Below are 121,896 nucleotides of genomic sequence, written 5' to 3'. Positions count from 1 at the left end.
CAGCCGGGGGCGAGAGGGGTGCTGCCGGCTGACGCCAGCTGTCTACGGGCAAGAGGCGGGGTACGCCCTGGACAGGTCGCAAGCCCATTGCAGGGCAACACAGAAACAAACAGGACAAACATTCACACATTCACGACTAAGGAGAATTTAGAGAAGCCAATGAACCTAAAAGTCATGTTTTTGGACTGTGGGAGGAAGGCGGAGTACCCAGAGAGAACCCGAGTATGCACAGAGAGAACATGTAAACTCCATGCAGAAAGACCGGGGAGGAATCGAAAATGGAACCTTCTTGCTGCAAGGCGGCAGTGCTACCGGCTGCATCACTGAGCAGCCCCGGGGGCTAATATATTCTTGCTTTAAATACGTAGAAGATTGGGATTGTAAAGTGACAAAATGCGGAGTTGGTCAAGGGTTGAACCTAAGCATCAGAGAGTAACAGGAGTGTTATTAGATACACTGCTAAAAACTATTGGTCAACCACATGAACAAAGTTGATGTATCTCAATAAAAAAAGACAACAAAAAAAACGTAATCATTTATGCAACAGCACTTGAAAATTTTATTTTGATTAAAAAACATAATCAACACATCCAAGATTACAGTTCAAGTGTTCAAATAGAGACTGGTTAATATTTAGAAGAGCTAATAAAGCAATTATATCCCTAGAGGGTTTAAGAAGTAGAAAAAAATTTTTTTTCAAACAGTGAGTACATATAATTTCCTTTTAGTATCACCTAGTACTGACAATTATATTTACCTAGATATTAAAATGTGATACATTGGGGCATGCAATCAAAGCATTGCTCCATTATGTACATTATGTTTGTACATTTAAGAATTATATTGATGAATACCCATTTTTGAAAAGCAATTCTAGATGCCCAATCACAAAAAGAATAATTTAATTGCATGAATATTGTGATCTGTTACATCGGGAGTAAACAAAGAAAAGCAGTAAATAGCACATGATCAGTTTGTCAACTTATTCAAGTCATGTGTAAATAACAGTGCAAGTAATGCTTTTTAAAATAATTAAAGGTTGGGATATAGAAACAGTTCATTTAACCTTAAATTGATCAGTCTTTTAAGAAATAGATTTAAATTTGGTTAAATTACTTTATTAATTTGGAATGATCAGGTCTATGTTTTTACAGCTTTAATTGAGTCCAGGTCTTCGAACTGGTCTTCATTGTGAATCGGTATGGTTTCCATGCCAATGTTTCCCATGGCAAAATTGATGAAGACCTGTGGGCAATCAAATAACATTGTAAGAGAAAAGTTCAAAGTAAATAGCAATAATTTATTCTAAAGAAAACTGTTATATTTAGCTTATCGTCTGGTCAGCTTCCCAGCCCTACCCCCCCCTCTCTTTCTTCCGTCTATGGGTTCTTCCAATCCCAGAGCCCCAAAGGGTTTAGAGTAGTTGAAGAATATCAGCTTTGGCTGCATATAAAGCTCATGGATTCTCTCCCAAACTCATATTCCATTTATTTTCCCTCAGGCATACCCTCTGTCAGTTTTCCTCTGCCTCTTTTAAACTTTCTCTGCTCTGTCTTTCACTCCCACTCAGCTTTCTTCTCTCCCTGCTTCCCCTACCATCATCCCGCTCTTTCTCTCATCTCATGTCCCTTTTTTCTGTCCCTTGCTACCCTCTCCCCATTCCTACAAAGCCACACAGTACCTCCCCATCTCCCTTTCTCTCTCTTTCTTTTTTACTTGGGTTATGTCCTGTCTTTTTCTTTTTTTTTTTCTTTTTCCTCACCTCATCCAGTGTGGTCTGGCTCACAGCGAAGTGTTTGATTCTCAGTGCATGCTTGTTGGACTCAAGCTGGCTGAAGATGTCAGCAACCCCTCCAGGAGCGTTTGGTACGTGGTATTCCACCATGGCAGAGTGCTGGTCCTATGCGTAGAGAAAGAAAACAGAGTTTATATGTTAAAAAAAAAATCACAGTGAAATCAGAATTACTTAACTAAAACGTTGGTAAAACGTTTTCTTGGAGAGTAAATTGGCATTCTTTGAAAGCAAATCCACAATAAGCTACATCCAAACAAAACACAAAGAATAAAGAGAAGCATTTTCTATTTCTAGATTTCTAAGAAAACAATCTTAAGCCCATTAAAATACAATTTTATAGGTCAATTGATAACAAAGTCAGTCTTGAAAACCAACAACAATAAAATAATGGTTATGAATTTGCTAAATAAGGTCATATCCAGTCCCATCTTATCTGCTGTGGGAAACTCTTTTGGCATCTTACTTAGAATTAATCCTTTTTTTTTTTTTTTGTCCCCAGCGCTCGGTAGCTGGCACTCTAACCAATTAAACCATTGTCACGTGTTTACTGAATTGTTATTTAAATAGAAGGACAGGTGATTTTCAAACAGAATAAGAGGTTGGAGGCAGTGTCCCATTAATGACCCTCCTGTGTGAAATGCATACTGAGAAAAGAAAAAGCATTTTGTGCAAAACGTATGTTATACAAAACAAAAACACTGGTGTATTCTAGTGGAAGGATATTTTTACACTATATTACCTTACTATTAAAGAGCTAGTTGGTCCAGAAACTCTTTTTATGTACATTTCTCAGTCGCTAATTCACACAAGAAGATCATATCCAACCTCAATTTGGTGTTAAATAATACCTGGCTTTTTAGATAAACAGCAAATGCAAACATGATAGCAATTTGAACTTTCATTACTATCTGTATAGAACCCCTGATTTGATTTTTGTCCATCTTGAACTGGCCATTAGCGTCAGCATTAAGAAGCAGCTAATCTGGGTTTGTGCCAAATGAAGATGCCAAAGAATTATCCACTGCATGCATGTCATTTAATCGTTTTAACAGGATTTCATGCAAATGTTTATAATCCTAAACTCAAGATTTGGAATATCTACTAATCATTAATGTTAAAAATGTCTTATGAGGTGCCACAGCCTATATAATCTACCACTATGTATGGGATCTGTTTAAAATAAAAGAACAACGAAAAAACAATTACTAGCTCATGTTAAGCGTTTAGTAGCCGAGCTTTAAATGTTTTAAGCAGTTTGTAAAGTGAGCAGTTTGTAAAGTGAGCAGTTTGCAGCACCTCACATGCCTCAAAGCCAGAAGGAGTAAAGTTTAAACCTACATCTAGCTCTATGCTGCTTCATGTTTTCCTGGTGTGGATGCAAGCAACTGACTTCTGACACAAAACAATGAGGAATGTCAAAATCTGTTGTCAGACTACTATAGGGGGAGAAAAAATCTACTGCTGCTGGCTACTTACAACGACCTTGGGGTGTTATTACTGTCAGACATGGCTTGGCTATATTTGATCTCTTCTTTTGTCAATGTTTATGTTGTCATGTCATTGCAAACATCATTTATACAGTCCTAAATCTTGCATTATAAAGTTTTAAGTTCTACTTTATTTATATAAAAGTTTTAGGGTTCAACAAGGTCAGAGATTTTCAGACTTATTGTGTGACCTCTTAACAATAAAAGACCTAGCCAAAAATATATGTTTATTTTTATATTTTCCGATACACCATTAGCTTGTGACTGCATTGTTTTTGTAAGGATTTTAAAAGCCTCTTTGTTATCAAAATAAATTAATATAAAATTAACACCTTTATGTGGCATGTTTGCAACATATTAGGATAAAATCTGTTACTATAAATTGCTAGAATTTAAAGAACTAAATCATTGACCCAGTCCTATAGAGTTAACTCTATTTTTAACCAAACAATAGATACAAAATAAATTAAATGAATACAGAATTTGACTCAGAATGTAAAGGACCTAAAGATTCCAATATATGAATGTTTTTAATGTGTGTAAATAAATGAAAGAATAATCATAACATTCCTGGTGCTCTTCTAAAGTCTTTCACCTTAACTTTACTAAGTACTTTTGACTTCTCTAAATGGTTGATAAGGCTCACCTTGAGGTATGTGGTGGGGAATCTGCGCTGCATGAAAGCAGTGATTTCCTCTGAATCACATGAGGGCTCGGCCAAGTACATCTTCACTGTGAACCCGCTGCCAAACCTGCACAAGGACGATTTTATAAACAAAGTACTGTTATGATGTGTCTGAGGGTTGGTAAGGGTGTGGGTGTAGGAGAGAGTGAGGGTGAAGTGAAGGAGGAGTAGAGGTCACTAACCTGTTCTTGATGTGCTGCAGGGAGCCCAGGCATCGGAACTGACCTTTCACCATGATGGCAAGACGGCTGCAGAGCGCCTCACACTCCTCCATGCTGAGATCCAGAGACAAGGGGAGAAAGATAAAAGGTCATGAAAGAACCATTCAGGCTTAAAATAATTAGTCTGCAATTTAAAACTTGCTGTATATTTCATCTCCAGACCACTAAAAAAGAAGTATAAAACATAAAGAATGTAATGCTACAATGCTATTCAACCTATTAATACAATTCATGCCTTTTTATCTTTTCTCCTTTCTATAAAAAGGGAAGTGCAGACTAAGTGAGCTGTGATGAGAATATTAAGTAGACTCTTGCTATATTCTTGATCTACTTCTCACCTGTGAGAGGTGAGGACAACTGCGCATTTGCCCCTCACTTCTTCTGTGATTATCTTCCACAGATGACGCTTGGTGCGTGGATCCATGCCAGAGCTTGGCTCATCCTGTGATAAAAATAATTTAAGAAGAGTAGTGCATTAATACCAGGGTTAAAGATGTACATAGAAATTGGCACATTTTCTCTATGACTTTCCTTCACTGATAATGGAGACTCAAAAATGACACAATTTCTCTATTACTGAACACAACACAACTAAAAACTACATGTGCTTAAATTGAAACTGGGGAAAGAAATTATTAGACTAAAATATTTGGCTCTTTTAAAGGAAACTACATGTTCTAAGACACTGAGACATGTCTGTGATTTATGTAGGATTTGAGAGGGAGAGAAAGTCTCAGCAGACTGTGTCTTGTATGAAACATGCTGAATTTGGATGCATTGACAACCTGAGATTAGATAAGGATCCACATTCTCAAAGGGAATGGAGTGGCTTTTTTTTAACAATAATACTGATGCCAATCATGCAAAGTGTTTATTTATTAAAGATAGATATTCTTGTTTTTAGAGCAAGAAGTTGTGATGTTAAGTAATTTCTATTTATTTAGCTGCTGGGATACATATTCTATTCTACTCTATTATATTCTAATAAATGCTTATATTAGGTAGGCAAAAATAGTTATTTTTTTCAAAACCTTCTGATATACTTCTGAAAGAGGAACTAGAGTTATATCATATTTGAGACATCTGATTGGTGCATTTCTGACTAAAATATTGACATATTAAGAAATGAAAAGCAGGCTGTTAACAAAAGGCAGCCTGTAGAAAACACTGTAAAAGACGAAAGCAGAAAGATGGATGCTGTTTACAAGATTTCGATCTACGGATGGTGACAAATGGATGAAATATATAGAGGGACACAAAGAAGGATTTAAAAAAACTACTGGCAAAAGGATTTCTGTAAAATTTAAAAAAGACCAAATATAGCTCTATATTTCCTTTTTTGTGTCCATTGAGAAAAATAATTAGCCAGATGTGTCTGCATAGACGGTTCTGTCCTCCTCACCAGGAGCAGGATTTGTGGATGTCCGATGAGAGCCAGAGCAGTGGAGAGCTTTCTGCGGGTTCCACAGCTGTATTGGTCAGTAATGATGTTTCTGTGGTAATTCAGCTCCAGCCTCTTCAGAAGGTAGTTCACCACCTATAAAGGAAGCATGTAGGGGGTTAGACTGGGCATGAGCAGAATAACAAGTACCACAGGTTTCTCCTTTTTATTTTTACTTTTGAAATAATGCTGGAACTGCAAAAATCTCTGTTCATATAAATGGCCTCTAGTACAGACAGATACAAATATGTAATAATATTATTTTTGCATCGATCAAATTAATTCAAAGTTTTTTGACTAATTGTATTTTGACCTGAAAACACGAACAGTCATAATTATATACAACTAAAGTTCTGGTCCATGGTTTACACACTCTAACAGGATGCAAGTCATCTCAATTTTGGGATTTTATGAAGCATTTTTCCACAGTTGAAGGGTAAGAAAACAGTTTCTAATAACTGAGTCAACATGTGGAAATGTACTTTCTCTGATTCCCTTTTCCCCATCATCATTGTCTCTGGTAACCACAAAATGAGCATTTGAGCCGTCTATGAGGACCCTTGAGATTTAAGTAATGCTGAAGTTGTTCATTTTGTAAGAGAATGTTGATTACAAATGTATAATATTCTTCATTATTTATGCTTCCTAGTTTGTTTCTGAATATTCACACTATTTTCTTTTTATCTAAAGGGAAGTTTTTCTCAGCTATAACAATTTGAATATAATTTAAACCTCCCAAAGTTATATTTATATATGGTACTTGAGTCTTTATATGCAGTTCTGATCCTGCTTAGATAAGAGAAATAAAAAAAATTTAATAAAATCCAAAATTGTGTATAAAACAGGTTTGAAAAAATGACCAGATTATTATTGCTATAAGCATTAAATCCTGGATTAAGTACATGTTAAATGAATCAAAAATGGCTGACATTATCAAGACATCATGACATTGTAAGGTCTATGTATACTGCTGACTTAAGCTGTTGTATGTTATCTCCAGCTGGAAAAGTAAACCCCAACCTAATAGTTTACTAAATCAGATCTAAACTAACAAACAGTAGCTTGATTTTCTATCCCTTTAATCCACCAATTAGAAGCTCCCAGAGGAGGTCCAAAAACCCACTCCTGCTTGGAGCACATCCACAGCAGGGAAATGTGGATTTATAAGGACAAGGAGCACGAAGTGGCCTGCTCCTTACTGGGAACTTAATATTAATGGTCTTACAGTAATTGCCTCCTCCTATTCGCTTTACAAGAACAACACACTGACTTACACAAGGTGTCTATCAGCTCCACTTACATGAATATTTAATATTGTTTGCACAATGATGATGACACTACATGGTGACTTTATTTAAAAATGGCTGCAGTCCTGAGGCAGCGGGAACTCATGCAGGATAATCCATTTGGTGCATGTCAGTAAAAAACAATAGCAATAAATCAACAAAGCAGAATGATCCTAAACAGATACAGACACTTAAAAAGTATCTACTTTTTTATCAGTCACACGAAACTGAGCTCCAATACTGGGATGCTTGGAAAAAGCTTAAGGTCATTTCCAATTAAACTATGGCCCTTTTCCCATAAGCTAGTGAGTTGGAAAAGCAGATCAATGAAGCAAGCCAATGCAATATCTACCTCAGTTGGCTTAGATTTCCTGCTTTACTTTTGTGAGAGGATTTAAGCCTTAGATGTTTGATTTTTTGTTTGGTTCACTGGTCCAGGTAGCAAAAAAAAGAAAAGAAAAAAAACTCTGCAAATTTAATTAGTTAAGAAAACCGCTCAGTGCTGAGACAACAAATCTGATAGACTAGTACTCGCAGTATTTTACCTTTCAGATCAAAATATGTTGTTTTCATGTTCTCTCCTAAAAGCCACCCTCCGACACCTTTGATGCAACAGCTCATTAAGCTGACAAAACCATGCCAATATGAAATGACCCCATTAAGGTTTGTCTCATTATCCACAGCAAGAGGACTGTCAGTGGGGGACATCATAAGAGAAATTCTATATATAACTTCATCATGGTGAATTAGGTTGACATTGACGTTGCGGCTATTACGACCATTGTTGTCATTAGCCCTGATCAGACGGCAAAGGGCCGGCGACAACAGCAGCGACAGTGATTAGTGTCAGACATTATTTCTGAGCTTCATTGTCTCTCTGTGTCTGTGTGAGTCAGAGCATACATGCTGATGTTGTCCCTGGTTCTGTTGATAACACGAATGAGCGTGTCAGAGGCAATCAGTGTTTTTTTGGGTTTCCGTGGAAAATGGAGTGGAGGAAGAGAAAAGGAGGCAGGTATCTTTTTCCGTATAATCCAGATTTGTCATGACAACTGCCGCGCCAGCTGTCAGCACGTATGAGAAATGATAGTACGTTTCAGCAGACTACCAAAAGTCAAAAAAGCCATAAACATATCTTACATTTTATGTGAAGAGAACCTTTGCCTCCTTTGCCTTTGATCTATGACAGCATCCCAGAATGTCACCTCGGTCGACCATAGCTGGATCAATGTTAGCTTTTAGAGATTTATTGCTTTGTTCTCTGAACTAATGAAATCAGCGTGAGGTCACAGAGGGATGTGATTGCTCTGTGTGGTCAGTGAGGTGGGCTATAAAAAGATTAATGGGTAAGGAAAGCATGAGTCATGAAACATGACTGAATGAATCTCTTTTAACCTGACTTGATGACAATGCTAATTTAAACTGAACTCATAACTTCCTTCACTAAAGTGGAAACGATTCTCAGTTGTGCTTTAGTTATTCCATGGAAGTAAGCCATGCACTTACAAAACATATCCATCCTCGCTAGGATTCTTTATTTTCCCATTAATTAGATGATGCAAAATGCATTGTTAATATACTTTTTTATTGCTACAGTTGCATTTAATAGCAGATTAAAAATACTTAAACTAAAGTTTATGATTACAAAAACAACAAAATTTGGATCGTCTTACTAATCCTTAAAAGGAAATTTGTGGTTTTGTTTCAATATGTGACAGTACCTTATAGGCAAGGGCAAGTGTGTAATTTTCACTATATGACAAAACTTAGTGAAAAAAATGGTGCTTCAAGGTATCGTCACAAAAAAGTAAGCTAGTATATTTGCTTTTTTTGAGTGGTTCACAATTTAAAACATGGTATGAGATGGATATCGCAAAAGTTAATTCCCTTTATTTGTTTCCTTACCTGAATTTAAGTCTGTTAAACAAATGTGTTGTGCAAAGCCCATTGGTCAATTGCATTCTATTGCATCAAGTAAAAAAAGATTTCTTGTTTTTTTATTAAGTCTGAAAAGTGTAAGAATCCACTAAATCTACAGGAAAGAAAGAAAAACCCTGAATTATTCAAGAACGTATCCTAAATATACTTAGGTTGAAGTTGCCTCAAATAAAAACAATCAGAGGAAGAACAAGACTGGAAATATTGAATAATTATCTATTATTATTGAACTTTGACTGCTTAATTTTATGCATACAAGTCCAGTCCTTTGGGATCTAGTTATATAACCAGCATGTCTGCAGTTGAAAATAAGTTTAGTCAAAAAAGCAAAGGAGATACAGGTTATCATAAAGAAAAAAAGTATGCTATATATACAAAATGTTTTCAAAGCTCGTTCTAAACTCCATTTTCTTTCTGTTCCTCTGCTAATTTCTCTCATGTTGGCAGCAGTGACAGACAGGCACGCTGAGTAATTACCACAGAACCAAGATTGATTAGTTCTCCCAAAGATAAATGAGAAGAATGGGGATAAAGTGACACATCTAATAAGATCCTACCACCATCAATGCATCTTTTAAACACAAATTTGCAGAGATGCTAAAAAAGCGCATGCATTGATGAAAACTTCAGTCTTCAATTCTGGAGCCAAAATAACAAAAGCTTTTTCCATTTTGCTGTGGACACTAGGACTTTCAATACATATCACACGCCTTGATTAAGTATGCATGGAGGCAACAGCTTCTTCTCTTGCAGTAAGAGTGCACCTAAGAATGTGTATCAGATACTGTGTTGTTTTGCATATGATGTTGTCACTACCCAGAGCTTTGAAAGACAGCTCTTGCTTACCCCAGCTATCTCCCTCTTTGAGATGCCGTGAATGCGGGAATAGAAGTACAAATGTTCTTCTCCAGTGAGCAGTTCGTCAAGAGCATCCACTTGGGGACAGTAGCCAATGTTAATTCCCTTGTCACGGCACTCCATGATGTCTACCAAGCGCCTGGGGGAAGAAAAATACATGCACAAAAAATATTCTTTTAAATTTCTTCAATGCTATATCTTTCTCCTCTCCAAACTTTATAACTTTGTAACATTGTAAGTATTTAAAGTGTACTTGTGTCCTCTAATAAATAAATAAAAAACACTCTACAGGCACTTACCCATATATATCTGCATTATTTTGGAGTAAAACTTGAAAATGTTAAATGTTATGAATTAAACACTGTACAGCTTACCCTTCGCTGTCCCTGATCTGTGCAGAGCCATCAGTTGGGCTCACATCTCCAGTCAGCATCTTGAAGGTGGTTGTTTTTCCTGCCCCATTCACCCCAAGGAGGCCAAAGCACTGAAAGGCAATAATTAGTAACTCAAATTCAGATGTTAAAATAGTAAGAGTAAATAGATCTTAATGCAAGCTTTTAGAGCTTTAGATGACAGCAATGTACCGTAGAGAAAGGAGGTGAGAAAAATTAATTGCAGTTGTTTCATTCCACTGTTGCCAAATGCTTTTTTGAAAGGGATCAAAGCTATAAAGTTATTAGCTTGATGCGAATGGACAGAGTCCCTTAGTGAAACCCTCTCTGCCAGCTAGAAATAGGAACTAAATTTGACTGCCTGCATAACTGATTGGTACAGATATTTCTTTATTGTTTGTTTGTCATAAATATCAAGATATTTGAAGATCATTTTACTTCTACATGATATGACAGTAAATTCCAGCTGGTCTGTAACATTGACCAACAACCACTATCTTCCAAAAAAATTTAACTTTTTAGTAATATACAATGATTTACTCAATTGAATTTCAAAGAGTTTAAAAATAAAAAAGACGTAAAATCTTTAAAAAAAAAAGAACATAATTCAGACTTTGCACGGGTTGATTATTAATTAAAAACAATGACCATTTCATTTTTAAGTGGTCTTTAATTGGATTAGACTGCATAATCCATTGGTTTTTTTTATTTACTGTACTTTATTTTTTTTATTTGGTTCTAAGATCTTACCTCTCCAGCAGGGATGCCCACAGACAAGCTCTTGACAGCAGGCACCTTCTTATTGAGGTGTTGATAGATTTTAGTGAGCTGGTTGATCTGCAGCAGGTCGGAGCTGGCTGCTCCGCTGGCCACTCGAAGATGCTCTGTCGCCACATCCTCATCATCTTCTTCTAGAGCATCCTGAGGCAGGGTCTTTCTTCCCAAGATTAGATGCCTAAAAGTAGAGAGAGATGTTTCTTTTAAGTGTTAGTGAAAACAAGAATACATATATGTATATATACATACATAAGTCTAGTTGTAAAAAATAAAGAAGGGGGATGGTGATTTTATTTTATTTTTTTAAGCATACATAGCCTAATTAATATAGTTTATTAACCTAAAGCAATATGCATGGTATGGTTGTTACATGTCAGGTACCCCGGTCATTGACCTTGACCAAGGCACCGTACAGTAGAACTGCAGTCAGTCCCTGGACTGGCATGGCTATCACTGCCCCTACATAGTTAGGGACAAATTCCCACTGGGATCAGCTTCATAATCATGGTAGGCCACTTCTTTGATTTAATTGCCAAATGTTGAAAGGGCAATATTATTGCCATTACTGTTAATATATAGTAAACATTTTAAACATTCAGTAATAAAATGTCACAGGGGATGGTGCGGGGGGGATGGTCATTTAAGAAGGGGGATGCAATCCCCCCTCATCCCCCCTAAGAGAGTTTTCTAACTATTTAGCTGCTCCAAAGAGTAAACAGAATGAATTTATGCAGCACTGTTCTAGTCATACAGTAATGTTCACATAACTGCACTCAAAGAGTCCTACACTGATACAAAAATCGTTAGGCAACTTGGTGTTAAGTGCCTTGCCCAGGGGCATATTGACATGTCACAGGAGGAAGCTGGTATCGAACCCGGATTCTTCCAATGGTTAGAACACAGCACAAAATACAAACCTTGAAAGAAAATTCTGTAGATGTCATACTGAGTGTTAAGGTTTAAGAGTAGCATACTCCAGCTTTAGTTGTTTTTAGACACACAATGCTAAAAAAAAAAAAAACACCTCTGGAATCTGTATTTTTCGCACCTGACTTTGCGTACGAAACGCCTGTTGAGCAGGAGGCGCAGGGTGAAGAAGAAAACGCCTTGGATGAAGGAAGATATGAACATCCATCCCAAGCTCTCTGTGGAGAATGGATTTTTGTAGGCATCGATTCCATAGCCATTTAGAATCTGGACCTCGATGTTTGTCCTGGCCAGCTCCATTAGTCCGTTCCCAAAGTTGAACTGAGGGAAGATGAGGAATGCGTGGTTCAGCTTCTTCAGTATCTCATGAATGACCTGTAGAAAAAAAGAGAAAAATAAGAGGAGAAAAAATAAATAAGGTTAAAAATCCTAGTTTAAATACTTTTTCATTTTATTTCTATAAAGGCTGTGCTCTTTGTGAGGTATGTTGGTTACCTCAGAATTCTGGCTTGATATTTGTCCCAAAAAGTAGAGAATGGAGGTGCAAATGATGGTGTTGATGCTGAGGAAGAGGTTGATGCACACATAGGCGATGAAGGCTTTTTCTACATCTTTAAAGAGCCCTGCTAACAGATACATCCAGGGGAATGTGGCGAACCTGAGAATTTGGCAAACAAATAATATTTTAAAAACAAATCACCATGAATAATCAAACAAATACTGTCAAATGAAATGATCTTTAACACACCAAAGAGACTAAACAATAGGTGTGATCATGCAGGTATCAAAGAGTATTGGAAAAGAAAAAGTGGAAAATATCACACCATGAGGTGGGTAAACATTCAGTCATGAAACGGACAAGGATAAATTACTTCTCTTTTTATTCCCTAGGTGAAAGAACGTCTTTCCTTTTTCTCTCAAATAAACTGCATCACCTGATTGAGGGTGTGAGATTAGCTGGCAATAGAAAAAAAAAGGAATCGAAGGGAGAAATGAAAAATAAAAGAAGGAGGGACGGAATTGAAAGAGACACAAAGCCAGATAGAGACAAAGCGTCCGTGTGCCATGTCCAAAAAAGGTGCTTGGTAGGCAGACTGAGGGTGCCAAGCCATGACAAGAAACAGAAGCAAGAAGGCTGCAGACCAGACCAGGTGGGTGCAGCCTGACAGATGGAGCAGTGCGATTAGTCATTGCTTGGGAGGGAGACATCTGTCTGATAAATGAGAAGCAGAGTGCTGACTCTGCCTACGATGATATAGGGCTCAGTATGAAGCCTGGGAACAACAACGGCCAACACAGAGGTCCTAATTTTAATTGATGAATAATATAATGAAGTATTGCAATGCAGATAAAGAAAACATAAAAATAATATTGGTTTAAAACTTCTCTTCAAAACTCTTCATCAGAAGGACTTTAAAATTCTAAATCAGAGCGATCACGCATTACGTCCTTCTCCTTCAGCCAAATCTTTAGCTTGAATTGTAACAGCATCTAGGTAGTGCTTTTTATAACATACTTTCTATGCTAATGTCATCTGTCCAAAGAGAAAAATTCTACAACAAAAAAACATAGCTTGTGCTTTTCCTCGACAACAGCAGCCTCTGTCTGGTCCATGCTGTAGATTTAACCTAGCCGCATACAAAGTAACACCCATTAGAGATTTGAATTCCCACTGCATATGTGGAGAAAGGCTGTTGTAAATGTAGGGACAGCTGAACGATCACATGGCTTAGGAAAATCCTGTGCAAGAAAGATTGAGTTTTTGATTAATCCAGAGTTCCACTGTTTGCCAACAGATTTTTCAGTGTTTATATCGAACATATTTTACAGGCAGCCTGCCAGAAGTCTGTTACTTACATTTTGTTACATTCTGAAGCTTGGCCAGCAGCTCCTAGGCCTTACATTAGAAAGCAATGGGGAACCATTCCAATCAAATACTAAAGCATAGAGTAGTTCATTATCTCTTGACATATCTTGTCTAATGTTGTTTTAACTTTAAATGACATCTCTAGCGTTTAGGGCTAGGGAAAAAAATCAAGATTCTGCAAGGATAGCTATAATTCTCTTATTCTCACTATAATAATATTGCTTCTTTCCAATTCCAATTCTGTAACAGCATATTATATGGTCTACAAAAACTCTCTATCCCCCGATATCTATCTATACCTATATCTATGTAAACTCCAACTTATTCCACTTGATGTAGCTATAGGTTAGACCTATCCTTTGACGTCAGTATTTTGAAACAGTGGTCCATGCCTTTGCAACCACTCGGCTGGGTTACTGTATTGCACTGTATAAGGGTATAAGTGATTCATGCATTTCCCAGGTTCAGAGGGTACAGAATGTTGCTTTTTTTAACAGGTACAAGCAAATTTGATCTTATTTCCCCCATTTTAGCCAATGTGCATTGGGTGCCAGTACATTTAAGGATTGATTTTAAAATCCTTTTATTTGCTTTTAAAGCTCAAAATGGTCTTGCCCTGCATTAAACATCAACACACACCTTCTCGATCCCTTAGATCAGTAGTTACTGAGGGTGCAAAAGACAAAACACAAGCTTAGAGGGGACCCCTCTTTTTTTTCAGCCCCTAAGCTGTGGAATGACCTTCCCTTGGCCATTAGACAGGACTCTTCACTTTTTGATTTTAAATATCTTCTTAAGACCCATTTCTTTTCCTTGGCTTTTAACACAGTCTGAGGTGTTCACTTTGTCTTTCTTTGTTTCTGTTATTATTCTGTTATTGCTTTTTATTTTATTACTACTTTTATACACCCCTCTATTTATTGTTTTTATAATTTATTGTTTGAATTTCATGATTGTGTACAGCACTTTGGTCCTCTTGGGTGTAAAAAGTGCTTTATAAATAAATTTGGTATGGTTTTTATATACCATTTTTCTTTTTAAAACTACAAACCTCAAATAACGTCTCTCATAAAAACAACACCACACATTTACCCTGGACCTGCACTGCCCTCATTGCAGTAGCAGTATCATGTTGTTGGGATGCTATTCTCCAGCAAAGAAAAGGAATGTGACAGTAGGAAACGTCTGGGGCAAAGGTCAAACCACAAGAAAAATGACCTTAAATATAAAACCAGAGCTACAGATCTAGTTCAGTTGTGATCAGAGGCTTTGTATGTAAATCTTGTGGATAAAATTAATTTTCTTTTTACAACAGTGTGCTAGCTTTTACTAAATGATTTATTTCAACCGTATGATAGGCTGATTTCAAATCACATGAACATTAGAGCAGCAATGCCCAAGGGCATTGATCCAATGATTTATCTTGTATAAAGAAAATATATTTTAAAATGTTTTCCAAAAATACTTACCCAAAGAGCACAAGAAGTAGGCTGATGGCACCTAAATTTTGTCGATCCGTAAAAGCTGGAATTTGGAAGGCAGCGATCACACAAATAGTCAGAGTCACTGGGATCAAATAGATGACCTGTAGGACCACAACAATGGTAACAATTATATACAGACTTTATCTCCCATATGATTTTCGGTCATTTGATCACATGGTTTTGTGCTGCGTAATGTTTTGTTGTATGTTGTTTATTATAAGAAAATAATACCATGTCATAGAAAAAGTTCACAGCCCAGTAGAAGGGCTCGCTGATGCCGGCAATGTGCTGGAGCCTCTTGGAGCCACTCCTGTGCTCACTGACTTCGTAGATAGCAAAACTGGCTGTCGTAATTGAAAATCCTGTCAGTATACACATGGCCACCAAAATCTGGAGCATTCCCTCGACGCTGTGGGGACAAAAGATTATTTAGAGGATGTGATTAAGTGTTAGTTATGCTCATGTTTCCTGAAGTATTATTAATCAGCAATATTCGCGGGGAAGAAGTTGTGCTCTGCTTTGTTGCTTTTGAATTGCAGCGAAGACAAATGAAGCAATATACTTTAATGGGGCCAGATTTTATTTTTTTTTTAAGTTCATTTTGAAATTCTGCGCCAAATGATCATTAACATCCCCTGCTGAGATCTGACTCATTTGGACTATTGAAGTGGCGAGCAATAAATGGAATCTCATTAATAAGTAAAAACTTTGTATGGAGAGATGAATGTGCCTCACTTACAACAAGATAGCACCGAAAGGAAAAATAATTAGACGGTTTCATGTCTACTTCATGGTGGTAGAGGGCATTGTCCTGATATGACTCTCAAAATCTAGTTAAAGCCAGATTCGGTTTCTGATGGTCAAATTATTATATGCACGGTCATCATCTTTTCAATGCTTCTTACATCCACTGAATACTGCTGAATTCCTTTTACTACTATGTTCTACTAGGGGTAAAACACCACAGATTAGACTGAATATCTTGAAGAAGGCGAAAGGGAGGGTGAGAATAAATCTGACAGACTGACCAGGCGAAGGCGAGGAAACAGCAGAGAGGGACATGTGGTGGGTGTTTTCAGGGGCACCACTTACTACGGTAGAAAGCCAGGAGCGGCAGCTACTGAGCAGGCTTGTTATCAGTTCAGCCAAGATAACCTTACAATTTCTCACATGGGCACAGCTACAGCATGGCCAGAATCAAGACATTTGAAGGAATACATCTGCCATATCTTTAACACAGTACAGGCCAAATCAATAAATCAGGCGAGGAAGCCAAGTATTACCCTAGAGTGAATGAATGAGCAAATGTGGTCCCTGCAATATGTCAGCAGACAGCAGCTCAGGCTTCAGGAGAAACTAGTGATAAGTAACAATGACCAGACCATTGAGAGGGTTTGCTCGAATGGAGTTACATAAAGGAGGAGTCCTTACAAAGCAATAAAGCCTCTCAAATTCCTTCTAAGAGTGATCAATCTTATCTTCGGAAGTAAGTGTTTTTGCATACAGACATCCAATCATCTCTAATGAACTTTCAAAGAGAAATAATAATTATCTCTAATAAACTTATACTGGGAAGCTAGGAAGAATCCATCCACCTTAATGCCACCTTGCAGATAAACATATCATAGTGGGACTCTGATCAATAAAGCAAGCAAAAGAAATCCATCCAGATAATCAAATATAGGTAAATGCTGCTGTCATGTTTATTAATCCAGGCTGACTTTACTGTCCGATTTTGAAAAATAGAATGGCTTCAGAAAATAATTTCAGGTCATGCAGACAACAACTGTGTCATACTAATTTAAGAAAATTTAGACTGATAGATGTACGGGATTTGCTGAAAAACATTCAAAATCCCCTTTTCAGTTTTAAAAAGGTGTTTTAATGTAAAGTGAAACAAGGTGGAAAAACTCTAATGTTTTGCACAACACCATGAGATGCATGCAATTTAATCAGGGGGCAAAAAATTTAGAGCGTAAAACCTAGAGTAGATAAAAAAGAACCACAATGTTCTGTTTAGCTTTCAACCATTACTATGGAACTTACTTAATTGTGCATAACTGTCAGCCTTCTGTAAATCTCAGAGTAGGGTAATAATCTGCATTATTTTAAGATTACACAAAGATTGTGGTTGTAGTAATATCAGCAATGCTCAGTTTGTGAATATGTTAGATGCAGTTTAAAATGTGAACTTTGGTAGTTACGTATTAGCATAATAGCACAACTGTTTTGCACAAACTGCTCCTGCAAAAAGTGAACCATGTTCTTCCTATATTACAAAAACACATTCAAAGTGGGAAGATAGAAGCATATATTAAATGGTTGCCTTAAAGCATCTTATGGTCCTTAAACAGAAATCCTCCACAGGTCTTAGCAGATTTTAAGTCTGCAGAAAAATGTTAAATTGATGCATCAGTGGCTAATATAAGTTGGTGTCATTTTCTGTTTCTACTTTTGTGTGTAAAATGCTTAGCTTAGTTCTTACATCGTGTCTTCATCATCCATTCGGCCAAAGTAGGGGTGGCTGGAGACTGAAATTGCTGTAATAGAAAAAACACGGTATTTTATTATGAGTGGTAAAATAAAGAGAAAGAAAAAAAAAGCATATAGGCTGATTTTTCTTTCTTTTTTTCCAGCATAGAATCAAATGAGCAATGATATTCTTTTAGCCTGGGACACAGTCAATTGCAAAATACACAACAAGATGATTTGATTTGCTGGTGCACACACAGGGAGAATTGAATTTACTTTGTCATTTTCCTGCAAAATTCTAGATGCTCACTGACACAAACAGCTCCTACTGATGTTTCTGTTTACATTTTTTGAGACTGGAAGAGCATGTGTCTACCTGAAGTATATTAGCCACAGAACAGAATGGAGGATCAGTACATTCCTTAAAAGGAGCAAAAACTGAAAGAATGGAGCCTTTTTTTTTAACTAAATCAAATTAATAACAAAAAATGCAGATTGTGCTTGGACATGTTTGTATAATTCCTTTTAGCTGCTGGAAGACCCTTTTCTTATTGTGCAATATATGCTAGATTAAGATATTCATGTAGGTCTTATCATGAAGAAATAAAGTTTGTCATGAAAATACACAGTCTGACTTTGTATTAAATGCAGCATGGTGTGTGTACCTTCAAATGAAATGTGTACAATTTCCAGGCAACTTCTCTCTTATATAAAAATGTGACTCTCCCAAATGTAAAAGCATGTCAAAGGAGCTGAATCGTCCAAAATATTGGTTGACACTTGAAGCATGTGGCATGCTCTGGTGAGTGACTCTGGTTGCCTTCACAGTAGATTATGTATTTGGTTTTTTTATCAACTAGGACTAGAACTATATAATATACATTACAGATATGTTAAGTCTGAAAAAAAGAATTTTTTTTTTTTTTTTTTGTGAAACGTAAAATCCTGTCACATCTACTTGATGCTGCTTGTAAACAATATCCTAAATATATTTAATGTTTTGGGGTAGAGAGTACAACATTTATATTGCATTACTCCAGAAGTACAGAATAATCCAAGTTTGCCATGAAATGATCAACGAATTGGTCTTTAAGTCATACCATATACATACAGCCTGCAAGTGATAAATGATTATAGGCTGAATAAAGCAGAAAATTAGTCAGAGCTCAATGCTGCTGGTGACTCTTCAAGCACTTGGCATGCTGAGGTAGACAAACCATCATTGAAAGAAAAATTTCTTCTGTATTTATCTACATGATTTAACATCAGATAAACTTGTCTTACTATCAGATTATTGCTCTGATATTTACGGTGCACTTCCATAACTTTGATGGCACTGCTATCTATTGTTTGTGTGATATTTATGATTAGGTTGTGGTACTAAGGCTACCAAACCTTTCAGCACATCTGAAACAAAACTTTGACATTCTGTCCTAGAGAGAAAACAAAACACCTATGCTATGCATTCAAGCTAAAAAGAGGGTGATATTCCAGCATCCATTTAATAGGGTGGCATTCTATTTGTCTGGAAATATATCCCTATTTCCCATTTTGCCAAGCTAACAGCTAAATGTTCTAATTTTTAAGAATTTTTACAATCTAAATGGAAAGTGTTTTAAATGATTAAAGATTGCAATTAGCATTATACAATTATAAATAACAGACAATGCTTTTTTAGTTCATAACTTTAGGTTTGACTTATTATACAGCTGATGAAATGAATTTATTTCTCAAGGGGTTGCTAGAGAAAGTTTCCTAATACAAAATGCGGTACCAGTGGTTTTGATTAAAATCTAGTCTTGACAGTAGAAAATGATGATCAAAAGTGTTATAGCACATCTGCAATAGTGGGTGGATATGGTCAGAAATCCTGCGAGATGGGGATGAAAAAACTGTTTGATGCAGACATCTAAAGGCTCCCAGCCTACTGCTTTGCACTGTGATGCACAATTCGAGGGTGAGTGCATCAGTTTTGACAGATAAACTGGTCACCTTGAAAAGTAATCTCCCTAAATCCACACCCTTGCCAGCCTCCCTCATTAACAGGAACATTTAGACGGTTAGACGTTATCCTGGAGCAGTCCAATCATTTACAGGGGAATTAAAATGCATGTGTCTGTTTCTCTGTTCATGCAAGTGCCTGTGTTTATATGTGCTGTTTTTATTATTCAAATATGCGTGTGTGTGTGTGTGTTTGTGTCCTCCTGCTCAAAGGCAGATGGTTGGGGTGCTTCTCAGGGCTGAAACGAAAAAAAAAAAAAAAAACGTGGGCTAGCCGCGTTTCTCTTTAGCATAGCTCCCCAGTGAGTGACACTAATTAGTATGCACCACGCATCATAATGTTAGAGTAAGGACACATAGCACCCCCTGGCTTTAATCTAGCAAAAATGAACCATGAGTAAACAAGCAGTTTGCAGCTGTCTTTATTTAGAAGACTAAATGTGCAGACTGTATGTACCTGGTAATGCTGATATGATGATATAACTCCTTTTTTTCCCTATCTCATTTTTTTTTGCAACTGATCTTTAGGTTGTGGAATAACAAAGACTGATGGTTTGATTAAATGAGTACTTAAGGATCACATTTAAGCAAAGCTTCAACAAGTGGGAATACTAATACACAATCTGCTCTGTTCTTACCTGAAAATGTCCCTGAGACAATTTGTTAAATCTTACTCACCATATTTCTGTGGATCTTTGTCTGCTGGAATATTGGAACGCAGGATCAAATTGTTGAGGCTGTTTAAGTATGCCGGCATTGTGTGGTGCCCCTCAGGGTTGAACCAGACCTATGATCATTAAGTCAAACATTTAAAAAAATACCCACATCATGCAGGTAAAACTAGTGTGAGAATTCTGAGAACTAGTTTGAGGAAACGTGAGATTCACAGAGCTTCAGACATTATTGTGGGGAAACATTTGCATGCTAAAAGATCACACAAATGTCGCAGTTAAACTGTATTTATGATAACGGTAATGATTTAACAGTCCGGCTCAGTCTGAGAGCATTAATCTTGCAGTAGAGTGTAATTAGGATGTCTCAAATTAGCTTTTAAAAACCCATCAGGATGGCAGTTAAAATGATAAGGAGACACACAATGGGAAACTACAAAAAAAAAAAAAGAAGTCACCTTAGACAGTGTGCGGTTGTTGGGAACAGTCTTAAGGTCCATTCGTAAGTCAGGTGGGAGTGGCATGCCAAAAGCAAAACCGCCATACCTGAAAAATCAGAGTGGACACATCGATCAAAACAAGCAGCTCTGGCTCCTGGTGAGAAATAAAATGTGACATGCACTCTGTTTTTCAGTCGTTTCTTTTCTTGCCCTCACAGCAAATATCCAACACAGAAGTGAAACTCGTTTTGAGGCGAGACCCCAAACAATGAAGATTTAGAGTCATCCAAAGCGTTAAAAGCTAGTTTATCTCAACCTGAGCCAGAATGAAAAGAGACATTTAAGGGAGGCACTTGAAGTGCTGTCTCACTGTTTCTTGGTGTAACATGATGCATTTTACCGTACATGGAACTGAGCTCGATGAAAGAAAGTGTGCTTTGTAAAACAACGTACTTTTTTTTTTACATCTACAGTATGAAGCATGTGTGGTATACTACCATTTTGTATGTATATTTTTTGTTTTTGCTGAAAAAAGGGTTTTAAATGTATCTCTGCATAAGAGCTGAGAATGTTACTCTGACTGTGAAATAATTATTAACAGGTTTCTGCAGCACTTGATGGCATACAGAGGAAAAGGAATCATTTGAATCAGGTGTTCTGGAACCGAGGTGCATTTAAAGCATAGAGGGAAGGGGTCCCTGAGGGCCCACGTTGGGAACCACTGGTGTTGAACAAAATTAAAAATAACTGTTTAGTTATTATGTAAAGAAACAAAATGGGATCTGTCTAACAAGATGTTGGTGTTTTCCTACTCTGAGGATAACTACACTTTTCTAGGAAAAGATGCAAGTACTATGAATGTTTTGTAAATGATAAAAGATAAAAACCTAGCAATGCCATCTACGTACGGCATTGGAATACATGGCAGTTATACATCTGTGGGAGCATTCTTAAAGACTTATTAATATATTTCTAGAAAAAAGTAACAATAGACTAAGTCATCATTTACCGGTTCCTGATGAAGTCATTAGCTGTAGCCACCAGGTAGTTCTCCACATTAAAGCCAGTCAGATTATAGACGATCTGAGACGAGGGGGCCTTCTTGTAGGGAGGCTGAGAGTTGTTCTTATTGCATATCTGTGGCATACAAAAGACAAAAAAGCTTGACAATTGCCCCCCTTTTACAGTGATTAAAGGGGACTGGAGGGGACAAGCGAGAACACAAAAACTCAATCACTCGCACACATACTGTTCTTGTTGACCCAGTCTCACCTGTTCCTGTTGGTTGCATTTACACACACTAAATGGTTTGGATATGTTCCCTCTGGAGCTCCAGTTGTTTGTGCTCCTTGTGCAGACCCTTTAAAATAAAATAAAAATGCTTGAATTGTGATAGGAAAGCTTGGCATGTGTTTTTTGATCATGCTAAAATAAAAAATAAAAAGAAAAGAAATCATATCAAAGAAAGCTGATCCTCTGTGTTTGTTGGCACCATACTAAAAAGCTGTATGCTTTCATTGAGAGAAAGGTCAATCCTGCAATGAGTCGTGAAGTAGCTACGTGAGCTTGGGTGGTTTTGTTGAAACTGAAAGTTAAATTTATTCTCTGATCACAGCTTTCCAAGCTGTTTAGTATGTGTTATGTGATATTGTGTGAAAAATGTGTTTGTGTGGGTTCATGATCAACTCCCACACAGTTTTCTTTCTACCAAGTGCTGTTAAGGGACACCATGCACAAATAAAACAACAGATTGCAGAAATACATGCACAATAACGGTTAATAATATTTTTTTTTTTTACAAACTTACTTCTGCACGATTCTTTGCAAGAATCAATGATCTTTTTTCCAGCAGCATAAATCTATGAGCAAACATGCGGACTGTTTTATGATTTTGCTCTTCTTTTTTATGTTTTCTCTTAATGATTTTTTTTAAGGGTGGCATGGTGGGGGGGTTTAAAATTCCCCAGGGTTCTGCTTCATGAGTGCCAACATTGATTTGAGGGCCTGCCATGGGAAAATATCCCCTATAAACACGAGGTGTTTATGGAATACAGATGATGCTGTCACATCGCAGAGACCTGCTGCAGGCTTTCAGCCTCATTCCTCAAACTGAGGAGGTGGGAAATGAAGAGGAGAGACAGAGAGAGAGAGACCAGAGAGAATAAAAAATAAAAGACTGAACAGAGGCTGTCCAGTAAAATGGAATAAAGAGAGAACCAGGAGGCACAAAAAGAATAACAATCACTGAAAAAAAGTGTGAAGACAGTTAGCAAAATAAGAGTGTTTTTTAGCAAATGGGAACAGCTGGAAGCATAATTACATACTGGTTATCAGAGTTGTCGAGGCAGGCGTTATCGATCCCTGGGAATGACATCATGGTGTCCACCAGATGGCTTGATCTGGGATTCTGGTTACTGTGGAGTCAGACAACATTCAGCTTCCACTTAAAGGAACAAAGAACTTTTCAAGACAAGATTTCTTGTTTTATATAGCACATTTCAGTAGCAAGAAAATTCAAGTGATGTACCCGAAAAAAAAGAAATAACACAGAAAACACAAAGAGAAAATTACATTGCAGCTGCATGGAGGTAAATAAATAATTAATGAATATGCATACTTCAAGTAAAAATGAATGATTAAAATGATAGGATAATCATTAATAAATGAATTATGAAATAATTTAGAACAAAATGAAAGTTGGATTACAGACTTACAAACTAATAATGCTTAGATAACTTTCTATTGCCACTCTAAACAAATATGGTTTTATTGTTTCAAAGAAACTGAAGCTTTATAGTTTTCTGGTAGTGTATTCCATATAAGTGGAGAAAATTAACTAAACGCTGCCTCTCTATATGTGGTTCTGCTATTAGGTACATTTGAGCCAGAAGACCTGAGAGGTCTGGCTTATTAATACACTAACAGCAGGTCTGTAATGCATTTTTAACCTAAGCTGCTCAGTGGTTCATATACCAACAGAAGTACTTTAGAGTCTATTCTCTGAAAGTTGTGGATCCAGTGTAAACATTTTTAAAACTGGGGTGATGTGCTTCATTTTCTTAGTTTTAGTGAGGACACAGGCAGCAGCATTCTGGATAAACTGCAGCCGTCTGATCTAAATTTTAGGAAGATCAGTGAACACACCGTTGCAGTAATCGATTATACTAAAGATGAAAACATCAGGTAATTCTCAGGGTCCAGCTGATATATTAGTCATTTCATCCTGGAGATGTTCTTTAGGTGACAGAAGCCTGATTTTGTTTCTGTCTTTATTTGCCTCTGAAGGTCCAGGTCTGATTCCATCACTACACCCAGACATTTAATCTTATTGGTGGTTTCCAGCTGAATTAAATTAAGCTGTCCAATGAATTTTGAACACTCTTCGCTTGGTCCAAACAAATATTATTTCAGTTTTGTATTGATTCAGCTGAAGATCTATCAAAATCATTCCCTGATTGATTTCTTCTATGCTTTTACACAGAGCTCAAATGGGTCACGTAAGTTGGAGTGAGACAGAAAGTCAGCCTGATGTGTTTTCCTGAGATTTCTTAGCAGAAGGCCAACATAAAACCTATAATCAAATCGTGCAAAAGACATGTCCACACAATCAGTGGTTGAACAACATAAGCGGATGAAAGGCAGAGATGAAAGGAAACAAGAGTAGTTTGATTTGACACTTTAGGTTTTTGCTTTGTGTAAGCCAACAATTCCTATTTAACTCAGCCGCATATATAAACCATTACATAATAATAACCCATTGCTGATACATCAAATACAGGGAAATGAGAGTAAAGTAAAATCTTTTAACCGAGGAGCCTAAATAGCATCTAACCTACATTTGTGCCCCTACCCTTATTATTCCTTTTATATGTAATCAAATGTCAAATTATTGGTCTAATTTGTGTGTCAAGCTAAAGAGGTGTGGGAGGAGTGTCCACTCCAATTCTGATATGGATTCACACTTCAGCATCTTCTCCCCTGCTTCATGTCCTCTTGATCAAACAACAGAACATGTTGAGAATGAAGCAATCTCACTATCTACTGACACTCTTCATCTCTCCCCCTTTGATCAAGCATCACAGCCCTCTGCCTCTCCATGATCTCAAACCTTTGCATTCTTAGCTGGCACCTTGTACTTTAAGTCCATCTGCCCTTCAACAAACTACCACTTCAAACTGATTTTACAAGAGCTGCATTCAAATGAGGCAGAAGCTCACTGATTAGATCAGACAATTGTAGAAAGTTTGGCTTTTCTGTTTTAAAGGCTACTGAGGTTGTTTCCTGTAAAATTTCAGTTGTGTTGCTTCTTTTAGGTTATTTCCTATATCCAACATAAAAAAAGTCCAGATAAGACTCAGACTGAAATGGTGCTGATAAGGACTTTAAATTCCCCTGACCAAAAATGCCTGTGATCAGATCAGATGCTTTTAGGTTCCAACTGAGAGGACTGATTGCAGTAGTGCTACCATTCGTCTGGAGCCGTGATTAGCTTGATTTACTTCTTTGATTTCAATTTCTGGTGTGGCCTGTAATTTCTCTGGCAAACAGCTCTAACCTGAAGAAAGAGTAGCTTGGTCCGATGTTGTAGAGAGCAGGGCTCAGCTCCATCTCAGGGTAATGCTGCAAGTCGCTCTTGATGGAGCCCAGGGCCATAGCAACTGTTACAAAGAGAACAGGAAGCAGAATCTGGGCGATCAGACCCTTCCAGTCTCTCCGGCTGTGATGGAACCTCTTTATCAACATGGCTGTTAGCTGCTGCCATGCCAGGGCCATGCCTGACAGAGTGGATGAACTGGTAAGCTCTGAAACACAGAGGACATCAACAAAGTATTTAAATTAGTTAAGCATTTTGCTTCAGTATATTTTGATTAGGTAGGAGAAAATAATTTCAGAATAATAATTATTACCCTATTAAAAGAATATTGCAGTGTCTAAAATGATTAACCTGTTATGACATAGAACACCATAAATGTGTGTATTTAAAGTGGTTAGCATTTTTAAAAACAAATAATTAGGTGAAAACATTGAAGTTAATCAAATAACATCCCTTCATCCTGTCATCTCCTTGACAAATCCCCCTGCGTTATCTAACCTCAGTATAAATACAGCTGTTAGGATTCTTTATGGTAAAATGTTTACTACCCATTATATTATTATGAACAAATGGTTAAAAGAGAGACATTGTTTAAAGAAACCTAAAGATAATAGAAACACCAAAGAAGAAAGAAGTCCTTATTGTATGCTGAGAGCTAAATGAAACATTTAGGCCTATTTGCAAAATACTACATGCAGCACAGAACTAAAAACTGAAAATTACTCTAAGGTGCTAACATGCTAACTGCATCTTCGTCCTATAGGGATGCAAGGATCAGTCCTGTGAGACAGCCTCTTAGTGTGGAAGGATTTATATCAAACCATATAAATGTGTAAGAATGGCCTAATCCAAACAAAAGTCAACACAGAAACGGGAAAGAAAATCTGTTCATTGATTTTCTCTGTTCATTCTTAAAGAAATTGAACCATTTCAGAAAGAGGAATATTTCAGTTTCTTGACAGAAAATCCATTAAACTAATTTCACTGCAGTGAAAAGTTATTCTACAAAATTTTATCTCAGCACGTTTATTACAAACTAGAAAAGTCGAAATCTAAATAAGACAATTTTTCTTAAAATGAGTGCATTTTGACTTGAATAGAGGAGGTAAGTGAAACACTTTGCCAATGGAACAAGAAAACATACATTTAAAATAAGAAAAAAAATTACATTGTCTTAATTCTAGTGCACAATATCTAATTATCTTATTTTAAGAGTGAAAAAACTTCAGTCTACATTGCATTAGCAAATCATCTTATTTTCCCTTTCAAATTGAGGGTAAATAAGCCTAATTTAAGAAATGTTGACTTATTTCTAGATCGTTTTTGCGGTGCAAATGCGCTCCACATGTTTTTAGATTTTAAAGTTTTAAATAGATTCAAGATGTTCCCTTTTTCTAGCCCTCACAATTAGGCACTACAATATGTTAGTTTTATGATATGATTCTGCAATAAAATACAGTGAAATAATGTGGGATGACAATTTCTGATCAGATGAAAGGAATGTAAATATTTTTAAATGCACTTTAGGTGATAAATAGAAAGCTAAAATACCATAGTTGGAACACAGCAAGAGAAAATAAGCAATAGTTAAATTGAGCAATGAAAAAAGAAATACAACTCACTGATCTTGTCACCAAGGTTGCAGCTGCTGTCGTTGGAGTCTGATGGGATGCTGTCGATAGAAGAAGTGTCAGAAACCGTCTCAGAGATAGAGAGGGGCTGGTACTCGCCTTCGGGACCTCCGTTAGTTAGCTGGAGGAACACCTGCATAGATCCAAATAAACAAAAAAAGTTGTAGTCATTCATGGTTTCATACTTTGTTTTAATATGCGCCCATGTAACAGCTAACCTCTTCCAGTGTGGTGTCAGACACGCCATAGCCTCCAAGCTGAAGATTGTCCAGGTTTGCATCAAGTGCTGTCAGGAGGGAGCGATATGAAGAGGCGTTGGAAGAAGTGAAGGGGGGCAGAGAGTAGACCACATCACCCCGCTGGGTTTCTTTTAGTCTTGCTTCAGGAAGATGAGCTTGGATGAAGGCCTTCAGGTCAGCACCGTCAACGCGCTCGGCCTCTGGGCTTTGGATCTTTATCAAACAGACAGACAGACGAACACAATCATTTTTTTTTTTTTGTCATTTCCTTAAAAAAAAAGTTTAAAAGTGACACAATGCTCTAAGATGGGGAAACATTTCTCTGCTTATTACAGTAGAACTATAAACCTAACCCAAAGTTTGCCACATCTCTCAGTGTAAGCTATTCATGTTTTTATTTTAAAGTGATATATTAGTGTTCAATGCTCTTTTAATGAAAAGTTAATGGCATCTTCATACCAACAAAATATCCAACTCATCACAAGTAATGAGCTAGGATTTATTTCCACATGAGCAGTAAAGCTCCCCCATTGTACATGACTATGAAATGTTCTAATTTATGTTGAAAAAGAAAAATCCCTGCTTGTTATGATGTACCACAGATATAAAGTTACCTAGTTCTTTTTTTGCACTGAAATTCCTGCATGCCTGTGAGGGTGATTACCTTCTTGGTGAGGGTGAGCTTGTAGCCTTGACCCAGCTTGTCTTTCAAGTAGAAGGGTGATCCGCAGCATTTCAATCCACCTCTCTCCAGGAAGGCGATTCGGTCACTTACCACTTCAGCCTCGTCCAGGTGGTGGGTGGACATAATAATGGTCCGGTCTAAAAGGACACACATATATGAGAAGCTGCACCGTTGACTCAGGGATTATTAAACCAATAACTATGGCCTGAACAGAGTCATCACAAGGGGAAAGAAACAAGAAATATCTTCATACAAACTGTCCCAAAAACCGGTTTATGAGTGTTTCTTTCTGAAATAGACTAGAAACTCTCAGTGCAATAACATCTGAAAAAGCCAATTTTTGAACCTTTAATTACTGTAGGGGTCAAAACTTTACATACATCCTTCTGGGTAATACTGCAAAAAACCACATTGTCATTACAGCAGCTAGTTTAAGACTAAAAGAACTCAGAATGTTTGCAGATTAGATGGTATTTATTTTTATAACATACCCAATGGAATCCCTTGTTTCTGCTTCGAATCTAACTCAAAATATAGCCGTGAAATATAGAGTAAGCATTTTAACTTATCTTTTGACTCATCACACAGTACGCCTAGAGTAAGTTCAGGGTTCAGTTTTGCACATTAAAGGCAATATCATGAAAAATTCAAAAAAGATGAAAATAACTAATAGTCAACTATGAAGAAAAAAATACATAACTAAAAGATACATAAACAAGGAACAAACAAGTTTGCCTGGAAAGGATGTTAGGTCATTTGTTGCCTTTAAAACAAGCAACTGATAAATAATTTGGACACTAAAACAAACATGCAGCAATTTGAACTCATTCTGAAGAAATAAAGTCTGCTTCACAGCTCTAATAGGCAGAGTTGAAGATTGAATCTTTGAGTTTATTGTTCTCTGGAAACTCAAACCACTGACATTAAAGTAATTTGTTGACACATTTTCAGTAAAGGGACCCTTTTGAGATGCATCGTGTTAGAAATGTTGTGATTTGGACACTATGAGTTGCCTATGACTCAATACAAACTGCTCTTACCTAACCTCTTATTTCTATATGAAATACAAAAAGGCTGAAAGCTTAAACAGTAAAATAACAAAAATCTATGGATGATCGTAAAATAGGTCCACTGACATTTTCAGGATTTTTCTTGTTGTTTGACCACATTGCTGTGATTTTAATTTTGATATTAAATGAATCAGCAAAAAACGAAGTAAACTTAGCAAATAATCTCAGTATAACTTTCTTACTTACATTGGCAGACCATGCAAGAAACTTTGCAAATTGATATTTTCCAGCCCATGCATGGTACTTAAGAGCTTTTAAAAAGGTAGGTGATCAAACTTTTACTGCAATTCACAGCATATAGTGACCTCATAATAGATATTGATCACTATAATCTTAGTTTCTTTAATTAAAAGTCATAATATATTTTCTCTAATAATGACTGAGTGGATAAGATAATAATAATAGTTTGTATTAAAGGAGCTAAACAGATATGTAATGCCACAGTTTCATTAGTTAATTACAATTTGTCTGAGAATATTACATTTATTAGGGATTAGACCAAAATGTGTAAATCAAGTGTTCAATGCAGTTGCACTCATTTGCAGTGTTAATAGCTGTAAATGGTAATTTAGCAATACTTACTTAAACCAAGTTAAATTCTGTTTACTAAGTCATTATATGGTATGTGAGACTCACTCTTCTTATGCTGAATAATGATGTCCCATATGCTGCGTCTGGAGCAGGGATCCACTCCTGTTGTAGGCTCATCCAGAACCACCAAGCGAGAGCCACCGATGAAGGCGATGGAGATTGAGAGCTTGCGCCTCATGCCACCTGACAGGGTGTCTGCCCGCTTGTGTCGGTGAGCGTACATGTCTGACTCCCCGAGGATGCTAGAAGATGAGTCAATAGAGACATTTAACGTAGGGCTCATGTGAACATTTTTCACTCTGTTAAGACTCAATGTTAGATTGCTTAATTTGCCATCAGAAGTTTCTGGAATTGCGAGAGCTTTTTACCTTAAGGCGAAAGCTTGATTCTGCTTCTCTAATAAAATGGAAACCCCCCAGAAGGGGTCTCATGATGCAACATAGCTTAGGATAAGACAGAATAAAAAATGACCCCCACCCCTCACTTAAACTGGTTCAAGACGATGCAGAAAGGACTAAAATAGATTATATCACATGCTCTAGTAAAAATATTCCTCCAAATTGTTCCATCTAATGCTCTGTGGAAAAATTTATTATTGAACTCATGAAAAGCTGACATTAAGCTCATTTCAATGGTCTTACTTAGACCTAATTTTACAGAAGCCTTAACATTCTAACCAATCAGAGTGGTTATTGCCCTAAACTCAAACAGAATGTTAATTTAAAACTCTCATATTTTACACAACCAGATCTTTTTTTGAGCTACCGTTTCCCCTATGGCTCTCATAAAATCGAGACTTTTAAATTGCGCATTATGTTTGAATAATTTGGACATATTATGAACATCAACCCCCCGTGCTGATTGATGTGTCACTTACGTGCGGACTTGTTCTCGTAGCTCTCTTTGTGACCAGTGTGGAGCCTTGATCTGGCCGTACAGCAGCAGGTGTTCCTTAACAGTCATGTAGTCAAAGAGGACATCATATTGCATGCAGACCCCCAGCTCTCTGCGAACTTTCTCCATGTTTCTCTGCATGTCTTTGCCATACACCTCAATAGAGCCCGATGTTGGGGGATATAGGCCAGTCAGAAGGGACCTGTATACAGAGCAGTTTTTGACATTTAGTACACAGTTTGAAAATACAGACACAAAAGGCTATGAACCCCATTAGCATTCCTCTTTATTTTTCATTTTTCTCTTTGATAATTACTTATTGTTCCCACAGTTATTATGAGGCAGAAAAAGTAATAATTCTTAGTATTTTTCAGAGTTATTTAATCTTGTAATGCTGATAAAGTCATTACATGTCCCCCTGGATAAGAGCATCAGCAGAATGAAAAAAATAATTGATAAAGACCCATTGGCTTAATTTCTACTGCTGTGCATTTGCAGTGCCAGATTTGAACAGAACAATCTCTCTGTCTGCACTGAACCACTAAAATGATTAAAGGGATGCACTAATCGAATCTTGAAAGAGCCTGCATTGGTTATAACGGGTCAGGACACACATACAAGCTGACAAAACAAAAAGCAACAAAAATGGATCAACCGTACATGGTAGTTGTCTTGCCAGCACCGTTGTGACCAAGCAGTGAGGTGACATGGCCCTCATGGAAGTTGACATTAAGGTTTTGAATAGCTGCCTGGTCATCATACAACTTGGTGAGACCATGAAGTGAAACTCCCACTGGAAGCTCAGAGAAGTCCTCCCCAGACTGGTAAGAAAGGCTGTTTTTGCCTGATAGGAACATAAAAGTGAATCAAATAGCAATAAAAAAATAGTAATTAAACTTAATTAAAATGAATAGAAGTATGAATAAAATTGATCTTAGGGGATAGAAAAAGCATTCTTGATAAATTTACCTTTTCCTTTACCATCTGCAAATACAGGCTGGTTGTCCTGCATGATGTTGGAGAATAGGAGTCCTTTGCCTGTATTGGTGTTGGTCTGCAAGCTACTGCACAGGTTGGTCCAAAAGGAGAGCTGGAAGGGGAAATACCATGGAGCTGGGATGCCATATTTTCCTGATGGATTATAAACAAAACAAAATGGAAATGTCTTTAAAAAAAACACATATATACAAAAACAGTGTTGTCAGAAGGGACCCGCATACAGTGTGAACAAACTTCACTAGCCCTCCTTAAGAAGAAACGGTAAGATAATAAAATTATGCTATATTATAAAGGTCAATTTGGCTCCTAATAGAGAACATGTTTGTTTACTTGAGTGAACACTCGTTTTATGATGCTAGCTATCACTATCTAAGTTAACCAATCACACAAATTAAAGAACTGGTGAAGAATCTTGTAATTGTTAACTTTTCAAACTTTAATAAAGGACGCACTTAAGAGCACAACAGTATAGATTAAAGATATATAGAAATTAAATATATATATATATATATATATATATGTATATATATATATATATATATATATATATATATATATATATATATATATATATATATATATATATATATATATATATATATATATATATATATATATATATATATATATATATATATATATATATATATATATATATATATATATATATGGTCCGTTTATGACCCAGAAATGGGTCATAAAATTGTTTTTAATCCAGCAGTCTTTATGGATAGAGAAATATTATAAAGAAATGTATCAGGAAGAAGCACAAGCTTAATAAAATCAATGATCAGTTCACCTGGGAAGACCATTCTGATGTACGCTCCGATGAGGAAGTACAGAATAGAGTCAATAAGCAGGAGCCAGCACAGCCAGCCAAATGTTGCTGTGTCTCCAGCTATGGGAGAGCTGTAAGAGTTGCTCCACTGAATTCCTGAAGGAGAAAAGAAAAGTGAATGCTTGATTCAGCTGGCTTAGATGTCAGAAATATCCTGATGGTATTCAGATATTCACATGCTCTTACCTTCTCCTTGGGCCTCATAGCGGGAAATGTATTGACTGGCGTAGCTGAAACAGGTCGGCGAAAACAAACTCTGTAAAAATATTTGAGGCATTTTAACAGGGGGGTTAGAAGCAAAACATGATTTTGTCAAAGAATATTTTACTGTGAAAAAAGAGCATACATGTTTGTATCTTTTAGAATAGAATACAAAGATGCTTCTCGAGGGAAAATGGGCTTTAGATCTTAATAGTCAAGAAGTCCGACCTCTAACTAACACTCATCACAGCAGGGAGTTAATTAAAATTAAACTGCCCAGAGACTCAAAAAAATGCACAAAAAAACAAGCTATCTCTCAATGAGCTGGAAAATAAATAATGATGCGAGCTACAAAAAAACAACTTTTTTTAAGTCATCATAACTATACCATAACTGTCTTTTGGTGAGAATAATCAAAACTATAGCTTTTTCCCCCTACATATCTCTAAGGAACTATATCCTAGGGCTTAATTATTACACAGTTTAAAATGCTAGTTTTATTTATATTAGAATAAAAGCCCATTCATAGAATGCTCACCAAAGCGCTCTTCTGGGAAAAGTTTAGATTAGTCTCCATGGACATGACTACGATGAAAGGGAAGAAGCTGAGGATGTAGATAAGGCTTCCGCTTAGGCCAGCGATGTAGGTCTTGTCGAAGAAGGAGCTGATCAGGTAGCAGAAGGAAAGGATGCTCAGCCCAAAGTCACAGATGTAGAGGAAGATGAGGAAGCCGTCGCTTTTGGGCAGGATGTTTCCACACTTCAGCACCACTGTTAGGATGATGATGGTCACAAGCAGGAAGGAGGCGCACTCCAGGAACCAGGCAAAGAAATGGCTGATTGGATTCACACCCATCATTTTCATGTACTACAGTGGGAAGGGAAACATTGAGAAAACATTGGGTTACACTGATGATCAGAAAAGGAATTCAACACTTGTAGATGTTTATAAACCCCAAATCTTTATTTTTTTCCACATTAGGTCACATTACAGTTGTCTACTTAAATGTATATTGAAATACATATTTAAAAAAATGCGACAAAATTTTGTGAGATTATTTCATTGGACATAGCGCTACAGCCTCCTCTCACTATAGTTAAAGCTGCAAATCATCTGGGGTATGTTTCTTTTACAATAACACGTTAAAGGTATACTATGCAACCGGTGTTGATTTTCCAGCGAGGCTCCCCCCAGAGGGCGAAAGTAAAAGTGCACTGTCGTAAATATGCTCAGCTGTTCTCCTGGTTTCTCCGTCAAGCCAGGCGCGGTTGTTTTGAGCTTAGCAGACAGGCGAACGCAACGAATCACCATGTCTACTGCGGTAAGTGACTATTTTGTTGTTTTGTTTTCATACATTATTTGTTATGCATGTGTCTAAATAACAAAGATTGTAGTTAGCCAAATTCTCGCCATAAAGCAAGACTGACTCTCGCGATGCACGAGACTTCTGAGCCTGTGGGTGCGGGCCGAGGGCTCCTGCAATTGCAAGTGCGGTATTTCCCCTACAGACCACCAGGGCGGCCGAGAAAACCTTTGTTCGACCTGAAATGACTAATTTAATCATCCAAAACGTTATGGAACACATGAATTAACTGAAAAATGTTGCATAGTATGCCTTTAAGAGGTTTCAGTTGCTCAAACTCATACAGATTGGATCAGCTCTTGTACATCAATTATCCAGTTTAGCCACAGATTTTTAAATCTGAGATTTGACTGGTTCATGCTTTATACCCATTATTTTGTGCCTCTGGTTTTATTTTAGGGTGAATCTCCTGCTGAAAGCTTTATCTCTTGGTTAAATAAATAAAGAACACGGTTTCTAGTTTTGAGTTTGTAAAACATTTAAAAACATTCTGCTGCACAGTTCTGACCTCTGTGTTCCTTTTTCAAATTATAATACTTAACACACAGGATTTTTGGTTCGAACATGATATAATCTTTAAAAAATGTATGTGTAAATGCTTTACAACAATGACTTGATTTTTCAGAGGTAGGTATATTTCTAACCAACATTTTTACTTATTTGCAAAAATAATATTTGAAATCCAGCAGGTCAAAATACAGTAACGTCAATTTTCAGAAAAAATAAAATACCTCATGCAGCCTCAGCTCTCTCTCCTGAACCAGCTTTTTCACAAAGTCAGCCACAAACAACACCCATGGTATCATCAGCAATAAAGGGAAGACAAAAGAGATGGCCTCCAGATACCTGAGAAATACAGAGATGCCAGCTGTCAATCAAGATTCTCTCCAAACCCAGCATCCGAACAGATGGAAAGCCCTATCATTCAGTCACTAGCCTGACAGATTGGAAAGAACATGGAAATGCTGATAACTGCATTGTCATTCTCATCTTACTGCTGTGTACAAAAATAGAATAATCTGTATTTTGGCTTTGTGTTAACAACTCAAGCTAGCAACCTGAAAAAATATAGATCAGTGTATGCAGTTTGCCATTTGCTTAAATATTGTACAGATCCTTTCTTAAAAGGTGTGCTGTTTAGGTAATACATCTAAATAAAAGAGAAGGAAAGGAAGGCTTGTAGACTCTTGTAGCCAGTCAAAATGCAGACAGCCAGAGAGAGAGAAGCTCCCCTGGTGCTTTTCAGATGAGATACGAGCAAAGTTAAAAGCTCCAGTCGAGGGCAAGCACACATTTAGGCATTAAGCTTAACAATGATTTATTGAAAACCATGTTGCACGGCGGTGGATAAGTTAATGTCAAGCCCATGTTGGATATGTTTGGCAGAGAGAGAAAAGTGGTGTTCCTTAAGGATTTTTTTTATAGTTCTGTTTGAGTCCCTAGAGTATTCAAAATATAGAAGGTCTTCAAAAATGAATGCAGAATTACAGTGAATGTCAATGCACATGATGCAGAGCTAATTGGACGATGACAGGTTCTTGTGAATGACTACTTACTGTTATTCCCAAATGGCAAATGAATAATGGAATAGCATACATTATTCCACATCAGTGCTTGTTCCCCCTCAGAGAGAGTCTGTATCCTTACATGCTACCTTGCTTGCAGTTATCTACTGTCTGCATATGCATATCCTTGAAAGCAGAAAACTTACTCGTCGCGCAAATAGCATGGATAGGGGAAGGACTGCAGCTGCACTGCTGGCTCTGTGACTTTCTGCCCAGCCTGGGTTTCAATGATTGCACGGTCGATGTTCTCCTGCAGGTAGACGAACCCTCGGTTGTAGCGCATGGTATGGCTGGCCGAGATGTGGTTGTCCCTCACAAAGTAGGGGTTTCGCACCCTGTCTGTACGCATTACATTGTCCATGTGCATTCTGATGGTGTAGCTGACTTTAGGAGGCAGTTGGGATGAAGTTGCATCTTCAGTCTTAAAGATGACACCTTAAGAAAAAATAGCACATGTATGCATTCATAACTTTGTTGTTTGTTATAAACCAAAGCCTTTTTATGTTAAGCCTGCTAGTTTTGGTGCATTAATAACAGCTTTAAGAAGAAAAATCCACCAAATAATCCACAAAAAGTGACACATCACACAGCATGACTCTGTTCTAAAATGTAATCAGTAATTCTTCAATTATTCAGTGCAATAACAGCATCCCTTTGATATTTTTTTATTTCATTAATCTCAATGGAGTAAGATAAGTCACATTAAACCCTGTTGTCCGAAAACCCCAACTCCATAAACATGGATGACCTGATATTTACTCACTTGCATAGAGCTCACGGTTTTTGGCGAGCTCTTGCGCCACAGTGTTGAGCTCTTCAGCGGAGTCAAAACCACGATAACGGTCAAATTTGATGCAAGAGGAGAGCTTCACCATCAGGTTTGACAAGGTGCTGATTTGATCAAGTATTTCCTTGTTCTTGTGAAGCATCTCTGTAATGTTAGCTGTGAAAAAAAAAATTGAAATTAAAATGGTGCAGAAGCATATGACCAAACGGGATAGATACTTAAAATTTAAGCTTCCCTTTAGTATTGTAGGGAAATGTTGAAAAAAATAGGTCAGAAGGACAGAAGGACTAAGAAGATAATTTCTAAAGAACTGCTCAGTTATATCAGCCCTTTATCTAGGCTTGTTTGTAAAAAGAGAGAAAGATTCCAAAATATAAGAAGAAGGCTAAAAAATGCTACATAAATACATATGTTTTTTTTTTTTTGTAATGTAATATTCTGTTTTCAATTAAATCCTTGTCAAAGGTCATGCATGTATATACACGAATAAATATAATGATAAATGAAGTCTGCAGAGATATTTTAATTTTGAAATATTAACCTGATATAATCAGATAGGGCAAAACGGAGTTTAACAAAACTGCACACTACAAAACTTAAGGTGGTCTATCTCTTTTCATTTTGGGGCTATAAACATAAAACAGTTTCCAAAACCTTTAGCCTTTACAACTGCAATAAAGAAACACAAAAAGGAAGAAAAAACACTTCTGTGCAGATTCTAAAAGCCTTTCCTGCTTGGGCTAGAAGGCCTTTCTTTTCGCTTTGAGCTTATTGTAAACCAGAAACTATCACTCTACGTTTGATTTGATTTGGGAACAAATCTTCACTGCATCATCAACTCAAAAAACACAAGTCCCTTTACTTTATATTAGTGTCCTTTATTATGTGTGAGTTCACATTTAAAAGATGAGATGTGTTTTCAGTGGTGCAATTGTCTGAATCTCATTTCACAAATTCTTGGCTTTTCAGTTCGGGTTTGATCCATTTTACCAAAGTTAATTAGAAGAGTGAGGAAATACGCATACCGTAACATTGGATGTTATTCATTAAAGCTTCATTATCTCATATAATGCAAATATTACCAAATGATTATTGAATCTAACTAGCGTTCAGGTTTATGTGCTAGAAGATGGGAAATGTGGAAGAATATTAAGTGTGGAAAATGTTTATATGTAAATGTTGAAACTGATTATTTTTTTTTTGCATTTCACCATTGCTTTTAATCTAACAATGCCCTACTCTATTCTTTCAAATCATAACCTGGAATTAGATTCTTTATGCCCATAATCCCAATCAGTTCAAAAACTTGAATATCAAAGGTAGACAAAGGAAAAAATTAACATAAGCTGTAAATCCCCCTTTTAGCACCTAAAAGGTAAAACAATTTTTATCTTCCAGTAGTGTGGATATTTTATACGAGTTATAAGTGAGAGAAAAATCTAAGAGTAAGGCTGGTATCTGCAGCTACCAAAGTGAGACCCACAAATGCACACTTACAGAAGCTGCTGAGCGTCTCCTTTATGCTGTCGACATTTATGTCTGTCTGCATCTCAATGAAATTCTTCACAAAGGAGTTGCTGAGGGAATTCTGGCAGAAAGGTGGAGGGAGTGAGAGAAAGAGAGAGAGATTGAAACTATCAACATCATCAAGATTCAGCTGCAGGAATCCATCGAAGACCACTGCAAGGTTTATCTCAAGATTTTCAAACGACAGAGAGTAGGCTGGCATAATCAGATATAAAAAAGTAGCTCTGAGATTTCATACCTGCAGCATTGGCAAAGTGGAGCTGAGTAATTCGGCTGACTTTATGATGTAATTTGAGGATTCGATCCAGTCCTCCGAGGATTTTTTAAGATTTGCAAACTCGTGCAAGGTCGCATTGGCCTGAGCAAAGTTAACACAAGGACAGCAAAGAGTCAAAAAGTTGTATATCAGCAGAAATTTCCAACTTATTGTGTGTATGTGAGTTTGTGTGTATGTGTGATTGCAGGCTACCAAAAAAAAATCAGATAGGCCTAAAATAGAATCGTGGTTACAAGTAATGCGTACAAATGTCTACACATAGGGAACCTTACAAGTTTTTTTCTTTCACTGCATACCAATGCTTATGCTAGATTTGAATGATTTGGCATCCAAATACTCTTAAAACATCAAAAGACCACTTCGATCTTTGAGTCAAACGCTCTTAGTACAACAGATGACCAAATTAGAGTGCAGAGGGGATCTTGCTTTCCAGTGGCAGCCCTTAGTCTCTAAGGAAAAGTGCTCCTGGATATTAGTACTGCAGAGGATTTACAGTCCTATAAATTCCCCTGAAGACTATTTTTTTTCTGTCTGGCTTTTATCTTGAGTTCAGTGTGAGTTCCATCAGATCTGTTTCTTAAGTTTTATTTTTGTTTTACTTTTGTTGGTTTTATGGGTATCTTCTGTTTTTAATTTTTTTTTTATTTTACCCTTTTGCAAAGCAATTTGGTCACATTCATATAGAACATTAGGACAAAGAATCTCCCATGACTCAGATAATCTACAAATATGCAAAGGTGAAGAGGTTAATTCCTTGAAGAAAGTGTACCTAAATAATAAAACGTGTAACTTAGTAAAACATGGCATTGCATGCTAGTGAGTCAGACATGCCTACAAAGAGAGGTTGTCCATTCTTTACAGCTTAATGGTAAATCATCAGTCCTGTTGGTATCATTAAGTAGGTACACCATGTGTATTTAAAAAAAGCCATTTCTGTGTACCTTTTTCATTATGTCCCTGGTGGCTGGTGTGTCGGGTGTGAAAAGGATCTGGCCCATCAGCATGGGTTTCAGGAAGGCCCAGGCGATGGCTCCTCCTGTGGTGTTGACCATGTCCAGGTACATGTTCATGCAAAAGGGAGCTGAGCAGAGGAACAATAGAATGTATTAGGTAGGGAAAATAAGGTAAGGGAAAATAGGAAAATATACAAATTTAAAAATTGTGGAAAACTGAAATGGAAAAAACTACCTGCGATATGATATTGCCTCTACTTTGAAAAAGATATAGGTGCATTAATAACTTTTATATCCCTTCACTAGACTTGACAGTTATATAGTATACACCATCACAACTATAGTGTATAGTATACACCATAATTGGGATTTTAATCTGCCCAGAAAATCAAATATGTATTTTTTGCCTTCTAGATAATTTCTTTAGATAATATATGAACATTAAATGTGTGTTACTCTATATTGGTGGACTGTTTATGGTCTGATCAAATAACAAGGTTTGAAATTTACAATTTACTTGTAGCATATCGGAAATCTTCCTTTTTCCTTATAAAGGAAAGTATTCAACATTTCAGGATTAAGGTAACATGGGAGAAGTTGCTTGGCCTCAATTAGCTTTGATAGTCGAGCTCAATAGATAGAGGATTATTTGTTCCATTAAGATTTTGAAGATAAGACCTTTAAGCAGGTATTAAACATACTTTTTTCCCCCCAGCAAATTCAAATGTCTGTAGTGAAAACTATTTTTATCAGTGCGATGTAATCTTCTCATCTTAAATGCTCCTTTTTTATTACCTTAAGCGAAAAACTAATTCCAATTAAAATAAACATGGGCTTAATATCATGTGTAAATAATCAATATAATCTGTATCACTTAGACAGTTGAGGTATTAAAATAAATAAAACTTTCAAAACTATATTTTAGTATATTAGATGATTTACTTAGGTACAGGTACTATAGTTCAGCCTTGGGTAGAATTGAACCCTCATGCTTTGTTCCTCCTAGCTTTAGCGAGGCAAATGAAAACACACGTCTCATCGCAAATAATTTCAGAAAGTGATCCAGCTTGTAAAAACTGTATTGCACTTCAAACATACAGGCATCCTTTGGGATCTTGAACCTCTCAATCATCTCAGCCTTCTTTTGGTTGTCAGGGAAAGAGGGTCCTGTTTCAGACAGCTCAGGCAATTTGGAGATTCCAAACAGAGCGATGATGCCGTTACTGCAGAGAGCGCGGGAAAGGGTCACAAACGTAGCTTTAGTGGACATGCTGCGTCTCATTCCTCTTCCCATCTGTGTATAGAAAAAAAATACAATAAGACAACAAGTTATGGATGACATGTAGAAAAGTAAAAATCTTCAGCCAAGAACATGTCGACAATAAATCTAAATATATTTAAATCCCTGAAAGCTTTCATAGAATACTCTGCAGGTCTTTATTTTTGCTACACTATTTGCTGATTACATTTTAACACTAAAATGTTTAAAGAGAAAATAATAAGCCATTTTAATGAACACGCACTTCTGTAAATTCACTGCTGGATTCCAGATTTAAATCTTTGACGGAGAGCAGGTAGCTTTCCAACTGCCTGACTGCAGGAGCAATCTTGGTCATCATTTCGGTTGCAACCTTTGCTACCTGAGCCATGACACCAACCAGGCCCTGGAGTTCCTCAGAAAACACCGCCTGCAAGAAGAAGAAGAAAAAACTCAGACACTCTTTTACAGCTTTTAATATTAAATGACGTATAAATTAACATATTCAGATTTATTACAGCACTGAATGCATTAACCATATATTTAACTTTAGAAAATAAACACAACTTAATGCTTAGGTTTCTGTAGTTTTGTCAACTTTTAGTTTTGGCCTTAGCATATTGATATCAAACAGAGTAGATGTTACTCATTAAAATTAAAAAGGTGATATAAGTAGTAATTAATAAGTAAAAGTACAAATATAAGTTGTCATTGAGAGTCATAAAGGATTTAGCATGGAGACATTGAGCAGTAATAACATGTTCTTAGCATAATATTAACATTATTAATTATTACAAAACAGTAAAAGAACAGTATTATTCTATTTATTTCTAGAGGATAAAAGCATGTTTTTATAATAAATCAAAATATATAAAAAAATATTCCATGTGTAAAAAAAAGAGGAGATTTAAAGAACTCTGTTGCAGCATATGAAAGTAAGCATAGTTGTAAACTGTTTTGATGAGAGAAAAGACAAATGTTGTCTCTGAAATCTACCTTGTAAACAAGCTTCTTTGAGTTTACATGTTCAGCCGTCAGCAGTGAAAACTTGTACCAGTCTTTAGCAGTCATAGTGCAGAAGGTCGCCAGAACGGCCGCCTCTGATGTGTTAACTGATTCAGAGGGGTGACAGTAACGCAGGTTCACCAGCCAAGAAAGGGTCTGTTCCAAAAGACAATATGAGACATAAGGAAATAGGCCATAAAGCAAAGGCATCATTAAAATATGACATATATCAGAAAGGGTGAAAGCAAGGGAAATGGTTAGCTAATAATTGCTTAATATCCTCACAAAACATTGATAGTCTTTGATGAACATTAACATGGTTAAAGAGAAAATAATGACACTTTAAAGCATTGTGGGTTTGAATTCTCTTTAGTTTTGTCATGAATAAATCACATAATTGATTTTGATTTTAAAAAAGGAAACAGCATAGGTGAAGAAAAGTGACAACCTTCAACTTTTGGCAATCCTATAAATGCTTGAAGACACAATAAATGAGTGAAGGTGAAAAAGTTCCAAAAGTCATTGTGTTTACAAATGGAGCAATATGCATTTGATCAGAACCAAAAGTCTGCTTAATCTTCTATAAAGATAAATAAACTAGTTATATGGCTCAAATGTTCATATAAAAGGCACCAAAATTTAGCATTAAATTATTAAAGTAAATCTTTAAAGGGAGGATATGTAAGTCGTGTCTAACCTCTGTGTTGTTTGGTAGAGGGGTTTCCATCAGGACAAGAAGTGCTTCAGGATCCACATTCATGTGTTCATGGACGGCCTGAATGAAAGCTTCCTTATTCCTCAGCATCTCCCCGAATGTAACCACTACTGACAGAGCACACAGGATATGAATCAGCTGTACAAACTTTTGTTCAATTCTGACCAATTAATAATTGAAAGTAAAACCTTTTGGCACAAAGAACATTTATATTTAGTTGCTAAAAAGACCCAGTTATACAATATCATAGAAAGTGGGAGACTGTTTTGCCATCAGCAGTGGGTAACATGCCTTTGGCCCAGTTTGGGCCCTTAAATACCAACTGATCATTGTTTAAATATCACCGGCTACAGAAATGTTCCTACTGATCATGTTCAGGGTTTTTGTGACAACATGGCTATTCCAGCAGCTTAATGCACCATTTCAAAAAGCTAAAATGCATCGGTAAAATATTACAATGGCTTCTTGCAGCCTGATCTCCACCCAACAGTGCACCTTTGGAAAGTACTGGGTCATTTGCATCATGGTTATGTAACCGTTTACTGCTACCATGGCAATATGGAATAACATATTTTAAGATTCTTTTTCCAAAACATAGAGAATCTAATTAACAAAGAATAAAGACAGTTCTGAAAGAAACAAGAGACCCAACATGATGAACCAGAGAATGTGGCCAGTTGTTGCATATTCTAATTAAAAAGACACGGTGACGTTTAAGCCTCTGCATTGGAATGCATACCATCTAATATTGGATTACCAATACAACCAATCTAATGAAATTTAAAACAATTGATGAAGGTAAAATAAGAACAAACACAACTCAAACAAAACTTTATTCTAATGTTGAACTGATATTCAACATAGAAACACGTAAATGCAGTAAAGGCAGAATGATAGATGAGTGAACAGACTCACCTGGAGATGAAACATTGAGCACACTCAGGCCACTGATGTTTAAGCCAAGTGCTTCAGTCAACACAGTTGACCTGAAAATATGTACACACATGCATTAAATATACTCAGTAACAAAAACAACAGACATTTTGTTTATTTAAACAGTATAAGAAAATGTATTCATTTCATTGAATAAAAACCAGTTAAACAATCTTAGAAAACTACATCAATTATATCCATAAAACATTTCTAGGTGATTAAGTCATGCATCTTTTGATTATTTGCAACCTTAAAAATGTTATCGATAGGTGAAGAAAATGTTTGTACCAGTCTGACTGGAGGTTGTAACTTCTGGGATCTCCCACAAGGGCCTGGAAGAGGATTTCTGACAGAGAGGTTATGTTGGTATCAGCCAAGACCTGCAAGCTTGGCAAAACTTTATGGCAGAGATCCCCTGGTTTCATGGAGAGTGAATGCAGGAGAAGGGCCAGTGAATCAGTCTTTTCCAACACACACACCTACAAAATACAAGAAGGTAATTACTACTACTGAGAGAGCTCTAACACAGATAAATGATCAAGTACAAGGAAACAGTAAAGTTAGACAAATTACACAATACAAGCAAAAAACATTTCAACTGCATGGAACTATTGTCTTAAAAAAAACTGTTACTTAACTTAGTAAAAAATCTAAATGCCTTTATCAATTGAGTCTAATTTAAAAACAACTCTGAGAATACACTTTATTGGTAACATTAAAGATTTGCACAATTTAAAGTGACTTACAAATCATATTCAGAGCATCCTATATCACCCATAACATGACATTATTGTGTATTTATTTAAATTTAAGAGAAATTTTGAAGTTTTTATTCTTGTGAAAAAAATGTATAATGACCTTTAGCCCTTTTTTGTATTTTTTTTTTCTTTTTTTGTGGCAGTATTTTTGATTCACCATTGAAGAAGAGAAATAACAGGAAAGTTATTGTACAAACCTCAGATCTCAGTTGGCTTAGTTGATCTGTGAACCTGGGGTCACTTGGGCTGATATAAAAGAGCTCGGTTGCTGTTTGGACGGCTTCCTGCATGAGTCTCAGGTTTTCTGTGACAGGTAGGAGAGACAGAGAGATACCGGGGTGAAAAAGCGAGGCTGAGAGAGATTCCATTAATGTCTGGAATCTTAAAGAGTTTAGTAGGTGAAGTGACAGAATAACATGACATCCCACTGGGCTTCATTACGACACGCGCCATTACGGTGGTATCGTCGTCGAGCAATGAGCAGCAAATGATGTGCTTAAAGTGAAGTTGTGCGCGGGACTGATGGGGCCAGAAGGGCCAGTAGTCCCAGACGCCGTCATGCATAAAAACGCATCTGACAAGCCCTAAGAAAAGCAGCACCTCAGGCTGCAAGACGTGATGAAAGAATATTTAATTAGCCCAAAATTAGACAAATGTAATGTTTAATCTCAGGCTGCTCAATACCTTGAGGTCTTTTCAATCACAACAGCTTGCAGTGTTTAATAGTGAGTTTTGAGTGCAGAACACTGAACCTGCTTACAAAGGGATTCTATGTTCACAGAAAAACATTATCGCACAAGCACAGAAGCATATTAAAAAGAGGTCATGGATGCCCACTTGTGCAAGTGCAAGGGGGGACATTTGGCGAGGGCGGACAGAATAAGTGATTGAATTCTACTTTGCTAATGAGATTTAAAAAGGTGCTGAGTGGCTTTTAGTTGGAGATGGGCCACATGGCCTTGGGCTCTTTGTGAGTTGAAACTAGGCCAGTATGAAGCTTTATTCCTCATATCTCCAGTATAAATATTTGAAGCACTATAATCATATGTACAGTTACAACAGCGCTAACAAAATGTTTTATTGTCTTCCCTTGGTCTTGCGACTGTTATAAATTACAGGGTGGCGCCGCTCCAAGCTGCGTGACTGTTTAATGGCAGACTGTATTTATACTTTCACACTGTCACAGTGGGTATGCAAACACAAGCTGTAGCTACAGCAAGTGGAAAAAAAAAATCAAATGCACTGCAGTTAAGTAAATAACTCAGTGCAGCTGGCTGGGCTTTGATGGATAGACATTTGATAGATATAGATTTTTACCCACTGTCATTACATAAGCATTAGAGTCTGACTGTATGTATTATAATCAAGATCAAGTTGGAGTATATGTGGCTTTATTGGTCTATGTAAAATGACTAGATTTTTTGATGATATATGTTAATGTCATCAGATCAATGAAGTTGTTACAACTGTGACCTCCTTTTCATCTAAAGTGCTTTGAAATTATTTTATTTGTAACTATAGAAATACAATTAATTAAATTCAATCTAAATTTTAAATTGATTTGGGAATTCTCAATCAACCCAAAGAGATCCGAGGGCAAAGGTGTCACAACTGAATATATGAATAATTTGGTAAATAAATATTATGTATCTATATGATTAAATGGAATTGATTTCCAATTATTCTTGTAGAAAAGTGAGAATATCTGGTTAGGAAATTATGACATGAGGAGTTCCAATTAAGCAAAACGTGTATGCCTGAAATACAGTTCGTCATGATATGACTTAAACTCACAATTTGTCATCAATTTGATGTCTAAATAGAAACCAAAACATTGTCTTATACTATGTTTGCCCTGTCAGCTAACTTTAATGGGCAACATTTATAACAAAGTCATTCGCTGTGAAGTATTAAACACTTAAACTAATAATTATATATGTACACTTTTGACAAATACATTTTTACAACATTTTACGTTTTTTATGCACTTAGTGAGTCCTGTGACCCAGTGAATTGTTGCTCTTTTTGCCTTTATTAAATAAATTTTAAATCACGTTTTGATGAAGAATCCCATTTTACATTTTTACCAGGGTAAAAAGCAGTCAACATGCATGTGTTATTTTAACTTATCAAAAAAAAGGAGTAAAACAAAGACAACACTGAACCAAAAATGACCAACTTCACTCCTGACATTTCTTTATTGATTTTACATGAAAACCTATAAACACTGAAATAAATTCCCAGAATAAATATAAATACTTTTTCTATTACCTGGAGATTCGTTTGCCAGGGTCCTGCTAATAGATTTTATCTCTGAGGCAAACGGCAAACCCTCTGGAAGGATCTCTGCTGCATTTTTCAGGATATCCAATGATGGCCTGAGGAAAATAGTAGCAAAAATCATCATGCAACACAGGTAACCATATGACACCAGGTAAATTGGGTTATTGACACAAACACAAGCAGCAGAATACACAAACAATTTCTATCTCTGCCATATTTTAAAGGTACACTTACGTCTCAAACACTTGTGGATGAGTGAAGAAGGAGAACATTCCAAGGGTGGCATCAATAGTTTCTTCCCGTGAGGCATTAAAGCCCCATGGCATGCCACTCGTTGTTCCTTTCATCACAACATTCAGATCAGGATTTGAAAAGAACACATGGGCTGTCTCTGTGACTTCTGCTGTTGTTGGGGCTACAGAAAGCGCTCTAAACATGCTTGGGTAGTCGATGTAGAACATATCAATGATGTCAGACATGGGGTCCCTCGTCATCATCTGCGACAGGTCGCGTTTTCGCCGGGTATTCATTAGATGGTGTCCGACAGACTCGTAATGATATTGGGAACTTGGGGGCAGAAGACCACTGGCAACAATGTGGTTAAAAGCTGCAAAGATGTTTGCGAATAGCTCCTCGTAGACTTCCATATCCATGTCCACACTCACTTTGGTCAGAATAGATAAAGGAATTCGGACAATTTCATACATCTTGGAAAGAGTCTGACTTAGCAGTTCCAGCTGAGAGGCTTCAGTTGAGACCAGCCACATGAACATCTCAGATACACGTTCTATCATTAAGTAAGAGCTGTTCGTTGCAAGGAAGTGCTCCATGGCCTGGTAAATCATAGGTGAATGTCCAAAAGCCCTTGTTTCCATGATCTGTTTAATTATCTCTTCCATTGTGTCAGCGAGAAGAGCCAAATTAACTCCAGAAGCATTTCCTGACATCATAGGGTAGATGTCATTCAAAGTGATGTTTGCAGAGGCTAAGAAGATCATTGCTGCTTCTTGGATGAGCTCATGGGATGAGCTGCTGCTTTCATTGAGGTGGTAGTTGTCCAGAATGTGGCTCATTGCTATGAATGCAGCTTCAACGTAGGGCTGGAGGAAAGGAGCTACATCAAGCAGTTCATCTGAAAGTTCTTTAATCCCAGCCAAACTGTGGAAAGAAGACGTAAAAAATATCAAAATAAGATATACATTTTTATTACAAGAGTTGCCAGCATTTTTGTTTAGATTAAAATATTGTAACCTATGTTTTAGTTTATTTCTTTTTTGGAATGAGCTCTAGCACATTTGATTTTTTTCAGATTTTGAATAAAAATAACAGTTTTTCAATCATTCACTTTAATCAGAAAAAGACTGAAAATCTTTAACTTATGCCTTTAGACCTGTTTGATTCCCAGGAATACCTCGAGTGTGATCCTTATCTCCATGCCCTGCTCATTAATGGTGGTGACATAAAACGAGAAATCAATTTTGAAAGGAGAAAAAGCCTGATTCGTGGCTAAGCTGCTATCTATTCAGACCTGCCTGTTTTCAGGCAGGCCAGCATTAAATTAATCAATTTGAATGCAAATGTGACCACTTCAGCTCCTTGTGTAATTATGTATGAATCAAATAGGTTTCACTGGTGCTTTGTGGATAATGTGGACACAGCAAATTGGTTATTAGGTTCATGGAGAGTTCATGTAAGCTCCAGGTGAAGCTTTCTGTATAGGGCTCTGCTCTAAACAGGACTTAATGGGAATGTTTTCTTTTGCAGCTGATGTACAGAACACCTTTTAATGATTGCACTGAAGTCAGATTCATTCCTGCTGTAAATATCAGTTCTGAATCACTAGAGATTAAATAATCAGTATAGCAAGTGTTTGACAAAACTCTATGATACTATACCTGATTTTCAAGTCTATGATTATGTCATCTACAATTCGATTGGGTAATAGTTTATTGGCAGGCAGGATTTTTAAAAAAAAAGAAGCTTTTCAACCTGTTTACATCAGCACAGCTTGAGAAACATTATTAAAGTTTGTATACATTATTCCACTAATCAAATCTCTGCCTTCCTTCAAAAAAAAAGAAAAAGAAAGATCTTAAATTGTGGTTAAAATCAAAGACTGAAAGCAATGTTGACATAAAGGTAATATATCTCATACATACATTTTTTATAGATGGTGAATGCTATTAAAATTGGCTATCCATGCTTAACTTTAAACATCCATGTTTAGGCTCAGCGTGATTGGGACCTATTGCCTAATCAAGTTAAGTATTTTAGAGTACAGCATTTCTAAATAAAGATAAAAACAGCCCTTTTCATAGGAAAATGCAGAGACTTTAAAGCTGGAGAACATCTTTGAATGTGCAGGAACTTTACAGAAATATGTAGCAAGTTGGATTAACTTAATCAAAAATCAGGAACATGCTACTAGACAAGCACCAAAGCATCTAAAAACACCAGGACCAATATAATTAATTACTTAATTATTACAACTAAGTTATAAAGCCAAGAGCAAATTATAGGTGACCAATTGAAAAACTATTAAAGTAGTTATTTCAACTGAACTGTTGGAGCACCATAATGAAGCTGATTTCCTGGAACAAAATATCTGACTGTCAACAAAATATTATGAGGAAGCACTAAAGAGGCTGGAGCATGCAGAAGCAGGCTAGCGAGTGGATTGTAATAGTTTACAGGATTGTGAAGCTGCCAAGTAGAAGTTAATAAATATATCATCATTAGCTTGAATGAGCTATTGCATAGGAGATTCTTTATTGGTTGATATGTTTTATCATATACTATATATATATATATATATATATATATATATATATATATATATATATATATATATATATATATATATATATATATATACCCAATTTGTGTCCAGGAAAAAGTGCTTTTGTTCCTTGAAATTCTAAATAGTCTAATGAGACTAATAATGTGACTTGATATGATTTACTGTCAAAACAGCTCTTAATGTGTGTCAGTGTTAGTACGCCAGATTCAACACCAATACATTGTTAAATGGTTTTCTTCCTTGAGAGCATTTAAATTATAACAAGATTAAAGAGCACATTGAGTTAGGAGCATCATAATCTAATTGTGGCTGACCTGCTCTGCAACTGCATGCCCTGGAGCTGCTTGTTCCAGTAATTTTGTCCCTCGTAGCTCAAATGCAGGCCTGTCAGCTGGGGGAGCTCACTGGAGAGAGTCATGATGAACTGCTCTATCACATGTGTGTGGTTAATGCTGACGTGATAGAGAGACTGTAATATTTTGACCATCCTGCCAGCTGCGGAGCTCACACTTATTGGTTCCATGCTCATGTGCTGTATAAAGAAGACAAAATAAGTGTTAAAAGGGAGTTGGTTTATATTCTAAGTTACAACACTGCCACCAAGTGGTGAAACTGCTATTTTTCCAAGTTGGAACATTTTTTGGAACACATTTGGTGTTTGCATTTGAATTGGCCATGCTCCTACTCACACTCATGTTCAGGTGGGACAGCTCAGCCTGTGATGCTGCATAGGCTTCCAAAACAGGCTGCAGGCTGGAGTCACACCACGCAACAACTGTGGAAAGTTTAACCCCTGCTGCATCTCCAACAGGCTGCCATGCTTTTAGAGCCTCGCTGCAGTTCAAAGTGCCATTTGCCTTAGAGAGAGAGAGAACAAAAGAATGAACTATCATATTTCATACAGTTAAATAACCTGTTGAAAGAAAAGAGTGCACATTATGTCTAAAACACAAAAGATGGGAGGGAGGGGGTGTCAAGGGGAACGTCTTGATAGCTCTACTTTTGAGGTTTACAGAGAACAGAATACAAGGGCATCATTCTCCCACAGGTATCTTTTTTTACTTTCTGTGTTTTTACTGTTACACACCCACATGAGAACTGTATAAATCCCAAACAAGGAACCAGGATTATCTCCCATGTCTGAACTGTAAGGGCATTAACAAGTGTTGCAACATATGACATAAGTGGTTTTACACCACTGTACAGTTAAAAAAAAACTTTTTATGGTAGACACAACGAATATTATGGCTCTTTTAAAAATCGTTTAATACAATTACTTGATATGGAAAAGTTTTTTTTGGAGAGTTTATCAATCTAGTTAGTTATTCTAAATGTTCATTTTTTATTTTGTTAAGATAGAAATTCTGCACAGTAGCTGAGGGAGATTAAATCGAAGTTTGAATTATGGCAAAGGAGTATTTTGTATTTCATTAAAAATGCTGACAAATACAGTAAAAAGTGAAATGACTGAGCTAGAGGTCGGTAAGAATACGATTTAAATGATTGTATTTGTTTATCCTAAGCTGAAGAGATTCAGGGGCTTCATTATTTTACTCCTAAAATGACCTACTAGAAAATCTTATACCAGCCATGCATTAATATGTACAAACTTTTTTACCCACTGGACAACCACACAAGAATTCAAAGTTTTATATAATCCACTGACTGCTGTAAGAAGATGCAGTTTTATAGCACAAATAAACTTTAGCTTGAGATTAAGTTAGTAGGGATACAGGTACATTTTTCATATTTTTATGAGAGCATAATTAAAAAGATTTTAAATCCCATATCAGAACCCAGATGCTAATTTTGGAACATATGGCTATATTTTAATGGAGAATGTCATTACAGTTTTGTAAAGGGCGACATGACAAAAAGAGCTGTGGCTTTCTCATCTGAATTATTTTCTTGTTTTCTTTTTTATTTTGGAATATTATCCACTCTACTCAGAATAAAAGGAAAATCCATTTTTTTCTTCATAGTAAATCACAAATCACTTTTAAATACAACTCAATTTTTTTTTCACATTTTCAACAAATAGGCTCTTAGTTTTAGACTGCTGTAGGAAAAAATTGCTGCCTTCATTTTTAGTTATGTTGTGTTTGAAAATAAGCTATTTATTGGCTTTTGCATCTCTTTGGGGATTCTTCAACATATGGGTAAAGTATCATAAAGGTCAGATTACTTTGTTTAAACAGTGGAACATTATATGTCCAAGCATATTGTCAATAGCTGAAATGTTTTTGATAGCAACGATCCTCTCCACTAATGCAGATAATTCCTAGTATGCTCAGATATTTTTAAGCACATGCGTATCACCAGTTGGTATTAGGCTAATAATATCGGAAAGTTTAAAATTAAGAGTCCTAGTGCTTGAAACAGAATTGGACACTCAGACGCTCTCACATAACACCCATTTCTCTAGAAATAATATATAGCTTTGTACAAATAGAGTTTTTTTTTTTAATAAAGGTTACAATGTCTGCCTTCATGCAACCAACAGTTATTATACATCCTGAGATTGTCCCTTGAATTGTTTACCACATAAGTCATGCCCACATTTAAAGGTGTTGCAAAAGTAATGAAAAAAACGAGATGTGAGACAAGGATGAGACAGCTCTTTTTAAGTGCAATAATGCATGACAGTTGATGCAATTGCTTTGTTCACCGCCTCAAACACAGATATGCAGGAAATGAAAAAAGAAAACCAAGCAAATGATTGTAAAGAAACCTAAACATAGGAGTAAAAATATGTTGGCTAACCTGCTGGGCAGCTTGAAGTGTCCCTTCAACTGCAAGCTGCATTTTCATTGTGAGCTCAGAGATGTTCAGATGGCTGCGGTTCGCAGACACTACAATGTCTCTCATCAGGGCCACCAGAGGGACCTGAAGGCTTTGTAGCATCTCTGAAAAGAAGAAAATATGTGCTGATTTACCGATGTAAAAATGCGCAGATGATGATGATCATGTAAAGCACAGAGAAGTTTGTGCATAGTTCAGACAATGCTCTTATTCCTTCTCTTTTTTTGTTGGATTCAACACAACAATCTTAGAGGTCAGAATTGGCACAGGTAGGTCAGACATAACAAAAACTGGACATTAGTACGAGACAGGAAAGTCTTTGTTTCTAATGCTAACTTTTGCAGACATGCAGATTAGACAAAAATAAAAAGATAAAGTTTAAAAGATCATATAAAAGATAAAAGATTTCCAAAAAGCAATTCCCTTGCTAAGTGCATGCCAGGATAAAGCTGTTATTCAATTCAGGAACTTAAACATTACTGGTGACCTTAAGCGAGATCTCTATAGGAAAATGAAATACCTTTTCAAGTGCTTTTAGTAGCTTTTTGACAGTTGTTTTTTTTAAATTCCTCTGTAAATGTTTACCACAAACTCTGTCTTAAGAGCTCTTGCATGATGTCAATGATAGTCCTCAGATTTAATGACAGTTGAATCAAGCAAAACCTTATAAAGAAATACCTAAAGCCCAATTTATTTGACATAAGGCTGGAAGCTAAACTTTTAGCTGGAGAAAATTATTCAAAAAGCAAATAAATAAAAAGAGAAATGCTGAATGAAAAACCTTTTGTCAGTGATAAAATGTTCGGGCTTGAAAAAGAATTTCAGACAAAGAAAGAAACAAACAAACAAGTACAGCTCAGAAAACAACCTCTGGTTGAAAACAACCATAATCTAGATCAGAAGCAGAAAAAGGGGTGATCTGAGCTTTATTTTAACACAGAATATCTCATAAAAGCTGATAATTTAGAGTTTTCAGAATGACAAACAAAAGTTAGAGTCAGCACTTATGCCATCAATAAATGTATTCTGTTTTTGCAGAGGTATTGTGGAAAAGAGTCAATGTTAGTCTAGTGGTGATAACTTCAATTTAATAAATAGAAATTAAGAAACAGCTGGAGTAGTTAGATATGCTGCAAGGGAAGTGCCTGTTTAGTATTTTAAATAATGCAAGTGTTAGGCATTGCAAATATAAGGCCTGTAAGGAGGATTGCACACTCTTATTATGCTTCAGATTTCAGATGACTTGCACTCTGAGGGTCTTATTCCTTTTAGCCATCTAAATTTGTTTGGTCTGGATAAGCCAGTGGTGTCTGCCTGTATTTGTTGTGTTTGATGTCTCTAGAGCTCTCACCGCTGTTTGCTCGCATGATCTTGACCACATTTTCGGTGAGTTTTTCCAAAAGAGGCATTATGGATGAGAAGTTGTTCCAAGTTTCCTGTCCTTCAAAGGCACCAAGTAGGGTTTTCAGCATCTGCTCAAGTCTGGGGTAAAAAAAAATTCAACAGTTTACAGAAATAAAAACTGACTTTTCATAAAAAATGAATAAAAATAGATTGCCTAATCAGGCTCAAATGGTTAAAAAGCTATAGTTTAAAAAAATCTATTTAATCATTTGTAGCACTTACTTGACCCATGTGTGTTGATCTGCATTCCCAGTCATCACCTGTTCCAAAACAGGCACAATAAGCCTCAAATTGTCAAAAGATGAAGCAGGTGGGCCCTCTGTTACAAGTTGCACAAACATCCCCACAAGTTTGGTAAACTGTTTAAAAAAAAAAAAAAACAATTAGGCAAACATTTGTTGTAAAGGCTCTCATACTGTATATATCAGAGTACATCAGCTTTACCTGGCCAAAAGCTTCTGGTAAGTTTTCCATTGATAGACCCTCAAAACTTTCCCAAAGACTCATGTTGCCTGAAATAACAAGGAAGATATTGACAAACTTAATTTTGTACTCAATATGCAAACACAACCTGTTCTTGCCGTACAACTGACAAACACTATATCATTAATGTTGGAATAGTACATATGATTAAGCTGCTAGTTTAGAGAGATAGAGTTTAATATTGTCAGAGTTCCCTACAGGCAACCTTAGAAGCTGACTTACCGTGGTTAGGGTATAAGATGAACTCAGTGATCTCGGTGAGAACATGAACATAGTATTGTGCTGTGCTGTTTGGGGGCAGGATGCTCTGGATTGTCTTCATTTCATCCAAAATTCTTAAAAGTGAAACAAAAAAACAACAACTGTATTTTATATTTGAGTTTCTAAAAAGGTTAATTAATGAATAATTAATGATTATGCCTTACAAGTCTTGATGAATTGTAAGTATTTTAAATTAAATCCCAGGATGTCTCAGTCAAGGACTGAGGCCTCCAAACATGGTCACTCTCTCTACCCCTGTGCTACTATTTCACACACCCAACTATTAAACAAGCATTATCTTATTAGCAGCAGTAGCACATACTCACAATTGATTCCACTGATCTTGCCCGCTGCTTGTAGATATGCTCTCAAAGTATGTAGTGACTAGTTTAACTATTGGCAGCAGGTATTCTGAATAGTTTTGCAGCATTGTTTGTTGTATAATGTTTTCAGTTTTCTCTAGGATCAGTAGGGAAACTTTCAGTGATGATGCAAAACTCATGTTTTGGTTAACAATGAGAGTCAGGGAACCATTCGCAATTTCCAGAATATCCTGCTGCACATTGGATGGAAGGGGACCTCCGATTGGGCCCCGGATCTGCATGACTGTGTGGAGAGTAGTTAGGATTGAAGACACAAAGCGATCACTCTGTAAGCCACCTGGTTGCTCTGCCAGGTACATCAGCTGTATCTGGCCAAGAGCTTCTGGTAAGGTTTCCATTGATAGATCCTCAAAATGTTCCCAAAGACTCATGTTGCCTGAAATAACAGGGAAGATATTGACAAACTTAACCTAATTTTGTACTCAATATGCAAACAACCTGTTCTTGCTGTACAACTGACAAACACTATGTCATTAATGTTCGAATAGTACATATGATAAAGCTGCTAGTTTAGAGAGATAGAGTTTAATATTGTCAGAGTTCCCTACAGACAACCTTAGAAGCTGACTTACCGTGGTTAGGGTATAAGATGAACTCAGTGATCTCGGTGAGAACATGAACATAGTATTGTGCTGTGCTGTTTGGCGGCAGGATGCTCTGGATTGTCTTCATTTCATTCAAAATTCTTAAAAGCGAAAAAAAAAAAAAACAACAACAACTGTATTTTATATATGAGTTTCCAAAAAGGTTACTTTTTTTTTCTATTTGTCTTGTCACCAAAAGAGGATTTGATATAATGCTTCCTAAAATGTGTATTCTGCAGATGCTGGTGTCTGACTTCCATTTGTAAAATAGCATGGCAATAAGGAAATAACAGCAATAAAAGAGAGATTCAAGTTTGTAAAGCTGCTGACAAAAAAGTTTAACATCTGAGCTAGATTTGGGTGTTTAGTGTTGTTGATGTGTCTCTACCCCTGTGCTACTATTTCACACACCCAACTATCAAACAAGCATTATCTTATTAGCAGCAGTAGCATATACTCACAATTGATTCCACTGATCTTGCCCGCTGCTTGTAGATATGCTCTCAAAGTATGTGGTGACTAGTTTAACTATTGGCAGCAGGTATTCTGAATAGTTTTGCAGCATTGTTTGTTGTATAATGTTTTCAGTTTTCTCTAGGATGAGTAGGGAAATGTTCAGTGATGAAGAAAAACTCATGTTTTGGTTAACAATGAGACTCAGGGAACCATTCACAATTTCCAGAATATCCTGCTGCATATTGGATGGAAGGGGACCTCCGATTGGGCCCCGGATCTGCATGACTGTGTTGAGAGCCGTTAAGATTTCAGACATGAAGCCATCACTCTGTAAGCCACCTGGTTGCTCTGCCACTGTTAAGGCATTGTTGAGAGACTCTGTCAAGTTGGTTATAATCCAGAGGAATTCTTTCTGATTGTGGTTGAGCAAATGAGACATTGTCTGCAGCAAGAAATTCAGGTCTCTCACAGGGGTTGACATAGAGGAGTTTCCCCACTGGAGCATACTAGTGAGGAGCTCTGGAATGTTTGGCTGCTCCATCCATTTCTCAATTAGGTCAAGGTAGAGCCTGATTTGGGCACCAATGGGCTCCAGCTGTTCCGAACCGGGAATGTTATCCTGAAGCTGTACCGTTGTGTTCATGAAGACCAATAGATGTCGAATGATATCGATTGTTGTTTTTCCAATTAGACGTATGTCTCCGCCATTCAATGGGTACTCGAGGCTGTTCACTAAGAACAGGGTTTTCTCATTCACATACATGGTGAATTCAATCTGAGCCAGTTGGGTTGCCACCTGAATCTTGGTGAAGTAGAAAAAGTCATGAAGGTACTCAGAAACTGAACTGTTACTGGTGATCATTTCAACCCTTGCAATATACCAATCCACAAGCTCAAGGAGGAGTTTCTGTGCATAAAGTGGGTCCCTCATGGTATTATTCAAGCTGTTAAATGGTTTTCTGTCAGTGACCAGCTCTATCAGATGGTCCACCATTGTGATTTCGTTCATGATGTCTGAACTGTTTTGTTGGTTCATCTGGAGTATCCACTTGATATTAGTCAAAATGGCTTCTAAAGTTTGCACAACAGCCATGTCAGGATCAGAGCTGAGGTCCACTTGGTTGAAATCACTGAGAGTTTCACTGACAATAACTGGGATGAAAGAGAGGAGTGTGGTTTCATTTCTGAGGGCTGGTATGTTTGTCAGAAAGCTTGTGGCACCATTCACTATGCTTAGAAAACAGTTTGACGTCAGGTTACTCTGAGGACCAGAACAGTTTTTGTTGATTTCAGTGTAAATGTTGAAGATCTTTGCAATGAAATCATCCAGACTAGAAGCTCCAAGAAGTGTTGCAATTTCAAACAGATCATTCCTGGTTAGGTTTGACTGCATTAGAGCATTCTGGACACTAGCTGCGGTGATGTTTTCCATCTCTATGATGTGTTTGATGAAATTGAGGGTTTGCTTAAATGTTTCTACATGGGCTGCATCATTTGGTGACAACATGAGGGAGAACATTAATGTTGTAAGTTCCTTCTGCTCGAGGTGCAAGGGGACAGTGCTGTTTGGCGATATTGAGATAGTGACATCTCCACTGGCAGTTAGAAGGACCTCTATTATCTGGTTCAACAAGGTAGGGATTTCTGATATGCCTTGCAGACAGTTCTCGCCTTCTTCACATTTGGTAAACTGATCCTGGAGAGCTTTAAAATTCTGCAGAAAGTCAGTAGCATTCTTCTGGACATTGGGTGGTAGGAAGGCCAGCAACTTCTGGATGATGAGCTCCTGAGCCACATCTGGTCCAACCTGAGTTAGACCCTGGGGGTTCTCAGGGTCAAGGAGGTTAAGAAAGTTAATTGATACCGTCTGAAGGTCAGTGACTTGAGCAGCAGTTAGTTGACCATTGGATGACAGAACATACTCAATTCTCTGCAGCCTGATTAGAGAAGTTACAACATTTCTAAGCTGGTGAAGGTACCCAAGAAGGACATTGCTGAGGTCATTTGGAGAATCACTTAGTGTTTTCAGAAGCTCCACAACATCAAGGATGGCTTCATCAAAGGTCTGATTGGTGAACTGATGAAGTACCTCCGTGATAAAGGACACGTTCTTGGGGTTGATGGAGGCTGAGTATGCTAGCAGGCTCTGTCCCAGAATGTTGGAGAAAGAAAGTGTCAGATTGCCCTCCATAGATAGGAACTGCATAATCAACTGCTCCAGTCCTTTCATTGAAGTGTCTGTCTCTCCAAATGTAAATATTTGTTGATTGAGCCTAATTATCTGTAAGACAGCATCCAGCACTGTGGAGGCATTAACCGAACTGCTATTAAAGAGCAGAGGCTGGAGTGGCTTAAGACCGGCAGACTCTAACAGCTCAATGATGAGGGGTCCTATGATGGCAGGGTCTGAGATGTTTCGATCAGGCAGAACAGTAAGATTTTGGAGAAAACCATCCAAGTTCAGAATTAACTTGGTCAGGTAGGCAGAAAGAGCATCCCCTCCTTCAATCTCTTCCTTTAAATAGGTGGCTGTCAGATTTTTGTACATATCCCCATACACATGCTGCAGCAGGTTCACTGTTCCTTTCAGAGCACTATAAGAGCAGAAAAAATAAATAAATAAATAAATGTGTGATATTTAAATAACAACTACAATTTGACATCAAAATAGTGATAAAAGCCAAAAAAGTCTAAGTTAAACAAATTCATAGGGAGTTATTGGGGTCCACAACAAGGTACCTTCCTATGCTGACCTGCAGACTCTGGCAATGTAGGCTATTTAATACGAAATAATACAGATTTATTTTCCTATTATATATAAAAATATAAAAAAAAGATATAGTAATTCCCAGTTCTTCTATAAGTAACTTCAATTAAATACTAAACTAAATTATTTAATTTTTTTGTATCAAGCAAACAATAAATTACAACAAATATTGTTTGTATTGATGATTATTTATCCTATGTGTGTTTTATTATTCTTTTGTATTGTTTTTTGTCTGAAAATATGTCTGTAAAAAAGGGGGGAAGTTCTTGTCTACTAATAATTTAAATATATTATGTGATACTTTAAAAATTTCGTCAGAACTGTCGTCCTGATGTTGAAATTTTGTGATATGAAGAACTACCATAATAGATTCCATGAAACATAACAGAAATTTGATGCATAGGAAAAGTGAATGTTAAATTTAACAACAATTCATTATCAAGGTTATTAACCTTGGCGGAGGAGTCTACCCTTAGAATTGTGCTTGGAAATGTTTATGTTTTGGTTCTTCCTAGCTGGATAAAGCAGTTTGTCCAGTGTCTAGCCTTTATACTTTTACTTGTTTTCTATTTTTCAAGGCATCAAATTTCAGCAAAAGGGGAGACTGACCATATATTTATACGTACCTAACACTTGAGAAAGGACTTTTAGAATTACCATGATTGTTTAAATGGAAGTCTAAAAACGCAAGTGGTGCGCAAGTAAAATACAAGACAAAGATACAGAACAATAAAATCTGACAAAATTAAAACATAAAAATGTTAATGAAATACTATTGAATCAGACAAAAAAATATATATTCAATGTCAGACTTGCGTTATGTTTAAATCCAAAGAGCCAAAGTCTGTTTTCAAGTGAGAATTTAAATGTCTGTTAAGCATTCTTCTAAACTGGACTCTGATGACACTATTGTGAGAAATGTAAATAAAACTGAAGCTAAAACAAATATATTCCCAGTAGAATATAATGACAACAAACATCCTCTGCCCTTACTTCACTAGGACATTTTCATTTGGTGACATCACAGCATCTGTTATTGCTTTGACAAACTTTGGCCACTGCAGACCAGTGTCACATTGAAATATCAGTGAATGGGCATCAACGACACCTGAAAGAAAAGTAAAACACACATTTACATTGGTATATTTTTTATATTTGGTTATTCATAGAGAGAGGATTGTTAGAAAACATGTGAGAAAGATCTCTAAGGAAATAACGGTGAACCAGATACAAGTGTCACTGTCACTGCTTATCTTCGGAGTCAGAAATGTACTCTCGTCCAGTTCCAAGTGTTTAAACCAGGGTTTTCCAAGCTTTTCGACTACCCCTTCGGAAGTTTTGCCTTATTGTATTAAGTATTTGCCTGATTTGTAGTATTGATAATTATCCAGAAGTGGAACATACAAAAAATGATTATTAAATAAAAACTATTTTACTTATTCTTTTAACTTTTTAAAATTATTATTGTTATTATTATTATTATTATTATTAGTAGTAGTAGTAGTAGTAGTAGTATTAGTAGTAGTAGTAGTAGTTATTAAAAAAACAACACAACTGTCAAAAATTTTAATTTTTATTTTAGTTTTTACGGCACCAGTGGGTCATTTTTTGACAGTTGTGTTGTTTTTTTATTTGAGATGAAAAGAATAAAATGTCTTAGAATAATATGCTCAAGTTAAAAGATTAACGCGCTAACCACTGTGCCACCTGTACGCTTTTTTTTTTTTTTTTAAACATACTTTAATAATCCCAGAGGGAAATTACTTCTTTGCATTTAACCCATCCCCTTGGGGAGCAGTGGGCTGCCGTTGTGCGGCGCCCGAGGAGCAGTGTGAGGTTAAGGGTCTTGCTCAGGGAGCCAGAGTGGCAGTCTGTGTGTGTGGGGATCAAACTCACAACCTCAGGTTCTTAAGGAGTCAAAATAAATACAAAATAGAATCTTAAGGTAAACCTGTATTTCTAAAACTAGAGCTTTTCTGAGTAACTCCCTTATAATCACATTTAAACTTGATGAATCTGGAACAAAATACAGAAGAAAAAATTATATTCAGACTGACTTAATTAGTTTTACTTTGTTTACATCAGGACACCTGAGAATATAAAGCTGATACCAGGCTGTTTTCTACATCCAATCTGTTCCTCTGCTTGGTTTTGATGTGTGTCAAAGCTGAAGATGAACTCATGTAAAAAAAAAAAAAAACATACTTTTTGGTCATTAAAAACTTGTTTAAGTTTTTGATTGGGTCCTTACAAAGCAAAACAGATCCCAGTCCTATTTTATTTTACTACCTAAGAACCTAAAAAAAATAATTTTACATACCCCTTGCTATGCACTCGTGGACCACTGGGGATTTGGAATCACTGGTTTAAACCATTGGGGATAGTGGATTAATATACTTAGAATTCAGGCTAGCAGTTAACTATGTCAGGGATGTCATTCAATAACCACCGTCATAAATAATTAACAAGGGGGGGGAAGTACTCAGGGAGGAAGTATTTCTGAATTTCCTCATTGTGGAAGAATAAAGGATATATCGATTCCTTCTACTTGGCATCATCTTTCGGGAACAAGGAAGGTTTAGGTTTTCACTCATGTGTGGCCAATGTTAATGATATAAGGCTAAATTGTAAATGACTGAATGTTATTTAAGACATTTATACAGTTGTGTACAGTCTAGAACATAGAATCATAACAGAGAATACAAAAAAGACACAAGAAAAAAGCAGGTCTTACAATTTGGAGGCTCTTTTTCAACACCAGGTCTGTAGTTCAAAATCCAGTAAATGCTGTGGAAGTAATCCTTCACCTCTGGCCACACATCGCTTTTCTCAAGCTCTTCTCCCAAGTTTGCCATTGACATGAAGAGACTGCATGAAAAAAAAGCAAAGGCCTGTTCAGACTGTAAAAATATTAATAATAAATCAATTGGTAAAACTATCCTATTCTTGGGCAGTACAAGTTTATAACATGAATGATTGAATGAGATATATTGAAAAAGTTCTGAAGTGATGTTTTCAAGTAAAACTAAAATGGAAACCTTGCAAGTATACTATCAAGATACTGAAAAAAAAACCTTTGTTGAAGAGTTTTCATAATGTCATGTGGGTATTGGTTAGGGAACCAGTTCATCCATCCCTTTTGACCAAACTGGGATATTAGTCTGTCCATAAATTCTCCAAATTGCATGCTGGCATTGTACAACTCGTTCCACTCCGAGAGCATCATGGAAAGTGTCAGGTTAAAGTCTGACTGGCCTGTGAGGACCAAGTACACTTCTTCTGCCTGAAGGTAGAACATAACATAATCAGAGATTGGGAGGATAGAACAACAAGCTTTTCTAACAAACATATTCAAATCTGAAGTACTGTATTTCATCAAACAAAACAGAATAATGTGTATTATTTTAAAAGTTCTTAAAACATTAAGCAGTTTATACCTTTTGTACTACAGGATTCCAGTCCATCAGCAAAGATGTATTCAATGCAGAGATATTTTGGCAGAACATGGATCTCCACACATTCATGTTTGCTGTCTCAGAGGGCAGCAGCCACTCGAAGCTCTCAAACACTTCCTCACATTCTTCATGCTCCACAGCCTGATGAAACAAAAGAAAAGTCCAATACAAGGTATAGAACCACAGTTTGGTGTGTTTTGATACCGGTAATTACAGAAAAGAAGAATGAACAGAGACTATTGATAGTCATCTAGCCTTAGCTTCTGCAAAACACTGATTATGAACAGTAAAATATGAATTAACATGAAATACAAAAAAACATACAGAGTAAAAGTGAAAATTAGGTGCTGCCATAGAGTATATTTATACATACAATTTGTACCCAAAATTAAAATAATGGGGCTGTACCTTTTGAATAACTTCCACCACACTGAGTGCTACCCGGCTGAACCAAGCCGCTGCCGCAGACTGGTTCGTCATCAACATGTGATAGATCATTTGGAGATTACGTGTGTCTTCCATGACATTGCCGATCACCTCTGTGAGTGTAACCGACACAAATGTATAACAATTAGAAAAGCACACCCTCCGTTAAATATAAGGCAGGAAAACAAACACATTTTAACAATTGTCTTTACAAAACATATTATCAGTGCTGTGTTCCTAATTGTTTTTTTTCTGTGTAACATTTAATACCTAAAATCCCCTTTTAGGTCAGGATTCTTTTTGTCAGTCCCCAGAGAAAGGGTGTATTCTTGTAGTATTCAGCTTTCAGTTTCTCAGCAGTGAACATGTATATAATATAACTGAATCAATCAATAGGGACATATTTACTATGTAAGGCTGCCAGTCTTTAACTCTTTAGATCCGAAAAAATTTTACTTGATTGGCATGCATTTTTCTGAAGGCCTAGTGAAAGTATTTAATGGTTAGAGTCCTATAATCAGATCAATTAAAGATAAGTTGAAGATTCATTATATTATATATTATTGCATTTGTTTTTGTTTTTTATGTGTTACAGTCTGTTTAGAAATACATCCTTTGTTCAAAAAAACTGAAATTAGCATTAGCAAGGTAAAGCCTGATCGTTGTATCTTTATGTATCATCATACAACAGTAAATATTAAAGTACGACATGAAATAAAAAAAAAGAAAAAACAGTACACCTGATTTGCTATAAACATGTTTTGTTTGTAGTCTTACTTTGTACAGTGACCAAAGCCACCCTTGTTGCCTTCATGGACTGGAAACTGGTTTTGAGAGCTCTGTGAACAACCATGTCCAGCTCAGGATCAATTTTGGTGATCTCTAGCAGTGCTTGAGTGACACCCAAAAACCTTCAAAAGAGCAAACTTGTAATTAAAACTAAAGGGATAAGTAACTGAGTGAAAGAGTAAGAGCCAAAAAAAAAAAAATAAATAAAGATTTTCAAGATTAAGAGGAAATAAACTTTGGAAAGTTAGCATTTTTGATTAAAAGAAAAAAAACTGAAGAAGCAAAGGAGATAAAACATATTTCTGTTGAAAAGCTTTGAAAGCAAAGCTACAGAATGTGAAAATAATCCACACAATGAAAAAGTATTCTTTTACTGTCTTGCATTAGGAATAAATACTAATAGTCAGCCTCATTTAATTCCATCAGCTTTGTAGAGTAGACTCTTTCATTTTTGAGATATATTTATTAAAATATAAAAAATTGAGAATAAAAAATCTTGAGATTAATAGCTGCATGTAGACAAGTCATCTCTCTGTACTTACAGTTCTTCCTCGTCGCTTTGTGGCTCTGCATCCATGCTGCGCTTAGACCTGTGGGGATCCTGTTTTCCTGAGGATGCAACCCCCATAAGACTTTGCACCAGGTCTCTCACAAAGGACACATCATCTGCTGCCACATGCTTAGTCCATGCCAGGAAGACCTAATGTTTATGGTATTGATAAAATGAAAAGCAGGGACAAAGATTAAGAGGAAATCCTAACTGCTGCTTCTTGCCTCTGCTCTTGCTTAGTTTCTACAAAAGCAGAATTAATCATGCATTCTGTGCGAGATAGCTACACAAACAAAATGAATTAAACATAACTCTAACTTATTAACTTTTATCCCAAATTTGAACATACTGAGCATGTGTTACATCAGATAAACAAATAAAATAAGCTTTTTCGGTTTAAAATCAGATGCGTATAAAACGAATTAATGGAAAGGTTTAGTTAATAACAAAAGTTAAAGATGAACACATTTGTGTTATTTCTTATTATAAGTTTTTAATTCTCACTCCTTTTTAAGCAAGATAACCTGTATTATATGTTGATTTCTATGTACTGCATATTTCTTTGTACTCTTTCTGCTCGAAAAGTAAAGTACAATGAAAATGATTCTTCGATACAGATGATTTATTTCTTTACTTTGCCAAATCCCCTGTGCCCATTACAGTTTTGTTATGGACAATCATCTGCATTCTTGTTTAGAGGTCAGAGCAATCAGGTTAAAAGAGGTTGCAAAACTACTAGCTTAACCTGCAAGTTTGGTATTTGAAGCTGTTTGACCACATAGTTCAAGATCTCCAATAAACACAAACTGCCAAAAAATTTGACTGGTGTGAGAAAGATGCTCATGTCAGCTGTGCAACCTGAGCAACCAGGGGGATGTCTTTATTTTAACTGTGAGTTTTGCAATAAAAACAGAGTGATTAAAAATAGCTATTAATAGTATATTTTATGGCAATGGAACCCATATAACTTGCTGGACATGATACATGCAAAGTATCACTTGGAATAGTTTAAGATTAATAATGAGCTAAATATTGTGTCCTGTAATTACATGTAGTATTACAAGAGGGTACATATATATTAAGTTTCAGTATATGTGAGCGAAGAAGATTTTATGAGATGAACTGCTTATGATAACGTTATACTCTGCTTTAGTAATAACCGGCATCAAAAGTATAATTTGCAGTTTATTATGCTCCCACTATGTAAGGCTTTTCAGTACTACACTACCCACAACTAAATGGTTAAATAGAATCTAAAAAGGAGTTGCAAACACATGCATATGGCTATGGCTGCTTATTAACTGGTACATAGTAATACATTTCCCAAAGAGTTTCTCATAAGGAAGCTAGAACTGTAGTTGTCAAGCTTCCGGCATACTCTTTGTAGTTAGGATCATGACACAGCAACAAGGCAGTTATTCTAATTAATGTTCTGAGCTCCCTTTGTTGAGACGATGACACTTAAATTACCACCATACCTCCATTGCCAGCTTTTCAGGACAAATCCAGCTCAGGAGCATGTCCACAGTGCCTGTACTGCATGCTGCTGTTAGCCATATTGTGTTGTTGCTGCTGTCACACAAGTAGGAGTTCACCATATCTTTGTCCCACATCAGCGCTACAGCCTAGAACAGAGAGGACAATTGAGGTAAAGATAGCTTGACTACACCCAAACTCTGAAGGCTTGCCACATTTCTGGAATATCAAAACCTTTACTGCAAATAAAACATTCTTCTTTTCTTTGTATACGGTTGATTACAGTACAGGATTAATGTATTGTTGCTGCTGGGTGTTTTGGATCACACAGCAGCCCATAGCATAGAGCCAGTGGTGTTTTGCTTACCTGGTGCAGAGGTATGTCAACCTCCTGTAAAATTTGTTTGACAATGTCACTGACTGAGTTATTCCTTAACGTGACAATGTCTCCAAGGGTTATCGAAACACCTAAGAGATTTAAATCACACATTAGCACGAACATTCAAAGTATTTACAGTTTTCATAGAGTTCATCTTCAAATTGCAGGATTCTATGCTCACATTGTAATTGTATGTAAAAAGAAAGTAAGCTTAAGTAAAACATATGTTTACCTTTTCCAGGCCAGTTCTGGACATAGTGGATCACATCAATGGTGTTCTCAATCACTGCATGCACTTGATAGAGTAAGTCAGCAGTGTCAGGGGACATGGTTTGGAAGAAACGCAAAAGGCTGCAGACAATTTGAGAAAAATAGCAGACAGTAAGTAAATAAGTATGTGAGCTAAGAAATGAATAAAGAAATCTGCTGTAAATATTGGTTCTTAAGCTCAATTAGAAGTAATCAATAAGCCCTGATCGGCTACATCTAAGGAACAAATCTTTTTTCATATAAAACTTCCATCAGTAAAAGATTACCGCTGCATGTTTGAGAGCAAGGTTTTTGTGTTGTTCAGCATGTCATCAAAAGAATCAGAAGTGAAGACTTCGGGAAAAGCTAGAAGAGTGTCCCACAGTGACGTTTCATTTTGAAGCTGATCAAAGAGCACAACTATCTGTCCCCCCATTGTCATCATCTCCTCTGGACTGGTCAGCAGCAGATCTTCAAATATCTGAGAGCAAAACAAAACATCTGAGCTTCAATCTGAAAGGGTTAAATCACCAATTTATCTACCTTTTTCTATGTAAAAGATTATATAGAACAGAAAGAACACAGCATTTTTTGCTGTTGAACCATCACACCATCACTCTAGTTGAAAGGTAACATGCACGCATTAATGTGAAGGACAAAAAGTTTTGAAAAACAAAACTGAGCATACCTTATTCATTGTTTGAAGTGAGGCTTCTAATGCAGTGGTGTTGGAATTACAGAAAGTTACCATAGCATTGCTGATTGTGTTGGGTGAGGTTTGGTTTATCAAAGGAAATGCAACAGTGCAGATAGCTTTCTTGAAAACGTTCACTGACTCCATGATTGTGTTTATGGCCTCCTGCAAGAAACAGGATATATTTTACAACAGTCAGACAAACATCCATAGGAAAGTGGATAAAGTACTCCATCTACTCATTTACAGCTACCCTAAGTTTAGGGTTTATAGATCATAATCACCTAAAGCAAATACAACTTTATGATAGATACATTTAGATCTACAGATTTTCATACATTTCTACACCACTACAATAAACAGTGTTTATGACTCAACTGACATCAATGTTATAGAAATAGAAAATAGAATAGAAAAAAAATCCCTTTATTGTCCTACAATTGGGAAATTATGGTTATACGGAAGCAAAAATATTATAGAAAAAACAAATGTCGACCTTAGAAAAAGTGTTTAAGGAATAAGATAATAGGGAAGAGTTAAAAAGAAACAAATAAAATAGTGTACCTTAAAGTGTTTTAACAATATAAATAATGTGCACCTGGAGAATAAATAACCAAAATACAGCTATAGATGGATATTTGAAAATAGCAGCAACATCAGAGATCAAAATGAGAGCAGCATGTTATTTAACTGACTAAGATAGAAACTGTGCAAAATCAGCATACATTTTACAGCTTATTGAGGTTGTTGTGAACTGTGATGGATATAAACTCTTACAGCTGCTGGGAGGAAGGATTTATGATAACACTCCTTGGTGCATTTAGGGTGCAGCAGTCTGTCACTGAAGGAGTATATTTTTATGCTCTTAATTAGCATTTCATTTTCTTTGGGACTTGGCCTGGTTTGACTGAAGACCTGTTGTTTGTCTTAAAGCTGTGCTATCAGTTATTTATCATGTATTGAAAATCTGCAATGCATTCATATTCTTTTTAAAGTATTCCTTTTTTTTTTTTTTGGTATTCCTATTGAAATACAAACAAATGAGATGTCTGATATTTATCTCTTTTTCAACCATTACACTTTTTGATACCCACCTGATCATGGAAGGAGGTGTTAAGGGCATTCATGAGATGAACATTTTGATATTTTGCTCTGGTAGATGAACCTTTAAAATACAAACACACAATTAACACAGGAAGGCACAATCAGTTTAAGCATACACAACTCCAAAGTAGTACCATACCAACAATGTTTTCCAGGAGCTTAACCAATTCTGCAGGATCATTTTTAGGGTCATCAGGGAAAGCCTGGCTGAAAAAGTTCTTTCCTTGCATCAGACTTGCCAATGGAGATGTCTTTGGTAAATTGGCAGACCTGATATATAAGTACAAAAATAATTAGAATATAGAATATTCATTCTCAATTGGATGGTAAAAATAGCAACTTGTTTATTTTCTAACTTAAAAAGAAAACAGTGAACCCCATTCAACATTTCGTGTTGAATTTGCTGGAATTAAACCTAAGAGATGTTATTCCTTTTGGTACATACAATGTTTCTTTCTAGATATCATTAAGACACCGTTTAAAACAAATGCTAGGGATTAAGGCAAAACTAGAGTTTTGATAAGTAAATTAAAATACAGAATTATTCAATATTTCATTTTAATCTAAGGGCATTTCTGCATAAGGAATCTCTATCCTCTGAAAGATGTAAGTTTGTTGAACCAACCCCAAGCCATAGAAAGACCAACACAAGGGCTAGTAAGAACAGTTCACTGTGTGTCAGGGCAACATTTGAGGCTCTCTTGCCAGAACTCCGTTTAGTAAAAAATAAAGCAAAAACATAGGAATGATTTTATACATTTAACTGTTGTATCAGATTGGAACAGATCAGTAGCAAGTATCTAATCTTCTGTGACTGTGAGTCGTATCAGGGAAAAACTAAAATATTGAGCAGAATATCCAAGATCTTTAACATTAAATATTTACAGTGGTAAAAGAAAAAAGTAATGGAGATGGAAAATTAAATACCAACTTGGGCTTGCCAGTTTAACCCTGTAATCACAGTAGCTTGAAATGAACAGCTTTGCTTATTAGCATGACTTTGCAATCCTATCCACTCGACACAAAAGGTTTTCCTTGTGCTTACAAACCTGTTAGCTGGCCTTGGTATGCATAACTTGCTCAGGAAGACCCTACCCTTTTCTGCCCTGTGACTGTTTCAAAGAGGTTCACTCAAAATAATGTCTGTTTAAATATGATTAGATATGATATAAAACTGTAAAAATTTTCACAGCTTTGGTTAGTTTTTATGACCGTACTGTGCATCCTTAATTCTGAGGAAAAAGTAATAACAAATGGATGTCTTTTTCTATGTATGAGGAAACCTTGTTAATGTCAGACTTTGTTATTGAATATCCAAACCCAAGATGAAGGCGGGCATCCTGAAAAACTGGTTTGTCTACCAGCTGCCCCCATTTAGACTGGTAGCATGTAACCTGGTTTCTTTTTTTCGCACTTTATCCATTAAATGAAACTTAATTATTTTCACTAAAGAGCTATTTTTTTAAGAAAATAAAACAGAAATAATAACAAAAAACAAGTGAAGCACTTATCATTTTCTTCAACAAATGTATGTCAGTTTGTGGTGATCACACACATTTTTTTTATTTTTCCAAAGATCCAAGTAAAGGTATAATAGAAAGGTTACCTCCGTTCCCTTGATGACTTTGATGCCTCTGAGTGTGCCAAGCGAGATGTGTTGTGACATTTGCTGTCTGTGTTGCAGAGGAGGGTTTGCAGGAAAGGGAAGAAGCCTGTGCTCGGTAGGTTCCGGGGTCCAACATAGCCTAGAGGAATTAAACGTTTTTCTAATTAGATTTAGATGCATATAAATATTGCTTTCAACAAATTAAATGCTAAGAAACCAGAGAAGTCAGACATGTTTTTTTTATTTAAAAAAGAAAACATCTTAGAAGCAACAATGCTATGGAATTTTTCAGTATCTCTTTTCATATTTTCCCCAATAGATAAAACAAAGCAAAAGATGTTATGCAAAATGAACGCTATTGTTTGTTGAAAAAAAACAATCTTTGCTTTTGGTACAGTGCAGAACAAAAGAGAACTGACATGTGATGATTGGCAAGATCAAGTTGCTGTGAAAGAGGAATTACCACTATTCATGGAACAACGCGTTCCTGGTATTAATTCTGTGTTGCTCACAGCATTGCTTACTGAGTCACACTGATTTTAAATGTTATGGTGAAACTGAAAAGACAGGTGACCTCTGGAAAAATAAAAAGTATTGCATAAAACCTTGAAAGTTATGACAATTACATTAAAAAATTATGTATTTATATATAGGTATATATAGTTTAATTTCTCCAATGTGAGATCAATAAAGTTCAATTTACTTTATTTATTATCAATTTATTTGTTTTTGGTGTATTACTGTGGATATGTCTAGAACATATAAAAGAAAGCACACTTTGTTAAAGTGAATAGTTTTCTTTATATTCAGTGTGAGTCATTTTTCAATTCAGTTTATTTATACATTGTCAATTTACAACATGTTTCCTCAAGGCACCTTATAAAAATATGATTTGGTTAAAACCATTTTTTTCAAGTCCAAGTCAAGCGTACACATTTCAGCAAATCTGAGGTATCAGACAATATGGCCGCATAAAAAAAGCCATTTTCCACTACCGACTTGGGGTATGGAACATTGATCTAGGATTATTGTTTATTATTGAAGAAAGGTTAATGGACATACTGACTTCTTAAATATGCTCTAATGAGAGTAGGCTAAGGCGCATAAGAGCATTTCACCAGTGTTTTCTTATGCTGTTTCCAATCCAGATATTAACACTGATTTTTTGATTACAGGCTGCATTTTTACTTCAATACCAAAAAAAAAAATTATCATATGTTTGGGAACTAAGTCAACACTTGGTAACTGGTCATTTTTCAGCCCTCTTTCAATACCTGCATTTTCAACTTGGGCTGAAAATGGGCACCCAAAAGAATGTCTACGCCACTCCTTCCGAAAGCTAAATTTTCCAAAGTAATAGAATAAATAAAAGCATACAAATGTCAGTTCAATATTTGCATAACCAGCTTTGTTTAGAAGGGGAGTTGGTATTGGGAGTTCAATTCTTTACTTGTTTGCTTAGATTAAGAAACTTTAAAGTCCTTAAGCATAAAGCCACTGACTACATTGATTGACAGCAAAGTAATGAAGTTATGCATATTTTAATCCTGACGTCTCAGCTTCATATAAATGTATTCTTAGGTTTCTACAGAACCTGAGGGTAATTTTGGACTGACCCTTTTGCTCATTTCAAATACAAAAAAAGAAATTGACAACAGCTAAAAAGACACTTGGGATACAATTCATATAAATGTAGATTTCATAAATAAAAATATAAAGCTTTAGGAAAGTGCCCACAAAAATTAAAAACTGTTTTACTTCTACTGCCTTTGGCTAAACGTTCTGTATAAATTCTTGATCTAATGGCATTTAACATTCATAAGCTTTTGATTAACTTCTGTAAATCCCTTTGAAACTTTATTTGCTGCAATCTTATACTTACATGTATCTTTTACAACTGGAGTGAAATGGTGACGAGTCACAGCTATGAGGATGAAGATGATCAAAGGCCAGGTAATCAGGGTAATGGACCATAACTATAAAATAAGAGATCATAAGCATCAGTAAAGTTATATCATTTTAGGGACTGTAATCCAACTGCAAGTTTAATGAAATATTTTTTTGTTGTTGTTTTGTTTGTCTCTCAACAGGACAGGCACCCACCGGCTGTCTGATGACGCCCAGTCCATTCTTCCAGAGAAGAAGTTTCAGTTGTCTGAAGAAGGCCATCAGCTCAGGAAGGCTAAAAAACAGATGAAAGATAATTACATCAGTTCAGGGACTTTGTTCATCATTAGTTTTTAGGCTAAAGTATATGAGGTCTTTCTACTTAGCACTAGAAATATATTTGAGGGTTTCAGTCACAGCATAGTGATACTGAAGAAAAACTATAAACAAATTATGTAAGGACAGAAATTTAACATAAACCAACTATTTGTTCCTCAACAGGGCTACAACCTTCATATGCTTCCTTTTAATTGTATGCAGATAAAATTGTAATATATGTTACTAAAAAGGTAAATATAAATACCTGAACTATGGTGTTCATCTATGTTTATATTTCCATTGTGAGAGTTAGTGTTTAACTAAACTGAAGCAGAAAATAGCATTTCGGGAACTGGTATTTCATGTGGTATTTATTAACATCTAACCCTGAAGCACGGCTATGAGAATCTCCCCAAATACAATTCATGATCTTTTACTTCCAAGTTTAGAATCTATAGGTGTTAAACAATGTTAAATGATTCTACTATCAATATTTAATACTGAAGTGTTACTCTATTAAAAAACTTTTATCGTTTGTTTTTGTTGTGAAATAAATACAAAATGGTTGATGAGAACTTTGTAATTTAGAATTTCAACTTCAGTCTTCATTTTTTCAACCTGAAATTTTAAAATTTAATTTTAAGAACATAAATGATATCCTCAACAAAGTCGTCCACCTCAGCAACCTGGCTAAAAATAGTCAGACATTTCCAAGCAGTTTACTATCATATTGTAATTCTTCTTTTAATAAAAGGAAGAGACATAACCTTGTGTAGAATCAGCTAAAACTAAAACATTAAAAGAAAGTGAGCTTTTCTTGTTTTTCTCTTTTTAATCAGCATATAGAAAGTATTCGTAAGTATTGCTATATTTTTGCTTAATAATACATTTTGTTGTAAGAATAAAAATTTGACCTACCTGAGCACCGTTTTTCTTGTAATTCTCTTCAGGTTTATCGCTATCTAGGTGATTTCCGCAGGCTTAATATGAAGGACATCTTGCTGCAGGAGGTAAATCCCTAACAAGATGCTCTTTCCATCAGGACTTTGTTAAAGAAAATAGAAAATCCTGAAAAAAAAGTCAAAGATTAAATTTCATAACCAGAAAATGTCCTTTAATGACTCTGCAGAGGTATGGCAATAAGAACCCTTACCTTGCTTAAAGCCACTGTAGTTCTGAGGGTGACAAACACTTTCTTTGTACTGGTTGATCAGTGAAAGGGCGTGTACTCTGACTGTGTTCTCAACAGGAAAAAAAAACACACACACACACGCGCAAAAAAAACAGCACTTCCTTGAACAAACAGACCAATAGAAATTAGATGCAGATGGTGGATCTGTGATGTAATATTTAAATTAAACTAAACACAGTTCTATGATCTAGCGTTAGAGAGCAGGTTTTAACATTTAAGTTTGCCATGGTAAGCACTATAACTTGAATCATAATCCTGTGGATACTCATATAAATATACATAAATGTAGTACAGAGATAGATTGTGTAAGATATATTACAAGAGACAGGAGTTTTAAGGTAATACAAGCCATTATTCTTTATACTTAAAGGTACCATTATGGCACAAATGCATCAAATAACACAGTCTGTCTGTAAGCTGTTGTTAAGACAGTAATGGTCCCCAGAGGCCTTAGTCACACAATATCACGGAAAGAAATCCACCGGGATAAATTAACCCTCCTTTATATCTAAGATACACGGTACAGAGCATTAAATCTTAGTAAATGATGAGAGTTACAAAGGTATAGAAACAGTGTTTGCAAAGAAAAAAGATATTAATTTTAAGTTGAAACACTGTTCCTCATACCAACACATAACAAAGACAAAGCTATTTCCCTGAACTTTCAACCAGACTCGCTAAACGAGCCATTGTCAAGCAGGTCGAGCAAGAAATACATTCTTTCCATTTACCAGATCTTTTGTATTAATGCAAACAGGAACATTCAGGGTTGGGCCTTTACAGTTTAGGGGACATATGACATATAGAAAAAACTGCTTCAAAAATGATTAAGGAAGCTTTGCTGTTTTTTTCACCCTGATATCATCATGTGAAAGTTTAAAGCCATCACAGGTTTATCTTTACTCATGACTTTCATACAGTATTTTGTTAGGTATTGGACTGATAGTATCTGAAACTTCCCATTAAAACTCTCAATCAAGTCTTGCAATTTCAAAACATCATTGACCACTTATTGGAAACAAATAAATATAGTGTTGAATAAAGTACATGATCATGAAGAACTTATTTAATACATTTGGTTACTAAGAAACATTGTATTAATTAATTACACACAGACAGGTGTTTTCAAGCCTTTATTTTTGGCCTTTTTGATGCTTTTCTTTTAACATTTTTAATATCACCCTGATGATGAATCCTTTCAGCTGCTCTTTTCTTCCGAGGTTGCCACATCAAGTCATTACAGCTTGAACACAGACTTAGCAGTTTTAAGGCCAGATGCCCTTTCTGTTGCATTCGGTATTCAAAACAAGTCAAAGATCCACTTCATCATGAAGGACTAAGAATATCACATTAAACTGATGAAAAAGAAACAAAAATACACCTTGAATACAACAATACTGGCCTAATGAAAAGTATGTTTAAAACCTGCTAAAAGGTCTTTCAGAAAAATCAGCTTTACATAACCATGATTATCAAACATAATTTACCTCTAATTAAATAAGTGCTTTCTTAGAAGGCAGATTATCTGATTTCTTGCAGCATTAGTCATCTTATCTGCTGGTGTTGATTAATCATGTGTTCTTTCATACTTTAATAATAAAGGAGTTGATATCTGACAGATGTGATTTCATTAAAATCCAGAAATGTAAATGTAAAGGTTTGGATGATAGTATCAAATACACTCTATTATTTTTGTAGGCTGTTGTTGAGATGGTGTGGTTGTCCACTGGGATCAGACAACAAACAGTATCACGAGGAAAATCAACTGGGAAAAGCTGACTTTTTTCCCTCATGCATTCACCTTGCACAGCTAAGGTAAAGGAAACACGGCTTTAAATCCCCATGTAGGGATTGATGGAAGCTTTAAAGGTTTAGAAAGTACAGACATAATTCTGTTATATTTATAAAATTCAAATAAGCTTTCAAGAGGTTGTCAGAGCAACAGCCACATTCTTTCCTTTCATTAGCAAAAGCTATATCATCATCATCTCAATAACCTTGTTCATAAAAACCTCAGGGTTGGGCCTTACTGGATTCTAGGTGAAATGGCCATCTTTTCTTTGTGAAAGTCATGAAGTCATGAGGTAGCCATCTGAAACATTCCTTTAAATGTAGTACTTACCATCTATTTCTTCACCTTTCTCACCTTTTAACATTTACTAAACTCTGAAACACTCTCTCTAGAAAATATCCATATATTTTTAAAGAAAACTCTTTGTTAATTTCAGATCTAGTTTTTCTCCCCCAGTTATTTTATATACCGTACCAGGCTAAAATAAAAAAGGTTTGTAATAAGAAATTATGTTATTTTAAGATGATGTAATTAACAGTAAGGAACACTGCTAAACTGAAAACCCTTTACTTAAATACTAATCATCATGCTAACATGTCTTTCTAAAAAAAATCTTCTAAAATTTAGACTTGTTGTCCACCCGTTGATATTCTAATTTTTTAGAATTTTTGTTTTTCAATAGTTGCAACTCTTAATAATTAGATAGACCTAAATAAACACTAGAAACACATCACTAATCAATAGAAATGTATTCTAAAGTTTCCCATTTTGAATTGGATTATTGAAATAAATCATCTTATTAAAGCATATTTCTTGTGTGGGGGTAAAAAATGCTTTTTATTTACTTGTATAGTTTCTTAAATACATTGTATAACGTTCCTTCTAGAAGCTTCTTGTGTTGTTCCTTCTTTTATCCTTTTGCTTTTTTTATTCTTAAAGCACATCATGAAAGATTCTTAAAGAGTAAAAAATATTTTAATAACATTACATTAAGCTAAATACAGAGACAATACTGCAGCACAGGCCATATTTCACTTCACCCTTTTGAGTTAAAAATACATATTTTCAAAATGATTTAGGAGGAATAACACTTTATGAAGGATTTACACTAACCATCTACCTAAATAAAACTGTATACAAATTGAATTTCTAAAGTTTACAATATTTAGCAGCAGAGTTTCAGCCTTTTAAGCACGACCTGAATACACAGTGGCCATCTAACAGTGGAACCAATACAAATAAAATACTGTAACAGGTGTTTTTTTTTTTTTTATGAATCTGTATGAAGTAATGCCCCTCTTGGCACTAGTGTTTCTGGAAAGGCAGAGTTAAAGTTAGTAGACGATTTTCCAGTGTGTGGGCTGTTCACAGTTTTTCTCTGAGTCTCCACAGAAGCGGTTGTATGTCGTTTTGGGGTCAAACCCCAAGATTTCCCTCTCTTCGTGGATCCGGAAAGAGAAGGTGGACACAGATGTACCGATAAAGAACCTGGAAACAAGTGATTAAAGATATACATGAAGCACAGCTGGGGAAAAAAGGCATATAAAGTTGCTTGAGAATGTTCCGTGATGAGGTGAGAAACAGCATGAGTCACTGAGACCAGTGGATCAGGTTAAGGGATTTTCATTCATCACATGATGATGTGGCTGAAACATCTGAGATATTTGAAGTTAAGCTAAATGTATTGTATGAGGTTTCTATTCATTACCAAAACACAATGCTCTTATGCAGAAAAAGGATTAAAACAACTATTGGATGGATTAAATTTTGATTTCAGAAGTGGGCGGGGGCGCAAGTATTTATTGATATAACTATTATATATAAGTTATTTCTAATGATTCTTCTGTTTGTTTCCTCCATAATTTCTGACAAATTATATTGATGCATGACATGATCAATTGGGCAATTTGGGGTACATTGATCCATCTAGATTCAAAAAACATAGTTTTACTATTATTATGAGCATGGATATAAAAAAAGCACATTCAGAGATCGTATTTCTATCCTTTTTTGATGATAATAATATATAACTGTAATACATTTGATGTATCAGAACTTTTAATAAAATGAATATAATTTACAAGGTTACTGAGAGCTTTATAATGCGGTGAAGGATCTTGAAGTGGATATGCCAGGAGTTGTAGGGGGTTGTTACACAGCTCTTTGAACGTAACTGACACTTCGACTTTTAAAAAAGAATCTTATGTCTTCCTTAAATTTTTCAGACATCCTGGCTGTGAGTCAAATAACCACACATATGTGCACACGAGACCAATTTAAAGATCCATGTAAATGAATACACCATAAATGACAACCCTTCTAGATTAGGTTAGGTGCATAATTTACAGTAGCATCTTTTGCAGAGCCACATTGTTCTACAAGACCTTTCATGGACCCGATTCAGTAGCACATCAGATATTTGTAAAGCGAGCTTCTCATGAGTGACAGTGGTGACAGCTAATAACACAAGAAAAGACGCAGGTCCAATCAGGAGCTTGTGGCTGGGACTCAGGTAAACGGGCTCCAGCTTGAGCGGCGGTTTTTCACTTGGTCCTAGTGCTCGACTATTGTCTGCGTACTATAGCGTAACATTGTTTTATTTGGACAGTAAAAATTGCAGGGGACATGTCCCCTGTATCCCTTGCCCCCCAAATTATGTCAGTGGGTGACATATTCGTTTTTCAGAAAGTATTGAGAATGTAATTTGGCTTTGAGGCCTAATATTGCAACTTCAGCAAATTAATTCACCGTTTAGATTTAAACCTAAAACTGTTTTAGTTTAGCCTATTAGTATGCTTGTAGTGCTACTGTGACAATACAACGCAAAGATCAAGTGACACATATTTTGATCTTGATGTTAAAAACATGCTTAACAATAATGTCTGAATTTCATTCAGCTCTCTATAACATAAATCCTCTTCCAATATTTTCTTTAAAAAAATGTCCTCCTTTTCTGTTAAAGCAAAAGGTTCGTAGGTCTGCGTTTAAGTCTACATGAAGTGTATATACTGTATTTCAAGGTTATTTCAGTTACTAGAGACTATCAATTATTCAAAGTCTGGAAAAAGCTAAAAGAATGTTTATCATCTTAAACAGAAGACAGTCGAATACAACCTGTTATGAAAATTATTACCTTGCATGAGCGCATATCCACTGGTCAATAATAGCAACTCCTCCATCTCTGAGCAACTCCAAGTCGTCTTTGGTTGGCTCAAAGCGCACCATCTCTGGCAACAATCTTTTCAGCTCCCTGATTTCTAGATGGATGAAACCACAATTACCAGATTTATTTATTTATTTATTTTGGATGAATCAATGCTTTAATACAATAAATGTAATACAAATCATACTTTTTAACCTGGGATGGAAGATAACAAAAAAAAAAATCATAGATTCTATATTAATATACTCCAAGTATAACATTTTTTTTCTTCAAAATGACTTCTTTGAGATAAGCTAGTCTGCATTACCTTCTCCATCTGCATCAGTGGCAACAAAAACCGTCTGAAGTTTGTGTTTCTTCATTAAACTTAGTATTTTTTTAGCCGCCCCTTTCAGGCTAGGCACATCATCTCTGTGACCCCAAATGAAGTCCTTTCTGCGAAGATGAACAGCTAGATATGGCCCTCCTACAGCAGAGCCGGGCTTGGCCTGATAGGATATAAAAAAAAATATATATATATGTTTTAACTGGTGCATTATTCTTTCTTTGAGATATAACCCGTTTCCTTTTCGACATCATCAGAATCAGTAAAAAACATTTAAAACCACACTAAAACCACAGACTTCAATATTTTCAATCAGGTTTTTGAGATTGACAAATGCAATATAGTGAATATCTATGATCTTTAAGAAAAATGAAATGTACACAAATAATATTCTGAAAGTTGTGGTCTGCATTGGTACAGTGGGTACAGAAAGTATTCAAACCCCTTTAATTTTTTCAGGCTTTGTTTCATTGCAGCCATTTGCTAAAATAAAAAAAGTTAATTTTATTTCTCATTAATGTACACTCAGCACAACATCTTGACAGAAAACAGAAATGTAGAAATTTTTGCAAATTTATTAAAAAAGATAAACTGTAAAACAAATGGTTATAAGTATTCAGACCCTTTGCTGTGACACTCATATTCAATTCCCATGCTGTCCATTTCTTCTGATCCTCCTTGAGATAGTTCTGCTTCTTTATTAGAGTCCAGCTGTGTTTAATTGAACTGATTGGACTTGATTAAGAAAGGCACACACGTTTTTTATATAAGGCCTTACAGCTGCAGGGACAGGATGTCTGGTTGCAATTGAAGGAAAAATTAATGCGGCCAAGTACAGAGATATCCTAGAAGAAAAGCTCTTCCGAAGCGCTCAGAACCTCAGACTGGGCCAAAGGTTCACCTTCCAACAAGACAATGACCCTTAGCACACAGCTAAAATAACAAAGGAGTGGCTTGGGAACAACTCTGTGACAATTCTTGACTGGCCCATCCAGAGCCCTGTCCTGCGCCCAATTGAACATCTCTGGAGAGACCTGAAAATAGCCATCCACCAATGCTCACCATCCAACCTGACAGAACTAGAGAGGATCTGCAAGGAAGAATGGAAAAGGATACCCAAATCCAGGTGTGAAAAACTTGTTGCGTCATTTCCAAGAAGACTCATGGCTGTACAAGCTCAAAAGGGTGCTTCTACTCAATACTGAGCAAAGGGTCTGAATACTTATGACAAATTGATGTTTCAGGTTTTCTTTTTTATTAAATTTGCAAAAGTTTCTATATTTGTTTTTTTTCCCACCAAGATTGGTGCTAAGTGTAAATGAATGAGAAAAAATGAAATTAACTGTATTAATTTTAGAAAATGGCTGCAATGAAACAAAGGGTAAACATTTTAAAGGGGTATGAATATTTTCCATAGTCACTGTAACACTCCAATCAATACTTTGTATAACCAGGTTTTAATGCTCCAAGTCTTCCGGTTTTCCCAAAGATCAGTCAGGCTGAAACTAGAATGTTTCAACATACATTTGCAAGTCCGATTTTTTCCATTGGATTTCGTCTAGACTCTAGACTAAATCTAGACTGCTTCAAAAGGTTTATATAGGGTGTCTTTCAGCAATTGAATTTCCACCCCCCTCAGAATGCCGAGCTTACATGTTCAAACAACACTGACAATTGAAATGTTGCTATAAATAGAGAAGGACAGTATCATATTGTTTGTTATCTACTAAGAAAAGAAATACTGATAATAGAATGAACACACACTAACGGTGTTTACCATATCTCCAACGCTGTTTCATTTTATATTTCAGAATTTGATTGCATTGTATTTGATTGTATTCTTGTTACCCATCCATTAATGTAAAGAAAATATACAGCCTGAATACAATTACCAAAGGCTCGCCTTTTCTAGATGGGTGTTAGCTGGCAAAGATTTAATACATTTTGTGGTTTCTGTTTTCTTTGCCAATGGTCCATACCATGTATTCATTATTTCTGATTTCTTGTCTGACAGGGTAGTCATTATATAGTATAATACATTACATAATTCACCCACTTTGAATGAGTACATCACACAGCCCACTTCAAACAGGCTTATACTGTACATCAATGGAAAAGTAAATATCAGACATGAGGTAAACATTTCAGGCTGTCAAGATTTCCATGAAGAGGAATAATCACACAAATCACAGCATAATAGGATACACAATGACTCACTCTCATGCGGGTCCAGTCTTCATTATATGCTGTATGATCTCGATCATCTGTGGAGTTCAGATATTTTGCTCTGAAGTCATCTCCTATTAGTCGCAGGTGTTTGGCAAAAACCATGCTGCGGCGGGTCTAAATGAAGTGAAATCTGTTTTAAAAATACTTCTAGATAACAGACAACAAACTTTGGCTCTCTTAGCATGCAGTCAAAGGACATTTGCATTTCTATGAGAGAAAAGAACTTCTTCCAGATTTGGTCTTCACCACTGTTATGAAGAAAAAAAGAAAAGAAATATACATTTCCTCTACACAAAAGGTCTAAAATAGGATTTTTCGACTTACATCCCAGTAGTCTTTTCCAGCATAGTGATCATGTAGAAGAGTCTCTGCTCTATCAAGCATGACTGAGCTAAAAATAAAACAAAAAGAATAAAAAACAGAACAGAAAATAAACAAGTTTATTCAGTCCAATTGTCAAGAGGTCAAAGAGTCGTACAAAGAAGTCCTTGCTAACGAACAGAGAACAGGTTATGGGAAACCATGGGGAACCTTTGGTAAGCTCTTGGTTCCGTTAAAACTCTTCCTTATTGGTATATAAATGTTGTTAGAAATTATGTCACTAATTTGTAATTTACCAACATTTCTAGTTATGTTTGAAATCAAATAGAAAGTTAAAACCTTTTCACTTGACAACTAGTTAAAGGCAGAAAACGTGTGTATGTGTAAGTCTGTAAAAATAAAAAATAAATAATAATAAATATATATATATATATATATATATATATATATATATATATATATATATATATATATATATATATATATATATATATATATTTATTTATTATTATTTATTTTTACAGACATACACATACACACATTTTCTGCCTTTAACTAGTTGCCAAGTGGAGAGGTTTTAACTTTTTATTTGATTTCAAACATAACTAGACATTTCGGTAAATTACAAATTAGTGACAGCATTTCTAACAACATTTATACACCAATAAGGAAGAGTTTTAACGGAACCAAGAGCTTACCAAAGGTTCCTAGGTTCTCACTGAATGTGCGATAACTGGCACTGAGCAAATACACATCTTGACTGTTTAAGTCTTAAGTTTTTTTTTTTTTGCATATTTGCAACAATGGGCATTCAAGGGATTAACACAAACAGAAAAAAGTCCAGCATGTCATCTGATAGAGAACAGTTTTTAACCCCAGAGAAAATGAAGGTATTAAGAGATTATTCTAATCTATGCATCACAGGGCATGCCTCAAACCTTTATTAGATTGGTATTAGAATAAAGAAAAGGGCTGTTAAAAGTACGTGTATTTTTGCTGAAATTCGTACTTTTGGTGAGTTTATTTAGAATTTGAGTATTTTAGAAGTCCTTATGTTTACAATAAGGGGAAGTTTATCTGTGAACTTACGTTGCTGTGAAGTTTTTTTGAAGAACTGGAGCCATGATAGACGCATGGCCTTGAGCGGATAAACACGTTACGCTTCGAGCCCTTGTTTCTTCATAGCCCCAAAACCAGCCCCTGCAGAAACCCACATGCAATTATGAAGATGACAGGAAAGAGAAGCAAAACATAGAAATGTGATATTCATATACTGCAGTAAATGTGACCTGAAAGTGTCTAAGAAATATTTCTGTTTGACTTTCCATTTTATAGGGGTAAATTATTCTTCTCTGTCATTTCTGTGGTGCTCTCAATCTGGTTAACAATATATGAATATCCAGGCACTTGCTTAAACATCTTAGGGAGCAGGAGCTAAAGCCAAAAAAAAAAAAAAAAAAATCTCAGAAATCTAAAAATGCTTTAGTAAATAAAAATAATAGTTTGATATATTTTTGTAGCTTCTCTTCCAGTAAGATTATTATGAGGCAAATGCTGCACAAAATAATCAAGAATGAAATATAGCTCCGGGAATTGATGTCCCACAGCTAGCTGATAGGCCAACAGCTTTGCTTTCACCAGCAGACAAGTATGACTGTTGCCATAAGGTTCTGCTTGATATTTGTATATTCAAATTTATTGAGCATCTTTGCAAATATCTTAACAATAAATAAATACACTGTCAGGACCCAGAGCTGCTATCTGGAATAATAGACAAGAAATAAGTCTCTTTATTGTGAAGGCTGGATGAAAGGGTATTTGGTCTATAAGATATTGAATTAACGACAATTAAGGTTGGCTGTCCTATGAGGATTTTTGCTTACTGTTAAATTTATACTGCTCCTATGCTCCGTTTAACACTGTCATAAACTCTAATCTGGCAGCAAACACATCTTGCACACTATTCCCGAAGGTTTCAAATACAACTTCTGGAATAAACTGCCGGTCCTGCCGGTGCAGGAGACCCCATTTTGCAGGTCTGTAACAAAGGGTCCTGATAGCGCACGTCTGGGTCCTGACAGTACAGGTCTGCAGCCAGACTCTCTTGTTCAGGCTCCCCCCCCTCCATCCAGGGCCAGGGGACAACTGACCCAGTTGGGTAGTGGTATTAGTATTCAAACATTTCCCTGAAATCAGATAACCATGTGATAAAAGTACAAACAGCTTTGATAAACATAATAGTTGGTTTTGTACTTTTAAGAGATGATATTAAAGGATTTTAGTATAACTGTATATTATTTAGTTTAATTTCTATGGTGGATCGCAAGACCCCTTACTGGTTGATCAAGAGGGGTCTCGACCCAAACTTTGAGAATCAGTGGTTTAGACTATTGCAAGGAATTATATAGATGTCTGGCAAATATCAAAATGACTTTGATAGAAATTGATGGAAGAGAGGGTATGGTTTTACCGTCGGATATTGTTTGAAAGAATAAAAAAATATATCAGGCCCCAGTATAAAGGCTGCTTCTCTTATACAGGTAAAAAGGCTTGAGCTTGAACACAACTGTGGGACCTGTGTATATTCTCTGTATGTCCTTTTTTTTTTTTTTTACCTATAGTTCCCCTGTTTATCTTTGGTGTAAAGGAGCTTCTCAATGCAGGGGCGCTCATCAACCTTTTCCTCCCATTTTCCATCAGTCCATCCCTCTGCATAGTTTTGCAGCACAAGAACCGTATCTATGAATGGGCCTCCATTTTCTAAAATCAGGGAAAAAAGGATAACATTCCATTATTGGCACAATCAATAAAAAAAAAATAAAAAAAAAAAAACTATGAATTGTCTATAAATATGCAAATAAATGTACTCACCAGCCATAAATTCCTCATACTCAATAACTGGCACATTTGCTTGCAGACTGGTCAGGCTGAAGAACTCTCCCCATGGGATCCGAATCTGGTGAATATCAGGACTTTGCCAGTGATAGAGGCGACCCCACGGGGGAAGCACTAATACCCAGTCATCCCCCTCCTTCCTCAAAGTCTTCACCAGAGAGGCCATGCGGATATAGACATCTCTTCGCAAATTAAACCCTTCAGGGGGATTTACATCATATAAAAGGTATCTGTTCGAATAAAAAACAGAAGAACTTAACACAAAAATGAACTAAATTACTTATCAAGTTTACTTAAAAAACATCGGAACACATTTTATTGAATATTTTCCACTTTAGAAAAAAGTATAGATATCAACACTTGGCAAATAGACGTTTTGATTGCTGCAAACAGAAAATAATTACAAGGAAGCAGACGTGTGATTTAAGTTCTATGGAACTGTATTTAATCATTTATCTCTGGGCCGAATACAACTAAAGAAGAAATGTTTTTAATTACTCTTTTTAGGTGCACTCATACAGCATGGATACATATTTTAGGTAGAAAGATTTTATATTGATAACTTTTTCAATGGATTCGGGTGTATGTTTCTGAAGAGGGAGTGGGGATCAAAATAAAAACTTGAAAATGGAAGACTGTTGTCAGATGGGTACATAAAAAAAAACACCTACTAGAAAAAAGAAAATGCGATTGTTTGAAATTTAGCATTTCTCAGAAAGATGACGGTGTAACTCACCGTAGATCCCTTGCTGCAGAGACCGACACAGAAGCCGTTCGACTAGCACTGAAAACATCATCACACTTTATTGTTTCTATTGCTGCAAAAGCGACGAGTATGGACAAAAAAATAGAACTAAACAAATACGTTGGTGCCACACATATACCTGCCGTATGCAATGTGTTAAACGCCATTTTTTCCTCTCAGCCACGCCTTTCCGGAATCTGGTAAGGCGTCTGTATCGTTGCTGAGCAACCACCAATAAGAAGTCGCCAGATCACAGAAGAACGGAAACCGTAATATTATTATCGGAAGTGTACATATTTAGTTTTTTCTGTCTTAATTCAAAGAGACAGAATTTATTATACTTAGTTAAAGATATAAAGAGTTAGAGTGACATTCATGATCTTATGTTTTTGTGACTTGTTCCTTTGTTTTTTACATTACACAATCAACATACTTGGTATTCCATTACTTCAGATTAAATATGAGGAGAAATTACATCTTGGATTAGAAACGTATAGAAACGTTATTTATTATTGCCTTTCTACATATATCCCTGTCTCTGATAAGCACTTTATTAAATATAAGTAGACTTTTCTTGAGAACCAATGTCTCTGAAATGTTTTTTTGTATTTTGTGACATTAAAACTTCATATTTCAATAGTGTTTTGTTGGGATTCTATATATCAACTCAAAGTGGTATATACATGTTGGATATGAGTAAAACATGGCTTTAAAAACATTAACATCTGAAATATGTGGTATGCATCCATACTCAGCTTTCTTCTAATATCCCCTAAATAAACAATAAAATCAAGCATCCAAGATAATTCTGAAGAAGCTGTGAAGAGCCAGAGAAAAAGATAATCTGCTGGTATGACAAAAACAGAGGTGCACGTCACAATCTGGCCTTAGAACTTTACATTTTCTTCTCACACATAAAAGTAAAACCCAAAATGTTTCTGCTGTGAAAAAAAGAACACTAAAGGGAAATTAACACTTTTGCAAAAACTAGTTCAGCTTTATATAATTTACATTCATTTAGTAATAAATTGTTATGGTGTAAACATGAAAACAAATTTTTAATGTTTGATTAAAATCCTTCAAAACCTGCTGCATGTCCAGGTGTGTCTTTTGAAGATCAATTTTATTCATTTTGCTATAAGAATACTTAGAAATAAGAACCATGAATATTTCTTTCAGCCAAATGCATATGCTGCAGCTTCATAAAACCTATGTACTTTGATCGATTTGTAACACAGACGTTACTACGCTGTTTCACTTTACATAAATATCTAGTACTTCAAATGAAAATACCTGTTCCAAACCTTAAAGCTGCCTTCAGTACATACAGAATCCAGTTAAAAATTGTGACTTTACCTTGGATTTGGCTTTAAATACACAAAAATACAAACCTAATGTATTTTCAGAATAAGCTTTTATTGAGCAATAATACCTTTTGAAATTCAAATAGCACATCACCAAGTTTTAATGTTTTAATAAGGATAAATGAAGACCCAAAACAAACCTAAAATAATAATTTTCATAAGAACAGGAAACAGGACAAATACAGGTTTAAAACTGTGATTAAAAGAAACCAAATATTTGTGAATTTTAAATTTACACCTAAGTGGGTTCCTCTCGTAAATAAAAAAGTAGTATTTTGATTCTTTTTTAATATTCATCATCTTCCTCCTCTTCATCAAATGAGTCGACGCCAACTTCTTCGTAATCCTTTTCCAAAGCAGCCATGTCTTCTCTGGCCTCAGCGAACTCTCCCTCCTCCATTCCCTCTCCAATATACCAGTGGACAAAGGCTCTCTTGGCATACATGAGATCAAACTTGTGGTCTAGTCGAGCCCAGGCCTCAGCGATTGCTGTGGTGTTGCTCAGCATGCACACAGCTCTCTGCACCTTAGCCAGGTCTCCTCCAGGAACCACAGTTGGTGGCTGGTAGTTGATGCCAACCTTAAAGCCTGTGGGGCACCAGTCCACAAACTGGATGGTGCGTTTAGTCTTGATACTGCTGATGGCTGTATTTACATCTTTGGGCACAACATCACCACGATACAGCAAACAGCATGCCATGTATTTACCATGACGTGGGTCACACTTCACCATCTGATTAGCCGGTTCAAAGCAGGCATTTGTGATTTCAGCAACAGACATCTGCGCATGGTAAGCCTTTTCGGCAGAGATAACTGGAGCATAGGTAGCCAGAGGGAAGTGGATGCGAGGATAAGGCACCAAGTTTGTCTGGAACTCTGTCAGGTCAACATTCAGAGCTCCATCAAAGCGAAGGGATGCTGTGATTGAAGACACAATCTGACTGATGAGACGGTTTAGATTAGTATAAGAAGGACGTTCAATATCAAGGTTCCTGCAGCAGATATCATAGATGGCTTCATTATCCACCATGAAGGCACAGTCAGAGTGCTCCAGGGTGGTATGGGTGGTCAGAATGGAGTTGTAAGGCTCTACTACTGCAGTGGAAACCTGGGGGGCTGGGTAGATGGCAAACTCAAGCTTTGACTTTTTGCCGTAGTCGACAGAAAGTCTTTCCATGAGCAGCGAGGTGAAACCAGAACCTGTTCCGCCACCAAAAGAGTGGAAAACCAAGAATCCTTGGAGACCAGAACACTGATCAGCCTGTAGGTGTGAAAACACATAAACACCAATCAAATCCTTCTCCTACTGCTTGTATACTTTTCTTACTTGAAATTTTGTTGAGTCTGACTGGATAAAAAATCATTGCCATTTTAATTGAATCTTTAATTTTTCTTGAATATAGTTCCATATAAAAAAATGTGTTAGTTACCAGTTTGCGGATCTTGTCCAGGACAGAGTCAATAATCTCTCTGCCAATAGTGTAGTGACCCCGAGCATAGTTGTTAGCAGCATCTTCCTTTCCAGATATCAGCTGTTCAGGGTGGAAGAGTTGACGGTATGATCCAATTTTTATTTCATCTGATAGTTTAGAAGAAGAAAGTTTGAAAAAGAAGAGGAGAACCATTTGTGTCGTTATTAGAAATAATTTTTTAAAATAAATACAGTAAATGAATTAATCCACCATTATATGCATCAAATAAAAAAATACTTATTTAATACCTGGCCGAAATATCGAGCAAACATTGTTTTCAATTTCACTCTTAAACCTACTATAATTTATATGCTATTATTCTAATTCTTTATACTACCAGATGTTTCTCCTTCAATTTCTTACAAATTTTAGTTCATTTATTTCTGAACATAGATGTATTCACTCCTCTACACTAATTTAGCACCTTTAAACTTTTCTGATAAGACTTTTTTTGTTGTTGTTGTTGAATTAAAGCCTAGTAAACAAGGCAAATACCAATCACTAGTGATGGGTTAATGAGGCATCTTGAAGTGTTTCGACACATGGATACTGTCTAACAGAATACTGACACCTGCTGGACCTTTAAAGACACTACAGGCACCTTATTTGACAGACTAAACTGAATTGATTTGATGACCTAGTAGCACAATGATATAATTCAACTTATCATAGGTTATATTGGATTATTTCATATCTATGTTTAAATTTAAATGATCTTTGATATTTTTAGATGCATCCAATAACATTTATCATATTGTGAATATTTAGGGGAAAATGTGAATGAGGATGTTTAAGGACTAGGCTTCTAAATCATAATTTTAAAACAACAAGTACAGTAAAAACAGTAAATAAACTAAGAGTAAATTTGAAATGAACTTTCATTTTAGATAAGTTGAGCGATACCTGAGAGAAAAAGTATGCCACAAGGAGAAAATCTAAAATGAAACGTTTCTATTCCCTTAAGGCTGCTCTTAAATTCTTGATAATTTTAATGATAAACCGCGAAAGATGAGAAATATTTTAGCAGATGAATTATGTTGACAGCTATGTTTTTAAACACAGTTTAGTGTGTCAGTCAGTAAGAAACAACTCCTGTACCGGTGACATCGGTCACAACTTTACACCCTTGTTTTTCCTCTTTCAACGATGTAATCATGGATTCTAATGACAAAAAATTCTATAGCAGCAGGGAAGGATACAGCCTCCTTCACTGCCATGTTTATTTTACTGTGGCCTCTGCAAATCTTGCTTTCATCACAGCTATACAGGTGCTGGTCATAAAATTAGAATATCATGAAAAAGTAGATTGATTTCAGTAATTCCATTTAAAAAGTGAAACGTGTATATTATATTCATACATTACATACAAACTCATATATTTCAGATGTTTATTTTGTTTAATTTTGATGATTACAAATGACAACAAATGAAAATCTCAAATTCATCATATCAGAAAATTAGAATATTGTGAAAAGGTTCAAAATTAATGGCCCCTGGTGCCACACTCTAATCAGCTAATTAACTCAAACCACCTGCAAAAGCCTTTAAATGGTCTTTCAGTCTAGTTCTATAGGCTACACAATCATGGGGAAGACTGCTGACTTGACAGTTGTCCAAAAGACGACCATCGACACCTTGCACAAGGAGGGCAAGACACAAAAGGTCATCGCTAAAGAGGCTGGCTGTTCACAGAGCTCAGTGTCCAAGCACATTAATAGAGAGGCGAAGGGAAGGAAAAGATGTGGTCGAAAAAAGTGTACAAGCAAGAGAGATAACCGCACCCTGGAGAGGATTGTGAAACAAAACCCCTTCAAAAATGTGGGGGAGATTCACAAAGAGTGGACTGCAGCTGGAGTGAGTGCTTCAAGAACCACCACACACAGACGTATGAAAGACATGGGTTTCTGCTGCCGCATTCCTTGTGTCAAGCCACTCTTGAACCACAGACAGCGTCAGAAGCGTCTTGCCTGGGCTAAAGAGAAACAGGACTGGACTGCTGGTGAGTGGTCCAAAGTCATGTTCTCTGATGAAAGTAAATTTTGCATTTCCTTTGGAAATCAAGGTCCCAGAGTCTGGAGGAAAAGAAGAGAGGCACTTCATCCACGTTGCTTGAAGTCCAGTGTAAAGTTTCCACAGTCAGTGATGGTTTGGGGTGCCATGTCATCTGCTGGTGTTGGTCCATTGTGTTTTCTGAGGTCCAGGGTCAACGCAGCCACATACCAGGAAGTTTTAGAGCACTTCATGCTTCCTGCAGCTGACCAACTTTTTGGAGATGCAGATTTCATTTTCCAACAGGACTTGGCACCTGCACACAGTGCCAAAGCTACCAGTACCTGGTTGAAGGACCATGGTATCCCTGTTCTTAATTGGCCAGCAAACTCTCCTGACCTTAACCCCATAGAAAATCTATGGGGTATTGTGAAGAAGAAGATGCAATACACCAGACCCAACAATTCAGAAGAGCTAAAAGCCACTATTAGAGCAACCTGGGCTATCATAACACCTGAGCAGTGCCACAGACTGATCGACTCCATGCCACGCCGCATTGCTGCAGTAATACAGGCCAAAGGAGGCCCAACTAAATACTGAGTGCTGTACATGCTCATACTTTTCATGTTCATACTTTTCAGTTGGCCAACATTTCTATAAATCCTTTGTTTTTATTGGTCTTCAGTAATATTCTAATTTTCTGATATGATGAATTTGAGATTTTCATTTGTTGTCATTTGTAATCATCAAAATTAAACAAAATAAACACCTGAAATATATGAGTTTGTATGTAATGTATGAATATAATATACAAGTTTCACTTTTTAAATGGAATTACTGAAATCAATCTACTTTTTCATGATATTCTAATTTTATGACCAGCACCTGTATGTCCTGCCAAAGCCTTAATACTGCATAGGGATTGGCCAACCCATGTGTGGGAATGTAATGCTTTAAGCTAAGGTGGTGCAAGATGGATTCTGTGTGTTTGTAGTTTTTGAACAAATACTGCAAGAAATCAGTTTGCAGGCAAGGTTAGTCAACCTATGAGGATTTCTGTCCTGAATATTAGTTTCATTTTTATGAATTTAATTAGAAGAACCAAACTTCCTACTGAACTTTGCTTTCTCTACAGCTAAATCAGAATGTCAACATTCAAAAAAGATAAAATAAAAATACTGACCAATAACACTGGGCTCCAAATCGACAAAAATTGCCCTTGGGACGTATTTCTTAGCACCAGTTTCACTAAAGAAAGTGGTGAAGGAGTCCTCATTATCAGCCAGGGGCCTATCACCAACCATCTGGCCGTTTTGCTGGATACCGTGCTCCAGACAGTAGAGCTCCCAGCAGGTGTTCCCCATCTGCACACCAGCCTGGCCCACATGGACAGAGATGCATTCACGCTGCAAGAGAACAAAGAGGGGCTAAATGAAAAATCTAAAAAAAAAAAGGCTTGATATGGTGTTATTACCTGCTAATTCCAACAGGTGGAAGCAAAGTAGGTGTTATAAGAATTATTGTAGCTGTGCTTGGATTTTATGTGACTGCAATGAGCAGCTGTTAACCCATGAGCCTGTTTATTGACTGAAATGGTGGCTGAGCTCACACCACATATTAGCAGTGGCTATTAATGACTTGGAAATGATGGATAAAATGGACACTTGGTAGACATGACTATCATATAAATACATTTATGAATGAACTTTCAATGGGTTTTCGTTTTTTGACAATTTTTACCCCTGGCAGATAATCATTTTGTTCTAGCACTTCTACTTTTCTGTATGTCACTAATTAGATAGGTCATAGATTTTAAAAGTGTTTTAAGCTGGAAAAACTCAAGAAAGAAAAAGACAATTAGAAGAATTTTAATGGTACAATTACTTTAGTCTTTGGTGCTTAGACCTTGGCAGGAAACATTAGCATTGAATTTTGCTTTGATTTGCATGAATAGGAGTAAAGAACAGGGATGTGGAGATAGATGAAGTTGGTCAGTCCATAGACTGCTGGTTGGTGAGGCAGTGTGCTGGAGCTGTATGAAGAGATCCAGTGGATTGCGTGAGCTGATACTAGTGCTTCACGCAGGGCTGGAAGATGGAAGTCCAGCTTGGATAACACAGGTTGCGTGAACCTGTCCATGATGCACGAAGTGACAGTGGAGAGGAAAAAGTCCCCGTTGGGAAGAAACCTCTGGCAGAACCAGGCTTAACATGGCGGTCTTCTGCCGGACCGATTGAGATGAGACAGGGAACGCAGTAAGAGTCCAAGACGAATGACACTCTGATGAAGCTTTAGCTACAATGGTGGAGAAGGGGCTGGAGGTGGGTTGAATCGGGGTCATTTGAATCGAAGTCAGACATAGCCCAACCACTGCCTTTGCGCTTTGAGTAGCAGACTGAGTTGTGGATTTGGAGACCTATTATGATGAACTCTGGATGCTGATTGATTTCCTGCAGGTGTGGTTCAAAGCTGATTAGCCAGAGTCAGAGGCAAATGAGGGTAAGTAATCAGTTCCTTCAGTTGAACTTCCGCATAGGCTTCATTTATCTTAAATTATTATTAATTTCATGTACACTGCCCAAAATATGCATAATTGACAACCTAACACAGATTGGTTTCTTCCTGTTTTTATTTAGGCTGCTATATTCGCATGCTGCACAACTTTCCCTTCTGATCAGATAATAGGTGACAGTTGACAGTTTTATGGTGGTAGTCATCCTGAATGATATGCCGAGTCACACTCAGTAGTTTCTTGGATATCATCAATCAATTTGAAGCACAAATGTATGTAAGTAAGTTGCTTCTCTGTCTTTATAGACATGAGAGGTAAATAAATCATGGTGATGTATTTTTATTTGTGTATTAAAAATGTTGATGCATTTTATTGGCATTTTACCGGTATATGATAGACAAGTACATAGTAGTGCATAAATGTAAACTAGAAGTAAAAATATTTATTCATTTGTTTTATTTGTTAAGAAAACAATTTAAGTATAAGCTTTGGAGCATTTTTAAATCCATCATCTTTAACAGAAAGTGTAACCCTTCAGATTGTGATGCTAAAATATTAGTCTCTAGACAGACTAAAAGACTTATAAGTGAAATATTTTTCTGATTTGCATTCTGAAATCCACATTTTTTCTTCAACTTTATGGTTCTGAAGTCTTTGAATTAGTCTACCACATGAAATCAGGTTTAAAAAATGTAAAGCTAGTGACTAAAAACCTGGTCAAAGGTAAAAATGTTTATATCAGATCTTTAATCTTTGTACCCTCAGATGAGTCACCAGAGCTTTCGGTTCAGCAAAGCTATTTTCGTTAACTCCTGCTAACCTGACACTTAGCTGCAGGAGCAGACTGTTGCTGTAAACACAGACTGTGGACCTTCCAAACACTGTCCATCACTAGGTAGAATTTCAAATCCTGGTCACACAAAGGCTTCTCAAAAGTATAACGACATCTGGGTTATGGGGGGTTAAAAATAGGTTTAAAAAAAACACCTCACCCCATTTATATCCAAAGGTATTACAGAAATAAGATTAAAGAAACAAGCCTGTCTACAACTGTCAACGTTTTCATAAGTAACTCCATTGGGGTGTGTCTCTAGAAGACATTAGCAGAGGCATGTCTAAGGAGTGGCAAAGCTTACTTGAGAATCCTGTTCTGCTGCTGACTTAAAGGGTTTCAAAAGTGCTTGAGAAAAATATATACATAACATTACTAATCATATTCAGGATTAATATTAACAGTACATAAAGTTTAATTTGGGATGACTTTTGAAGCTCAAATAGTTGTGCGGCGCCAGAGAAAAACAAAAATACCTTATATGGTAAGCTGTTCTAGCAGGAATTATAACAGCTATATCATTTTATTTAGTGTACATAATCTGCTTTTAGCTATTGACACAAGTTAGCTGAATATTCTAAATCAAAATAAATAAAAACATAGAAAAAAAAACATGTAGAGTCAAAGCCCAGTTTAATTGCACTCAACCCTCCACCTACCCCTTCGTGCTTCGACTTAAAATTTGAGCAGTGCTCCTAACCTTCATCCTAAATGTGCCTCAATTTTAGAAACTTCTGCTTCTCTCAACTCTTTGATTTATACATTATTTATTACAGCTGCTATTATTATTGTGCTCCCACTTTGTTTCTTTTTCCACGGAAAATATCCCTGGTCCACAGCTTCTGCTTTTGTTAAAAGAAAATCTCTTTCCTCTTAACTAAACTTCCAACTGGTTCAAACTGAGATGATATGCAGCTTCGAGCATTATGAGTGATTTCAAGTAAGCGGGTTCCATTCATTATATTTGGAGTCATTTGGTGGTGAATAGGAACTGTGTGTCTTGTGAAAAAAATTAAGGTTGATGTTTGTCGTTTGGTGCTATACAAATAGAGTGAAATGAAATACAACTTCAGTGAGGGAAATCAAATATTTACACAAGCAGAGGGGGGAAGAGTAGCCAAAGATTATACTCAAGTAGGAACAGCATAATTTTAACGTATTATTATAAAGTCTCTCAAAATATGCTCTAGAAAGAGTAGAAATTTATTTGATAAAAAAAATATATTAAGGGCAGAATAACTGATCTCAGCATCTGATATAGTCTGTTAGACTGATGTATGAGACTGTCAAACATAAAGTTTTGAGAAAATACATATATTAACAAATAAAAAGAAAGTAAACACAAATAACAACTCTATAAAAAGGATATTGTCAGTTTAAAGTTATTTTTATATTTTTACAACATAAAGCTTTTGAAACCAATATCTACAGAGGCTAATGTACAGTATACGTGTTTTTGAGACAACTTGTTCTATTTACCGTTTATTCATTTCCCCACAAATAGTAAGCATGATCAGAAAACAGAAAGTATGAAGAAAAGAATGAAGCTCGGCACAAATAACACGTCTCACTTTCATTTTGACTTCGAAAAGCTGCATCTGTCGTATTTCTCGATAAGACTACCCAGTTCTTTATCCAGAAAGTATAGGTGGATAGAGCAGATGGAAAAAGTTCTCAAAAAATATAGACTTGGCTCAAACAGTTTTTAACTTTAATAAACAATATTCAGCCTTTTCATCTCTTTGTTTTAAGGCTTTAAAATCTAAATCAACAATTTCATAATCATTATCACTCTTAAGGGTTTTTTTTTTTTTAAATTTGACTAATACAAATTTAATCTAAGGTAAGTAGTAAGCTCAATGGTTCTTAAACTGCAATAGAAGTACTACCAAAAGTATTTCGTTTCCTTAGGTTTTGTGAATATTTTTCTATTAAATATGAACAAGATAAACACAACAGTGTAGCTGAGATAAATATTACTATTTTGGTAGTGGTCAAATTATCTAAGGAAAGTGAATTCAGATCTGAGGATCATATAAACTTAACCATCTTCTGATTGTAAGATGATGCAGTAGAATTTACCAACTGGTGGGCAGTGAGGGAGATTACAGGTGCTGGTCATAAAATTAGAATATCATGAAAAAGTAGATTGATTTCAGTAATTCCATTTAAAAAGTGAAACTTGTATATTATATTCATACATTACATACAAACTCATATATTTCAGATGTTTATTTTGTTTAATTTTGATGATTACAAATGAAAACAAATGAAAATCTCAAATTCATCATATCAGAAAATTAGAATATTGTGAAAAGGTTCAAAATTGATGGCCCCTGGTGCCACACTCTAATCAGCTAATTAACTCAAACCACCTGCAAAAGCCTTTAAATGGTCTTTCAGTCTAGTTCTATAGGCTACACAATCATGGGGAAGACTGCTGACTTGACAGTTGTCCAAAAGACGACCATCGACACCTTGCACAAGGAGGGCAAGACACAAAAGGTCATCGCTAAAGAGGCTGGCTGTTCACAGAGCTCAGTGTCCAAGCACATTAATAGAGAGGCGAAGGGAAGGAAAAGATGTGGTCGAAAAAAGTGTACAAGCAAGAGAGATAACCGCACCCTGGAGAGGATTGTGAAACAAAACCCATTCAAAAATGTGGGGGAGATTCACAAAGAGTGGACTGCAGCTGGAGTGAGTGCTTCAAGAACCACCACACACAGACGTATGAAAGACATGGGTTTCTGCTGTCGCATTCCTTGTGTCAAGCCACTCTTGAACCACAGACAGCGTCAGAAGCGTCTTGCCTGGGCTAAAGAGAAACAGGACTGGACTGCTGGTGAGTGGTCCAAAGTCATGTTCTCTGATGAAAGTAAATTTTGCATTTCCTTTGGAAATCAAGGTCCCAGAGTCTGGAGGAAAAGAAGAGAGGCACTTCATCCACGTTGCTTGAAGTCCAGTGTAAAGTTTCCACAGTCAGTGATGGTTTGGGGTGCCATGTCATCTGCTGGTGTTGGTCCATTGTGTTTTCTGAGGTCCAGGGTCAACGCAGCCACATACCAGGAAGTTTTATTTTTTTTATTTTTTTTATTTTTATTTTTTTTTTTTTTTTTTACAGTGTCCTGTCTGGCAAGGTGGCAATAAGAATAATTGTCTTGATGCCAAAAGGAGCCCAACAGATTTTACTTTCACAAGTGTAGCGGTATCGCAATTGCCATACCGCTCCACTTGTTTCATGTATATAAATTGCTTTATTATAATTATGCAGGGAGTTTTACAGTTCATATGGACACTGCAATGTAAGTAGAGCAGAAAAACAGAAGAAGAAGAAGGAAAAAGAAAAAAACAGGACAAAAGATGAAAGAAAGAGGAGATAGGAAGGAGACAATGACAAAACATTTTCAGTCTGCTTCAACACCTGTAATGAGATGGAGAAAAAAGAAAAAAAAAAAAAAAAAAGAAAAAAGAACAGCACAACCAAAAAACATGGTACGAGATATACAATAAAGCAAACACCTTGAAACTATCACTAAAGTAATATTATTAAGTCTGACATGTACTCTGTGTTACCTGAAGATATGAATGTGGGGTTTCTGTTTGGAAGTGAATCTCTAAGTACCTGAAGTCTAGCACCTGTAGTTGTTTGTGAGGGTGAACTTGTGCATGTAAAGTTTTAACCATAGAAAAAAATGCTCAATAGTGGTTGTGGAGAGCCGGAGAGGCACACCCCCCAGAGCACTGAGTCCAGCGCCGGGAGACCCAAAGCCCCAGGCGCCCAAGGGGACCCCAGAACGAAGGCACCAAGGGGGGGCCCCCACCCCCCGGAAATCAGACCCCCCCAAGGCAGGAGGAGAGACGCCACGAGGAAGCCCCCCACCCCACGCCATGCCGGCGCCCCGGGGAGCCCGGGGGGGGGGACGAGTCGGCGGGCCCCCCCGGCAGCCGGCCCCCAAAAGTGGGGGGGGGGCCCAACACCCCCCCCCCAGGGCGCCGCCCGAAACGCCCCCCCCCCACAGACACCAAAACACGGCCCCCCCGCACCAACCCCGGGCGACCCGGGCCCAAACCCCCCCAGGGGCCCCCCCCCCCAGGAAAAACAAGACGGCCCCCCCCCCGGGCCGGGGCCCCCCCGGGACCCGCCGCAAAAGGGCCCCGGCGCCGCGGGCCCCCCCCCCAAAAGCCCCCCCCCGGCCAAAACGCGCCCCCCCCCACCAGCCCGATCCCAAAACACGGAACGAAACACCGCCCAAAATCAGCCCAGAGCGAAAAGCCCCCCAGCGAAAAACCGCAAGAGGACAGAGCAGCCGGGAACCCACCCCCCAGCAGCCCGGGGGGCGCAAAAGCCGGGCGGAGCGAAGCCCCGCCCCCCACCGGACGATGCCAAAGCCGCAGCCGCCCCCCCCCCGCAGCCCGCACCGGGCCCCCGACACGCGGAGAGCAGTTTCCCGCCGCCCCGGCCCCCCCCCACGCCCGGTTAGCCCCCCGGCCCCACCCGCCCCGCAGCCCCCCCCAACCCCCGCATCGCGGGAAAGAGCACCCCCGCCATCCCCCAGGGGGGGAAAACCCCCGAATACCCAGCCGCGCGCCGGGCCCCCCAGCCCCGGCCCCCCCAACACTCCCCGCCGGAGCTGCCTGGCCCCCCCACACCCCAGCGGCGCCCCGCCAGCGGGGACCCCCCCAGCAGGCCCCCCTCCCCCCCAAAAAAAAACAGACATGCCAAACCCCCCCAAAAAAAAAAAAAAGAGAAAAAAAAAAAAAAAAAAAAAAAAAAAAGGGGCCCCCCAATGGACAGCGGACCCCAACCCCCCGACCGCCCGAAAAACCCGCCCCCCCCACCGAGGAAAAAAAAAAAAAATAAATAAAAAAAAAAAAAAAAAATAAATGGAAAAAATAAATTTTTTAAAAAAATTAAAATTAAAATAAAAGGCGAGGAGAAGTGCGGCCCCCGGGCCCCCCCCCCCCCCCGCCCCCCCCCCAGCCGCGCGTCCCCCCCCTCCCAACCGATCACCGAACCGGCATGGGGAAAACCCCCCCCCGCCCGGCACGTGCGAAGGCACCCCCCGACCCCGAAAACCCCCAACCAAAAACCCCGCCCCACCCCAAGCGGATCCAGTCCCGGGCCCCGGGACCGAGGCCCCCAAGGGAAAACCCCAGACAGGGCCCAGCAAAGCCCCCGGGGGCGGGGAGTGGAGAGGCCCCCGGGAATGACCACAGTCCCCCGGGATCCCCCCCCAGCTCCACCAGTGACCGGTGGGGCCCCGACCCGGGGGGGGGGAGGGGGCCGGGGGGGGGGGTGATTTGGGGTGGTGTTTTGGGAGAGGGTGCGGTTGAGACACCAACCTGGGAAGAAAAAAAAAAAAAAAAAAAAAAAAAAAAAAAACACACCATTCAATCAGCCTTTTCCCCCCTATGCCCCCCGTACCCCCAAAGGGAAAAAAAAAAAAAAAAAAAAAAAAAAAAAAAAATTTTAATAAAATAATAATAATAAAAAATAAAAAAAAACAACGCAGACACACATTGACACATAACACTCCATCCAAAAAATACCAGGCCAAAAACCGGGGGACACCGGTGGTCGGTCCCGGGGAAACGGGTGACCCCATAAATGAAAAAAAATGGATGTGAGGGGAGGGGGGGCGGCGACACCGCCACACCCCAAAAACTTTTCCTGCTTCAAAACCCGGCCCCCACCCCCCCACGGACGGACCCCCCCCGCAAGGCCCCCCCCCCCGGACCGGGCCCCCCCCATTCCCGCGCCGGCCACCCAACCCGGCCGCCCCCCCCCCGAAAAAAACAAAAAAAAAAAAAAAAAAAAAAAAAAAACCTTAAACCAGGCACTTATGCCCCCCCATCCCAAACCTCTTTGGGGAGAGAAGGTGCGCCCCGCCGCCAGCGGCCACCCAGGCCCCGCAGCCGCCCCAGCCCAAAAACACGGACCCCGGGGGCCCGCTCTTCCCCCCCCGGCCCCAGACTCCCGGCGGCAGCCGGAGAAAGGGGGTGGAAAAACCCCCATCCTCACTGGCGCCCGCTCGAAGTTTGGGGTTGCGTGTTTCCCCGATGCAAATTTAAAATGGAGTACCCAAAGGGGGTGTCCGGCACACCCAAACCCCCCCTCCAGGGATAGACGGTGCCAGCACACCCCCCCCCTTCGACAACCCTCAACCCTCAAAGTCTAGATGCGAGAGGGGGTGGGGGAGGGGCCCACCGGGGAGGCCCCAAAAAAAAAACCCCCCCCCGGGGGCCCCGACCCCCCCCCCCGAAAATGCCCTACATAGTGTGGTTTTGAAAATGTGTTGGAAGTGTCTAAAAGCAAAATAAAAAGGGGGGGGGGTCATCAGAAGGGGGTGGCCCTCCCCCGTAAGACCCCCTCCCAAAAACCCAATGTGTGGCCCAGTGATGGAGCAGGGGAGAGGGGGGATTCGGGGATGGGGAGCAAAAGGGTGGGGGGCCCCTGCACTCCCCGGGAGCCCCCCCCCCTTACCCAATGGCACCCCCGTTTCCCAGAGCCCCCCCAGGAAGGGGGCCCCACCCGTTTTCACCACCAAAGCCCGGGGGACGGGACCGGGAGCAGGGAACGCCAGCCGGGGCCGGGGGCCGACTCCACCACCCCCCCCCCCCCCCGTCCTGTCCATCCAAAAAAAAAATAATAAACCAGGAAGTTTTAACCAGCTTCCTGCGGACCAACTTTTTGGAGATGCAGATTTCCTTTTCCCCAACAGGGGGCACCGCACACAGTCCCCAAACCCCCAGACCCGGTTTAAGGACCATGGTATCCCCGCTTTTAATTTCCGCAAAACCCGCCCCAACCCAAGAAAACAGGGTTTTTGGGAAAAAGGATGCTACCCCCGCCCGAAATTTTGGACTGCCAAAAGAAACCCCGGGTACAAAAACCCCCGAGCATGCCCCAGAAGACGACCATTCCAGCCGCAAAAGCCGCGTAATACGGCCAAAGGAGGCCCACAAAAAATTTAGAGTTACTTGCTCATATTTCAGTTCATACTTTCAGTGGCCAACCCCTTTCTATAAAAACCCTTTTTTTTTTGGTCTTCAGTAAATTTCTAATTTTTTGAAGTGAATTTTAGATTTTCTTTGTTGCATTTTTAAAAATTAAAAAAAAAATAAAAATCGAAAAAATGAGTTTGTATGAAGATGAAAAAACAAGCCTTTTAAAAAGGAATTTTCGAAACAACCTTTTAAAAAACAAAAGACCAGCACCTGATAGGGGCCCCTGTTCCCAAAAGGGAGCAAACAAAAAAGTCAGACACAACATTTTAAAGTTTTTTTTTATAACTGCATTCAAAATGTTTTCATGGTGAAAATTGGGGAAAATAATATCATACACTGCTGCCTGCTACAAAATATAAGGTATTACATTTAATGCATCTAATTTATTTGCTCAGAGATGGCATCCTGCTCCAGTTTGTTCAGTAAACACTGTTGTCATTTGTCTTTTACAGCAATCCTGAGGCTAACAAGCTGTGTATACAATACATGAGGCAAAAGAAAAAAAAAGGTCAAAAGGGAAGTGGGAAAATGCCAGACAAAAAAATGAGACTTTTTAAAAAGAATACTAACTTTAAAAGGGGAAAGGAAGAAAATTTTGTCTCCCTGTTGCAAAGTTGTATTTTTTAAGTTGAGTTTTTTGGGGTAATATGGGTTTTAAGACGTGATCAGTTCAGAAGTATTTCCTGCTCTGCAGGGTTGTTTGCTTTAACACAACTGGTTTTCCGATGAGGCGCATCTTCTTCACTTCATCTGGAATGTTCATAGTAAATACAGTGTTCTTACAGTGATTCCCTTATTTAAAAGGGCTATTTAATTCAAGCATTTTTTGCTGTTGTTCAAATAAAAATTGTAATAAACATGATTTCAGCAGTTCAGACAGATTTAACTATGTATTATATAAGAATGGCTTTTCTGCTGTTTTTCCACCACCATGACTGAAAATATACACTAGACATCAATATGTCCTGCAGGCAGTTCAGCTTTTACTGACAGACACTGAGCTGCATGTTGCTGCATCTCTACACTTCACTTAATACTTCTAAAATACATAAAATAAAACATAAGCTTAAAAAAAAACTCTCAAGACACACCCTACAAACAAAACTATGAAGTCTGTGTTTCTCAGCAGACAGATGGCATTATGCTCACCATTGTAGGATCTTAGTAGAATAACCGCTTTAGAAGTGGATATTGAGCTGGGTTTTCAGTCGCTTCTCACAACAGCGGCCCTTAACGTGGTCCGGGTGAGTAGGTTCTGCCAGGTGGGTGAAGAGAGGCGAGGATCTGCCAAGATGCAGGCCACGCCCACCTGTCAGTTTGACACAAAGCACGTTATGATCCGGCAGCGTTTGTTTTCTAAATATAAGAAAACCCTACAGAATACATTATGGGCCGGATTTATCAAGATCCAATTTTGCGTGCAGTAATTTGCGCTCGCAAACTGGAATTTTGCGCGAGGGGCTGAACCATGGTTTGCGGGTGATTTAACAAGAGTGATTGCGTAACTGGTGGAAGGTGCAAAACTGTTGGAGACGCCCTATTTAAATGATGGTTTTGCGCGTTTTGTGGTTTGCGGCAAAGTAGTTTGTAGTCTGTACAAACTAGTGCATTAAGAAATTTAAATATTACAGTGACCCCCAACAAAAAAAAAATAAGTAAATATATATATATATATATATATATATATATATATATATATATATATATATATATATATATATATATATATATATATATATATATATATATATATATATATATATATATATATATATATATATATATATTTATAAATTGGCAACCTTTATTCCCTAAGGTGGTATGTGCTGCAGTAAAAAAAAAAAAAAAAAAAACAGGTGTTTTGTATTGGCCTGTGACTGTGGGTGAGATCCCCGCAGCATTTGGCACGTTGCTCCACAGGCGCAGGGGGAGAACCCCGACCCCGTCGGACAGCACTTCTGAAAAAACGAGATTGGGAGATCCCAGCTCTCGCTCCAACCGTACGCTGGAATGACCCAGATGCAAAAAAGTGCAATGTTGCAAGGAGTTTTGTGATATCTGGTATTGCGTGGGTCCTCCTTGCGGCTGGCTCCAAATCCATTCGGAGTTCCCCCAACAGCTCCAAAATGGCAATGCTGGATAAACGATATGTTTTGATGATCGTTTCCTCGTTCATTGCAAAAATATTCACACGGAGTGAAAAAATGCGTTCTCTGCGTCTCCTTGCTTTATTTCCATGTCTCCTTCTTGCGACAATAACTGCTGCCATGTGTGCGCAATTACGCATACAGACCATTTGCACCTTCTTTTGAAACGTGTTAAATATAGAGTCAGATACCGTTAGCAAAATTGCGTTCAAGTTTGATAAATCACTTTGCGAGTGCTAAATTAATATATTTACATGTTCTCCTCCCACAAGACGCACTTTAGCGTGTAAACGCCCCATATTGCATATTCATTGCAGAAAAAGTACTAAATGGATCAGAGGCGCTATTTAGCACGTTTTAAAGACCAAATTCTTTTAGCACGCTGTTGATAGATCAGTTTGTACATTTTTTAGCGTGCGCAGTGAAATAGCTCACGTTTTAATACACGCAAACCTTTGATAGATCCGGCCCTATGTGTCTTTAGAAAATCAAAAATAACTCTCTCTCTCTCTCTCTCTCTCTCTCTCTATATATATATATATATATATATATATATATATATATATATATATATATATATATATATATATATATATATATATATATATATATATATATATATATATATATATATATATATATATATATATATATATGTGACAGTATGCCCTGCGGGCTTTGAACGCACCATACAAGTGCTGATTCAATTGGTCGTGGCGCTGTCTGTATATAAAGGGCCCTCCCTCACCTGGTCATCATGTTGTCCTTCCGGTTCAGACCTCGGTGTTTGCTGGCGCAGCACGCCAGCTGCATACGGATGCGCGCTTGAATGATGCGCTTTAAATTAAACGCTGATCAAGCCTTCTTGTGGTAAGAGTTATTTTATACCGCTACTCTAATTCTGTTAGCCTAGCCGTAGCTCAGTTTTACTGATATATATGCAGGTGTCCCATACAAGCTGCCTGATTCTTCTCCTTGCCAGAGGCACTACATAGAGCTCAGTGGTAAGTGAAAAGCTCATTCTTCACATGCTTCTAGATTTTATATTTTTTTAACATGCATGTTTGATTAGACGCTGCTGTTTGTCCTTGGCCGACTGTTTTGTCTGCTGTTTCCGGCCGGCAGTCCGCCTGTAGGCGTCCGTCGCCGGCTGCCTGTTACTCTGGCTGTCGGCCCCATGCCCGCCGTCCTGGTCAGCGTGAAGCTGCTTCCTGTTTCTCGTCCACTGAGACTGATTCGGGCCGGTCTGTGACTGGCGTGTACAGATTCTTTTGGTGAATCTTTGTGCAGTGTCTGCTGCGGTGTGGGGGTTCATCCCTAAACTGACCTTATTGAAACTACTGCTGTTTTTTTGAACTGAACGTTTTTTTTATATGAAATGTGTGATTTGACTGTCTTTTTATTTTGACAGAAACGGCCAGCTCCTGGTGTTGGTGGTGGACCCTCTGGGTGGTGGTACTCATTTTGGTTTGTGCACGATTTTCTTTTTGTTTTGTTTTTGCTGTGTTCTTTTGTAGGTCACTACCCTGATTTACACTGCCAGCCTGGAGTTGAGCTGTGACTGTTATTTTAATGTGTGAGTGGTTTTAAATAGCTTTGTCTAATACTGAAATAAAATTATTGAATCTGGTGAGATTGTCTCAAGCCTCCTCTTTAGCGGGCCTGTGTGCCTTCAAGGTAACTTTCCAGGGAAACTATTGCAACCTTACATTACAGTTGCAGTTTTAAAGTGCAGTTACCAATTTGGATCACTCGGTACCACTACATATATATATATATATATATATATATATATATATATACTCAAACTGAAAGAAAGGAAGTTTTTCTAAACAAAGACTTATGTTATATTTTCGCTCCCCTCTAGTCCCCGGCTCAGCCTGGCCCCGCGCTCTCTCCACTCCACACACAACTACCACGCCTCTCAGATGCCAGAGAGAGGAAAATACGGTGGCCCTGAAGTGCAAACTGCAATTACATTAAGGAAATCGCAACTACATAAAGCAAAGCGCAACTACATTAAGAAAAACAAAACTACATAAAGCAAAGCGCAACTACATTAAGAAAAACAAAACTACATAAAGCAAAGCGCAACTACATCAAGAAAAACAAAACTACATAAAGCAAAGCGCAACTACATCAAGAAAAACAAAACTACATAAAGCAAACGGCAACTACATCAAGAAAAACAAAACTACATGAAGCAAAGCGCAACTACATCAAGAAAAACAAAACTACATGAAGCAAAGCGCAACTACTTTAAGGAAAACACAATTACATTAACCTACCGGAAAAGGTAGGTACCAGTGGGAAACATGAGACATCGCTGATTGGACGACGGCGCCGTTTGACCCTTAATGTAGTTGTTTTTCTTAATGTAGTTGTGCTTTGCTTTATGTAGTTTTATTTTTCTTAATGTAGTTGCGCTTTTAGATTTGTAGTTGCAGTTTGCACTTTAGGACCACCGTAGGAAAACCATTGGAGCAGAAAATACCATAAATGAAAACAACGGCAACGTATAGTTTGTACAAAGCCGGTTTAATTTACTGTAAAAAGCACACGACAAACCATGAGCAGGAAAACGTCGAGCTACAGAAACGGAGAAAGGACATAAGATCCATGTAGATAAGAGCGATCGCCTTTAGTAGCAGTGGCGGTTCTACACCAAATGTACCAGGGGGCCAGGAGGGGGCCAGCGTGTTTTCATGGGGGCACAGAAAAGCATGAAATAAAAAAAGCAGGGCAAGGGATTCAAATATATTAAGAGCGCAGCATGAAGTAAAATTTCTATTCAATTAGGTTTAATTAAAATTATATGCCTTATTAGGTCAATATACATTAATAATTTTGAAATTTAACATATTTTTGACATAAATAAATTAAAATCACTGTTTTCTATCAAATCTGAATTAGAACTCAAGAAAAACTGATAAATTCAGCTGTAAAAATTAGAGCAATTTATTTAGAAAAAAAACACATTTAGCAGATGAAAGCTGGGATCCTATTTCAAAAGCACTGAAGCTATCACCTTATTGCTTTTAAGTAAATGGAAAAATACAGAATTTGTATAGAAGAAAAATGAAATATATCCAAAGCACCTATCAGTAACCATGTCTGTTCCAGCGCATATCTTTAGAATTTCTTTGAGTATTATGTCTTTAGTACAGGGTCCATAACAGGGGCCAGGACATTATCTACAGGGGCACTGGCCCCCATTGGCCCCTGTCTAGAACCGCCCATGTTTAGCAGCACCTCATATTAAAGGTATAATGGAGGATTTTCACAATAAAAAAAAAGACCCGGCCTCTCCCATTAAAAAACATACACAGGCACAACCAAGTATCAGAGGTAATGCTTATTAAAAACATGTGAGAGCATGCACAAGCCCATTTCTCCTTGTGCAAGCTCTGTTTAAAAGTTGTTTTTTGCATCGCTCATACAAGCTTACTTTACAAAAAAAAGAATTTCTCCACTATGCCAGTATTATCACCATTTATTTTGATGATCCACCCAGAAAAAGACCATTCTCCACTATACCTTTAACTTTCAAAGTAGATATTATGTGTCATATGTTACTGGAGCCAACTCATAAAGTGTAATTAAGATCTTGAAGGAACCCAGTACATTTATCCCATTAAAACATAAGTGTGGTAACATTAGCTATTCCTTGATTTATCCCACGATGTGGAACTCTACAGAATTAAAGCAACAGACAAGTGCACACAATACAAGTAAAATCACATAAGAAATGAAAGATATCACAAAAGTGGGGGATTATTAATACTATAAACATTACATTATTAACACTATTATTATTCAGTTGTAATAATAAAAAGAATCACTGAAACACTAAAAGGTCAACAGTTCCATGATATATCAAGCTTAAATGTTAAAAAATATCGGTATTGTGTCGCTATTGGCGAAACTGACCCTGTATTTACTTGGTATCATATTTATTAAAAATTCTCAGTATCACCCACCTCTATTGGAAAGTAGGCTAAACCATTAACTGAGTTAATGTTAGTTTACTCATGGTACAGAATGAAGGTGGGACCAGCAATCGAGCAGCAAGGGTGGTATGTAATTCTTTTTCTTCCCTTCTTTATAAACAGTTTCACATTTTGAACGCTAGGGGTCACTACTGTATCTATTAAATATGTGAACTCTGTGAACTTAACCTGACTTATTTGAAAATATTTTAAGCATCTGATGAACCACAAATGACTGAATTTAAAGATAGCTTCCTATATAATGGATCCAATATTGCAGTGTTTTTGATCCCTCCTCCATTTAGTGATGGCCTTGACATGCTCTGCTGTTTGGAAAAAAAAGGCATTGTTCCTTATCACAATGTTCTTGGATCATTGGATAAAGTTGCTTTTGGATATAGTTTTAATCGTATGATGTGGTCAAGGCTATATTTTCAGTCATAAGTGTGAATGAGGTACATGTCATCAAGAAAAAACCTCACGTGTTGGCATATCATGGACCTTAAGAGTTTTTTTTCTTTATCTATGCTCCTTTTTACAGAAAGTCCACCAGTTTCAGGAGAAAATAAATACATAAATTACTTTCCTAACCTTGTTCACTCAACAGGAAATTATTTCCTGTTGAGAAGTGGAGAAGAACACCAGTTAAAATGTATTTCTTGTTATTTTTCTCTGTCACTTTATTTTTACCTCTTCAGGGTGGTGAAGTATATATATATATATATATATATATATATATATATATATATATATATATATATATATATATATATATATATTAAAAAATCCCTTAATTGTCACACAATGGGGAAATTTACCTTTAACACAAAAAGAAGAGTATGAAATGCCAGTAAATGTTGGCAAAGTCCCTATTTTATTGATATATATTAATAACATGGGGATAGCCAAAATTTGTTTGCAAACAAGTTTGCAACCTCTGTCAGCACACATTGAAAGGAAACGTTTGAAAATGCCAATTGCTGTAGGTGAGCCAGCCCCTAAATAAACAGAGGAAGGGTTTGCGTGGTCATCAACACTCTCTGTTCAATAGAAAAATGAATGTCTATATATTTGCTAACCAATATGTCTTTGTTACATACATTAAATAGGAAAATGAAAAAAGTAAAAACAAAAACAATAAAACTTATTAAATTACAGATTCTCAAAAAAACTTTAAAAGGAGGAAGGAATATCTCAAAGAGGATATTTGCCATTGTGAAGCGGGAGTGGCTGATGTACCTTTTGTTTGCCTCAGCCACTTGTTAACTTGTAGTTGTTAAGCCCTGTATTCTAAACTCCATCAAAGCTTAACAGTGTTTGAGATGAAACGTATGAGGCATGTTAAGGCAACTTCAAAGCTCTTTTTTTTTTCTTTGTGAAGCTGTTCAGTGACAATATGATGTTGATCCAAAATCTGTTATTATTATTATTCCAGATTTTCTTATTAAAATGATGCTTTCCCAAAGTTGCCATATCCCTCAGATTTAGATCTTTCTTAAACTGCAAAATCTTGAAAACGTTTCCAAAACCACCATTCTACAACTTATTATTTGATATCAAGCAGCTTCAAGGTGTTTTTTTTTCTTTTTTCTAAATCTACGAAAAAAAGGTAAAGCATATTTACATTTTGTGGAAATATTTATTTTTTAAAACCTTTCAAAAATAGAAAAAGCTTGATATATGGATTGCGTCATACTGAAAAAAACAAACAAACAAAAAACATAATTACAGCTACAAATGTTTTCGGGTAGGGCAGCAGCTTCTCAATTCAACTCATTGAAACTACATTGCTCTGCTGTACCTCTGGCTGTTTTTGAAGGTCATTTTATGCATGATAGGGATTCTCCATCCCAATCTCAGGCCTTTTTTACACTACTTTTTACATTTTAAATTACTTTTAACTGTAATTGAACCTCACATAAACACTGAACAGCCTCACTGTGCCAGCTATACAGAAGCTTCTGTACAGCATGCATGGCAGCTGCTACAGTGAGATAATATTTAGTGTTAGTACTCCTTCCAACATACTATTTTGCATATAGGCTAATTGTTTTTCTGTCCTACTTGACCATAACACCATCTCCTAAATGTATGCATGTCATCTCTTTAAATGTCCATGAAGGCCAGGTTTGTTCAGTCCCAGACAAGCAGTTCATCAGTAAAGAGATTCTTCTTCCATACAGTAGCTTTCGGTTTTTGCAGCTGCCAGAGAGTTGTCATGAGCCTGTTGGTTGATTCTATGAATAAAACTCACCTTGCCATGTCAGTCATTTAAAGTATGATTTGGTATCTACATTTGAAAGCATTAGTTGGTACAAATATATTTGGATGTTTTTTTTTTTGAATAAACAATGCTTAACATACAATTACACTGGATTTTTTAGAGGGGCCTCTTCCCATTTTATCTTTAATAAATAATTTAACCCCTTGTCCTCTTTATCTTGTATTAAATTTTGCTCTCCATTTGTTCCACTCATGTGTTTTCCATTACTGGAATTCAAGCAATCAGTTAATGAAAACATCTAATTATGATCTAGTGGGAAGGAACTATGCAGGAAAAACCTATACTCTCACACAATGGAAGTGGGTCAGAGCTTTATGAGAAAGCCAACGCCTCTCGGGGGCAGTCAAGGAAGTAGGGAAAAAAAAGTAGAATGTAGCAGGCTTCTGTTTTTCTTTTTACAATTTTTATGTAGTTTAAAACATGGGCATAGTTGAATGCATTTTTAACTGTATTGTGCTTTCTAGGGTATTTTATAAAACTAAGTATTATAACACCCTCACAATCTTTTAACTTTGCATACAGTTTGATGCAGAGAGCTGTGTAATTTGACTCTTTAAAAGGGGAGGATTAAAAAAATGACCTGGCCAGGTAACATCACTATTAACTTTGTTTCTTAATCTTTATGACAGAAAAAAATCAAAACCTTCTGATATTTACATCAGCGCTACTTTACAACAGTTTGAGCTTTATACTTAGAGACCTACAAACCTTTTTAGTAATTTGTCAGACACAACTGAGAAAGCATTCTTATATATCACAATAGAAATAGTGCTGATACCACCAAGTCTTAAAAGTTGTTTGACTTGTTTTAAATACCATAACTCCAAGCATTTTGCCTTCATATTATACCAAGTTTAAGATTTTTTTTGAGATTTAAAACAGAAACACAAATTAATAAGAATTATAATGTCAGAAAATATAAAGTGTCAGATTAATCAAACTTCTTTTTTTTTCATGTTGGCTAAGTTCCTCTTAAAATGAAGATGAAAATGAGACATATTACAATTTTTCTATGGCATGTAACCTGGGGTCCTCTAAGGGATTTTTTGATATACTATATTTTTTTTTAGAAACTGAAAGACTCATAAGGAAGTTGGTATAGGTTTTATAGTATCTCTCTTCACCTAGAATTGATAATTCAGGTGCTTATTTTGTAGAGTAATGGTCCAATAACTGAGTTTAAAGGTTAATGTTTAGCTATGCTGTTACTATTTGGAAGATATTGTTAATGTAGATCCTCAAAATAAAAGAACAACAATGGATCCAATATATTACAACTCTAAAAAATAGCTTCAGAGAGAAAAGGCATTCTGTTTTCAATGTTATACCACCACCCCACCCCCTCAGAATCTCTGGTTTTGCCTCTGCCCTGTGAAATATGAGGTGCCCAAACACAGGAACAAAACACCACACATAATGACTAGGGTGGTGACCTGCTTTAGCATTGTGTGTATGTTTGTAAAATGGGCGATCTTATCCTGGTCTCACAACTTAAGGTTTCTGATTTCATGTCAGATTGAATCACAGTATATCATAGCTGTACATGCTGTGTATAAAAGCAGAGGGATGCAGGCGTTTCCACCACTTCATCCTCTTTCTGATACCTGGACGTCAGACAAGAGACAAAAACTATGGTAAGATGAACATTTCTCAGCAATTTCTGTACATGTACTATTGGATTTTTTTGTGTTATTATATAGAAAACAGTCTTCTTAAGTAAAATTAAAATGTGTTATTCAATCTGCAGCGTGAGTGCATCTCCATTCATGTGGGCCAAGCTGGGGCTCAGATTGGTAATGCATGCTGGGAGTTGTACTGCCTGGAACATGGTATCCAACCAGATGGACAAATACCAAATGACAAGACCACTGGAGGGGACGACTCCTTTAATACCTTCTTTAGTGAGACAGGGGCAGGAAAACATGTTCCCAGGGCCATCTTTGTTGACCTAGAACCTACTGTTATTGGTAAGTTACAGCTTTTTTAAAAATAAAAATAATATTTAAAGCTATATGCATTAAAACCTTTTTTAAATATATGTAATATTTCACAATAATTTAGAGAACTGCTATAATATGATCCAATTAGATAACATTATCTGCTTTAGCTGCTGGAACTTGCTTATTTAATTTTAGGTATGCATTAAACATAAAATAAATGTATTTGTTTTGTTGTCTAGATGAGGTGCGTACAGGAACCTACCGTCAGCTGTTCCACCCAGAGCAGATGATAACAGGAAAGGAAGATGCTGCCAACAACTATGCCCGTGGACACTACACCATTGGCAAGGAGATCATAGATCTTGTTTTGGACAGAACACGTAAACTGGTGAGACTAAAAGTGCTTTGGTCACAAGTTTGTAGTGTGCCAATAATGCGATTATTTGGTAAAAACTGATTTCTGTTTTGACCTGTAAATGTGTTACTTTTCAGGCTGATCAGTGCACTGGTCTGCAAGGTTTCCTCATCTTCCACTCTTTTGGTGGCGGAACAGGTTCTGGTTTCACCTCGCTGCTCATGGAAAGACTTTCTGTCGACTACGGCAAAAAGTCAAAGCTTGAGTTTGCCATCTACCCAGCTCCCCAGGTTTCCACTGCAGTAGTAGAGCCTTACAACTCCATTCTGACCACCCATACCACCCTGGAGCACTCTGACTGTGCTTTCATGGTGGACAATGAAGCCATCTATGATATCTGCCGCAGGAATCTCGACATTGAGAGACCAACCTATACCAACCTGAACCGTCTCATCAGTCAGATTGTGTCTTCAATCACAGCATCTCTTCGGTTTGATGGAGCTCTGAATGTTGATCTGACAGAGTTCCAGACCAACTTGGTGCCTTATCCTCGCATCCACTTCCCTCTAGCTACTTATGCTCCTGTGATTTCTTCTGAGAAAGCCTACCATGAGCAGATGTCTGTTGCTGACATCACCAACACCTGCTTTGAACCAGCTAATCAGATGGTGAAGTGTGACCCACGTCGTGGTAAATACATGGCATGCTGTTTGCTGTATCGTGGTGATGTTGTGCCCAAAGATGTCAACTCTGCAATCGCTGCCATAAAAACCAAACGCACCATCCAGTTTGTGGACTGGTGCCCCACAGGCTTTAAGGTTGGCATCAACTACCAGCCACCTACTGTGGTTCCTGGAGGAGACCTGGCTAAGGTGCAGAGAGCTGTGTGCATGCTGAGCAACACCACAGCAATCGCTGAAGCCTGGGCTCGACTAGACCACAAGTTTGATCTCATGTATGCCAAGAGAGCCTTTGTCCACTGGTATGTTGGAGAGGGAATGGAGGAGGGAGAGTTCTCTGAGGCCAGGGAAGATTTAGCTGCTTTGGAGAAGGATTATGAAGAGGTTGGAGCTGACAATGTTGAGGATGAGAATGATGAGGAAGAATACTGATTTTATTTTTTTCTCCCATCACATAGACTAAGTTAGTGGATATTTTTTTTGTTTTAAGACCATTTATACAGTTGATTTTTTTCTTTTTAGGGGGGGGGTTCATATACAAAAGCTTAATGGAGATATTAATAACATCAAACGGCGCATATAGGTAGTGGATGAGCTGAAATTATAGCCAGGATTGGATTGCTGTTGGTTTACATTGGCCCCTATTTAATTTAATGTACAGATTTTGATACAGGAAAAATGTTATCAGTGAGTGGGAACAATACAGATTCCTGATTGTTTGGTCAGTGAGAAAAAATGGAATCCATATCAACTTTAGACTTAGCTAAAGGGAGTTCATAAAACAAGATAATTGTGCCAATTACTGCCCCAAACTTCCATTTCTTGGAGAAAATCCCTGATTATTGGGAGAGATAATCCTGCCATTTGCGGTGTGTTAAGACTGAATTTGTTTGGAAGAACTTCGCGACCACTCGGATCAGAAAGTGAGGAAATCCAACAAAGGAAAACTAGCATCCCATAACAGCATCCTAGATCATTCTGTGCTTATTATGAGTAACCCCAATAAGAAGTTCTGTGGTGTTTTGATTTTCACAAGAGTCCTGCACTGTTCCAATATTTTTAAATCTATACCATCTCCCACAGTAGAGTTCAGAACCGGGACCCAACCAGTTTGAACAGCAATTATCGCTGTTTAAAACCCCACCCAGACCCATGAGTAATAGAGCATGGCCCTACCAGTGATTACAAGGTATACACACAACTACTCACGTTCATTAAATTCATTTAGCCATGAAGAACTTTACTTTTGAAGCTTCAGCAGAATGCTTCTAATAAAAGAGGCGCAAGTGCATTGACTGATGATCACATGCCATTGTGCTCCCAGATGACTAGCGGTGAACAAGGTGAATGCCGAAGGGCCTCTTCTTTCTCACACTATTATAAATACACTCTCACACCTGCATGCATACAATATACCAATCAAAACAAGCCTCTTTTAAAGCAACTGTTCAATTTCAAACGCAACAAAGGCGGCATAAGAATACAATTTCCAATGTAGAGGATGCAGCATCACTATTTCAGGAGCTTAGGCTAAAACAAACTCCTCAGAGCTCAAATGAACTTACTCCAATTTTTTATTAACTATGGCGTTTAGCAACTGATATTAAGGCCTTGCTCTTACGTTGGCTGTGCAGAAAACTAATATCGTCCACCGTTTACTGAAGGGGTTGTGCCCTCTCTTTTACTGAATCACAAACCCATTAGATAAAAAGTCTCTTTCGCTATTTGGGCTTGATGCCAGAATTGAAACCATTTTATGCCTTATCAGTGCTATGTTGGAGAACATATTTGCATGTTCTATCCAACATAGGAAAATTCACAAAGCATACTTGGGTCACTTTAAGTTAGTGTAGGCTACCTTGTTGCAAGCTAGAAAAAGCCATTATCTAGTTTTCTTGAATCAGTTTGATCCTTACGATGCAGGGTTAATAAAAAACAAAATATGAATAACTTTCATTTATGTCTTAACTCTTTGTGTACTATCTGCCCGTTTTTTGTTTACATTTATCCGTGTCTATACTCATAAAATAAAAAGCATACCGTTTCTTTCTTGTTTTTTTGTTATTTTTTTGTGAAAGGATTTCTTTAAGCTCTTTTGTCAGGCTAGAAAACTTAGACCAAACCCTCCACTTTGTGCCCCTCCCCTCTTCAGTTTCGTCTCCAATGAGGAATGCAAGTTATGAAAGGGCTTCTATGTCCGCTTAAACGTACCCATCAGCTGTGTCTCTGTGAGAGTGAGAGCCATAGAAAATAACTGATGTGTTCACTGACTGGTGTTGTTTGTGCAGCTCATTCTCAGACATTGGGCTGTAGCGACAATGGGATCCCAGTTCACTTTGCATGCTTATATGAATAACAAATAACAGCCCTGTGGTTCTAATCTAGTCTGTCATGTTGTAATATACAGTTACTTACATTTTGTTTGGTCTTTCTGAGTTGATAAATCATTATAATAAATACTAGATAGTGTCAAACCATATAATGCCATGCTCTACCATTATACTATAAATGATGTGTTCTGACCAGCCCCGCTCTCAATGATTAAAATCTCTCTGTTATGTCCAAAATAAAAATGTTATCCATCCTATGCAGCTTGGTGTGGTTATTGAATTTACTATTTGATGCATAAAATAAACTTTGTAGCCACACGTGTTAACAAAACCATAAAGGCTTACTGTTTCTATCTCAGTGCTTATAGAGGAAACACTGTTTTACGATATCAAACATAAGCATTTTGGGCACCTTAGGTATTGTCCTTTTGTACTTCACTACATAAGGATACAATAAAACATGAATAAAAGGGTTCTTTTTATTCTGTACCTTTGGAACTTGTAAGGGTTACTGATATGCTCTAAACAGAGTTTGAATGGGTTTTATGGTAGTTATAATGAAAAGCAGTGTCAAGAACTTCCCTCTTTTTTTTCCCCCTCTGAGCTGCTGTTCCCTCCCGTCAATAAACTATGCAGCTGCTTTCTGCGGTTTACTGCCTGCCCCCATCACATCCTTCCCTATATAAGCCCCGGCTCGCCCTTTTTCCTGCACTTCTGCCTTGTGTCTGAATCCTCATCGTCAGTCGAAGGACAAGCAGACAAAATGGTGAGTAGCTGCTTGGCTGATGACATTGTTTGGAAATTTCCTCTGTCTGTTTCCATTATTTTGCTTAAACATGGGAGCCTCTTAATCCTCATTTGCCTCTGCTGCAAAAGGGTGTTAATAAAAAACAACTTTATCCTTCTAAGTGCAAGCCAATCATAATGAATTTAATAAAAAATTAAAAAAACGCTTTTTAGGGTTTCAATAGGATATTTGGATTTAGGAAGCATGAGTAAATGTAGCTCAATGAAGAATGTTAAGTCATGCCCAGCTGAAAAACAAAATGAGTTAGCTGATAGATACTTTATACACAAAACTTTTCTTATGCAAGGTTTGTTTCAAGTGGATTTTTCTTGTTGAATAGCAGAGACACACCCAAATAAGGAAAAATGAACTAGATTTGCTGTTCTTTTTCCTCAGTGGGATCGATCATTGTAATCGTGGCAGTGGGAGGGACGAAACAAAAAAGAAAGAGAGGAGGGGTTTTGCCTGCAGTGTGGGCTAGATGGCAGACATTTTGTAAGGGCTCTGCTTGGGAAATGTGGAGGGAGAGAAAGAGGGAGAGATAGGGACATCCCAAAGTGTTACAAACCACAACAACATGTCGCTGTAGATGTGGCGGGGGAGAAGAGATGAGGGGGAGGGGATAAGGAAGGGAGGGAATACAGGATGAGGAGGTATGAGTAAGAATTCCCCTTTTTTTTTCCATTCAGTCTTCCTGTCTGCCACTTATTCTGTTTATGAAAACTAAGACACAATGGAGACTTCCTTATATGTTCCAGTAACACCCAGATGTGACATTAAGATCCACTTTAGTAACAGCAGAGTCCTGATTTATAAGTTGAGCTTTGTATTGTTCATAACTTTGTTCAACTGTCAGTTTAAAGTGTATTAAAGTTTATATAAAGTGTTTTATTCCAAGTAAAATTGCCTCTAACCATGTCTCTTATTTTTCTAGCGTGAGTGTATTTCTATGCATGTCGGCCAAGCCGGAGCCCAGATGGGCAATGCATGTTGGGAGCTGTACTGTCTCGAGCATGGGATTCAGCCAGATGGTCAGATGCCTTCAGACAAGACTCTTGGGGGAGGGGATGACTCCTTCAACACCTTCTTCAGTGAAACGGGGGCAGGGAAGCACGTTCCCAGAGCTATCTTTGTTGACCTGGAACCTACTGTCATTGGTCAGCACTCTATAGATGATCAATCACTTACAAATATGTAAGTTTGTGGATTAGATGTCATACCAATCTTTTTTTGTGGTTTATTCATAGATGAGGTGCGTACAGGAACATACCGTCAGCTTTTTCATCCCGAGCAGCTGATTACTGGAAAGGAAGATGCTGCTAACAACTATGCTCGTGGTCACTACACCATTGGCAAGGAGATCATCGATCTTGTTCTAGATCGGACACGTAAACTGGTAAGAGTTTACAGCGCAACATTTATATTTGCACAGGATGCACAAATTTACATCTACCAGTGAATTTTAATATATCAAAATACGTTCTTTTCAGGCTGATCAGTGCACTGGCCTGCAAGGATTCCTCATCTTCCACTCTTTTGGTGGAGGAACTGGCTCTGGTTTCACCTCCCTTTTGATGGAAAGACTTTCTGTTGACTATGGGAAAAAATCCAAACTTGAATTTGCTGTCTACCCAGCCCCCCAGGTTTCCACTGCAGTAGTAGAGCCTTACAACTCCATCCTGACCACCCACACCACCCTGGAGCACTCTGACTGTGCTTTCATGGTGGACAATGAAGCCATCTATGATATCTGCCGCAGAAATCTCGACATTGAGAGACCAACCTACACCAACCTGAACAGGCTAATTGGCCAGATTGTGTCTTCAATCACAGCATCCCTTCGCTTTGATGGAGCTCTGAATGTTGACCTGACAGAGTTCCAGACCAACTTGGTGCCTTATCCTCGCATCCACTTCCCTCTGGCTACCTATGCTCCGGTTATCTCTGCTGAGAAAGCCTACCACGAGCAGCTATCTGTGGCTGATATAACCAATGCCTGCTTTGAACCAGCTAATCAGATGGTGAAGTGTGACCCACGTCATGGTAAATACATGGCATGCTGTTTGCTTTATCGTGGTGATGTTGTGCCCAAAGATGTCAACTCTGCCATCGCTGCAATAAAAACCAAACGCACCATCCAGTTTGTGGACTGGTGCCCCACAGGCTTTAAGGTTGGCATCAACTACCAGCCACCTACTGTGGTTCCTGGAGGAGACCTGGCTAAGGTGCAGAGAGCTGTGTGCATGCTGAGCAACACCACAGCAATCGCTGAAGCCTGGGCACGACTAGACCATAAGTTTGATCTCATGTATGCCAAGAGAGCCTTTGTCCACTGGTATGTTGGAGAAGGAATGGAGGAAGGAGAGTTCTCTGAGGCCAGAGAAGACATGGCTGCTTTGGAAAAGGATTATGAAGAAGTTGGCACCGACAGCCTGGGAGAAGAGGATGAAGAGGGAGAGGAATACTAAGGGGGGCCAAGACCGCCAAACATTCCAAACCTTGTTCTGAATGCAACATTCCCTGCAGCATTCATAAATTCTGATATGGTGATTTGGCACTATTATCAATAAAAGTTCAAATTAATGTGTTGAGTGAACTTTTTTTTTTATTATTTTTAAGAAACTTCCAGGCCTTGCAATCAAACTAAATACACCAATAAAACATGAGGGTGAATTTACTAAATAAGCAAAAGCAATAAGGAGACACATTTTCCATGACACACAGCATCTGTTCTCTTAAGGACTGCACAACTGTAGTGTGACTAATAATCCATATCATCCTTATTACTCTATAAGGACATGAATAGCCGCTGTATAATTTTTCTAATCAATAGTGGTTAACAATAGATACTATATTTTCTACCAAAGATCTTAGCATTAAGGATTGCAGTTATCCAAATGGTGACTTATTTTACGTTAATATTAAACTTCTATTTTCTGGTTAGCTTTCTGCTTCTGCAGTGTCTTATTTTGGCCCTAAAGGGTGTCGTGGAAAATCTGCAATGCCTATATAACCCAGCAGATGGCGATAAACACGCAATTAAAGTTGAGCCAGCTGGCGACATCATCACTAGATTTACTCAAATTCACAAATGGCCCTTTTTTTTATTATTAATAAAAAAAAAAAAAAAAAAATTTTATATCCACCCTACAGTCATTTTTAAAATGTAGGCTATATAGATATAGATACTTTCAACAACAAATTTTGGGTTTAGGTCGTGCAAAATGGCCACAATAATAACCCAAAACAAAACAAAACAAAAAATAAATCAAATATCAGGGCAAATAAAAATATTTATTGCATGTTCCCAGTGTAGAGTGCAGTGACCTCTAAAACAGATGACCCGTATAAAAATTATTATATCAATGATATATTATTATTATTATTTTTATTATTATTATATAATAACATTATTATTATTATTATTATTTATATTATTGTTTTCCATATTTACATTTGAACATAGCAACAGTGTCTATTTTTTTTTCTTCCCATTTATGGGGAATGAAGTCTCATACTTCTTTTTCTATTGGCCAAAAACACGACATCAAAGGCTACTGGACGTAGAGAAAGGTTTTAGATTTTGCTAAAAACAACCCTACGTGTGACAATTCATATGGCACACAAAGAACAGGAAAAATAAAACAGAAACAAAATAGATAAATTTATCTAAGTTATAAATAAACACAATTAAACTAAATTGTTTTTAACTTTGAAACTGTATAGCACTAATGGGGCAGCGTTTTAGAAATAAAGCAACTCTAACAAAACAGAATAAATATATTTAAAGCACAGCAGTTTTTTAATCGATTAAAACAAGTGGACGCTAGAGTGGGCGGGGCTTGTGACGTGCCTCAGACGCTGGTATTTTCTAGACGCTTCATGGCTTTCTGTCGGCTCGCAGTGACGTAGAGGGCACAGCTGAGTGGCAGTCAGTGTGGACCAGGCTAACTGTCTTTATGTTTCACCTTCTCAAAGCTTAGGAGCAGACCTGAAGTTGAACCGTATTGCAGAAAATTTCCGTGTAGACACATCGTGGAAGGAAAAAACGGGAGGCGGCCACGGCTGTCACAACATAGCAACCATTCCTCAGGATATTAACTCATCTCCAAGGGGCGCGAGCGTCTTAACTGACCACCAGTTGGACCGTTAGACAAGAAAGGTGAGCAGTTTTGGGCAATAACATGCGAGGTGTGACTACCTCCAGCTAAAATTCCGTTTTCTGTTTATAGGATGTCCAAATTCTCCATATTAGGACAATTTACCACCGATATGAAATAAATACTGACCCCTCCTCTAACCGGAGGCACTGGGACAGCATAACACCTGTGCATGTTTATATTGACCGTTTTTGGGCTTCTTAAGGCCTACTGTCATGACAGCAGCAGTTGTTAGATTCCTGAGTACTGGAAATAACACAGATATAGCACATGTATGCGCGCGTGGAGTTTTCCACGGTGAGATCGAAAGTTAAGTTTATTTTTATGTTTTTTTTTTTTTTTTTGCCTCGCCTTGGAAGCCCCCCTCAGCAGACTAATGTGATTGGCATGATGGTTGAAGTTTTGTCAGTGGCTATTATAGATTTGCTGACTGAACTTAGTTCAAGAGCATTTAAGTTTTAACTTTTCAAAGGAGGAAAATAAACCCTTTATTATTTTGAAAAGTAGTTAAAATCTTTTTGATGTTTGTAATAAGCGTTTGTAGTGTTTTTGGTTAACATTTAATGCATATATCATAGCTATACTATTATAATTTCTTAATATTTTCAAAGGGAATAATAGCAGCAATGTTACTATCATGCAAACAGCACCAACAAACTTTTTGGCAAATTAAACCTAATTAGGCCCGAGCAGCGAAGGCTGCAAGAGCCTATTGTATTTCGAAAGTTTCTTTTTATTATTATTAGGCCCGAGCAGCAAAGCGCTGCGAAGGCCTATTGTATTTCGAAAGTTTCTTATTATTATTATTATTACGATTCTTGTAGCACTTTGAACGCATTTTACGGGGACTTCGCATTTTCAAAAACTCAGGAAAACATGGCAGTAAATTGTCCCCCGCGTGAAATAGCCGGTCTGTAATGGAATCCAAAATGGCCGCCCCCAAATTACGCCACAGCGCCCCCTAACGTGAGTTGGGGGAAACTGTAAGTCCCAGAGATTTGAAAGTTGGCACACAGGTAGATCTCGTAAAATCATGAAAAAAAGTCTCTTGGAGGTATGCCCTAAAACCCACAGGAAGTCGGCCATTTTGGCTCAAAGTGCCCCCTAGAAATAACAAACTTCAAACCACCAGCCCCAAGCCGTTTTTAGTGCTAGAATATTGAAACGTTGAACACATTTGCATCTCATCAGGCCCTAACTAAAAGCCTCTTGAAGCCATGGTCTAAACCCCACCGGAAGTCGGCCATTTTGAATTACAATTTACTCTCTTGTGAAAGCACTGACCTTTTTTCAAAAAATTGTATAAAATCAGCCTTTTATCCAAATGAGCTAAAACTTTCAAAATACGTTCTTTACAAAGCCTGCTGTAAGCTGGTTACAATAGCAAAGCGCTTCTTTAAAGTCCGTCACTCTGATTTTTCAAAAGTTTGCGTTCTCGCCTAATAGTTGGTCAAGTGGACAGATAATGCCAGGAAATAATTCAGCCCCTAGCCATGCTCGTTCCTAGGATAATGAAACTTGGCACACATCTGTATGAGCCCCCCACCTACAAAAAGTTTCATTGGAGCCATGGTCTAAACCTCTCATGAAGTCGGCCATTTTGAATCAAACGGCACCCTTATGAAAATAGAATCACTATGTTAAAATATTTCTAAAAAATCAGTCGTTTTCCCAAAAGCGCTAGGACTTTTGGAATATATTCCTCTAATCGGTACTTTTTTGATGGTGTACACAGCATAGCTCTTCTTAAAAGTCCGTCACTCTGATTTTTCAACAGTTTGTGTTAACAGGAAATTGTTGTATCTCAAAAAGTTTTATAGCAATCCTAGCCAACTTTGGAACAGTTATTTATCCTTTGATTATAGAAAAGACTGCCGAGTTTGGCGTGAATCCAGGCATGTTTGAGCATCTTATGGGGTTTACAACTGCCGCAGTATATGGCATTCAAGTTTAAAGATTTTTCTTTCTTTAAATTATTTAATAAATCATCTAAAAAAAATCTAGGACATGCAAGATGTGTTCCTTGACATTTGTGATTTTTTTCGGGATTTTATTGCAAACTATAGATTTTTAATGAATTTTTTTGTTTTGAGTAGAGTCGGCCATTTTGAATTACATTTTACCGTGTCGTGAAATCACGGACCTCTTTTCAAAAAATTGTATAAAATCAGCCTTTTATCCAAATGAGCTAAAACTTTCAAAATACGTTCTTTACAAAGCCTGCTGTAAGCTGGTTACAATAGCAAAGCGCTTTTTTAAAGTCTGTCAGTCTGATTTTTCAAAAGTTTGTGTTAACAGAAAATTGTTGTATCTCAAAAAGTTTTATAGCAATCCTAGCCAAATGTGGAACAGTTATTTATCCTTTGATTATACAAAAGACTGCCAAGATTGGCGTGAATCTATGCATGTTTGAGCATCTTATGGGGTTTTCAACTGCCGCAGTATATGGCATTCAAGTTTAAAGATTTTTCTTTCTTTAAATTATTTAATAAATCATCTAAAAAAAATCTAGGACATGCAAGATGTGTTCCTTGACATTTGTGATTTTTTTCGGGATTTTATTGCAAACTATGGATTTTTAATTATTTTTTTTTGTTTTGAGTAGGGTGTATTACCGCTAACCGTGGAGTTTGGCAGTGCTGTTTCTCCATCTTTTGAACATATACTTTTGACCCACCACCTGAGATGGCCGCAGCATCTATCTCACAGATGAGATTCATCCCAGATATTATATTTTATCCCTAGTTTAACCCTTCCTCACCAAAGCTGTGGTTTTCTCCGGCTGGTCCAGAGGTGAAGCGTGGCGCCTTTTCCGCTGGCTGAGAAGGAGCAAGGGGGCGGCAAACTTCTAACTTGCTGAGCCTCGATTTAAGACATAAGGGGTCAAAAGCAATCAAAAGAGTTTTTGCTGTGACAAACCATGTGGGCGTGGCCAAGCATCAAAATCAGACTTTGCGCCATTAGAGTATGACTAAACTGCCTCAGGCCCTGCTTTTATTAAGGATTATTAAATTTGTATAGCCGAACACGATGCTCAAAAAAGTATATTGGAGTCATGGTCCACACCCAACAAGAAATGGGCCATTTTGGATCAAAGATACCATTTTCTTTTTTTAGGTCATGACATATCTGAGGGAAGGGCTCTTGGGTTTTTTTGAGTTTGAGACTTCAAATTAACTTTACATGGACTATAGTCATAGCAAATTAAAAGTTATCAAAATTATTATTCTACATGGGAGCATGTGGGCGTGGCTAAGCATCAAACTGTTAACTCCAGTCATCCAAAGCCATGCTTTTAGGAGGAGGAGAAGGATGATGAGGATGAGAAACAAACAGCAGTAGGAGATGCAGTGAGAGCAGCAGCAGGAAGAAGAATATGAAGAGAAGGAGCACAGGGGGAGGAGGATGATTAGGAAGATAATCAGCAGAAGGAGAATGGAGGAGGATTAAATGAAGCAGGATAAGGAGGATGAAGAGGATCAGGAGAAGCAGCAGTAGGCAGGGGATGAAGAGAAAGAGCATCAGCAGGATGAGGAGGAGATGCAGCAAGAGCGACAGCAGGATGAAGAGAAGGAGATACAGCAAGAGCGACAGCAGGAGGAGCAGAAGGAGACACAGGAAGATAAGCAGAAGCAGGATGATGATGAGGAGAAGCTGCATTAGCAGGAAGATGAGGAAGATGAGGAGAAGCTGCAGGAGGAGGAGGATAAGAAACAGTGGCAGCAGCAGAACAAGAAGGAGGGGGAGGATGAAGAGAAGCAGCAGCAGGCATAGGCTGAAGAGCAGGAGCATAGGCTGGGAAGGAGCGTGGAGGTGGAGGTCGCTTGGTTCCCGCGATCGCAACATACCAGGCGGTGCGAGCTGCGAGGGCCGCCCAATGCCACTTGTGGCTTTAATTATTATTATTATTATTCTTTTGGCACTTCGAACGCATTTTACGGGGACTTCGCATATTCAAAAACTCAGGAAAACGTGGCAGTAAATTGTCCCCCGCGTGAAATAGCCGTTCTATAATGGAATCCAAAATGGCCGACCCCAAATTACGCCACAGCGCCACCTAACGTGAGTTGGGGGAAACTGTAAGTCCCAGAGATCTGAACTTTGGCACACAGGTAGATCTCCTCAAATCATGAAAAAAAGTCTCTTGGAGGTATGCCCTAAAATGCACAGGAAGTCGGCCATTTTGGGTCAAAGTGCGATTTTTGGCCATTTTTCATTTTCGCTCATGTCGAACTTTAACGAACTCCTCCTAGGGATAATGAGCTATCGGCTTCAAACTCGGTCATTATGCAGTTAAGGCATTGGAGATTAAAAGTTATCAAAGGTTTTCGTTTTTGAGCATGTTTAAGGGGTCCCCAGGGGCCCCAAAGTTAGGCTACTTTTGAAGAATTTCAAAGTTGAATAACTTTTACAAAAAAAATTCAAATCAAACCAAGTTTGGCAGTAAGGAGCCCCTTTGGGTGCTTGACCATACTGGATGGTCAAATGATGACATCATCTAAGCCCCGCCCCCTAAGGGAAGAAAGTAACTTTTTTCACTTGGGAGGGTCCCTTTCACTCATTTTAAACACCAGCACCTTGAAACTTTGTCAGATGATAGAAA

The 121,896-nt window shown here is 37.3% G+C and overlaps 5 protein-coding genes across 5 annotated transcripts; 2 read left to right on the top strand and 3 right to left on the bottom strand.

Annotated features, from left to right (window-relative positions):
* Positions 1 to 532: 532 nt before the first annotated feature.
* Positions 533 to 71,884, bottom strand: abca12 (ATP-binding cassette, sub-family A (ABC1), member 12). The gene is made up of 73 exons (XM_038302622.1): positions 71,701 to 71,884; positions 70,681 to 70,759; positions 70,460 to 70,553; positions 68,578 to 68,716; positions 67,111 to 67,241; positions 66,962 to 67,032; positions 65,862 to 66,032; positions 65,461 to 65,654; positions 65,157 to 65,275; positions 64,913 to 65,013; positions 64,548 to 64,694; positions 63,062 to 63,219; positions 62,508 to 62,641; positions 61,713 to 61,843; positions 61,287 to 61,445; positions 60,924 to 61,132; positions 60,584 to 60,717; positions 58,843 to 58,957; positions 55,088 to 57,676; positions 54,615 to 54,727; positions 53,986 to 54,418; positions 53,621 to 53,733; positions 53,360 to 53,427; positions 53,138 to 53,274; positions 52,863 to 52,993; positions 51,473 to 51,615; positions 49,399 to 49,566; positions 49,024 to 49,241; positions 46,144 to 47,067; positions 45,898 to 46,004; positions 43,824 to 43,930; positions 43,157 to 43,347; positions 42,851 to 42,921; positions 41,918 to 42,042; positions 41,212 to 41,376; positions 40,481 to 40,645; positions 40,056 to 40,251; positions 38,946 to 39,085; positions 37,966 to 38,085; positions 37,698 to 37,788; positions 36,177 to 36,356; positions 35,560 to 35,848; positions 34,580 to 34,694; positions 33,023 to 33,352; positions 32,470 to 32,539; positions 32,245 to 32,379; positions 31,416 to 31,577; positions 31,107 to 31,290; positions 30,430 to 30,648; positions 29,598 to 29,794; positions 27,871 to 28,028; positions 27,186 to 27,419; positions 26,959 to 27,100; positions 25,298 to 25,544; positions 23,067 to 23,156; positions 22,015 to 22,102; positions 21,752 to 21,879; positions 20,761 to 20,848; positions 20,310 to 20,418; positions 17,644 to 17,698; positions 15,390 to 15,567; positions 15,144 to 15,259; positions 12,303 to 12,465; positions 11,929 to 12,182; positions 10,854 to 11,058; positions 10,086 to 10,195; positions 9,700 to 9,850; positions 5,591 to 5,725; positions 4,527 to 4,630; positions 4,150 to 4,242; positions 3,929 to 4,034; positions 1,763 to 1,900; positions 533 to 1,245 (listed from the first exon to the last, which is right to left on the bottom strand). Exons 2-73 carry the CDS (start codon positions 70,744 to 70,746, stop codon positions 1,141 to 1,143), a joined length of 13,866 nt encoding a protein of 4,621 aa, XP_038158550.1. The 5' UTR covers positions 70,747 to 70,759; positions 71,701 to 71,884; the 3' UTR covers positions 533 to 1,140.
* A 1,212-nt stretch (positions 71,885 to 73,096) lies between these two features.
* pofut2 (protein O-fucosyltransferase 2) lies at positions 73,097 to 83,653 on the bottom strand. The gene is made up of 9 exons (XM_038302627.1): positions 83,436 to 83,653; positions 82,676 to 82,929; positions 82,420 to 82,564; positions 80,894 to 81,004; positions 79,808 to 79,874; positions 79,472 to 79,597; positions 77,237 to 77,417; positions 76,900 to 77,023; positions 73,097 to 75,254 (listed from the first exon to the last, which is right to left on the bottom strand). The coding sequence occupies exons 1-9, from the start codon at positions 83,609 to 83,611 to the stop codon at positions 75,101 to 75,103; spliced, it is 1,338 nt and encodes a 445-aa protein (XP_038158555.1). The 5' UTR covers positions 83,612 to 83,653; the 3' UTR covers positions 73,097 to 75,100.
* Positions 83,654 to 84,839: 1,186 nt separating this feature from the next.
* On the bottom strand, positions 84,840 to 99,970 carry LOC119794882 (tubulin alpha chain-like). The gene is made up of 4 exons (XM_038302625.1): positions 99,771 to 99,970; positions 89,453 to 89,675; positions 86,239 to 86,387; positions 84,840 to 86,069 (listed from the first exon to the last, which is right to left on the bottom strand). Exons 1-4 carry the CDS (start codon positions 99,771 to 99,773, stop codon positions 85,095 to 85,097), a joined length of 1,350 nt encoding a protein of 449 aa, XP_038158553.1. The 5' UTR covers positions 99,774 to 99,970; the 3' UTR covers positions 84,840 to 85,094.
* An 8,558-nt stretch (positions 99,971 to 108,528) lies between these two features.
* On the top strand, positions 108,529 to 110,941 carry LOC119794885 (tubulin alpha chain-like). Its single transcript, XM_038302629.1, has 4 exons — positions 108,529 to 108,675; positions 108,789 to 109,008; positions 109,221 to 109,369; positions 109,474 to 110,941. The coding sequence occupies exons 1-4, from the start codon at positions 108,673 to 108,675 to the stop codon at positions 110,446 to 110,448; spliced, it is 1,347 nt and encodes a 448-aa protein (XP_038158557.1). The 5' UTR covers positions 108,529 to 108,672; the 3' UTR covers positions 110,449 to 110,941.
* A 2,019-nt stretch (positions 110,942 to 112,960) lies between these two features.
* LOC119794884 (tubulin alpha chain) lies at positions 112,961 to 115,716 on the top strand. Its single transcript, XM_038302628.1, has 4 exons — positions 112,961 to 113,112; positions 114,068 to 114,290; positions 114,381 to 114,529; positions 114,624 to 115,716. Exons 1-4 carry the CDS (start codon positions 113,110 to 113,112, stop codon positions 115,599 to 115,601), a joined length of 1,353 nt encoding a protein of 450 aa, XP_038158556.1. The 5' UTR covers positions 112,961 to 113,109; the 3' UTR covers positions 115,602 to 115,716.
* The last annotated feature ends 6,180 nt before the right edge of the window (positions 115,717 to 121,896 follow it).

This window comes from Cyprinodon tularosa, unplaced genomic scaffold, assembly GCF_016077235.1.
Source record: "Cyprinodon tularosa strain WSP-4 unplaced genomic scaffold, ASM1607723v1 ctg496, whole genome shotgun sequence".
Classification (NCBI taxonomy): Eukaryota; Metazoa; Chordata; class Actinopteri; order Cyprinodontiformes; family Cyprinodontidae; genus Cyprinodon; species Cyprinodon tularosa.
This window is presented reverse-complemented; position numbering and strand designations above follow the sequence as displayed.

Coding starts and splice junctions, on each gene's coding strand:
- LOC119794882 (XM_038302625.1), bottom strand. Junction 86,388..89,452: donor TTTGGAGCCCAGTGTTATTG/GTCAGTATTTTT, acceptor CTAAACTATCAG/ATGAAATAAAAATTGGATCA. Junction 86,070..86,238: donor TGGACAAGATCCGCAAACTG/GTAACTAACACA, acceptor TCACACCTACAG/GCTGATCAGTGTTCTGGTCT.
- abca12 (XM_038302622.1), bottom strand. CDS start 70,746: ATGGCCTTCTTCAGACAACTGAAACTTCTTCTCTGGAAGAATGGACTG. Junction 58,958..60,583: donor TGAAAAAGAGCCTCCAAATT/GTAAGACCTGCT, acceptor CTTTTCTTTCAG/GTGTCGTTGATGCCCATTCA. Junction 47,068..49,023: donor GGCATGCAGTTGCAGAGCAG/GTCAGCCACAAT, acceptor TTCTTTCCACAG/TTTGGCTGGGATTAAAGAAC.
- LOC119794884 (XM_038302628.1), top strand. Junction 114,291..114,380: donor CCTGGAACCTACTGTCATTG/GTCAGCACTCTA, acceptor GTTTATTCATAG/ATGAGGTGCGTACAGGAACA. Junction 114,530..114,623: donor TAGATCGGACACGTAAACTG/GTAAGAGTTTAC, acceptor CGTTCTTTTCAG/GCTGATCAGTGCACTGGCCT.
- pofut2 (XM_038302627.1), bottom strand. CDS start 83,611: ATGGCGTTTAACACATTGCATACGGCAGGTATATGTGTGGCACCAACG. Junction 81,005..82,419: donor GATAAACAGGGGAACTATAG/GTAAAAAAAAAA, acceptor GGGTTTCTGCAG/GGGCTGGTTTTGGGGCTATG. Junction 79,875..80,893: donor CAAAAAAACTTCACAGCAAC/GTAAGTTCACAG, acceptor TTTTATTTTTAG/CTCAGTCATGCTTGATAGAG.
- LOC119794885 (XM_038302629.1), top strand. Junction 109,009..109,220: donor CCTAGAACCTACTGTTATTG/GTAAGTTACAGC, acceptor TTTGTTGTCTAG/ATGAGGTGCGTACAGGAACC. Junction 109,370..109,473: donor TGGACAGAACACGTAAACTG/GTGAGACTAAAA, acceptor GTTACTTTTCAG/GCTGATCAGTGCACTGGTCT.